This window comes from Vanellus vanellus (genome assembly GCF_965231255.1).
Source record: "Vanellus vanellus genome assembly, chromosome: 3".
NCBI lineage: Eukaryota > Metazoa > Chordata > Aves > Charadriiformes > Charadriidae > Vanellus > Vanellus vanellus.
Window position 1 is genome coordinate 66535857 of NC_138907.1, and position 143656 is coordinate 66679512.

The 143656-nt window shown below is 41.8% G+C and overlaps 7 protein-coding genes across 9 annotated transcripts; all 7 read left to right on the forward strand.

The window, feature by feature from the left end:
- Positions 1-1760: 1760 nt before the first annotated feature.
- SLC18B1 (solute carrier family 18 member B1) lies at positions 1761-19738 on the forward strand (the record flags this gene model as incomplete). The annotated part of the gene is made up of 14 exons (XM_082480463.1): positions 1761-1806; positions 2343-2482; positions 3592-3687; positions 5381-5454; positions 6237-6384; positions 8985-9141; positions 10875-11011; positions 12707-12808; positions 13789-13880; positions 15026-15121; positions 15978-16052; positions 17475-17568; positions 17678-17724; positions 19188-19738. 14 exons carry the CDS (start codon positions 1761-1763, stop codon positions 19258-19260), a joined length of 1377 nt encoding a protein of 458 aa, XP_082336589.1. The 3' UTR covers positions 19261-19738.
- A 2640-nt stretch (positions 19739-22378) lies between these two features.
- On the forward strand, positions 22379-40293 carry LOC309669925 (uncharacterized protein). Its single transcript, XM_082480721.1, is given in 18 exon segments — positions 22379-22536; positions 22632-22757; positions 22761-22762; positions 23643-23835; positions 24337-24345; positions 24347-24629; positions 25705-26102; positions 26106-26111; positions 26994-27164; positions 27546-27659; positions 29059-29170; positions 31688-31929; positions 32031-32161; positions 33998-34190; positions 35657-35948; positions 37208-37581; positions 39455-39625; positions 39885-40293. Coding segments are annotated over 18 exon segments (3021 nt in total). The 5' UTR covers positions 22379-22476; the 3' UTR covers positions 40029-40293.
- Positions 40294-44287: 3994 nt separating this feature from the next.
- Positions 44288-50078, forward strand: LOC309670589 (pantetheine hydrolase VNN2-like; the record flags this gene model as incomplete). The annotated part of the gene is made up of 7 exons (XM_082481589.1): positions 44288-44500; positions 44602-44732; positions 45821-46013; positions 46567-46858; positions 47873-48246; positions 48414-48584; positions 49903-50078. 7 exons carry the CDS (start codon positions 44288-44290, stop codon positions 50020-50022), a joined length of 1494 nt encoding a protein of 497 aa, XP_082337715.1. The 3' UTR covers positions 50023-50078.
- Positions 50079-68081: 18003 nt separating this feature from the next.
- TAAR1 (trace amine associated receptor 1) lies at positions 68082-69083 on the forward strand (the record flags this gene model as incomplete). The annotated part of the gene is made up of 1 exon (XM_082480567.1): positions 68082-69083. The coding sequence occupies one exon, from the start codon at positions 68082-68084 to the stop codon at positions 69081-69083; it is 1002 nt and encodes a 333-aa protein (XP_082336693.1).
- An 8835-nt stretch (positions 69084-77918) lies between these two features.
- On the forward strand, positions 77919-79047 carry TAAR2 (trace amine associated receptor 2; the record flags this gene model as incomplete). The annotated part of the gene is given in 2 exon segments (XM_082480722.1): positions 77919-78935; positions 78937-79047. Coding segments are annotated over 2 exon segments (1128 nt in total).
- A 10275-nt stretch (positions 79048-89322) lies between these two features.
- On the forward strand, positions 89323-90354 carry LOC309669927 (trace amine-associated receptor 5-like; the record flags this gene model as incomplete). Its single annotated transcript, XM_082480723.1, has 1 exon — positions 89323-90354. The coding sequence occupies one exon, from the start codon at positions 89323-89325 to the stop codon at positions 90352-90354; it is 1032 nt and encodes a 343-aa protein (XP_082336849.1).
- A 6173-nt stretch (positions 90355-96527) lies between these two features.
- On the forward strand, positions 96528-132281 carry STX7 (syntaxin 7). 3 transcript variants are annotated; one of them, XM_082481007.1, is made up of 10 exons: positions 96528-96609; positions 103738-103891; positions 119597-119666; positions 121413-121503; positions 123245-123382; positions 124057-124109; positions 124848-124938; positions 127000-127072; positions 128070-128152; positions 130860-132281. In XM_082481007.1, the coding sequence occupies exons 2-10, from the start codon at positions 103810-103812 to the stop codon at positions 130950-130952; spliced, it is 774 nt and encodes a 257-aa protein (XP_082337133.1). In that variant the 5' UTR covers positions 96528-96609; positions 103738-103809; the 3' UTR covers positions 130953-132281. The 3 variants fall into 3 exon arrangements, with proteins under 3 accessions (XP_082337133.1, XP_082337135.1, XP_082337134.1); XM_082481009.1 differs by having other exon boundaries at positions 130865-132281; XM_082481008.1 differs by lacking the exons at positions 96528-96609; positions 103738-103891 and adding an exon at positions 116644-116826.
- Positions 132282-143656: the final 11375 nt, after the last annotated feature.

Here is a 143656-nt window from a genome sequence, read left to right on the forward strand (position 1 = left end):
ACTCATTATTTGCATGTAATTATTACTGAGAGTTTACCTTATTCACTATTTGTGTGTCATGCTTTGTATATATCACCTTTTTCTTATGCTTTTTGCTGAACACAGGATGACTTGCAAGTGCTCTTCCTCTTTTTTTTGGGGGGGGGAGATAAGGCTGTTTTGGGGGGGTAAGGCTGGGTAGTATCTATGGAAAAGATTTACGTTTCTCTCTTTTTCTGGAGGCAGACAGGAAAAGATCAAGGTAGTTCTTGGGGATTTTTCAACTTGACAGCCATAATATATGCCACATACAATATATTGTCAAAATAGGTTTCAGCAAAGGAATGTGTGGCTACTATTCTTTGTGGCTGCTAAATTGTTTTTAAGTTTCCTAATCCTGTGATAAGAAAGTAACTCTGCTTTTTCCTGTCACATGCAGTGTGGGATTCTAAAGTTAGGCAACATTTGCCCTGAAATGTCCTTATTGTGCATCTTATGTAACTGGTGACTAGATGGAATACTGATGGCCTACTTAAAATAGTGCTTTTAAGAAGCAATTACTGTTTTTTTTTTTTTCTACAAGCAATGGATGGTCTGTCTTTTATTACATTTTGGAGAGGTCCTCAGCTCATGCCTCATCTCTTTCCTCACTTTCCTCACCTCCTGATAGGAACTTGTGCCAAATGCATTGATTATATGCCCTCTTCCTCATCTCCAGCCTAAATTTACTCCTGGCCAGTTTATAGCTATTAATTCTCGTGACAACTTTGTCATTCAGCTCTTCTGTTACTGTTTAATGGTTCCTGTAACTTGCTAGAGGCTGTGTAGGTGATTGATCATCCATCTGGCTTGGTCTATCAGGCCTAAGAAGCTATCCCAATTCTCCCTTTGGAATGGAAGACAGCTCTTTTGTGCTCACAAGGCAAATCAGCGCTCCAGGAGTTACTGCCCGCCACCCCTGGGGAGTCTTAGAGAGCTAAGCTGGGCCAAAGTAGTTGTCAGGAAATGTAATGGGCTTTGTCAGCTGTAGCAAGGCAGAATCCCCGGAGCCGATCCCTCCTTTACCATCCAAACTTCGTGGGATGTACCTCTTGGGTCCCTGACCCCAGCTCCCCACGGTCCCTGGCAGTCACAGTAACGCACGGCATATTCATACACTGTTTGAGCTCCTGTTTTTTTTTAAGTCACTTGGGATTTACACTTCCATTGTGGGGCTTCCCTGGAACGCGCGCTGTTCTGCTTGTGGGATACATCTTCCGACTGTCCAGGGGAGGTACGGCTGTACTCCGCAAACACCCACTTGTTGCTGTGACAGCTCTGTCCGCTGTCTCTCCCGTTTCCCTCACCCGTCCACTGTCGGAGCCTACACCGTTGTAGGTACCTGTCGGAGCCTACACCGTTTCGTGCCCTGCCAGGTCCGGGAAGGAAGCGGTTCCCCCCGAGCCACACGTGCAGCCGGCAGGTTACATTGCCGCACCGCCCGGAGCCCCGCCGCCTGCCGCCGCCCTCGCTGCTCTCCCCGCCGGGGCTGGCAGCCCCCGCCGGCCGCCGCAGCCCCCCGCCCGCGCCGCGGCCTTCCCGCCGCCTCCCCGCGGGGCCCCAACGGCCCGGCGGGGCGCGGCAGGCCCCCCCCGCTCCACCCCCGCGGAGGCCGAGCATGCTCAGTGGCGGCGGCCGGGGCGCCGGGGGTGGCGTTGGCCCCGGGTAGCGCTGCCAGACGGGGCGGCGGGGAGGTGCCGCACCGTTCACCGGCCATTGCGGGCGCGGCGCTCCTTTCCCTCATGGGGAGCCGGGCGGCGGACAGCGCCGGCAGCGAGCGGCCCTCAGGTGGGAGGCGGCGGCGGCTGCCCCGCGCTTCTCCGCCGGTGACGGCCGGGTCGGGGGGCTGCTACCGCGCCGCAGGGGCTCTGCCGGCTGCCGCCGGGCCGGCGCTGAAGGGCCGCTGCGCAGCGCCGGAGTCTGCGCTGGGAAGGGGAGCGGGGGTGCAGGGGGGCGGGTGTTGTTTCTCCCCGAGGTTGGGTGCCGGGGCTGTCCCCGTGGGGGGTGTGTGTGTGCTCATGCCCACGCACCCACCCGCAGGCGTGGGGCCGGTCCGGGCCGGCAGCGCGGCGGGGCAGCTCCCGCAGAAGCGCGGGCGGGGTGGGCTGAGGGGCGGCGGGAGGGGGTGGTGGGTCAGTATGAGAGTATGGAGGGGGCACACGAGGGGGAGAAGTAGCGCGGTTTGGTTTATAGTCGCCCGGGAGACGGGAGGGTACGAGCTTTGTGCGGATTTTATGGTTTCAAACCTGGTTTGTAATTCCCTCTGTCAGTTTATAATAACTTTTTTTTTTTTTTTAAATTTTGTATTTATTTTGCATTTTAAGAAGATGGCGCGCCAGAAGCGCTTGGTGGCGAGTCAAGAAGGCTTACCAGAGAACAGCTATTTACATTGGCTGCGACAGCTTCTATAAACTTCAGTTCAATGATATGCTATTCAATCCTGGGACCCTTTTTTCCTTCAGAGGTAAACAGTTTAGCCAGCTACTCTTTGGATTGTTTTTTTTGCATGTTGGAACTTTTAAAAGGATCTTGAACACCGTGGGACCTTTACGGCTGGCTGTAAGCTCCGAGTTAGACTTTCCCTTCCTGGGAATTCATAGCGATAGCCTGATGCTGGCTAAAATAGATTAGAGCGTATATAATGGTGACCTGGATCCTGTCCGTGGACTAGTTGCATCTTCCCCATGGCTGCAGAGAACACGGCAAACTGATGATAGGAGACGGAAGTTGAGATGGATGCTTGGAGAAGTGAAGTAGTATTTGCCTGGTGTTGCGTAGCAGTTCGGTAGTAGAGCTGAGATTAAAACTCTGCCCGTGTCCTGACTTGCATTTCAGTGCCTTAGCCACTCGGTGACTTTTTATTTATAGCTACCTTTCTGTTAACTCATGCTGGGCCATCATTCACTGTGTTAAACTTCCTGACCTAGCACCTAGAGGGGGAAAAAAACAAAACACCAAAACTCTGCTTATGTTCAGTGAATACCATGTTTAAATATAAGTTGAAAAACAGTGGTCATGGTGCCTTTGCAGCAGAAGTCCGTTTCTCTCATGACCAAGTTGTTCCCAAGTATTACCGAAGAAATGTTAAGATTTGTTCTAAATATTCCAATGTACAGCTTGTACCCAAGTAACTGTATTTTCCAGTTGGATAAGTAAAAAATTTGCCTGGTGCTTATTATGGGGAGGCATGATACAGTGAAGATAATGGATACCTCTGCTCACTGCCTTCTCACCATGTGAGGGCTCAAAGCTTTGTAGCTAGCTCCACTGCACACCAGCTGAAGGCACTGGTATAAAACCTGGTCACCTGTACAGTAGTTCAGCAAACAGCACAGTGTTTCTGTTCATTGTGGAATCACTGTTGCTTTTACCTTGTTTACATGTAGCTTAACTAGAAGTGCAACATGTCTTTAAACTGCTGTGTTTTTAGCTTATGAGCCGCAACTGTGTTTGAGAAAGGAAATTGCTTTGTAACTGCGTGAATTAAATGAAAAATAAAAATGTACAGGCATGGATGTTATTCACCTCAAGAATTTGCTTCCATCTTTACGCAGTTGTGATCTTTTTTTGCAGGCAGAAAGAAAAGGTGCCAGTAACACCTTTATTGGTCTGATTTTTGGATGTTTTGCTTTGGTCAATTTCTTGACTTCTTTAATCTTGGGAAATTATGTAAGTATAATTGAAGCTGTAACTTATTTCTCTGGTGACACAAGTTGGTACATGAAGACAATTCTCTAAAGCTGGGAAGAGATGTCCCTTCAGTAGTATTCCTGTAGGCTTCTGTCTGCAGTAACTGGAGCCTGGCCAGTCAGTCTGAATCTGATCTAAGTCTTGTCAATACAATTTAAAAATCACTCTTCTACAGTTCTTGAGGGTAGCATAGGGTGGCAGACTTGTAGCTGTTTTGTTTCTCTGGTTAACTGTTCTCTTTTCTTCAGAATAATCTACTGATTGATTCTCCTTTTTATTACCTCCTTTCCCCTTATCTCCCATTTTATTTATTGAACTTACTTCTATAATCTGTTTGCCTTTGGCACCATTCTTAAGGTGTTTTGTTTTGTTTTGTTTTTTCTTTAGTTAGCTGCACCCTTTCTTCTTTTCTGGTATGTTGTCTTTTTCTTAACATTTCCTCCTGTTATGACTCTCTGCTGCTTAACTTGGTTTCCCCTTCCACTTCATTATACAGCAATATGAGATAAATGTCTCCAATTCTTGCAACTTCAGTGTTCCCACAGATTCAGGATTTTTCTCACGCTGGAGAGATTACAAATAAATTATAAAAGTTTGTTTGTTTGTATGCTGGAGCACCGCTGCCTATGCATTTTTGGCTAGGGCTGCTCAGGATCATACCCTAAGTTGGAGCTGCTGCAGTTTCACAGTCTTCTCTTTCTTTGGCTGTGCAGTCTCTTCACTGACCCCATGGTAAATGATTTTCTCTGGTGCTGAGGTGGCATATCAAGGTGTCACACAAGTGCCATTGCTAAGTCCCGTCTCTGTCCTTGTGATGGCATTCAACTATGGCACAAGCCTCACCAAGTACTTTGCAAGGGAGAGAGAGAGTGAGCGCGTGTGCCATCCTCACTGCAGACAGGTGAAGTGAGCACCAATAGAGGTGGACAGTCCCACAATCAGAAACCCTGAGGGTTTCAATGAAACTTGGCAAAATATGGGCTTTAGTAATAATGGCTGAAACACAGGGACTTTGTCCAGGCCTGAACAAGAAAAGAGTCTGAAATACCTGCTGTCCTTAGGGGAAGTTACAGCATGGAATTAGAACCTCAGAGGTACTTTGTTACGGGATTGAGTTAGCTTTACAGCATGCCTCTTGTTGTCCTCCACCCTGGTGATGGAGTCTGAAGTGAAGGAAGGTGGGGTCCTTTCCCCGGAAATGAATGGGAATGTGCTTCCTATGCCAAAGCTTTGTGCTATTAAAGATTGTGATAAATTTGCTTTAAAATCAGCTTCCATTGACTCTTCTGAGCCATATACATGGCAGGTATTGCTGAATTGACATCACTGAGAGTGCTGGAGGGGGAATGTGTTACTTTCTGTTTGTTTGTAATGATGGGGTGCTGCTGTAACCTGCTACTCTGCAGAAGCTGCAGTGCAGTGCTGTGAAATAGTTAACTGCACCATTGTCTTACCATTCTGAAAACTGGGTTAAGTCACTTAACCGTTTAGAATATTTTTAGGTTCAGTATTGCATGGAGGCACACCAGCAGGAGCACTGTCTCCAGATCTTTTAGTTGCATATGCTATAAAGTGTTGACAGTGTTTTGGTTTCGTAACAGTAACTTACTTTGAAAGATTTTTTGATCTAGGCTTGAAATAATAACATGTAAAAATGGTATTTGATTTACAGCTTACGCATATTGGAGCAAAATTCATGTTTGTGGCCGGGATGTTTGTTTCAGGATGTGTGACCATTCTGTTTGGGTGAGTATTTTTTCCTTAGTTGGTTTTGTTGCATTTGTCTTCTAATCATTTCCATCCATATGAAAAGATGGACACAAAACAAAACTGGAAACTCTTGAGCATCTCTCAGGTGTTGGTTAGGTCATCTTTACTTTTTATCTGTCCCTTGTAAAGTAGAATGAACACTTCTCCCTTTCAATAGGTTTCGAAGCCTGTTTACTACTTTGAAGGCAAAGGAGGAAGGTTCTATGTATTTAAATAACTACTGTAGTTCCTGAACAGCAAGAAGTCTGTCAAAGTGCAGCAATAAGGGAACTATTTATGCATAATTTATTAATTATTCTTTTCTTAAAAATAATGAGTGCAAATGAGGAGCTTTGCTTGGCAGGTGGAGAGGCTAAGCCGCTCATTTTAGCAAAATAAAAGTTTTATTAACAATGAAGGAAGCTCTTATTGTTGTAACTCATTGCTTCAGGCTCCTTGCACAGTTGCTTGGAAAAGCTATGAAATACAACGGAAGATGGCTTTGGAGTTTTTCACAGGTTAGGTTTTTTGTGCTCTTTTTACCACCAAAGAAAGGGGAAAAGGAGAACTCTGCCAGAAAGAGTTTGGTAGATTTTGAATGACTTCACCAATGTGATGTAAAAAGATGTGGCAATTGAAAACATTGACTGTCTTGTAACTGTGTCCTTTAATGAGTAAGAAGTGATGCTCCAGGGCCTTTAGTAGATCACCTGTTGCATCCTGAGAGATCTCCATTTACTGTGGGTTTGTTGTGGGTTGTTTTTTTGTTTTTTTTTCAGAATGCTGGACAAGGTGCCCAGTGGACCAGTATTCATTGGTTTGTGCTTTTTAGTAAGAGCGATGGATGCAGTAGGTTTTGCAGCAGCAATGACAGCATCGTTTTCAATTCTTGCAAAGGCATTTCCCAATAATATAGCCACAGTCCTGGTAAGTGCGAAAACTTGTATTACAGCTGAGTACCTGCAATACGATAAATTGCCAGTAGGCAGCCTGAAGCCAGGAGGAGAAACTGTGCTGTCTCATGTGCAGGCATATTTGGAATTGTCACATAACGTTTGTTTATAGTCTAGAATCACAATCCTAGAACAAGTTTAGACCTTAACATAGCTTCAATTAGATATAAATTAAGCAGTATGTATTGGTTGCTTATGTTTTGAATAAAACTGACCATTGATGGTAGTAGTTATCTCTTCAGTTGAAATCAGACTGTTAAAGTACTAATACAGCTTTTAGTGGCTACTTGTACATGGATGGTAAGAATCCATGTGGACTGAATCAAAAAATTTGATTAATTCACTCAAATAGTGTTGATTTAAAGGACTGAAAGAAGCAAAACTGGAAACAACTTTGGTTTAATTTTTCTCGTCTGTTGGTAAAAGTTATGTATGAAAAGAAGAGAGCTAGAACTTATTGAAATCTGGAGGGCAGTATTTCTGGTCATCAATGATTCGTTTCAACCAGAGATATTACCCTTATTTAGTCAGGTTTTATGGTGTTAGGAAAAAGAAAGTTTTGTATTTAATAAAATGCTGCTTTTTCTTTCTCTTTTTCAATGAATTCTGGTTTCAATTCAAATACAGACTGACAGAAATAACTGGGTTAAATTTTAATGATTGAACAAATGTTAAGAACATCCTTCAAAACATTTCATAAAATTGGAAAAGTTGATGCTTTTATTAATACTGTTGTTAAGCTGCATAGTTACTTCTATAAATAAATGTCTATAAAAATATGACCTCCTAACTAGCAAAAAACTACTAAATTGTATCAGCAGTGAGGAGCTGGCAATTTGTTTGGAAAGCGGGTTATACATTGTAATCATATTTTGGATTTATTCAGTCAATAAGATTAGGGTTTCCGGTTTGCAAGTTTTGAAATGTAATTTAAATAAGTAAAGTAACCTTGACTTAAAGGGATTTAGTTATCTATCTTTTATTGTAAGACTTAAAAAAAAAAAAAAGAAATTCTGTGGTGGCAGCACAATAAACATGATGTATAGCTGTGATGCGGTGATGCGGTATGCGGTGATGAAGGTCACGTCAAGCCCACAATCAGAAATGCTATATAGCTGTGGCTTTCCTTTGCCCTCCTTGTTAGTGCTAGATACTGAAGAGTACTTTTCCCCTCCTTACCCTTTGTGCACCAGTTTTCAACTCACCTTTTACCCATTGGGTACACTAGAGAATGTATGGGGAAGTTGTTAAATGTAGGCATGTCGTCCTTGTTGAAGTGGGAAGTTCAGCATCTGTCGGCATGATCTCTCTGTCGGAGGAGGTATGAACTTCAAAACATAAGCAATATTGCTTTTCTTACTCTATCAGGTTTACCTTGTCCTCGCCTGATCTGTAATAATGCAATGCCTCAGCTCACCCCCCCCCCCCCAATAATTCATTAACTTAGAAAGGCTAAAATGATGTACAGCTTGATTTGAACTGAAGTCTCACCAATCATAAGTATTTTTTTATGGTTGGTGAGTAACACAAGTGAAAGTATTATTTGGATGCAGTTATGTTAACTCATGGGTATTCCATGTGTTCAAGTTTACCAAAATGTCTCAAACCTATCTAGAACTAATCTGGCGGACTTACTGGTCATGTGCTGTTATCTCCTTTCCTAGGAAAGAAAAAGGCTTGGACCCTAGGCTGACCTAGGGTAAAGAGCTTGGCTGTTGCTGACTGTGCCCGCTCTGAGGCCATTTGACCACTCTGACTTGTATCAGTAAAATTAAAGATGAGGATGGATCCCTGTACTGGGTCCCAGAAGTTAGTAAAGCTTTAACTGTAAACATTTATTACCACCAGCTGTTACTTGTTAAAAGGGAGTGATCTAAGCACTGATTAGTCAAGTATTGAGGCAGATGTTGACAGTGGTGACTATGGTGGTGTACAAGATTTAAGTGTAGCTGTATTATTGTCCTTTTGAAAATTAGTATCTTGTAACATGCCAGATTATTAAATTATAGGCAAACTAATCTGAGTTTTCCCCATTGCAATTTCACTGTTATTTCCTACCCCTAGTCAGTGAATCCAAACAGTTGGGTATGGAGAGAAGGCTTTTACTTGGCACATGTACCTCATCCGACAAGATAATGAGCCATCAGAGTGGACTTGTTTGGGTCCTCCTCCTCAGGCTGGAGGGTAACTGCAGGTGGGAGAGGTGACCACTGCAGCCTGAATTGTCCTGCAGGTGCTTTCCATCGGGAGAGCATTTTCTTGCCTCGGGACTGGGATGTGTTAGGAGGCAGCAGAGTGGCTATCGCTGCAGTGCAGGTGGTTTCCCGTAGTGAAGCAAAGCAAAAGAAGTGATTGCTGTCATGCAGACAACTGCAGAATTCCTTTTGCTATCCTACTTCGTGAAGCTCTTTACTAGTCCTTATCCCCCTTAGTGATGCAGTGCCTTTTTTTTTTCACTAGCCTGACTGTTGTGCTGCTCCTCAGAAAAATGGTTAGCTTTTATTGTTACACTAGAGTTTCTCAGCGTTCTGACTTTTTTTTTTTTTTTTTGCTTGCTTTCTTTTCATCCTTTAGGGCAGTCTTGAAATTTTTACAGGACTCGGACTGGTGCTGGGCCCACCTTTAGGTGGCTTTTTGTATCAATCGTTTGGTTATGAGGTCCCTTTCATTACACTGGGATGCATAGTGTTGGTCTTGGTGCCTGTGAATATGTGCATATTACCAAAATATGGTAAGAACCCTTCTTCCCCTCTCCTTCACTCACCTTAATTTCTCATGTCTATAACTGTGTTTTAGAAAAATACCAGTTTCTGGAGTCTGATACAATTCAGAGGGCAAAGCTCCTGCTGAATTAGCTTGTGATGTTGATCGGGCCCATGTTTTAATGTGAATTAAAATTAATGTGTGCAGATGGCCTGGAATGAATCCAACACCTCATGCCCATCTCTGCAAACACTAAGAACTCTGTGTGGAAGTGAACTGAGAGAAATTTTTGTTTTCTTTTGTCTCTCGCTTCAGGGCTTGTAAAGGATCCGTTGTGTCTTCTTTGTATCAGCTTATCATTGCAGCTAGTTGAAGAAAAGCTGGAGATCTCTTGTTTTAGGCAAAAGTTTACTTGACATGTTTGAGGGGTTAACAGAGGGGAAAAAACAGAATTACAGGGAGAACAATAAGGGTTTATTTGTACTGAATGATGGATCTGATTAACATGAAAGAATGTTAATAAAGGAGAGGTTTAACTGAAGTGCTGGAGGTCATATGAATTTTATTAAATTTTAGGTGGTCCGGTTGGACAGAAAATTATCTTAAAGATAAGTCTTCACACAAGATTGTAACTGCAAGGTTACAATTCTGTTAGTCTTTTCTAGAAAAAAATAGTAACTTAAAAATACTGTGGGGTTTATTTTTTTCTTTTTTTTTCCCTATTAAATAGGAAAACCTTGGAGAATAACTTCATATATATTGGCTTTTAGAAGAAACTTACAGTGGTTCACCATGTGGTGCTACTGCTGGCTTCGCCCCCAGCTCCCCAACCTCTGAAATTATATGGAGTCACGATATTACTGCACAGTTTGAGACTACATTAAATAAACGCTAGCCCTAAGCTGGTGGATTCTAATGAATGAGCTTTAGTTCTGTGTATACTTTGAGACCCCATTCAACTATTAGACCACCATCAGCATCAGGAAGGGAGCATGTCTTAGAAATGATGCCTGACTGTGACATCTGGTGAAGCTTCCTGTCTGGAGTACAATTTGAACATGTAGGAGACCCAAATGACTAGTTGCTTAAAAATTCAGACAGATCTTCCAACCTAGACAATTCTATGATTCTATGATCTCAAATGATAAATAGCAATCATCTTATTTTACTTTCAAAATACGTTTCTCTGATAGAATATGAATGTTTCATGCATGTGTGCATGTTATTTTAAGTTGACATAGAATCATAGAATTGTCTAGGTTGGAAGAGACCCTTGGGATCATGGAGTCCAACCATCTACCCTACTCTACAAAGTTCTCCCCTACACCATATCCCCCAACACCACATCGAAACATCTCTTAAACACATCCAGAGATGGTGACTCAACCACGTATACATGAGATTTTCATTTTATAAGGGCTAGTGGTGAAGTAACCATATTTTCACGTAACGGGATGGTACGTGCTTTTGTTTTTTACGAGTTGGGAATTTGCAATGTTGGAATCTAAATTGTGTACTTCTTTCATTCACCTATAAATTTTTTAATGTACTTTTCTTCTTTTATTCCCCTATCAAATTTGTTTTTTTAATGTAAAAATAGTATAGTGCATAATAGTCTACTATTGACTTTCATTTGTTAGATAACAAGAGTAATAGGACTAGAAAAAGGGAAATAGTGATTTCTTTTCTAAAGCAAGAAGATCAATCATGAGCTTATGCTGCTGAGAATAATGCAATTTCCCCCCTTTTCTCTTGAAACAGATTCGATCCCTAGCAAGGACTCCTTTTGGAAGCTTATTCTTCTGCCAAAAGTGTTACTACTCTGTCTTACTATATTTTCTCTAAGTGCATGCTTGGGCTTTTTGGATCCCACAATGTCTCTATTTATCCTAAATAAGGTAAGTCCTGTTAACATGCAGGGAAGTCTTGACTTGCTAAATAGTAAATAACTGGTTATAAATATAGTTTAAATATCCTAAACAAAATTAAGCCTTATCCAACTATACTGCTTTAATTAACTGTTAATAATATGATTTCCAAATAACTTGATTTCCACAGTACTGACAATTCACATTGACACCTTCTGTTGCCACTAAGTCTTGGTAACTTTGAGAATGAGGAAATGTAAGGCCTTTAAAATTGTGCTTTTTCTACTTAATTGGCTTTCAACTGCAGAGTACCTTTTCTGAACAGGTGGTTTTGTAAACGAGGGACTCTTTCCTCATTTCTGGAAGCAAATTCTGTAAAACTGCAACAGTCACTGACAGTGTTGTATCTCTTGATGTGGACATTTGTTTTCGGGGACATGATGTCACAGCTCTGCCTCATCTTACAGCAATGCCAAAATTAAACTCTTTGCAACCACGTAGTCTGCCAGCTGACTTTTTCACTCGCTCACTAAAAAGGCAAATGCTGTTTTATTCATTGAATAATTTTAAATTTATTTTAATATTTTTTGTTTGCTACGTAATTTTATTTATTTATTTTTCCCCATGGTTTTTAAGGTAATGAATTTGAAGTAGGCAGTTTAAGATTCTGTTCCTGTGTGAAATTAAGCCATGCTCTTTGAGTGATTTATTTATTAATTGTTTTTCCAGGGAATAGCATTTCACAGGTTGTTGTGCTCATCTATAGTTCACTACTTAGGAGCACTCACCCAGGGTGGAGGAGACTTGATGCTAACCTCTTCCATCACTGGAGATGTAAATGTGTGTCTTTCACCACCCAGGAGGGATCTGTAATTATTCCACCATAGAATATTGCATGCTGCTGTGGCTCTCCTGCTTTCCCTCTGCTCTGTGGTAGCAGATACTTGCTGTGAAAGGGCTGTAGCCTTCTTGGCAGGTGTTCTAACCACTAAATTAGTGTTATTATCATATGCTTGCATATGGCAAGGAAATAGTGAATATTTATGTAGTCCATGCCACATGAAGCATCTTGCAATTGCTTCTAACTGGTAATTAAAGCACTCATTTGCGAGACTAGTACACTTTAGGTTCATTACACATTTTGTTTCAATGCAAGAAATGTGACTCTGCATTAGGAAAATGTAGACCTCGGGGCGTTTGCAAGAAGCCTTTTACTCATTCTCATAAAAATGCTTCTTTGGTTGAAAAGCCAGAGCTGTGTTTTATAGCACTATTTACTTTTAAGATGCAATGATTAGCAGTGGATGACTCCAGTATTTATGCTTTTCTAAGTGGAAATAGAACTGGATTGGAGCGGTAAAGACTAAATCCACCTAAATTTCAGTGTCTGTAGTGTCTGTCTCAGATATGCCAGATGATGTTAATTTTAGAATCCAGTGTGCTGGCATAGGGATACAGCATCGTGTTTCCTCCTGAGATTATTTAGAATTTATCTGAGCACAGTTGTGTCACTCCATGCATAGAAATATAAGTGAAGGAAACTGGAGCGAGCTCCACTGATGACTTCAAATACTTGAAAAACCTCTGTATGGTATCAGTAAAATGCTTAAAATCACACATTTCAGTCTTTTGATCTAAAATGTAATTCTTGGATTGTCATGTAATAAATGTAGCATATATGGTTAGTTGTTTTGATTTTTTTTCTATTTGTCTTCCTTCCCGTAGTTCAAACTCCCAGCTGGTTATGTGGGCTTGGTATTCCTCGGTTTGGCACTCTCGTACTCCGTGTCTTCTCCCCTCCTTGGACTCCTGAGTGACAAACTGCCAGTGAGTACCACTCTGCTGTTTGTGCAGGGTTAGTAAAGCACTCTGTGCAGTTAGTTAAAACTGGAGGGCTTCTTGTATTGAAGCGATGGACGTAGGCCTGGTCCTGTAAAGGGATCTCTCTTTCAGGACCTTGAATGTGCGCTTAATACTGCCAAGTTGAAGGTCTCTTTTGCAAGGTCCAGGTAATGTCCAAAATAGCAAAGGATGTCAGACAAGTATCCTCTAGTTGAAAAGTGTTGAGCTTTTCCAGTGGACCAAGCACAATCTAGTTGCAGCCAATATGGAATAGGGAGTAGGAAAACGTGTCCCAGTTATTCATGCTTTTTTCCTCATCTAATTTTATCAGCTTTTGAGAAGAGGAGTAAAGATTTTTGCGTTACCTGTATTGACTTTGTTTCTTAAAAAGTGTAATATCCAAATTAGATCAGCACGCTGACTGGCTATGGTTCTCTAGCTCTTAACTGAACCATAGAAAAAGGCTGTGACAGTGATATACCTAAAACTGCCTGGTTGACAGCCACTGCTAATTGATCAGGAAAACATACACTTTGAATGCTTTGAAACGCACTTTGAAACTACACATGAATGGCAGTGCCAGTTTTCAGACACTGTTTTTTTTTCCCCACCACAAACTAATAATGGCCTTTGTACACAAGAATTACATGCAATGCTACGTGATATTTCTTATACTAAGGAAGAGTAAGACCTAAAATACTTTGCTAACAGAGAAGCACCATTACTCAGTATTCTGAAGAAATCTCTGCCAGCAGTGACTGCATTGGTGGTGAGGAAACATGAATTCAGTGTTTCTCGATGGTGTTCAGAACTGGCAGAGAAATTGTGAATTCCCAGTTTGTGTGATGATGGTGTCTACAAGAGCAGGACGTTTCAGGAGATGAAGATTTAGGAGAGAGGTATTAAGAAAGACAAAATAGTTACATTACAAATTCACATCTTTAAATCTTCCTTTTCTTTCACAGTACCTCAGGAAGTGGCTGCTGGTATCTGGAGGCTTAATTACAGCACTGTGCTTTTTCATGTTAGGACCTGCTCCTGTACTGCACATTGAAAGGTACAGAACTGCCTCTTCTTGAACCTGTCCCCTTATGTGATGTTTTTGCGATAGCTATTGTGACCATAGTCGTGTATGTCCATAAGTCTATAATTAGCACCTCTGACCGTGAAACAGGTTTGTTTTTTTTTTAACTTCTAACATGAGACTATGACCGTAAAACAGTGGAAGCATCTGAAAATGGATATTTTACAGCTTTGTAAAATAGATCCTTTTCCTTTGCTTTTTACTGTTACTGTGTTTCCTTATGTTAATGTCTGTGATGGGAAGAATTCTGCTTTTTATTTTCCTTTCCTCCCAATTCAGTGGCATTTCCAGTGCAGCAAAACAAAAGTTCTCTTTCTGTCTTATTTTTTGATTTTCTCGATTTCATCAGTGTTTCTTAACTATGAGTTTTATTTGCATGGCTGTGCAGCAGTATTGATTTTTCTTCTTTCTGTATATAGCTTACTGAGGAAGATGACAGATTATAGCTTTGTTTTCAGCTAGCTAAGTAAAGGCAATGTCTGTTTCGCTTGAACACTGCATTGCCATATCTCTGGAGTCAATTCGCAGCAAAGCAATCTTCTACATTTAAAAACAGCTGTACAGTCCTTTTGTCTTAGGTTATACACGCTGTTAAAGATGATGCTAGGCTTGCTAATGTGCGGAATTAGTTAAGTCCTTCCTCCTAGACTTCTGATTTTTAAAATCATACATTTGAAACTCATCGTACGTTTGATGAGTGAGAGAAAAAAATCAGTACAATCTCCAACATTCTTTTCATTAGCTAAGTCTATTTGGTTATAATGTATCGGCCTACAAAATTTTAGCTGCAAAATCCTTCACTTGTGCAACAAACCAAGTCTAGGGCTTGGAGTTATGTATTGCTGAGTTAAGCTCATCTGTCTACCTCTTCTCTATGTGCTTCTCTTAAAATTAACTTAATTTGATAAGGAAATATTTAATTTGAGCACAGGCTTTTCAAATTATTTCACAAAGTTTTTTAAGCATAAATCTTTTTTTGAAGCCTGAGTGTTCAATTAAAGTAGAGTTCTTGACTTCAAGAAACCTAGTTTTCTGGTCAGTCATGGAAAGATGATATCACAGCCTTCAGTCAAACGATTTCTTCAGCAGCTAACTTCTTTCACATGCCTCTTTTTCAGTCAGCTGTGGATGTTTGTGCTAGTGCTGGTTTTGATTGGCTTTTCCCTTGGCATGAGTGCTATCCCAGTGTTTCCAGAGATACTGCAGTGTGCCTAGTAAGTAACTCCGTCCAACATATCTTTCATGTTACTGGCAGTAGGAAACTGCAATTAATTTTCAAGAGTGAATATGAAGTGGGGTTTTGGTGTGTCTTTTTCCCACCTTTTTGAGACAAAGGCAGCACGTAACACTTAAATGCTTCCACTATTCTTTTTTCTTAGTTTCTTCTGACTGAGCACCCCAGTCATTATCATAGAATCATAGAATGGTTTAGGTTGGAAGGGACCTTGAAGATCATTGAGTTCCAACCCCAAATATAATTTCGTAAATGTGTGCCTCCATACTATGAACACACTGAAGTCCATCAGACTTTGGGTGTCATACCATGTGTGTGGTTTCATATAAATAGGATTTATTTCAGCTTCTGGGGATGATTAATAGCAAGCAGTTTTCATTGGATTTTCAGGCTGCATTGACTTTAACAGCTGCACCTACAGGAGTCATACCCGTGCAAAGTACAAGGTCTGTGATGTGGCTCGGCAGTAATGACCTAAAAGGGTGTTGATTTACTCTTACTAGTATGTTCCTCTTGGAACAAGGTCTTTCATTCTTAAAAGCCACCTGTCACTGTTTTACACTTCCCATATGAAACACGGGGAATGAGCAATGGTGTGATATTAGGAATCTCACTCAGAAGACATCAGAGATGAGGAGTAGCACTGCAATCCTCCAGAGAGGCAGCAAAGAAGAAAGTACTGGGTAAACAGACATAATTCCACTGTGTGATTTCGCTTGTTAGCTATTTATGCTGTGTGTAAACTAAAAGGAGGGAAAAAAAACTCTATAGGGGAAGGCTATAGACTGAGACACAATGATGCATTGTACTACTGTAACTGTTCTGTCTTTCTGCAGTGAGAATGGATTTGAAGAAGGTCTGAGTCTGCTGGGACTGGTGTCTGGGCTCTTCAATGCCATGTGGTCCCTTGGGTAGGTATACAGTCACCTTTTTGTAAGCTCTCTTTTTGGTTGCTCTACATTATTGCCACACAAAAGCCTGCTGCATTACAACCAGAAGCCTTGCATTGCAGTTGTTAGGTTGACCTTGATTCAAAAGGTTCTTGCTTGGTGGACATGTTAAAACAAAGCTTTTTACCCAGCAAAGAGAATGGACTTTGAACTTGTCTTCCTTGAAATGTATTGCCCTGCATATCAAAACGCTGCAGTGTTTGAGTGGATGTTAGCTTGCACTTCTGTGTGGTCATTTTTGTTGTCACTGAAATATTTAATGCTTAATATAGAGACAGATTGACCCTAATTTTTACAAAGCTAAGTTCATCCACAGGGAACGAGCTAGCAGGTGTCTGCTCCTGAATAGTTCTGTTCTCCCTTTTTCATTTTCCATGTTTCGTCCTTTTGTCTGGGATAGCTTAGGGTAGAATATTCTTTTCTCTCTCAGCCACAGCCATTATTTAAGGTCTGTGTTTCTATAGCTTAGCAGAGTGTCTCTGTGTTTATTACCCAGTGGTCGTCACAGAAACGAGTGAAAGGCACCACTGGCTGAGTGACTCTGAAGAGTTGTCACTTGGTGGGAAGTGACAGAGTCCCCCTATTGACAGCCACTTCCAGGATTTTTTTTCATCTGTCCTTGTAGTCCTCTGCAGGCTGCAGGTGGGTTTCAGTGGTACAAATTTGCACCATTCTTTTTCAAGCTAACTGAAGTTCTAGCTGTCCTGTTTATTTGGCATAGGATTCAGTACAGGTATAGGTAGTATAAAGTTAACCAAATCCCAGTTTTATGCTGTTATCAAACATGGTTTTATTACGTGACTTGCTTCCAGGAAGTCTCTCTAGTTTTACAGTTTTGTCTCTTTCTCTAGCAAGAGGTCATATCATGTAAGACCTTTCATAACATGACAGCATCTGCATAACCTTTCATGGCATTCTTAGGCATGAAGGTGCAGGGCAGTTACATACAGCTCAACCTTGCAGTGACTGCGTCTGTCACAATGTGCCTCCCCACCTGCCTATATCCATCAGTCTTTTGTCTTGAAGTTTGGAAGGGATGAGAGTTTAAATTTCTTTTACAATAGAATTGATTGGTGTAGATGCCCTGTTACAACATGGTCCTTAATTGGGCCTCTAAGCCATCCCAGATACAGAAAGAGTGCATTCAGTTTTCCGATATGGATCCTATTTCCAGCTAAGGAGGTAACTACACAGGTTTATTTGGGCCATGGCAAACAAAGAATTAATACTTATTGTGGATTATAGGAAAGTTATGTCTGTGGAAGACAATCTCTATGTTGACAAAGGAGAGAGGCCACAAAACACAATAAAAAAGTTCTCTGAGGATATGATATGTTATCTTTTTTGTTTGGGATGCCAATACATCATTTTAATTTGTTGCAGGGCGTTTGCAGGTCCCACTTTAGGAGGATTTCTAAATGACAAGTTGGGTTTTGAATGGGCCTCAGCTATCCAAGGAGGATGGGCACTGTTAAGTGTAAGTAGTTACACATTTTTTGCTTTTTATATATATTGCAATTATGAGCTACTGCATAACGTTATTATTATTATTATTACTACAATTGTAACTGACTGTTTTCTCAAAGGGTCTTGCAGCTGGAATATTCTATATCACTGAGTCAAGAAGGAGAAGGTATGCAGAGATATTTATTCTTTATTTTACTCGCAGCTATATAAAGCAAACCTCTGGAAGTCATGCTTCCATTGTTTCCTCACTACTAACCTGATAATGACAAGATGAGCAGGAAAAATATTGCTTAAATACTTTGTGTGCTTTTTAAATCCCTACTGACCTAAACAGAGACCTAAACCGGGACTGTGGCATTAATGAGCAAACCCTACTGATGGTTCCTCCAGGAGGGTGTCTGTAAACTGGAATTAGCTGGATGTTTTCATCCAGAGAGGAGTAGTCAACGGCGCAATGTCTGGATGGAGATCAGTGACGAGTAGTGTCCCTCAGGGGTCCATATTGGGACCAGTACTGTTTAATATCTTCATCAGTGACATAGACAGTGGGATCAAGTGCACCCTCGGCAAATTTGAAGGTGACACCAAGCTGAGTGGTGTGGGTGCCACACCTAAGGGATGGGATACCATCCAGAGGGACCTGAACAAGCCTGAGAATTGGGCCTGTGTGAACCTCATGAGGTTCAAGTAGGCCAAGTGCAGGGTCCTGCACCTGGGTCAGGGCAACTCCCGGTATCAATACACACTGGGGGATGAAGGGATTGAGAGCAGCTCTGCCAAGAAGGACTTGGGGGTACTGGTGGGTGAAAAGCTGGACATGAGCTGACAACATGCACTCACAACCCAGAAGGCCAACCACATCCTGGGCTGCATCAGAAGTGTGGCCAGCAGGTTGAGGGAGGTGATTCTGCCCCTCTACTTTGCTCTGATGAGACCCCACCTGGAGTACTGCATCCAGCTCTGGAGTCCCCAACATAAGAAGGACATGGGCCTGCTGGAGTGTGTCCAGAGGAGAGCCACGAGGATGATCGGAGGGCTGGAGCACCTCTCCTATGAGGAGAGGCTGAAAGAGTTGGGGTTGTCCAGCCTGGAGAAGAGGAGGCTCCAGGGAGATCTTATTGCGGCCTTCCAGTCCCTAAAGGGGGCCTACGGGATTGCTGGGGAAGGACTTTTTACTAGGGCCTGTAGCAATAGGATCAGGGATAATGGTTTTAAACTAGAAGAAGGTAGATCCAGAGTAGATATGAGGAACAATATTTGTACAAAGAGGATGGTGAAACACTAGAACAGGTTGCCCAGAGAGGTGGTAGATGCCCCATTCCTGGAAACATTCAAGGTCAGGTTGGATGGGGCTCTGAGCACCCTGATTTAGTTTAAGATGTCCCTGCTTATTGCAGGGGGGTTGGACTAGATGACCTGTCCCTTCCAACCCAAACCATTCTGTGAAATGATAGGTGTGAAAGCAATAGTATATGGTTCTGTGCAATAGTGGGGAACCAAATCCAGTGATCCACGTAGCTCTTTCCACACAATGTGTGGCTTTTTTGCTATACTGCTGGTTTTGCATAGAAGTATCTAGAGGATATTAAACCTGTTCCTTCCCTCCTGTTCCTTTCCTTATGCAAACAGTTCCAGTTCCAGCCTGCAAAATCCTCCTGGTAATAATGAAGAAAGAACTCATCTGATGGGCAGCGAAACATAGCCAGACATACTTTCAATTCTGCTTACTATTGTGGTTTAACCTAGTGTTGAGATGAGTGGACTTAACAGTGTTTCATTATTCTGGAGCTGGGATACATGATCCCTTACTGAACAACCAGTTGTGGTTTAGTTGTAGCTGCATTGCTGTTTTGAAACACTAAACACTGACTGCCTTTCTTTTGGAAGTCCTCATGTGGATCGGCTGAAGTGATGAGTAACCCTCAGATGTCAGCCTGTTTTATTGTGTTCCATATACAGTGCACCACTGTATGCGAAGAGGTGTGTTTTCAAATGTCTGGTTTCTATACTTGAGCCTGCTGTGCATTATTCTTGGGTAAAGCTACTATTTTGCTACCATGATTTTCTGTATTTTTTTAAAAAAAGTTCATTATCTTGTAATACTTTAAATGATAACATAAAATATTGAAACCATTTGAAATGACAAAGCATTAAGCACAATGTTGTTTTCAATAAAGCAACTTTTTTTCCTAAGTTTTGTGAATTTCCTTAGACAATAAGAGTCTAAAAGACTTTGTGTCTAGCAGCGCTTGCATTATCTTGAAAGTGCCTGAAAATGGGAGGCAAAGGTAATGAAGAGAAGGCTTAGCATCTCCACACAGAACTAACAGATCTTCAGTCCTGGAGGAGACGTAGTATTGTGTGTGTATACATACAGGCACAGACATATGTATGTTTATATTGTATGTGAAGACCCTGCTTAGTGTGTGTGAGATCTATTTTACTAATAAATGCCAGCTGGAATGTTTTTACTAATTGGCTCTGCAACAGTAAATCTATCAAGAGTCTTGGGCTACTATTTTCCAGCAATGGGGGGGGCGGGAAATCTCACCACCACTAGATGCTTGGCATAAAGAGGCAAGGGGAACTGAGGCAAGGGCACGCCTGGCAAACTGATGCTGGACTTGACCTTAGTTGAGCTCAAGGACAAATAAAGGACTTTTGCCACAGAACTGGGTCGTAGAGGGGGTCCTCTGTCATACCCATTTTTCCATATATAAGAAAAATAGTTTAGTCCTAGTTTCTCCTGTGAGTAGCTACAGGAATTTGCAAGAGAAATACTTTTCTCTGCCAGAGCCCTTTTTGGGGCACTAGCAAGAACTACTGCTTTGGTAGCTGGCTGAACTGTGAAGCATCAGGGTACCAAAGGGCAGGTTTCCCCTGGGAATATCCTGACGATAGCTCCCTTTCCATTAGTATCAGGTGTCAGACTTTATTGAAACTGGGAATGTACACCTCAACCTGAGGAGAAGGACCTGGGTGTGCTGATTGATGAGAAGCTCAACATGAGCCAGCAATGTGCAATTGCAGCCCAGAAGGCCAACCACATCCTGGGCTGCATCAGAAGTGTGGCCAGCAGGTTGAGGGAGGTGATTCTGCCCCTCTACTTTGCTCTGATGAGACCCCACCTGGAGTACTGCATCCAGCTCTGGAGTCCCCAACATAAGAAGGACATGGACCTGCTGGAGCGTGTCCAGAGGAGAGCCACGAGGATGATCGGAGGGCTGGAGCACCTCTCCTATGAGGAAAGGCTGAAAGAGTTGGGGTTGTTCAGCCTGGAGAAGAGGAGGCTCCGGGGAGATCTTATTGCGGCCTTCCAGTCCCTAAAGGGGGCCTACAGGATTGCTGGGGAAGGACTTTTTACTAGGGCATGTAGTGATAGGACCAGGGATAATGGTTTTAAACTAGAAGAGGGCAGGTTCAGATTGAATATTAGGAAAAAGTTTTTCACTTTGAGGGAGGTAAGGCGCTGGAACATGTTGCCCAGAGAGGTTGTTGAGGCCCCATCCCTGGAGGTGTTCAAGGCCAGGCTGGACGTGGCCTTGGGCAACCTGGTCTAGTGGGAGGTGTCCCTCCCTATGGCAGGGGAGTTGGAACTCAATGATCTTCAAGGTCGTTTCCAACATCAACCATTCTATGATTCTATAATCAAGTGCTGACCCTGCCAGTGCCAATGGTGAGGCAGATGAGAAGGAGCTGAGATACCTAGAGGTAGACACAAGGTGCACAAGATGCAGATCTGTAGACAAGAGACTTAATTAGCTCTCTTTGTGGAATGACTTGTTCACTTGCCTGACTTGTGCTGTTAGGCCAGGACTACCAGAAGGAACACAAATGTCACTGAAATTAATGAGCTGTCCTGCAATGCTTGAACTTCATCAGACCTGTAGTAGAAACTAGACAGGCTCCACTAGCCCCTCTGGTTTTCTGGAAACACACCTTCTGCTCTTCATTCTTTCATGTGCGCAATGGGGACAAAAGAAACCTGAAAAGGAATCCTGGTTTCCAGGTTTGTTGTTCCAATCAACTCACAAGGATGTTCTCCTGCTATGTTTATCTAGGGGTCCTGGAACCACGGTTAAAGCAGAGCAGTGGAGTCACCTATGGGAAAGTCAGCAACCCCCAGGCTAGTCTTGTGCTTACCTCAGGTGGTGGCAGGTCTAAATACTCATCGGCTGTTATTAATAGTTGTACAATCTGTGAAATGGGATATGCAGGGACTGTGCCAGGTATAGCCAAACTACATTGGCCTAGATTGGAACAGCCAATGAGCTGGGGTGGCCCAGGCAGTGCCCGTGGGGCAGCACTGAGCTGGGGACTGGCCACCTGCCGCCTGCAGCCCTGACGGTACCCCGTGCCCTTGAGTCTGGCCAGGAATGTGTCTGTGCTGGTCTTTGCTGAGATTTCCCAAACTCTGGCTTGTTTTCCTGCTGTGACCAGGGCTCGCCTTGAGCTGCGTTACTGCAGCAATGCCATGCCTGAGGCATTCGCAGATCTGGCAGGCGATGCGTTTCCTCGGCTGCAGCACAGTGGTGACTTCTCTGTGACTTCTCTGTGACTGGTGGTGTAAGGCAGAATTGCTCAATGCTGGCGGCTCTCTTGGCTTTGGTGTTGTGAGACTTTCCAGGCAGGGCGATTGCCTCTCCTGGTGTCAGCTTTCTGCCACTCTGGAGAATTCCCAGGTCTCATGCAAAATTTTCCTTTTTAAAGGCCTCCGTCTTTGCTTGCCCCCATCCCACTCTTGGACAACTCCCAGGCTCCAGACACGGGGCTTCCTAAAGCCCGAGCATCTGCCGTGCTTTTGGCGCTGTCAGCTCTGGAGGTCTGTGCCCTGGACAGCTACCTCGCAGCTGTCTACGAGCACAATGTGGTCTTGTCAGAGGACACTGAAGTGCCAGTTTCTCCTGAGGAGGCCTTGATGTTGATGGACAAAAATATGGCAATTTTGGAAGTGGCCATCGAAGAAGCAGCCAGACAGGTATTATCACAGGGTTAGAGGCATTCATTTTGGTAAACACTGACCATTCATTTATTTTCTTAATGGTGTTTTTTGGTTCTGTATGTTGGTATCAGGGTGCCCGTATCATCATTACTCCTGAAGATGGCATTTACGGCTGGGTCTTCACAAGGGAAACAATATACCCTTATCTTGAGGATATCCCAGACCCACAGCTGGACTGGATTCCTTGTGCTGAGCCCTGAAGGTATCGTCCCTGCTGTGCATGCGGGAATGGTCCAACGGGAAAGACAGCTACCTTTAGGAGTGGTTGTTGGTAGTTTTAAATGTCTTGGAACAACCACTGTGAAATGAAGGCGGGTTACACATCATGCAGTTGCCATAAATAGCTTCAGACAACTGCATCATTTTTCTCTGTCTTTTCTTCTCACTGCAATTCTTTTGATTTTAGTTAGTATACTCATAAAGGTTGAGATTTATTTAAAAGAATAACACCAACTCACAGAATCTACATTTCAGTAATATATTCCATGTATGTTGTAGAAAAAAATTTTAAGATACAGATATATTAGGAATATTTGTGAAAAAAATAACAGCTATTACTGAAAGGATATACTGCACAACTTCAAATTTCTGTTTTTGAATCATGACACGGTAGCCTTTTTATTCTGTTATTTTCCTTAACAATTTGCAGTGTTTTTTGAGGCTGGTGAAAGATAGCGAAATGCACCATAGAAGAAACAAACCCTAATATACCTCTCAGCACAGCAGCTGAATGAAGACTTGAAGCAGAAAGCTGAGATTAGCCCATGTGTCTCTGTAACATCAACGCTATGCCACATGCCAGCAGCAGAAGGGAGACTCAAAGATGGAAGGATTTGCTTTCCCTGTGAGGAAACCCCTGTGTTCCTCACTTATCTAACGTGAGGTGAAGCCCGAATTTCAGCACGCTAAGCTTTGAAGCACAAGACCACTGCCTTCTGTTGAATAACAGAAAATGACAGTCTCCTCTTAGAAATGACTAACTTAAACCTATCGTTCTTGTGATCTGTAATATTAGTGTTGGCATTTTTATGGATTGACTGGTTTTGGTGTTTTATTTCCTTTCTTCCTTCCCTGCTCTTTAGGTTTGCTCCCTCACCAGTGCTGGAAAGACTGAGCTGTCTGGCGAGGAATAACTCCATCTACGTGGTTGCTAATGTGGGAGACAAGAAGCTGTGTAATGCCAGTGGTCCAAGGTGCCCAAGCGATGGTCACTATCAGTTCAATACCAACGTTGTCTTTGACTCCGAAGGGAAACTGGTGGCTCGTTATCACAAGGTAAGAAGATTTTACAGTGTTGAGGAAGGGCATGATCCTCGGGTGATTAAAAATGTCAAACAGAAGCTGCTTCCCAGGCTTAAATGTGTTTATACATAGAGTGATTATAGAGCAGGTGTCAGCTGAAAGCCACTGCCTTAAGATATCTTCATTAATAGCAAGTAATTAAATGAAATTAATTAAAACTCAGTAAGCCCTCTATTTTTACTGCTTCTCAAGAGGAAGTGATACATGAGATATTAAAACATTAACGTCCTAAACTAGCCAGCTAAATACAAATCCCCTTCACTGGTATAAGTCAGAACCATGGATATTTGTGCTTGACTCCTGCGGTGGCACAAATTCTCCTTTTCAAAATTAAGATACGGCATGTTCACAAAACATGTTCTCTATTACTTTTATTTAAGTGAACCAGTATTATAGTCAATAATAGACTGATTTAAATGGTTTGATTTCTTTTCTAATCTTTTTTTTTCTCTGTTCCTTCATTTCCATGAACAGTACAACCTTTTTTGTGGCAGAGAAACGGTTTAATTACCCCAAGGATCCAGAATTTGTGACTTTCAATACATCCTTTGGCTACTTTGGCATTTTCACTTGTGCAGACGTACTCTATCATGACCCAGCTGTGGTCTTGGCAAGCAGATTTCAGGTTGACACTATTCTGTTCCCAACTGCTTGGGGTAACGCTTTTCCACTTTTGTCGGCGGTCCAGTTTCACTCAGCATGGGCCATGGGAATGGGTGCCAACTTTCTTTCAGCAAATACTCGCGACTCCACTTTAGATATGACAGGTAATGTGGTATTGATCTAATTGACCTTGTTCACGTGGGCAATATTTATATCTATGGAGTGGGGTTTACCTGGGCAGAAATTCCCATCAGCTTTAGGGCATCCATGCACATGTCAACGGGATTCGGACAAGACAGATAAAAAGGAAATCAAAATGTTACATGTAAGAACTCAGAAATGCTTAAGTTGTCTAGAACACCTTTAGTTATTTGTTAAATGATCCGGTTTTTTGAGATTTTATGCATGTGATTTTTCATCTTCTCACCCTGACCTGACGTTTCTCACCGTTTTGGTCATGTGAAGGCCCAAACTTTTTTTCTCCACTAGGTGGAAACCTAACTCTGAGAAATGTTCCTGTCAGTCTTGCAAACATTGCTTCTGGGCTTGAGACCTCGTGCCAAATCTTCTTTGCAGGCTCTGTTTTCACTGTATATTTTTCCTGAACAGATAATGTAAGTCATGCATAAATTTCATAGGTATGTGCTTGTAGAAGTGAGAGAAATTTACTGGTGTTGCTAAAATGTAGCCCTAAACTTTGCCTTCCAAATAAAAGCAGTTATGGGCCATTCCTTTTAGTTCTCAGTCATTGATGACCCCGTGTCACACAACTCATTCTTTATGGATAGGTTTTACTCTGGGCTGTAAAGCTTTATGTATTTATGTAAAGAGCTTGCATAAAGATGTGATTTATGGTAATATCTTTTCCTTACAGATTTTTTTTTTTTTTTTTACTTTGGCAGTGTCGTCATTCATTTTAATCAACAATACTGATTTTTGATGCAGCTAAACTCAACGAGAACTGTATAGCTTCAGCCACTTAAATCATATATAACAGCATATAATTAGCACACTAATCTTGTCACTTACAATACATGAAACATCAGAGTTTGATCTACTTCCCGTTGATTGCAAAAAGCATTATGTTAGGATAGTAGTCCATAGAGGCTTAATTTAGTTTCAAAACAACCTGACAAACGTTAGAATAAAATTTGGCACATGTTTAATTAGTGAAGACTGCTTACTTGTACCATACACTTGCTTTCAGATTACAAGTTTTCTGGTGTTATATGTTTGCAGGGAGTGGTAGTTATGCCCCAGATGGTCTGAGAGTGTATTATTATAATATAGAAACAGAAAATGGTCACCTTTTGGTGACAGAACTGAGTTCACACCCACATCTGTCTCCTGACTATCCTGCTGCTGTTAACTGGAAATTGTGTGCCAGCAGTATTGAACAGTTTCCATCAAACAATCGCTATTTCCGTGGGGTCGTCTACCATGATCTCTTCTCCTTCACGGAGCTCACTGAACCCGAGGGAAGTTGTGCCATTTGCCAGCAGGACCTCTGTTGCCATCTGAGTTACAAGATGGCAGAGATGCAGAAGGGTGACATTTCTGATCACAGTGTGACCAGAAGGGTGACAGTTCTGGTTCTGGGTGCCTTTGATGGGCTACATGTTGTTGAAGGAGAGTATTAGTTGCAGGTAAAGGTTTTCTGTTTCTGTTTGGGCAGTAGGAAGGCTGGAATATTCTCTTTGCAGCCCATTTGCATTTGTCTCATTTTTAGATGAGGGGGTTCAAGAGGAGGCATTTTTTAGCCCCCTCTGAAAACATTTGTTTTCTTTATGATGCATTTTGACTTCATTAGGGGTGTTGATCCTGCTTCTATGTCTAGGTTACAAATGCTGACAAAGTCAAGAGCCTGAGTTAACCCTGTGCTATAATGCTTCATGGAGGTTTCCACATATGTGTGTAAAAGGAATGAAGATTGTAGAGTTCTCCCTGTCTTCATAGGGATGCTCTTGTCAGAACAGAGAGCTGTTTCCTACTCAGTGGATTGTGCATCATGCTGATGTGATTCTCCAACACGCGGTTATCTAACAAAATGAAGAAACTAAATATGGATATAACCTTTGTGTTCAGATGTCTTGTCAGAGTATCAGTTCTTTTAAGTTTCAGTGTTAGGGTTTTTTTAATGTGCTGTTATCTTTTCTCTGTATCTTGAGAGTATTACCACAAATACATATGGCTTCAGTTTTTTAGGGAACTCAGCCAGGGCTGCAGTAACTCACGGAGGTCACAAACTATTCCACATCTATGACTAAATGCATATGTATTATGAATGATGCACATGTAACTTATAAACACATGTGCGTACACACAGACAGAATGCTTTGCTGTGATGGAGGCAAAGAACTGCCTCTATAAGGTTCAAGTACCACCCACGGATCCTCTTTGCCTAAATAAATGAGGAGATTTGTTGAGTCATTTCTTCATCATGACAGCTTTTCTTACAATCAAACCAAGCTCTTGATTGTTGAAAGCTTAGCGGTACTTTGCCTTTGTGTATCTTCTCCTCCCTGCAGATATGCGCGCTGCTCAAGTGCAAGAGCACGGACCTGAACACGTGGGGGCAGCCGGTGGAGACAGCTCAGACCAAGTTTGAGATGTTCTCCCTCAGCGGCACGTTTGGCACCAACTACGTCTTTCCAGAAGTCTTGTACAGCGGGGTGCAGCTGGCCCCCGGGGAGTTCGAGGTAATGGGGCACCCTTGTGAGTTGTCAGACTCGTAACACAAATGGTCAAAAAGCTGCTACAAGACAAAGGACCGACTCGGTAATTATCAGTGTCCTCTATTTCAGTAATTGCCTTGAGTTCAAAGCAGCTTTATTTCTGACTGATTCTCCTGGTTGCATTCATACAGCAGTTCCATTTTGCTGATTCTCTTCTTCCCTGTCCCCCCAAATCTGCTCAAACAGAAGTGCAATTTTTCTCAGACTTTGTGGTAGCTCCAAGTGAGCTACCACATCTCTCAATAAGATCAACATTAATGCATTAATGAATATATTATTTTGTGTTTGTCATACAATAGTACTGCTTTGCTGGTCTTCCTGTTTATTTTCCTTTTCCATAATTAGGTGCTACCTGATGGACTTCTGCTAAGTCGGATGAGTACATCAAAGCCAGTTTTGAATGTAATGCTCTTTGGGAAGTGGTATGAAAATGACTCTCCACACACACAGCAAGCTTCAGTATGACTTCATGACAGGTCCTTTAAGATCTAATCGGCTTGCTTCTGTAATGCTAATTAATCCTAATTAATCATAAAGTTAATTAATGTTAATTAATGTTAATACCCATAATTTTAGTGGCATTTTATTTCTCAAGTTGCCTTATCTAACAGCATAGTCATTGCACATTGATTTGTTAACTTGATTTTGCAGCAAAAATAAATTACTCTGCTGGGCAGTTCTGTATGTGTTTTTATATGATAGTGTTGGTTGTCATAGGCTTGACCTTGGCACTGGGGACAATATAAAATAAATTCCTCTGACTTTAGTAGTGTAGGAGTCAGGCACATAGTAGTGGGTTGTGGCCCAATAACAACTGATTTTTAATTCTTTGAAATTTTTGGTGGAGTGTTAGAAGTCATTTCCACAACACTGTTCCACCCCATTTCTGAACACGCTTTTCTAAACCAGTGATTAACAGAACCTTTGAAGGCTGATGGTTGAACTGTTATCATTTACTTTCAAAAAGAAAACAAGCCTCGAAACACCGTTGCTTCAAAACCAGTTATTCAATTTGGCACACGGTGTAAAGTGTTATCGTGCCGTGCCCTAACTCACAGTTGGATGAGTCTACTTGAATCTTTCTGGTCAGAGTTTTAGGGGGTGGAAAATTTCCTTTCCATGAAGCTATTGATAACCGTGTCACCTTTTTCAAGCAGTTAGGTGAGTCCATATAAAAAATTTTCAAAATAAGACATTTGGAAGGTACATATCTGTCTTCCCGTGAGATGGTTGCTCGTGCTGGTGTGAGGGAGAGTCAGGACTATGCAGGCAGGTGATGGGCAAGGCCAGTGAGCGGCTTTGACAGCTTGAACACAGTAGCACGTGTGCGGGGGCAGGCCCTGCAGGCTGTGCTTTCTAAGCAAGTGGACTGGATTACTTTGCGGGGCGCAGCTAAGATTTCTATGTGCAGTTAATTTTGTTGTTTGTTCTGCAGGTTTTTTTTTCAAATAAAAACATTGTTCACATTTAATCTGACCAACGTCATAAAAGAACAGGCTTGCAGGATGCAAAATACGTTCGTTTTGAACAAAGTGAACATAGTAAAAACCAAGATTTTAGTCTGTAAATATCTTAAATTGTAACTCTCTACAATTCATGTAATAGAAGTGATGGAAAACACTCTACTTGTTCGTGGAGAAAAAGTACTGTATCTCTACGTTTATATCTGCGCCCTAGGACATGGTGTCTTGGTACAGCTAAGCGACATAACTATGTGCTGTTGCTCAAAATGAGCGGCTTCTGATTTCCTCACCTCTGCCCACACATCCTCATTGCTTTGCAGTGATTGCATGGTTGCAGGTGTGACCCTTCACACAGGCTTCTCCGCACCAAGATTAACCCTTCAAATACGGAGTAGGCATCCACACAGTCTCTCTTAGCACAAGAAAAGGAGCAGGACCACAATCTGAAGATGGACTACCTCTACAGCCAAGCTGATTTAACATCAAATCACATCCTGTTTTACAAAAGTAAGTCCTCAGATAACTTCGGTCTTCATGCAGTAGCAGAGATAGGGGAGAATGCAGTAAGAGAGGTGAGGAGAGTGGACTGGAAGGATGGAGGCATGAAAAGTAGAGGGAGGTCTAGGATAAATTTCCTCTTACATTGCCCACAGCCATGTATAGCCTGGACTGCTGTAGTTTCATTAAGTTTCATTCAGCGGGTTTGTTTGTTTAACTGGAGTTAGTTCCTTCTTCCTGGATGAGCTCCCAGCTCTGCAGGCAGTAGGTGGTGGTGCCTCTGATACAGAGGCAGACAGGGATGCCTCCGTCCCACCGTCCCACAGAAGGCCCCCTGTCCTGGCAGTGTGACTTGAACTTTGTGGGTGTCCTGGTTTGAGGTAAAACAGGACCAATTTTGTTCAGTAACTTTGCCTCTTAGCTAGGCCTCTTCTAACCACTGAAATTATCAGGATATTGTGCAGACAATATTTGCTCTCTCAGAGTGATAAGACCTATGTTTATAGCTGAAGCCAAGGGATGGTATGCAGAGAGGCTCTTGCTTATACTTATAGCCATAACACCCAAGGCCAGATAACTTTGTTATTTGCCCCATTGGAGGGTCGGAAGCAGAAAAGCATAGAGAGGTCCCACCTGCGGGGAGGAGCGGACAGGACAGGTGACCCAAAGCTGACCAACGGGGTATTCCATCCCATCTGCCTCATGCTCAGTATAAAAGCTGAGGGATCAAAGGGTCAGCTCTCTTTCTTCAATGGCCGACGTCTGAGGAGGACTCTGTCTCTTCGTCTGCCTGTGATCCCGATCCTGAATCCAGATCAGGAATCAAATTCCCATCCATCCCTGAGTCCAGTCTGGGATTTCCCCGGTGCCAGCCGGTGACGTGATTGTCATCCTGGGAGCTTGATACGGTTTTGTATATATTTCATTATTTTCTTTTTATTATTTTATTAACATTTCATTAAAGTAGTTTAGTTCCTTCTAAACTCATAAGTCTCTTTTTCCCTCCTCTGCCTCTCTCTTTGAAAAGGGGTAGAGGGGAGCATCTGTCGGTCCCATCTGGGGTCCCCCACGTCCCCAGTAGCCGATTAGCCTAAACCACGATAGTGGGGCAGTGCCCCGGCCCCTGCACTTGTAACTTTTTCTGCTCAGCCCTGCCAGGGTAGTCACCTTTCTGGGCTGACTATTGTCTGAGGTGTTTACTGCCTCCACCTTCAGACTTCTGATTATGGTTAATGTGACACAAGCCATATTTCATTTGACAAGAAAAAGAGAGAGGGAAAAAAAGGCTTCCAAGCTACATTACTTCAGTTGTCACTGAAATCTCTATTGCAGCCTTTTAAAGGCTTGTATTTAAGGCTCCTGAATGAGCATGCTGTATCTAGCAATGTATGCAGAGAAGTACTTACAGGTAATTATTACCAGATGCCAATCAGTGTTCCTAATGGTTGAAACCCTCGATCAGCGCTACTCTTGCAGGGAACTCGCTGGTGCTTGCATTCACCCACATTTCTGTCTTTTCTGAGGCAGCTCTACAATGACAGTCCACTGTAGCCAACGGCAGACAGCCTGTTCTGCTTCCCACTATTCAGAAAACCTTTTCCAAATTGGAATGCTGCAACTGCTGGAAAGTAAAAAAATTGAAAATGTCATAGCAAAAAATGCATTTAAACAGAATTGAAGATTAAAAATGAAAGCCTCTCCATACACAGCATGTTCCTGGGGACAGGAAAGGTAAGCAGAGGAGCAGGCATGCCAGTGCACCTGGTGAACTAGCCCTCTGCTTCAGGCTAGCGGCAGCCAGGCAACGAGACACTCTGTTAATGGTCTGGCTGGTGGCTTACCTGCTTGATTTCAGAGGAAAACATTCCGTCCAGATGCCTATTTTCTGGTGGAAGGCTGTTGAAAAGTGATGGACAGCTAAACAGAAGTGACTGGAAGAGCCACTGGGATAAATGCAAGGGACAGTTCTGTTGCTGACATGCTAAGTGTATTATACCTAAGTGCAGCGAGATGCTAACGTAATGACTTTGGTCTAAAGAAACTCAGGCAAGCAAGTTGCACGTACTGGCAGATAGTACTGGAACTGGGGAATAAGAAGACACTAGAATAAAGCAGTTTTTAAGACCCTCAGTTTTGCCACTCAAACAGAAGACTAGCTCCAAGGGAGAGACAGCCACCTTTCACCTGGGAATCAGAGTGGAGCTAACATAGATAGCAAAAGTCTATTGCAATCAATTGACAGAGAAAAATATAACAACAACAATTGGACTGTTCTTCCTAGCCAGGTGTTTAATGACTTATTTTGGTATTGGCGCAATTAGTCTTGGCGTTGCCCAGTTTTTTAATCCAGTTGAGTCGTGACATCCTTAACTGTTTACTGTTATACTTTCCCATATGTCAACAGCAATGCTTGAATCCAAAATAATGCTTTGACAGACCATCACTTCCTCCCTCCTTCAAAGTTAAACATTGTCCCTCTTTTCTTTTCTATGCACACCCCTTTTGCACCATTTGTCTGTGACTCAGAGCATTCTAGGAGCTGTGAGGCACCAGCCATGGTCCCTTCCCAGCCTCTCCTGCACGCTGCGGTGTTTGCGCTCGCAGTCCTTCAGGTCCTTGCCTCCGACACCTTCATCGCAGCTGTCTACGAGCACGCAGTCATCCTGCCAGATACCACTGAGGAGCCCCTTTCTCCTGACGATGCTTTGGCCCTCATGAACAAAAACATGGATGTCTTGGAAGGCGCCATCAAGGAAGCCGCCCAGCAGGTACTAAGCGTATCAGGAATGTTGTTAACTAATGTTTTCTTCTCCTGCTGACCCTCCTGGTTGTCTGTTGATGAGTGAAATCTTAAAGGATCTTGTGTCAGGGTGCCCACATCATTGTGACTCCTGAAGATGGCATTTATGGCCGGCGTTTCACAAGAGAAACCATCTACCCCTACCTGGAAGATATCCCTGATCCGGCTGTGAACTGGATTCCCTGCACTGACCCCACAAGGTGATTGCTTCTGCAGTGATTTATGTGGTTTCAAACTCATGTTTCATGGAGTCGTGAGCTGCTCCCAATAAATGCCTGAGAAATGCTAATGCTTTTGACACGAGGGTAAGTTTCAATTAAAGTTGCATATGAAGGTAAGTTACATGATAAAATATATATCATGTCTATGATGAGCTGACAAGGGAACCCTGTTAAAAAAAATGGGTTTTAAATTAGACACTTTAGAGAGAAATTCAAACACTATACAGAATTTGTGTTACTGAATGGAGAGGAAATGTCTTTTTTTTTGCACTTGGAAAAGCTTTGATGCCAGAATATGCTGCTTCTCGTTCTGCTTTCATTTTTTTCACCCTATTTTGAATAGAACTGATTGTAAATTCTTAACACTAGTTTTTATTTGTTTTGTTGGTTTGTTTGTTCCTTTACAAATGCCATGTTCAAATAAAAGCACACGTACCATTTTTGTGGACAGCCAAGAACTAGTTTCTGAGTAGCTAATAGCAGAGGTGAGGAGAGGCTAGTAGTCAAAGTCCAAACCTCTGAGTGATGCAAACCCAGAAACTTTTAGTCTTAGTTTTTCACAATTAAGATAAGATAAAGTCCGAATTGCTAGAGTGTCTGCTCTGTAGAACATGATCTGTCATTCAAGCACCACGTGCCAGCAGGGACAAGCTAATTTATAGCTCAGCACTGGACTTCAGATCCATACAGCATGCAATAAGTGCTCAGCCATGGAACTACAGCTGTCGTCTGCCTTTTCCACCGTGGCTTTCTGCAGCTGCTCGATGATGAGGTGCTTAGAGCATATTATCACATCTGTGAGGATGTAATTCCTCAATGGTCCCAAGAGGAAGGTTCACAATGGGGGAGAAGTGCAGGATGTGCAACTTTCTACTAAGACATAAGCAGCTAAAATATATAGAGTCTTTCAGTGAATGTGGGGTGTGGGGTAGCAGCGTGTCTGAGTAGATCTTTATTCCAATTCTTCACACAGGCGGTTTTTGTGAAGGTGATCTGTGTGTGTCTTCACTGTCCTAAATGAGGCTTTTCATTAGCGCCTTGTGGGAATATAATGCCTGCCATCAGAGTTTGGCATGCCCTTTTCCGTGGTGCTACCTGTACACCTATGTATCTTGCATTATGGTCCTCCTGTATGGCCCAGCCCACCTATCACCTTTCATAGAACGACTGCGATGAGCTTACCAAAGCTCACGCGCACTTTGTAAAACCAAATGCCCGCCTTACAGAGGGCGATGTCTGCTCTCTTCTGCCCTGGTACGGGTGCTTCAGTTTATGGCACATGGCCTGTCACATCTTGAAGTGAATATCCCACTGCTGTTCATGCCACGGCTAGAGGACTGTGTAGTCCCATCCATGGGAGGGGATGAGCTGCCTTGACCACATCAGCTGCAGTATTCCACAGTTCAACTCTGCTTGGTGTGTCAAGGGCCCAGAGCTATGGTCCTCAGGTGCTGCTGTGCCATACGCTAACATATTCTCCTGTGTGACACCAAGTTAGTCTCTTCCTCTCCTGCCCTTTCCCAGCCCTAGGATTATCTGCTTGCTGCAGAGCACATTCTGGGTGCTGAGGGGTGCTGGCAGGCAGCCCAGGGGTGGCATGTCCCTCTGGATGCCTATGGGAGGGCTCCAGGACCTGCCCCAAGGTGCAGGAAGCAACCTGAGGGATTGCTGCAGCCACCCTCTGTCTCTGCCTGCCCTGCCATGACTGCGGGATCGGGGGTGCTGCTGGCATGCCCTCAGCACTCCAGCGATGAACACCACTAATAGCACAGTTTTTGTTAGTCTTTTTCTTTCCTTTTCCCTAAAATACATTAGATTTGCTCCTGCTCCGGTGCAGGAACGACTCAGCTGCATGGCCAGGAATAACTCCATCTATGTGGTTGCGAACATTGGGGACAAGAAGCCGTGTAACTCCAGTGATCCCAGTTGCCCCAGCGACGGTCGCTATCAGTACAACACCGATGTCGTCTTTGACCCAGAGGGGAAACTGGTGGCTCGTTACCACAAGGTAAAGTGGCCTTGGAAGTGGTCAGGAGCTTTTTTTCCACTTCTTCCAAAATTTCTTCATTTGGCAAGAGAATTAAATACCAGCCATAGTCCCATGGCAGCTTTTTGTTTCTGTTTATAATTTAAAAGAATCTCTCTCTTGCTGTGAAGCATTGACTTCAAATTTGCATTTGCTGTCATGTTTCTTGAGACAGACTAGAATGAAAAATGATTGCTCAGGTCCAATTTAGTGGCATATTGTTTTCCTTGACTTCTTTAGTTCATTAACTCCCTATTACTGGAAATCCTGCTGCTTGAGCAGCTTTAGTTTTCAGTGCCAGGTTTCCATCAGACTACCCCTTCATGTTCCAGGATTTAAAAATATTCATCTGCAACTCGTTTTACATAAGTAGTCTGGTTTAAGGAAGACAGGCCCTTTCCTATCATTTGTTTTTCTGATGATGTTTCAGCAGTTTTTGCAAAACAGGAATTATCTAGACAAAACTAAGGACCTAAGCTGGGTGTAAAAAAAAAATGAGGGCATTGAAACATTTGCACTCAATGACAGTATCTTCTCTCAGCTTTATGTGCCTACTTGCAAGTTTCATCAAAGTTGTTTGAGGGTCATGTGCCAGATGTCATGCAGATGCGGCTACACTTGCAGTCAGTTGTTTATTTAATGCACTCTGGGCTCAGTAGTTCACCTGGTCCTTCAGAGACAATGCCAAGTTATTTTTTTATGAGCAAACTGGGTGAGGGGGACACTATTGCTGTGGTGGATGGTCCTCTGTGTGCCAGTCTGGCATGGCCCAGGAGCTGAGTTGCAAGTTCAGTAAACTTGAACCTCTTTTCTGTCTCAGTGGCACACGTATACTGTCCAGGCCACCTGGAGATCAAAGGACTCTTTTAGTCAATGTGAATGAGAAAGAAGAAGAAAAACACTGGAAAGCTGATAATGTTGCAAACTTGGATTTTTCTGTTAGCTGAGATCATCTGCCTGTCCCCCGTCACCACTGCCTTTGTTTTCTTCTCCGTTCTGCAGTCTCCGTATACTGTCTCACACTTTGTGCTTGTGCTGGGTGCTGCCAGTCCTTCTGTGCCTCTCCACACCAAGGTCACAAGTCCTGTCTTTTGGCACCAGATCCTCTGTGCTCCTCGTCATTATCATTTCTCTGCTGTGTGTCTTTCGGCTCACCAAATTTATAAACTAGGTGGGGAGGCTGGAGACATTATTCTTATGGGAGTTGCAGGTGGCTGACACCAACAGACCTGCAGATAGTTGGTTGCTTTGGTAGCCAAATGTGTCTCCCCATATCCACCTTTTGGGCACTATGGTGATCATACAGTTTTAGCCTGACTTCCTAGATGTGAAGGCTTCAAACACAAGTTAAAAAACTTCTCTCATCATTCTGAAAAATTTTAGGGAATGACTCCAGGATATTGCAGTAGGTGCCTTTAACTGGTTTCTCTTTTTTCCGTCCCCTACAGTATAATCTCTTTATGTCAGAAACTCAGTTTAATTACCCAAAAGAGCCAGAAGCTGTCACCTTTGAGACACCCTTTGGGAAATTTGGCATTTTCACGTGCTTTGACATCCTTTTCCGAGAGCCTGCCGTGGTCCTGGTGAGCGAGTTGCAGGTGGACTCCGTGCTCTTCCCAACGGCTTGGATGAACGTCCTGCCGTTTCTGACTGCGGTTGAGTTTCACTCTGCCTGGGCTATGGGCATGGGTGTCAATTTGCTTTCAGCAAATACGCACAACATCAGCTTGGCCATGACAGGTAATTGATTCTCACTCTGTCTGAAAAATCTTTATAGCTCTGAATCTTTATCCCCTGTTCTGCAAGGTGATTTTGCAGAAGAGTATAATATATTTATTTGGAAGGTGAATAGTCTAGTCACCAAATTTTAAACCTGACAAGCCCTGTCCCTACTGATGCCATACAAAGCACAGCAAAACTTTTGGTGGTTTTTTTTTTTTTTTCTCCCTGGCTTCTTAGGATTTTCCTTTCTTTCTGTTAATGCCTCTAAATAAGGAGTAAGTTTTTGCCCCTCCTATCTGATTAGAAACTTCTGAAACTTAAGTTCTTTCCTCTCCACCTGTAAGTCTCTGATTGAATGCCAAACGATAAGTATACTTGTAAACACAACGCATGGCTCCAGCTATTCTGGCCAAATGAAAGACTTCTTTTTAGCTGTATGTAACTCGGCTGTGGAAAACTGAGTTAGACCTGTTGCAATAACGCTGCTAAGAAGTCTGTGTTTTCTTTTAAGAGTATAGCACTGGTTTTCCAGAGCTTAGCTTATGGGATAGTACATTTCAGTTAGACCCGTATCTTCACTGGGCTGTGAAATCATAGTATTGGCTTGGGTCTTCTCATTTGAAATGCCTGACAGGGTACTGCTTGTTGTCAGTTTTACGTGGCTCTTCGGCAGTGATGGGTATAGAATCATAGAATCGTCTGGGTTGGAAGCGACCTTTAAGATTACCAAGTCCAACCATCAACCTAACAATGCCAAAACCACTGTCCCTGAGCACAACGTCAGATCTTCTTTGATTTGCCTCTGTTGCTTGGCACTGGTCACGTGTGAATTCCCCACATAGGGAGGAGTCCTCAGCCAGTGTAAACGGGGCTCGACAGCTGCTATTTCCTTCTGTGTTCACCAGGATGGGCCTGCGGTACTTGCCTGTGTTGCGTTTTGGACGGTCTCAATTGGTAGATGGTCCTTTTACATGAATCAGCCGAGAATAAAGGAATTCTCAAGCATATAGGAGAAAAAAGAACTGGAAAGGCCATAGATACAACCATAGCATAACATCCTCTGTCTCTGGCTATGCTGAGCAGACCTCACCCAGAGAAATAAATGCTGTTCTTTGCCAAAGCGTGAGCTCTATGTACTGAGTTGCTAATGGTCACCTTTGATGAGACTAAAATTTCTGTAATCGTTATAAAATAGTGGTTAAGCTACCAGTAGGGGCAATTAAAGTACAATATGAAAATTTTTATTCTTTTTGGACTGACTATTGCACTGTTCTCAGGGAGTGGTATTTATGCACCAGACGGAGCCAGAACATACTACTACAATATGAAAACTGGGGACAGTCACCTCCTTGTTGCTGAACTAGATTCACACCCTCGCCTTTCTCCTGCCTCCCTGCCTGCTGTCAACTGGAGCTCATATGCTTCAAGTGTCAAAAGATTCTCACCAAATGACCATGATTTTGGAGGACTCATCTTCCATGACTGGTTCACTTTCACTGAACTCATTAAGCCTGAGGGGAATCTCACCGTTTGCCAGAAGGACCTCTGCTGTCACTTGAGCTACACGATGGCAGGGAAACGAGAAGATGAAGTTTATGTGCTAGGTGCTTTTGATGGGCTTCATGTCGTTGAAGGACAATACTATCTGCAGGTAATGATTCTCTAAGGGGGGGGCTACTTACTTTAGGAAGCTTCGTTACAGGGAGAAACCCTCAGCTCCTGTGGGGGAAGAGGACAATTACTTTCTTTTATGCTGGAGTCCTGATATCCTGGTTGTTAGCAATGGGGAATAGTTGCTAAAACATCCAAGCCTGCTTACCTTTAAATCCAACAAATGCAGTGGAGAGGTGTCTAAACCTCTTTTAAGTTCCCAGGGTGCTCTCACTATTATTTTAAGCACGCAATATCGGCTAAATTTAGGTTCTCTTTTGTGACTATCTTCAGTAAGTGTTCTGAATCTCCTTGTAATCTTCATCAAAAGGTTGCTGTTAAAAAATCAGTTGATTGTATGTATCTTTATGAGACACTGTGATAACTTAGATTTGCAGAGTTGTTAATTTTTGTCATTACCAAAATCATAGCAATGAAGTTTACTGAAATGGCATATGACTTTTAACTGGAAATGTCCACTCTTCCTATCTTTTAATCAAATGTTTGGGAAGACAGTGAGTTACATTCCGGTTGAATTTTCTTAAAGCCATATTAGAAAACCTTTTTTGCCATTCATAAATGTCCTGGCTTGAGGTAAAACAGAACCAATTTTGTTCAGTAACTTCGCTTCTTAGCTAGGCCTCTTCTAACTACTGAAATTAAACCTAAACCTAAGCCTAAACCACGGCAATAATTAAGTTATTGTGTCAGCAGATTTTTTTTTTTTGTTGGTTAGTTACTTCTGTCTGTCAACATGGCCTTTGCATACCAGATGATACATATTCCAGGATATGGGGGGAGGTCTTGGCCAGCAAACAGCTCATCTAATACATTTAAGAAGGTAGCTTGAATAAAGTCAGTGAGCTTGCTTGGAAAATTTATTTCTGTGATTGTGCCAGATGGCCTCTACCAGTACTGAATTTTCTAGAGAAGATAGGAATTTCTACTCTTCATTTTTCCATCAGTATTTTTTTATTTCCTCAGAATATTCTGAGAGAATTTGGTTCTTTATTTCTCTGCTTATTTGCATTTCAACATGAAATAATATTTGCTGATGAATAATACTTCTGATGTTTGCAAACACACTTCTTCTATGCCACAATATTTGACATAAATAGACAAACTCCTCCATCATCTGTCAGCAAAACCAGCCAACATCCTTTGAATCTTCACAGGAGTGCTAGCCCTATTTCATATTTCTTTATGGTGTCCAGAAATGTTTACCAGCTGTAACCTGCAGAATCAACGCTAAGGACAAAACGTTGCCATTCCTAATTTCCTCTATGTGCTGCAACTACTAACACAAAACTGTAAGAGAGGATGCTGACTTCATCACCTTGACAGACATTCACCAGGAGTTGGATGGAGAACGTCAAGTTCAGATTTCCCATGGACTACCATCCATCTAACGAATTGTCATTAGCAACATGTACAAGTATCAGTAAGAGGACCGGTGTGTGCAGTTGTACAGCATACCCATGAAAAGCACCTTGTTTCATTTACCAAAAAAATCCATTCACAAACTCATCATAATAAGACACGTGGGAAAGGAATATTCAAACAAGAGAACTGGCAATTGGAAGAATTAGAGGAAGTAACAGGGTTGGCCTTCAGGGATGAAATAAGGTGCTCTGGCAGCACTTAGTCAGAAACAGGTTATTTCTAACTACTAAGGCAACGCAGGTCTGCAATACCCCCAATCAGATCAAGGGGTAAAAAAATAAACAACAACTAAAAAGAAGTTGCTTAAAGGTTAAGAAAGAGATCCCGTGATGGTCACCTGCTCTGACACACACTAGCTTGGATGACACAAGCCATTCCTACCAGAGTGTTTCCGTCTTGCTAAATATGTTGTTGTCTTCTCCTCCCTGCAGATATGCACGCTGCTCAAGTGCAAGAGCACAGACCTGAACACGTGTGGGCAGCCGGTGGAGATGGCTCAGACCAAGTTTGAGATGTTCTCCCTCAGCGGCACGTTTGGCACCAACTACGTCTTTCCAGAAGTCTTGTACAGCGGGGTGCAGCTGGCCCCCGGGGAGTTCGAGGTAATGGGGCACCCCGGAGCCGTGTCATGCTAGGTGCTCTGCGGGACAGTAATGGAATAAGTTGTCTCAAAACAGCCAGAGTGAACTTGCTCATAGTGAATAATCAGACCAATTAAATACCTTTTAATGAAGTCACTAGTTTCAGTAAGAGATACGGTCTGGTGTACCTTCTTCCTGTTTTGTCACATCTTTCTGAGCTCTTAGCCTGTTAATATGAGTATTCCACTAATCATGTCCTTCTCTTACCTTTTTCAATCAGGTATTGAATGATGGGCGCTTGACGAGTAAGACAAGACCAACAAAACCAGTTGTCACTGTGACGCTTTTTGGACGGTGGTATGAGAAGGATCATCTGAAACAAGACCCGCAACCAGCAGCCTTCTCACGCTATTACCATAACTGAAACTGTACACTATTAATCTGATGTCTAAATGAGATGCAGTATCCTCCACTGCAACAATTCCAACTGTGTTTCTTATTTCCAGTTGCATAAACTTCTTATCAATGTGCTTTGTTTAGTAATAATGCAGCAATACTATTTTATTGCTACCATTTAGTGAGAACTAGCTATTTCTATATCATGAGATTACTAATCTTTTATTAGTGCAAAGCAGCAGTTGTGTTTCTCTGTTTTCTGAATTTTTATTTTTCTAGCCCTCAGAAAATCTGTATTGTGGGCCAGAGGATACATTCTCATTAAAATAGCATTGCGTATTTTATAATTGCAAATTATTGTGAAACCAGTAAATAAAACAGTGAAAGATGTGATTCGTGGCAGTTCTATACAAAAAAAAAAACCTCAATAGTGCTTTGTCTCTGATATACAACTACTTATGATGACTTATGCAAGTCTGGTCTTTTACCCCACTTATACATTTTTTTCCTGTATTTGTTGCTTTGGTTTTGTTGCCTTTGTGCCATCGATGCACATTGTGTGGCACATGGCAGCACAGAATAGCGCATCATGGAGACAGAACAAGACCACCAATCAAAGAGCCAACCCTGAAACAAAACCTGCCAGCACTTCGTGTTCAGAACTCAGCATGAACCATCATTTCTTTGAAGTCTCTGTTGAACCAGAACTTGGAACTGAAGCCTCAAAATACTCTGCTTGCCAGTTCTGAACAACAGCTTGTCAACACCTGCTGGCTGCACTGGATGCTATTCAGTGCTGGAACTGTTTGCATCCAGTAAAGAGGTCACCGAGTAACCTGGTATATAGCAGCCCCTCCCTCCCATCTTCTCCATTTCTTTTTGGTCGTACAACTCCAACATATATGAAATAAACCATGTCCTTCGCTCCTTCATGATAATGCTGGGTGGTGCTGCTCTGCACATTCATTTACTGTAGAAATTAGGTGGTGTAGATTTCTGCTTAAGAACAGCTACTGCTGGTGAGAAGGCACTGTTCACATTTTCACATCACAAGAAGCTTCCTCTTCTCCCCCAGCGATCTGTGCTTTGTTGCTGCTGCTGGAACCTAGTGACCTTCCTTCAGCGTAGCAGTGTATAAAGGTGTGCATGTTCTGTGGCTGTGTCTTTAAGAGTGGTCAGAGACACCTATTAGCCTAATTTCTCCTTCCTTTTCCCCACACTGGCACTGTTCCTGGTCTCAGCATGGTGCTCTCAAGGTCCTCAGTCCCATATACTTCAGTTACGGAGCTGGTGAGAAGTCGGGAGTGCAAATCCTACCCAAACCCCAGTGCTGATTATCACTGCTGTGCACCATATGACTTTTTCTGTTTTCAAATGTAAATAGAAACTCACATGTGACATAACGTAGTGTCATGCTTAACATAATGACATGTTTATCAAAAGCCCCAGACAATGTATTCTGACTCATGGAAGCTCAACATCATTGCTGCCAGAGCCACACTCTCTTAAAACCTTGTTCGCTGTTGGAGTCAGTTACTCTCCAGCAAGGGATTATCCAGTGTGATCTTCTTTCCACGGGTACAAACTCAGTACAGACACTGTACTTGTCCCCCGGGAAGGTGGTGGGTGATACTGCAACTCTCTCCTAGGGAAAGGATTTGGCTATGGCACTCAAGAAGGTCTCAGCTTGCAATGCAGAAGGTATTCAGTGGGAGTGTACGGCCCGTCTTGGAGCTGAGAGGCGGCTCCTTTAGATCCGTTCACTGCTGATACCAGTCTTCTGGCGAAGGGAATGTGTGTGCAAGTAGTATGTCATCCCAGCCCTGAATCTGGTGAGTATCTTAAATTCAGGATTTGGTTCAAGGCCCTTGTTGTCTGGTTTGGGTATATTTGTACGTTGAATATTTTCCTGTAGAAGCCTGGCATAAGCCATCAGGGCACTAAATTATTTTTCCTACAAAGATTGCATAACGTTTATCATTGTGAAATGTGTTATTGTGTAAAGTGAGTCAAGTGTACAGAAAGTACTCCTATGCAAGTCTACCCAGTATCCACGTACCGACTCTCTCTGTATAAAGACAAGGCTGCCTGTAACCACTGAGTACAATAAACACTTCTTCCAGGGAAGTGCGGCAAAAGAGCGTTTTGTTGCCTGACAGCTGAGTCAGAACCAAAGAAGGTAAGAAACTTGGGCAACCAGATACAAGTGATTTTGGGGAATGTGCAGCTTTAGCTTCAAAATTTCTGGTGGGGTGATCTGTAGACGTAAGAAAGCAGGTTGCAATAGGCAAGATTTAGAAATTGTGGCTCCCGTTCATGATGCTTTCCAACAGAGCCCTCTGGCGACCTGACAACTTCAGAGCTCCGTTACTGACTGGTGTGCTGATGGGGTTGCTCAGACAACTAGCCCGCCTGGCAGCCCCCAAAGGCCCCGCAACTCTGACCCGGTGCCGTGCTGAGCTGGGGTGGCCCAGGCAGTGTCCGTGGGGCAGCACTGAGCTGGGGACTGGCCGCCTGCCTCCTGCAGCCCTGACGGCACCCCGTGCCCTTGAGTCTGGCCAGGAATGTGTCTGTGCTGGTCTTTGCTGAGATTTCCCAAACTCTGGCTTGTTTTCCTGCTGTGACCAGGGCTCGCCTTGAGCTGCGTTACTGCAGCAATGCCATGCCTGAGGCATTCGCAGATCTGGCAGGCGATGCGTTTCCTCGGCTGCAGCACAGTGGTGACTTCTCTGTGACTTCTCTGTGACTGGTGGTGTAAGGCAGAATTGCTCAATGCTGGCGGCTCTCTTGGCTTTGGTGTTGTGAGACTTTCCAGGCAGGGCGATTGCCTCTCCTGGTGTCGGCTTTCTCCTACTCTGGAGAATTCCCAGGTCTCATGCAAAATTTTCCCTTTTAAAGGCCTCCATCTTTGCTTGGCCCTGTCCCCCTCTTGGGCGACTCCCAGGCTCCCAGGCTTCCTAAAGCCTGAGCATCTGCCGTGCTTTTGGCGCTGTCAGCTCTGGAGGTCTGTGCCCTGGACAGCTACATCACAGCCTTCTACGAGAACAATGTGGTCTTTTTCAAGGCATTTAGAATAGAACACAATGGACTATTTCAGTTGGAAGGGACCTACAGCAATCATCCAACTGCCTGACTAATTCAGGGCCGACCAAGTTAAAGTACATTATTAAAGGCATTGCCCAAATACCTCTTAAACACTGACAGGTTGGGGCAGTGACCACCACTCTAGGAAGGTTGTTCCAGTGTTTGACTGGTCCTGTTAGAGGACATTGCAGTGACGGTTGGACCTGAGGAAGCCTTAATGCTGATAGACAAAAATAAGACTTCTGGGTAAAATTATATAGTGAAGATATCAGATGAAGAATATATTCCTTGATCTCCTACGCAGTGGTAAATATGATTAGGCAGGTTATGTTCCTTTATCCTCACAGACATGCCACAGATTCTAACAAAAGTGTTTTTTTATGAAGCACCTGAAACTACAATAGTAATATGCTATTTCCAAAATACCAGGCAAAAAAATACTTTCCAGAAGAAAAAACTTGGTTTATTTATGAGCAATTTAAAATTGCTCATTGTGCAAAAATTGCTTTTCATAACAGAAATAAAAAAAAAAATCCTTGTTTAACTCTTTCTCACAAAACAGGCGAGTATGCTAGCTCTAGGCAGAGAGATCAGCACAGTCCAAGGGTTAGTTTACATTGCAGGATGAACCTGGGAGGGAGGACATTCTCAGGGCACCTGTCACAGCTATAATACACCATTGGCCAAAGGCAAGAGGCATAACAGGACTATGTGTCTCATGAGCATAGATGAATCAGCTATACTCTGAAGAGTGAGGGTTGTACTTCTCACGGGTGGTCTGCCTTCAGCACTGCCTGAATTGTCTACCGGTGGCAGCCAGGCGCAGTAAGGTTATATGGAGTAGCGTGTGCTAACCAGGGGGGTCTGGGCTTGCCTCAGGATGGGTTTGGAAGTCTGGAGCGGGGTGTACAAAAGGAGTGTGCAAATGTTCCTTCCATGGATACCTCGTGGATCAGCATTGCTTCTGACATGCTCTCTTAGCCTTTTGTTCATCTTTTTTTACAGTATTTCAAATTGGAAACAAGATCCAATTCCTAGAATGGTTTCTTTGACTTTTTACTGTAAGTGGCAGAACTATACAGTACCTTCTCAGATTACTCAACAGCAGAATATATCCAAAGCAAATTTATTAGTCTCTACTCCTCCTCTTTCTATCCGGTTTATATTCCCCATGTCCGATCCAGGAGCTGTGAGGCACCAGCCATGGTCCCTTCCCAGCCTCTCCTGCACGCTGCGGTGTTTGCGCTCGCAGTCCTTCAGGTCCTTGCCTCCGACACCTTCATCGCAGCTGTCTACGAGCACGCAGTCATCCTGCCAGATGCCACCGAGGAGCCCGTTTCTCCTGACGATGCTTTGGCCCTCATGAACAAAAACATGGATGTCTTGGAAGGCGCCATCAAGGAAGCCGCCCAGCAGGTACTAAGCGTATCAGGAATGTTGTTAACTAATGTTTTCTTCTCCTGCTGACCCTCCTGGTTGTCTGTTGATGAGTGAAAACTTAAAGGATCTTGTGTCAGGGTGCCCACATCATTGTGACTCCTGAAGATGGCATTTATGGCTGGCGTTTCACAAGAGAAACCATCTACCCCTACCTGGAAGATATCCCTGATCCGGCTGTGAACTGGATTCCCTGCACCGACCCCACAAGGTGATTGCTTCTGCAGTGATTTATGTGGTTTCAAACTCATGTTTCATGGAGTCGTGAGCTGCTCCCAATAAATACCCAAGAACTGCCATTTTTTTAAGCTATTAAAAATCCTAAATACTGTAGAAACAAAATGCATCAAAAAGAACTCTTAATTAAATGGTAATGGGAATATGTAAGGCAAAAAGCATTGACACAGTCTCACTTTTAAAAATTGCAAAAGGAGGAAAATGAGGAAATTTGGGCAAAATAATTATTTTTAAAACATGTAAAACTTCATCACTTCGGAACAATTGTTAAAATCTCCTGTAAGTATAAGCTAGTTTGTTATCATATCTGATGCATAGATTAGACAAGGTGATTCAGTCCTCAGCTCAGTGGCTGCATGACTCCAAAATCAAATTGCACAAAGTACTTCCCTAGATCTGAAAGTAGTGCCTTTTAGAAATTCAGCTGCTTGCACAGTCTGCTGTGTTACACAGGGCTGCTCCGAATGTGTGTCAACAGGGGACAGCAAGAGGACCAGGTTTGTTTCTAAGCTAAGTTTTTGTATTCTCCTGTCCTGAGGCTTTATGAAGCTAGATTTCAGGGGCCCCCAGCTCTGTAAATGCTGTGGCCACTTTTTACTAAAAGCTTATGGACAGCTGCCTTAAACAGAGTGAAGACTCTTAAGAAAGGCTAAAATGATCTTTTGAAATTGAGATTTAGATCTGTCTGAAAATGTATCAAGTTATTTTAAGTTTATATCTGTATACTGATTAATTCTCTCCCTTGTTTTCTGAAGTCGTTCATATCTTTCTTTGTGCGTTAGCTGCAAATCATATCCACACAGAAAATAATAACTTAGTCTTGTTAAGACTACAGGAAAGAACATTTTTTAAAGTTAAAGGAGACCAACAATTTAAAATTATTCTATGAACAGCGAGTGAAGAAAATGAACAGAAACCATTATTTGATCTATACCTTTTTCTGCACCCAGGGATATGGAGTTAGTGGAATAGTAATTTTGAATGCATTTCTTCCACACCTGAATTTAAACTTGTAAAATTGTGTTGTTTTTTTTTTTTTTTCTCTCACCAAAAATGCATTAGATTTTCTCCAGCTCCAGTGCAGGAACGACTCAGCTGCATGGCCAGGAATAACTCCATCTACGTGGTTGCAAACATCGGGGATAAGAAGCCGTGTAACTCCAGTGATCCCAGCTGCCCCAGCGACGGTCGCTATCAGTACAACACCGATGTCGTCTTTGACCCAGAGGGGAAACTGGTGGCTCGTTACCACAAGGTAAAGAGACACATCAGCATCACCCTGTAATTGATTATCAGTATACTTTTCATATCTCTGGCACCAATTTCAGATGGTTTATACAATAATTTTACATAATTGTAGAGCGACAACTAATTCAGGATGATCTGATGCAGGGATCTTATGGCCAGAAGGAAAAGCAGGCAAGTGCATGATCGATCAGGCATTATCCCCAGGAGCCTGGCAGCTGCAGAGTGCATGCCGGATACCAGGCATCTAAGGGCTACATTTATGACAGTAAATGGGAAAGAAGCAGTGACGGAGTTTTCCGTACTCAGTAAATGTTAGCTGGTCCTCAGCACAGTTTTAGCCAAGCCAGATAGCCAGGCACCGCTTCCAGGAGGCGGCTGGGGCACAACCACCCCAATTTGTAGGGGAAGAGGGTGAGCTGGATGGATGCAAGTCCGCTGTACCAGCCAGCTCATGTATCTCAACCCCCAGCATTGCCACAAAGCCCCTCTCAGACACAAAAGTAGCTGTTCATAATCTTGCCTTATTTTGGGTCCTAATATGCCATTTTCTTCACCTGCAGTACAACCTGTTTAGAAGAGAAACTCAGTTTAATTACCCGAAAGAGCCAGAAGCTGTCACCTTTGAGACACCCTTTGGGAAATTTGGCATTTTCACGTGCTTCGACATCCTTTTCCGAGAGCCTGCCGTGGTCCTGGTGAGCGAGTTGCAGGTGGACTCCGTGCTCTTCCCAACGGCTTGGATGAACGTCCTGCCGTTTCTGACTGCGGTTGAGATTCACTCTGCCTGGGCCATGGGCATGGGTGTCAATTTGCTTTCAGCAAATACACACAACATCAACTTGGCCATGACAGGTGAGCTGCATTTGGGAAAAGGGAAGCTGTCTTCAGAGTAGTGGATTCAGAAGCAGGCAAAAGTGTTTTACAAACAGTGGGGTCTCTGGAAAATAGCATTTCAATCAGACTAAAAATATTCTTGATGTTGTATTGAATGTAGTAAAGAGCTTCAGGCAAGGAAATGTTAAACGTTCTTGGAGAGGTAAAATTAGAAAGTGTACGACATTAAATTCTGTTATTTCACAAGTGAAATTTTCTTTAAAAAATAACACAGTTTCACTTAAATTTTCAGCCTCTTGTTTAGAAGCAGTGTTTTTTGTTTAAAATTCAATCAGAAGTTAAATGGAGAGAAAAATGTTATAACCAGAACTTAACAACACAAAACCAAAAGGAGGATTCCTGTTGAGTATTGAATAAAGTATTATCAGGTTTTTGTTGCTGCTGAAGAATTAGAGATACTTATATTTTGATTTGATCTGAACAGATATTTACTGCCTTTATTTTTTTCTTTAAACTGAGAAAACATTGCTGTAGCTGCATCTGTAAGGTTTCCCCAAAGCTGAAATGAAAGCCACAAAGGGACACTTTTGCCTGTCCTAAATAGACTGAGCTGAGTTTAGGCCACAGTCCTGGGTTTCCTTCCGTAAAAAGTAATTACCCTCATGATTTCTTTCTTTGGCAAATATGCCACTCTTAGAGTTCTGATTTATATTTCAATTAACTTAAGTTCCTAAAAAACAAAAAGAGAGATGACTTGAGTGTCAAATTGTTGTTTAAGGCTCAGAGTCAAGATCCAGCAAAGCACAAAATCTGTGAAGTTTAGGTCATGTTTAATCTGTGAATTTTAGGTCATGCTTTTATGCTATGACGAGTTCTGTGCTTTAAAATTCTTCCAAAAGTCTCTGTAACGTGTTGATCGAAAATAGCATTGCCAAAGAAGCCCGCCGGTGTGGCACGGGGGGTGGCTGGCCCCCCTGCCGAGCCGTGCTCCGGGGTGCGGGCTGACGGAGGGCTGGTGGGTGTCCTTGCCAGGCAGCGGGCTGTTCACACCCGAGGGACCTGCCGCCTACCATTACGACAGCAGTACAGAGGAGGGACGTCTCCTGCTGGCAGAGCTGAGCGCACGCCCACGTCTTTCCCCCACCTACCCGCCTGCCGTCAACTGGAGCTCGTATGCTACAAGCATCAAGAAATTTCCAGGAGAAAAAGACACTTTTTTGGCTGCTGTCCGGAGGGATATATTCACTTTCAGTGAACTCAGGTGCAACGCTGGAAATTACACGGTTTGCCAAGGAGACCTCTGCTGTCATTTGGTCTATCAGATGTCAAACAAGAGCAAAGACGAAGTTTATGTCCTGGGTGCGTTTGATGGGCTGCACGGTTCTCTCATAAAATACCATTGGCAGGTAATTGGTTTTGTAGGGTTGAGTGTGGGTTGTATATGCCTACACCCAAACCAACCCAAAACACTTGTCCATTACTGCATCGTGAGAACTTTACTTGCTATCAAATCCAGCTCTTGGTTGTTGAAATTTTAGCAGTATTTTGCCTTTCTGTATCCTCCTCCCCACAGATATGCACGCTGCTCAAGTGCAAGAGCACAGACCTGAACACATGTGGGCAGCCGGTGGAGACGGCTCAGACCAAGTTTGAGATGTTCTCCCTCAGCGGCACGTTTGGCACCAACTATGTCTTTCCAGAAGTCTTGTACAGCGGGGTGCAGCTGGCCCCCGGGGAGTTCGAGGTAATGGGGCACCCTGGAGCTGCTTGACGTAAGATTTTCCAGACTGTGGTGCTGGAAACTGATATGACAGCAAAGTCCCATCCGAGAACCACTTTATTTGGCTCTGCAGACTGGAATTTGAGGGGACATTTAAATGGATAGATTGAATTAGTCCTTACTGATGAGAACATATAAATGCTAAGTCCAAGAGTCTCCTCAGTGCTTTCTTTAGCAAATATGCCTTCCCACTTCAGATCCCAAACCTATAAACAGCAGCTTTTAAGGAGGTATTTTCTATGGATTTCTGCTAATGGGCATTTTAGGAAACAAAGAAATCAAATACTCTGAGATATTGTCCAAGAAAAAAAAAAAACCACCAAAAACTAATGAGTATCATGCATAAGAGCAGAGATCCTATGCAGTTAAAAATGTTAAAAGGGGTTTTCAAGGGTTTTGTGGAGTTGGGTTTTTTTTATATTTTTATTTGAAACTTCAGCGTGTAATTTTGCCAAAAGGTATTTTTATTCATAAATCTTAGATTATGTTTATGTAAGAGGCTGGATGAAATATTAATGGATTTGGAACAGGTATCTAATAGCTTGCAAGAGAAAACGAAGACAGTGAACAAGACTTTAAAAGTTTTAGGGGAAGCAAGGGTGATTTTTTTTACAAGGCAGAGAATTGAAGAACTTTGCTCACCCTGCGTATTTGTTTTGAATGGGACTTCTGTAAAAACATACACACGAAAGGATTTATTAGCATACTAAAATATGTTCATGGCCTATTTTTTTTAAAAAAAAATGTTTTCTTAACACATTCGTGCTTACTGTTTGTCACAGAGAGGCTCTTCAAAAGTTGCAGGTGTTCCAGTCTATCAACAACAGTGATTTCAAATCAATCTGTAAAAAGTAACTAAGAAAAGCAACATATGGTCAGTAGCCTGAAATTCTGTACTTCCATCTGGAAATTGTTTTAGAGTCTACAAATCAAAAGATATTTCAAATTACTGTCCTAGATATGTATATAAACTTCATCACCATGTATGAGTAACTAAGGAGAACCGAACACATCAGTTATTGTCACTCTCACCTTCTTATAAGGCATTGAAAATGATCTTTTTTTTTCCCAAAAGAAGAAAATTTTAAAGACTTTCACGTCCAAGGAAATGTGGGAAGGCTATGGCAGAGCCAGAGAGAATTCCCTTTTCTTTCATTCTCACGATCCTTTTTTAAAGTGCTCCACCCAAATATTCAACCTTTAAGGCCTATCCTTTCTGTAGCAGGCAACGTTGCTGCTCTGTTAGTGGAATGTTAGGATCATTCTTTCTCTTTTCCACTAGGTGCTATGTGATGGGCGTTTGGAAAGTAAGCATGGCACATCGAAACCACTCGTAACAGCGACGCTTTTTGGAAGGCTTTATGAAAAGGACCTGCCGCATCCTCTGCGAACCTCCCCATAATGTAACTCCTTAGGGTCACACAGTCACCATAGACAGGAGGGGAATTCCCTGCAGTGATCCACCTCCTCACGAGCTGCGGCGGTTATCCTCTATCACTGCTGTTCTGCAATCTTGCGCTTCTGCTCAGCAGTTGTGGCAGTTGAGTTTATTTAAGAGAAAGCAATGCAATCGCTCTGTTGTGTACCTATATCAACGGTATACTTTTTTAATAGTGCTCGAGCCAGTGTAATAACTTTTTAGTAGGAATGCTCTGTCATGTGAAATCTTTAATTAGAAAGTATTTTTTTTCCCAAAGATATCATGTAGATTGCCAGGATAAAACTAGAAAGAAGACTGATACTGAAATGTGTGAAATGCGAAATTTGCCAATTTGCTGCAGAACAAATATTCACCAAGGAAGCCTTCCTGTTTTTCAGACTGTATAAGCACTGAGTGTTCGTGTTTCTCATCCTTTCACACAAATCGATAGGGCTTCTCTAGTGCTCAATGGGCCTTGGCCCCATCCTGAGCAAGAGACTGTGCAATGAAGAGAAAAATAGATTTGAAATGGTTTTAGGTGCATCCTTAAAGAGAGAAAGTGGTCCTCCACAACCTGCACAGGCGCTGAGTCTGCCTGAGCTCTGTAAAGCATCTTCAGTTCTGCAGTCCCTCTGAGCTTGCACTGCTTTGTACGTGCTGTACCTGTGCTAGGTCCAACGCACTTCAGATCAGACTTACCGTATAAACACATATACCAACACATTCTCCTGGGTGTTCAGAAAATTTCTTTAAAACTGTGAAAACATAGGAAATAGGCAACGATTTAGTACTTGAAGCACATTTGAGCATATGGTGTGAGAAATGGGCATTATTTGAGACTTCTAGCAATGGCATGTATAACCTGGCAGTCCTGGACATGGTGTGTATCTATCATGTTCTGCAGCAAACGGGCCTCATTTGCACTACATTTGACTTGCAGTGATCCCTGCCTCAGTGTTTATCCCGTAATCTTTTGCGTCTACTGCCCTTCACATCACTGTCATATAACCTGCACCATACTTAGCACTGAGCTGCCATAAATGAGGCACATAAGAAACACTCTGTGGCTTCCTACTGCATGCACACCGATGTATGTTATCCAGAAGTTGTTGAAATCACGTGATTTCTGTTTTCCCATGTGCTGCTGCTTCTCAGCACACAACTTTGGAGACTCCTTCCAGGACTTGTTTCCTCCTGGAAATAAAACAGCTGAGCTCATATTCAGCAAAAGCACTGTACCCCTCAGGAGCAGCTATTCCAGACAGGCAGGACCTCGAGGTCATGCTTGCTGATGGCTTGTCCAGTACTTCACCCGTTTCTCAACTGACTTGTGGTTGTAACCCAGACTAGTCTTTCATCAAACAGAGGTGGCTTTGGTCAAGAGACATTATGACCGACCTGTGGCAGTACTAATCCCACATGACTGTTGGGTGTGCAGTGCATAGAAGGTCCAGAATTCCAAGACGCAGAGGGCCACACCGAAAGGTGGCAGCTGACCCTGCTCCCCAAGCCAGTCTGGGACACTCCAGGAGCTCCTTGTCTCGCATGTGAGGAGCAACAGTTTGGGAAGGGCAAAGGAGACTTGAGCATGCTGGTTAATGATGGTTTGCAGCTTCGCCCCGTTGTTCCCGCAGGTCTGTTGGTTTGCACTGTGGTCAGCAGAATCAGACACATATGGTTGAAAGTGCCTCTGCAGCAGAGCAGCTGGGAGCTTTGCCTGGGGCTGGTCCTGCGGTGGTGCTTCCCCATCCATCCTCAGTGCTGCTCTCTCAGCTCTCTGCCCTGGGAGAGATCAAAGAAACACTCTGAGAAGGGCAAGCGCTTACCTTGACATGCAATCTTCAGTACTGAAAAAGATCCTAAACCATTTTTTAACTTCAAAACGTGATTGTCTCTACTGCCCCTGAACCCTGCTTTTTCCCTCTCTGCCCCAGAGGAGGTACCTCTGATACTTTTCTGCTCTAGTCTTGGTCGTTCCTTGAGACAGCTCAGATCTTGGCTCCAGCGTGGTAGGGCTGGAAGAAAGAGGGAGCCCCCCTGGGGAGGACAGCCACTTCCTCCTGCAGCCCTCTGACCACACAGGCGCTGCAGGAGCTGCAAACTTGGGTGAGGAGACAGCACCGCACCTCCTTCTCCTGCTCCCTGCTGCTCATCTCCATCTCCCCTTTGGCCACCCTTCAGGTGAAATACGCTTTTATTACCTGGCCTAGAATTGCTTACATAGAAAACTAAAAAAAAAAAAAAAAAAAAAGAGTAACTGCTAGATTAAATTGGACTTTTGATTTTGTTGTTGCAGTCAAATCACTTGATTAAATTTTTTTCACTGGTTGACATCAATAGCTTTACATGCTAATCCACCAAAAAAAAGAATCTGGGGACATTTTGGAAATAAGTGCCTCCCAGATGCATCAGGGGCACTAGAAACAAACAAATCCTTTGCAGGTTGCTGATATCCTGAGTACTTCATGTACTCCAAATGGATGTGGAATTTATAAAAATTTTTCCAAAGATGAAGAGGAATATAGTCGGGAGACATAGACTGAACAGAATTGTAGACATTCAGTATATTATGACTAGCATTATCTTTACGTATCAGGCTAAACTTTCCTAAACTATCTGTACCAAAAGAGTCAGTGAGAGTTTATTCAAGCTCCTGAGTTAGTGTTAGGGAGATAGGGCTGCTGGGAAGATAACTAGATTTTAAAATAAATGTTTTGTCTTTATTCAAGGGTAGAGTTTATACCCTGTTCTGCTCCTTTGTCACTACTCAGGCTGTGATAATTGAACATAAAAATGTCTCACATACTGCTTGCTGGCATTTCTCAAGTATGGAGTACTTCCCAGATACACGCAGAGCCGACTGTCTTAGGCTGTCAGAGTTGGAACTGGGTAGGATACAATTGATATTGCTAGTTAAGTAGCTTATAGGAGATCAGGAAAGGACCCTCAAACCCCATCCATTAGGGATGCAGAAGTCCAAGATTCTTTGAAAAGGATATTAAAACTAAATTTGAAGAATGGTTGACCTGTAGTTTTCAAGATTTGCTGCACCTCTTTTCTCTCCCTGAGAGGGTAACAAGGGTGCCATACAATGGACTGCTGAAGAGTTTATTAATCCCTTTCTCATTTCTGATGACAAAGCAACAATTAAACAGAGCAGAGGATGACATTACATGAACCGTTGCAGCAGTCTCAGAGTAGCTCCATCATTATAATGCGCAAGAACCGTGAACCCTGTTTTTGGGTAAGGGTTCCCTGGAAGGCGTGCAAAAGCCAACCAGATCTTCAGCTGAGGAACTTGGTGGTCACAGTGACTAGACGAAGTTCAGTTTTAGGAAATGTGAGGTTTTGTAATAAAGGCCAATTTCAAATGGTGCAAATTACAGAAACATTCAAAATACAGAAGCAGATAATGAATGACTGCTGCAACAAATCCTATTCATCTAGAACAGTTTCTGTTGAATTCATGGAAAGTTAACCAGCTATCATACTTGCTAGGTGGGAGTTAGAAAAGAGAGAACATTAGTTCATCTTTAGGGGGAAAAAAAAGGCCTCTCCTGCATTTTCCTTATAGGACAGAACTTGAGTTTCTGAAAAAAACAAGAGTTTTTAGTAACTCTGGGACAGGTATGCCAGAGAAGAATCAAATTAATTTATATGTAATTCACGTCAATGACTCCACCTCAAAAGCTACTCCAGATGGTATCCTAATGAGCCCCATCCTTTCCTGAGCTGGAAAAGCCTGCTCTTTACACGTCAATATTTCTTCCTTATACTTCGATGCTGGCCAAAGAAAACAAGACCCACCTGTCCACAGCGTTTCTGATCACACAGAGAGAAAAACAAGTCCTTAACAGATTTTATTGATGTAAGGCTTCAGGTAAAGGTAGAAAACCACGGTGTTAAAAAAAGTGTGGTCCAAACCTTACAGCTGACTTTAGTAAGACTGGTAACAACTTTAGGGAAACTAACTTTAAGTGAAATCTGTTGTACTTTATTGTACATACTGAATCAAAGCAAGAAAACCTTGAGCAAAAATAGAGTGACAGAATCTTAATAATCTGTTTTTCTTTAAAAATGACAGCAAGATGCAGTCAGAGATTGTGCAACTATTAGACCCAATAACACAATATTAAATGTTTATGAACAACTCAAGTTATCATAGGTGAATTATTGGCACTGTGGAACACCATCCCTAGGTACACAGAATCAGTGCAGATATAGCGAGTGATAGACAAAATGACCATGACCTGAGTTCGAATTGAAGGATTTATACATTTCTAATTAATCAAGAACTAAACTATAACCCCACCTCGTCCAGATAGTGTTTGCAATGTCACCATACACCATCAGGGCAAGAAAGCTGAAAAAGAGAAATAACTTGCACAGGTCAATAAAGACAGCAGCATTTATTATAAGGCTTAGCACAGCTAATACAAGAATGCTTCTCAGTGGCTTGTGATGGACTACGAGATGTCATGGAGCCCAACAGAGAAATGATATTATTCTCTCAACACCATAGACAAACAGCACCTCCTACTGAAGCCATAGATGAGCATAACAGCATTATCCAGTGTTGTCAGACGCAGCTGTGGATCAGACACGGCCAGAAATGATCAGTCTTGACGAAACAGAAACTTAGCACACTGACAATATGTTAATTTCTCTTTCAGTTTAGAAAACAATTAAGAATTAACAGAAGCACTTGGAGACTCCATCTGTGAAAATATGTGGTGGGTTGACCCTGACTGGACACCAAGTGCCCACCAAAACTGCCCTGTCACTCCCCTCCTCAGCTGCACAGGGGAGAGAAAATATAAATGCTCGTGGGTTGAGGTAAGGACAGGGAGATCACTCACCGATTACTGTCATGAGCAAAACAGAGTTAACATGGGGAAATTAGTTTAATTTATTGCTAATCAAATCAGAGTAGGATAATGAGAAATAAAAACAAATCTTAAAAACACCTTCTCCCCACCCATCACTTTTTCTTTGCTTTAATTTTACTCGCAATTTTCTCTCTCTTTCACCCTGAGTGGAACAGGGGGATGGGGAATGGGGGTTGTGGTCAGTGCATCACACTTCTTTGCCACTTCTTCCTCTTCAGTGGGAGGACTCCTCGCACTCTTCCCCTGCTCCAGCATTGGGTCCCTCCCACAGGAGACAGTTCACCATGAACTTCTCCAACGTGAGACCTTCCCATGGGCTGCAGTTCTTCACCAACTGCTCCAGCATGGGTTCCTTCCATGGGGTGCAGTCCTTCAGGAACAGACTGCTCCAGCATGGGTCCCCCCCGGGGTCACAAATCCTGCCAGCAAACCTGCTCCAGCCTGGGCTCCTCTCTCCACAGTTTCATAAGTCCTGCCAGGAGCCTGCTCCAGCACAGGCTTCCCACGATGTCACAGCCTCCTTTGGGAATCCACCTGCTCCAGTGTGAGGTCCTCCATGGGCTGCAGGTGGATATCTGCTCCACTGTTAACCTCCATGGGCTGCAGGGCGACAGCCTGCCTCACCATGGTCTTCACCATGGGCTGCAGGGGAATCTCTGCTCTGGCACCTGGAGCACCTCCTCCCTGTCCTTCTTCACTGCTCTTGGTGTCTGCAGAGTGGTTGCTCTCTCATATTCTCACTCCTCTCTTTGGTTGCAGTTGTCGTTGTGCAGTTGGGTTTTTTCCGCCCCTTCTAAATTATGTTATCCTAAAGGGGCTACCATTGTCACTGATGGGCCCGGCCTTGGCCCGTGGCGGGTCTGGCATTGGCTCTACTGGACGTGGGGAAGCTTCTAGCAGCTTCTGACAGAAGCCACCCCTGTAGCCCTCCCCACCACCAAAACCTTGCCACTTAAACCCAACACAAAGTATTAAAATGTTTCTTGAAGCTATTCATTACTATAAAGTTGTAAGTGAAATACTCCATTGTCTGTTCAAATATTCTCATGGCAGCAGCGAATTTCCACTACAAACACGGACAACATAAGAAATGCATTCTAACTAACTACCCATCTTCATCTGCTGCTTCTAATATTAAAGTTAATTTTGATGAACTCATAGTCTGGTGGCTGTGATGGTGTCAGGATGCAAGAGCAGCAAGGAGCGTAGCAAGAAGTAATATCTTCTAATGTCAGAAAAAATAGTCAGTCTTTAGGAAAGCCCTTTGTAGAAAAAAAAGGAGAATAAGTATTTGCACACTGTTGGTTGCCCGGCTCATGTACTGCAAAACATAATAACATAAAACATTAAAAATAAATAATAGAGCACCTTAGAGAGAGTCCTCAAGATCAAGTGATGACTTTTGTAACAGAAATTTTCGAACATTTACGTCTACCTGAGTGTTAGGAGTATGAGACATACTTGAATTTATCAAAGTCAAGTAGATGGAAACATTAAGGTCAGTTTTTACAGGATGGTTACTTTTCTATTATGCAACTCACTTTGCTGTGTTTTCCAGCCATTTGAGATTGCTGTTTTGTACACTGGAAAAGGACTATTAGGTTACAGTTTTGGGGTTATTTAAGGAAAAGACATTGTTTCTTTCAGGCAAAACGTTCTTAGTCGTTCATGTCAAATTTATGAATGGTTTTGCAAAAAACTAAACATCATTCTGCAACTTTTACAAAAATCTTAAGCAAAATAGAATAATGAGAAGCAGTTTTAATGCCTTAGCATCAACTCCACTAAGTTGATCAAAGAGACTACCGTGAACTTCAGGCTTATGCTATTGCTAAGTTACTTAAAGACTTTTTAGGATACTCTTCTTCATACTTGTTAGAGACCTTTCTAAGTTTTCCATATAACATTTATTACTGCACTGGCTAAGTTCTGCTATCTAATAGCTAGAGCTCTCTCTTTTCTTTTTGCATTGCGTCTCCACTAAGAGCCAGAAATCTTGACTTCATGTTCTTTTCATTGAGGTCCAATAAAGACAAATGGAGCAGTGAGTTTGCTATACGACTGCTAAAATCAGTAGTGGTATGTCACTTTACATCTGCTGATCATGCATCTGCAGACACAGAGATGTTCTGCATTTAGTTGTGAATTCAAACAGTCAGATTCCGTGGTTTTTTCCATGCACCTTGCATGGAGGCTCTCACTCCACTTGACTGGCTTTGGCTGGAAGTCATTGACTCTGCCTAGGAGATTTCGTAGAGATGGTGATCCATATAGCTCCCACCCTGGCAGAAGTTAGGTGCACTGGCCCTGTAAAATCCCCAGTATCTTGGTTTGTCATCCAGCTGACTAACTGTGATGAAATCAATCAAAAATGTAAAAAACTTTGTTTTCTTTCCATCCCCTACTCGGTTAGTAGTTGTCTTCTCCAGTTTTCTCAGAGATGTTCTTAAACTGAGTTGGCCATAATAGCTAACATAACCAAATTTTGAAAGCACATTATAATTCATTCATGGAAACTTATTGTTCGAAAGAAGAATTACGCTTGCCTAAGTAGAAATCAAATCAGTCTGACACTGAGCTATAAAAGGGAAGACCAACCTGTTAAAACATGGCCATTAATGGACAATGATGTACTTCCTGGTTGTTAAACTGAAAGACAGAAAGCTTTGTCAGGTGTGGGTAAAAATACTTGTGTGGTGCCTTTCATAACAGATGTCATTTATCTATAACTCAAGAGTATCAGATGGCTGTATGTATAAGGACCAGAGCTATAAAAAAAAGCTCGAGTTTGATCAATCATCATTACCTAGCAACAGGCTTATACATTCGTTTTGTTGAATTTTTTCTGAGCCTATCTTTAACATTACACTTGGCATTTTAGATTGTTTATTCATGTTAACATTAGCCTTTCTTTGCAGGGATTCTTCCAAGTTCAGCCTTAGACTAAACAAAAAGCAGGCACGAAACCTCTCGCATTTGAAGGTCGTGCAACACAATGTAACCACTCTTGTGTTTTGCCAGGGGACTCTTACACTGCCAGTTATTTTCTGCTGGGTCTTTTCTTACAGATCATTGCTCTTCTGTCACTAAGGATGCGATCCATATCCCCCCTCGATTTGCCAAGGCTCACCATTAGATAATATCCTGATGTCTTACGAACATTCGCAATCACAGCACTTCCACAAAGCTAGGCATCATTTTTGTCCTGTAATGTAGATGAGGGGATGAAGTGCAAAGAAACTGATGTTTACAGTACACACTAATTTAGGCAGATAACTTGAGATGTCAGAATAATTCATATTACAAAAATACTGTATAAAGGCAAAACATGATTGTCACTGGCTTCAGCTGCAAGTGCTGACTACCTGTAAAAATCAAGTCCTGGCATCCACCCAGAAAATGGGGAACACACATTCAGTGAAAGCTTCAAAAGCTGTGGTATGAAGTGACCCACCAAATAACGTGTGGTAACAGATGCATATGCAGCATGTTAGAAAAGAGGGAAAGGAGAAAAGGGACCTGTACAAAGGGGTCCATTTAGGGCATTAGTCCACATGGGCAGCTGGGGCAACAGGGCTTGCAAGGCACAGAAAGAAGAAGCAGCAACCACTGCAGATAACAAGAAAACGGACTACAGAGGGAGGAAAAGCAGAGGGGAAGAAGAGAGAGAGATTTACTTTCTTTTCACTAACCCTCACCTTCATGAGCAAAAAGTTCTGCAGGCTGGTAGAGTGGTAGAGGCACATTTAAATAGCTAAACCTCCTGTTGCTGCCATCTGTTCCCTTTCGGTCTCACAGGTATTGTGCAGGAGATGGCTAGCATGCAGGGACTGGATAACATATAATAGTATTCAAACTGACCCCAGTGCACCCTTACCTCCCCTTTGGTGATCCAAAAAACATATTCAAATGACATACAGCAGCTACTGAGAAGCTAAATGAAGCTCTTCTGCTGAGAAATCAGGCTGCCCATGCATGTCTTCCTGAGACTGGGCAGCGGAGGGTGGGCACGAAAAGGCACAGCCTCTGACGCTGGTTGTTTCTGCACTAGTTGAGTTGCTGTTCCTGCACTGCCACCGTGCCAGCAACGCTCACGCACAGCACTGCTGTTTCTTGCAGCAGTAAACAACTGTGGAAGCCAAGGATGTCACTGGCAGGTCATCCCCCTTAAAAATGGCCCATAGTGCAGCAACACTGGCATCTGCCGTCTGTTGTACTTGCAAAGGGTAATTAGAAACAATCAAGCTTGTTCAATGAAAACAGCGTGTGCCTGTTGTAATCAAATCCAGCATTTGTGAAAGGCAACAGAGTGGTGCGTGACTGGAGGCTCCAGCAGATTATTTACTGATATATAAGCCTTTATTGGTAATTCTAGGTTTCAGTGGCTTCCAGTAGAGTAGCCACACTTCCAGATCAGAATGTGATATTTTAAGACCATAATGTCACCGAGAGTTGTCACTCGTGTTCATCCCTGTGTCCCCTGTGCCACCATTCCTATCTCCTGAGCCCATCCCAATCCCAAATGCCCAGGGGGAAGCTGCAGCCCGAGGCACACAGGTCCCACTCAGGGTTCAGAGGAACCTCAGGGGAGCAGGAGCTGGAAGGCACAGCCCTCCACCAGCGCAGCCCACCAGCCGACGTACACAAACTGACGCAAAGTGGGTCAGGTCTCCTTCCTGGGATTACTTCTTTCTGGAAGGACTCTCCTCCTTGGGTTCCACAGTAATAATAGAACTCTTACGGTTTGAAGATGCAGATGCCGGACAATGAGCTGTGCTTTAAAAAGCAGTAAGTTGCAGTTTGGCTGCTTCTGATTTGTAATTTGGCCATATTTATGTGTAGTTCCTCTGGTACGGTAAAAGACACACAAATAGACAATCAACGTCTCTTAAGTCCCAGCTACAAAGCATATAAGCACCAGAGCAACATAAATAAAAGAGAAGCAGATTTTTTTAATTAGGAGGAAACACTATCTTTTCATTTGGTCTTGTTCTCAGATACTGCTGAAGCATTGTGGTTGGATTTTTTTTATATGTATCCAGTCTGGGATAGACAAAATTTTTAAAGACAACTGAAATCACTAACGCAGAATTACACAGAATTGAAAGGAGGGCGAGAAATAGTTCAGTGCCGTTAGCTTCATCTGTACTTTGACCATAATAAACATTTGTCTTTATTTTGTATGTTTCTTTCCGCAAGCCTGGCTTTAACTTAATTTAGATGGGTTCATCTTTGCATATGCTAGTGCCTCGTGTCAGAATAGATTTATTATCTGCTTATCTTTTCTGAATATTTAATATTTACGTCATCTGGTTGAAGAGGTTTTTCCAGCAGGCTGTAAACCAGAGCCTGACCAAGCGTGCAGCCGCTCAGCTGTGGGATTCACGTGGGATAAGTCACTATCGCGCTGTATCCACAGGCTGCACCGGTTCGAGATGAGGAAATAACTCCTGAGCAGGTACCGTCTCTGTGTCACGCACTCTGAAATACGGTGAGCTGCGAATATGCTAGTCTGGGAAATTATTTTGTTTCAAAGATGAATCTTCTATAGCTGGCACTGAAGATAATAGTCGTGATTCTGCATGGATCACTGCATTCTTTCTGTAGTGGACAGCAATAGCACCAAAAGCAATGAGGTTTTGGGGGTGGCTGGGAGGATGATTAAAAAAGTCATTCATTCCCAATAACTGAAAGAGAAGCATAGCTAGGGGATAATTCATAGGCGCAGCTATGAATTCACAGTAAGGCTCTACTTTCTGTGAAGTTGTTCCAGAGCCGTGTGGATGCAGAATGATGAAGTTGGGATCGCACCTGCTTAGTGCTCACTGCCTCCCTCCTCCACATTCGCCTTCACATTGGAGGTGATGTGGGAGGACACCAAACACCTACAAACCAACCACAGCTCTAAATTCACTCCTGTGGGATTGGTGGGTGCATGGGAGCACAGGGGAGGCAGAGAGGACCTGCCCCACTGCCTGGGTGCCTCTGCTCCGCACCAGCACCGTGGCGGGGGGGGGATTCTCTTGCCCTGCCAGGGAGAGAGGCAAGGGGATGCTCCTGCCCTCCTGCTCCTGCAGGAGCAGCTTTTGCTACCAAACAGAGGCAACAGTGCGTTATGGCATTACTTATCAGGGCTATCAAACATGTAGAACCCCCCCAACCCACCCCATGCAGAGAGTTTCTTAGCTTTGGATGGACGTGTTTTGCTTTACTGTAAAAACATTGTTTTCTTGGTATCTCTTATTCCTCTGTGCATTTCGGGGATTTGCATTTATCTTGGGGTTTGGATTTATAGTCCTGATCCTAAGCACTACACTTTAGGAAAGAGCACAAACATTGCGTTACTCTGTATAAACAGCTATTTTTACTTGGCAAGGAAAAGTGATGGTTTCCACCGAAAAGTAAGAATATAAACCATGGGAAAAGATCTAGAGGTCAATCATCTCATCTGTTCTTTAAATTCCTCTGGTATAAATCTAGGCTAATTTCAGATTGTCTTCAACGGAATTGCACCAGGTTTGCAGCCATAGCATTTAGATTAGTAGCTGGCACATCTTCTCATTTAACCCATCTAATGCAATATTTATTTTGAACTAATAACTCATGGGGAATTTGTGTATATTTCCCCCTCAGATTTCAAACATATGGATGGAAATTTAAGAAGAATTTTTTTTGTAATGCTGTGCTTTTTTTCCTGAGCATTCTGTAAACGGTGAGTGAAGTTAAATACTTTCAAAATTCCTCTCCAACCATGGGGCCACCTTAGAGCCTCCAGCAGTTTTAAATCCATAGTTTCCCTCACAGACAGTCAGCTTTTAAAATGAACCATATGAAAATGAGAAACCTTCCTCTGTCTCATGGATACTGTAAAATTGTATTTTCTACCAAGTGACCAAACCATATCCTTGAAATACAAGCTAAAAGAATCACAGCAGAAATCAATGCTGTCCTGCCTTTTATTTTTTTTCATGGTAACAGTTCCCATTCCCGAGCCCCATTCTGTTCCTTTGCATTTCCAGTGTCCCTTTCACAGCCCTGCCTAAGAAGGACAGAATCATTTTTTAACCCGTTTTTTAAATGGGTTTGGTGTCTGGCAGAAGTGCTATTTACATTCCCTTCTATACTGTTTTCCATTTTAATTATTTCATGTTTTAAAAATAAACAAACAAGTGTAGATGTCTCAAGGTATGCTAGACAACATGGCAACATCTCTTTTTCTGGGTTTTCCAAAAATCTGAAAACTAAGTTCTGCAGAAAAAAAAAAAAAATCAGAAAAGAAAGCCACAGCAACAATTTTGTAGAGCAGTTTTTACTTTGAATTTTGATGTATAACTGCTTTACTATATTACAGACTCAAAAGACTGTTGAACACTATTTACAAGTGCTCCCAAAAATAGAGCTTGACACATTTCTCTTTGATATTATAAATAGCAAGTTTGAGAATATTTTCATGATCCACATCAGCATTAAGCCACAAGAAAATGCCTGTTTGAAGCACCTGCACCAACAGCACAAAAGCTTGTTACCAAAGTGTTCCTTGTTGCTCTAAATCAGTTGACAATTTGGCCTGCTTAATTACTTAATTATCTTGGTATCTCATAAACTGCCACTTTACATTCATTTCAGTAAACATACCATTAAATACCACTCTTCCTATGCTCTCAGCTTCCTCTAGGTCTGTGGTTCATTCCTTTCCGATGTGTATGGGTCCTGCGGTACAAGCTGGCGTATTCAGAGACAATGAATGCAAAGTGCTATGCCCATGGGCTGGTGAACAGCATCTCCAACAGCAGCCTATGCAGAGACGTTGCTTCTCTGCCTTTTGGCTAAGATCATGTGTAGTATCAATTCTTACCAGTTTAACAGCTGATACCTTTTTCTGGGGGGTTGGACCAGATGAGCTTTAAAGGTCCCTTTCAACCTAAACTATTCTATGATCCTGCTGTGACCTCAGTAGCCCCCTGTTACCCCCCAGCGGCTCTGGCCCTGGGCAGCATCCTGCTGCTGTGGGGCTGCTGGAGGCACCAGCTGGACCCAGCACTGGTGCTGTCCCCACCGCGGGGAGTCACACTCGCCAACCAGTCCCAGCCCACTCTCTTCCCTCTGCTTTGCAAAAGTACACGGGAGGTGTTTTGCAGCCCTTGGTCCCAAGAGGAGCAGGAAGGCTGGCCAGCCCCACAGATGAGTCTTTTCTGTTCTAGAGGTGATGTTGAGGTGAGATCCCAGCCATACTGGTGTCAAAGACAAAATTCACCTTTACTGTCACCGGGTGCCTTCCTCTGCATCTTTTTTTTCTTAAATACATTTAATTATTTTAAAGTATATAGGCCTTGCCAGTAGTCAGTTTGAACATCCTCTCCACCAGCATATTCCAGTGATAAGGACACAGCGCAGGCACAGGACAGGCAGACAAGATATGACTGTCATACAGCCATCTGATAAATATAATAACCCTACCTCATATCGTTTTGCATCATCGGGTTTGACTCTTCATTTTATTTCATCTCCCTGAGGACTTCTAACCCTTCCAAAGTCCTCAGGAGGTCTAAAAAGAAGGAGGTTGCCTCCTGGAGAAACGTCACACATGAGAGGAAGAATGGCAAGTTCTTCTTGCATTTAATTGCAAGTCAGAAACTGAAGGGAAACCCTCTCTGACTGGACTCAAAACCTGGTCATGAAGGGAGGCAGAGCAAACAACCCGGAATTCATAGCTGGCTGCTGCCTGCCTGCAGCAGGGCAGAGCTGCATGGGGCAGGGGAGGGCTCCCCAGCCCCAGAGGGTCCCCCAAGGGTTTGGCTGGCTGCTGCCAGGTAGATGCTTCTGAAACAAACACTTCAAGGCAGAGCTGCCATTCCAGATCGTCCCCTTGAGTTTTGGCCACTGCACCACTCAAGGGAGAGGTGTGGCAGGAGAGCAGTGTTTGTGTACGCATGGATGTCCTTTGACTAAGTCCCCATAATGAGCTGGCCACCAGACTTCTTTATAACTATGAGTTTTGTACAGAGTAAGGCAACATGGAAGTGTTCCCCTACATTTTACCTTCCTATAAAATGCATATGTCAAGATGGTAATTACCAAGGCCTAAATCTTCTCTCCTCAAAGAGAAGTGTCTGGCTCCAAGGAAGGCCCACAGCTGGTAGAAGGCCCACACTGGTCTCTCAGAGACCAGTATTTGGGTGTCTAATATGTCTTTAACATTTCCCCAACTCTGGGCAATTGGCCCTTTCTCCTCTCTTTGACATATCCCCTTTAATATCTCCAAGTGGTTTCTCACTCAGCCTGATGGTTGTTTCGGCACTACTGCACTATTTTTAGTTGGAAAACTCTCTTCCCATAGCAAGGAGAACCTTGCATTGCAACACCTCAGTTCCTCTATGAGTGCAGCCTCAAGAAAGATAAAAGAGAGTTGTTTGCATTCATTTTGATTTTTGTGCGTATAATATAACGAAGCAGCTAACCCAGGTCATGCAGCACAGTTTGCAAGAAGTAGTAGTATCTTAATCTACCTTATTGCCTATATCCCTGAGGTACCCAGCATAACTGGGCTTTAGCTGATGGTCATCATATTAACAGTCTTTTATGTTCAGCATTATCACTGTTTTGAAAGGCTGCACGGTCCCTTGTGGAGCAAAAAAAATTGATTCTCCTCATCTGTGACTCCAGTACAGCCAATAATAGGTGTTTACTTTAAACACCTTTTTAGTAGTAGTATCTTGCAAATAGCTGTTAACTGATTAGGCTGTTAGATTCAACCTGTTTATTCAGCAGAGTAATCAGAACTGGACTGGTAAATACACATCATGTCACTCTGTACACAATAAACCTTTTCAAGGAAATCTTACATGCTGATGTAACCTACCTATACTTACGTATTTTGCTAGATTTTAGAAGCTTATGGAAGGGAGACCACATGGCAGTTTTTGTTCTGCACCTAGATAATCTTGGGCTGCTAACAATGTGACCACAACATTGAATCAAACAAGTAAACGTACTTCAAATGTGTTCAGTTTACCTATAAATAAGGCCCGTTAAACAAATATGACCGTTACAGCCATGATTTTGTTCTTAAGTGGGTAACAAAATAAACAGTTTGAGCTATTATTCACATTAACAGCTGCTCCTGAGCAAGGGACCAAGAAAGCTATTAATTGCACCCAGCATCCTCCAGCAATGTGCCAGGGGCTTCCGGAGGCTTCTCTGGTAGTGGATTAAGTGCCTGTCATCTCAGAATTTGTGTTACCCAGAACTGTTATGATGGTGAAGAGGCTCAGCTGTCTTTTGAGATGGTCTTTAAAAGGAAGCAGTGCCACTCGATGAGTAGAAAACAAACGAGCACCGAGAGCAGACTTCTACCCAGCGTGAGGGGAAAAAGGTAGGAGGATAGGCTTTTAAAAGGATGCTTCTCCATATTTTCATTGTATTGAATTTTAAACTTTGTAATTAAATATGGAAGAGAAGAGCTCTGCTTTCTTGTTGAAAACTTTTTCAGTGTCTAACTTATTTGGGCAGTTTGCCATGTGAGTTTTGATTTATTTTGTTTCCATTTCACACAAAGCCACACACATGATCTCAGTTTGCTCAATATTTTGGTTGGAGTTTCTTCTTTCCATTTATAAGAAAAAACCAAAATCTCTGAAAATAAGATTATTTTTTTTTAAAGAAAAACAGTTTCCAGAGGAAATCATATTTCTTTAAGATAAACAGTTTCTCTGTCAGAGAACAAAAGGGAAGATGTTAATCTTTTAAATAGAAAAGAAAACTAGACATAACACCTTAGTTCTTTTTTATTGGCTTCATAGCCTGTTTTACCATATTTGTTTCATTTATTTACAGATAAAACAAATGAAGGTTGAAATCTATGTGACACATTTATAACAAGAATGAGCTTAAAACTTTTATAATTATGTCCAATATATACAGTTAAATCAGTGTGTTTAATTATTTCTGCAGTACAAATTGAAGATTTGAGTTAATAAAGATCCATCTGGCTGTGCTTCCTCTGCCTGGGTATAAATACACCAAAAGAAGGAATGGCAGGCACGAAAAAAAAATGTGAAGAGACTGAAAAAAAGTTAAATGTATGAAGTGATAGTTGAAGTGAGGTGGTAAGGAGCAAAGATGGTGTTAAACATCAGTAGGTAGAAAAAGGGGGAAGTGATAGGCACCCCTAACAGTGAATAAATATACTCAGACTGTGTTCTGTACTCCAGAGAGTGCCTCTGGATGCAACTTCTCCCTGGCACTTGGGTGTCACTGCCTGGCACTACTTGAAATTCCCTCTGTAAACACAAGCTGTTAGTTACAATCCTGTAGCTGTCAGGGGTTTGGAAGCTATCGTTTATCATCTAGATTCAGCTTCCATTTAGCTCCTAATGGCATGGTGTGCTTGTAATAAGATTTGCTTTGATATGGGAAAAAATTAATTATTCTGTTGTGTTCTATCCAGAATAACCAGAGGCTGCAAAATCCTGAAGCAAATGGGTTAGATTAGTACTGGCTGAATTGCCATGTCAGTATTTTTCTGACTTAAACAACCGTTTTATACCATAACCATACTGCTACTCAGTAGCATACGTTAATGTTCTTTATTTTTCACAATACTTCTTTTCTGTTAATTAAAGGAAAACCAGATCTTTCAACAATGAATATTGCTTGCAAAGTGCTTAAGTACTTTCATGAAATGCTTTTGTAAAGAGATTTGCAAAAGGGACGCGCTACTGCGTACACGAGAGAACAGCCAATATTTGCGTCCTCAGTTGCAGACTAAACCAATGTTCAGAAAATGTTTCCCTCCATGTTTGTGCCTTGGCTAAAAACAGTATTAACATAATAAATATACAAAACAATGTTAGACTACTAGCACTGAAATAAACTAGAGCCTGACAGAAAAGATATTTGCTTACACAGCAGCTGGTGCTTCAGATTAGTCACACTCTTCCATTATATTTTGGCGGCAGAAGGTCAGAAAAGTTTGTTTCTCCTCTTAGATCTTTTCCTTACATCTCTATTTACAGCTAGAGCCTACAAGAATTTTTCAGTAAGACAAGATATTTTCTGTCTAGATTTTTTCTATCTATCTATATCTGAGCCTTTCTGCCTTTCTGTAAGGCTCTGAGGAGACCTTATTGTGGCCTTCCAGTACCTAAAGGGGGCCTGCAGGAGAGCTGGGGAAAGACTTTTTACAAGGACATGTAGTGACAGAATGAGGGGGAATGGCTTCAAACTGGAAGAGAGTAGAGTTAGATTAGATATTAGGAAGAAATTTTTCTCTTTGAGGGTGGTGAGGCACTGGAACAGGTTGCCCAGAGAAGTTATGGCTTCATCAGAGGAGCTCCATCCCTGGAGGTGTTTAAGGCCAGACTGGATGGGGCTTTGAGCAACCTGAACTAGTGGGAGGTGTCAGGGGTTTGGAACTCAATGATCTTCAAGGTGCCTTCCAACCTAAACCATTCTATGACTCTGTGATTCTATGATTCTAGTCAGATAGTGCCATGTGCCATCTGCCTAAAAACCGAGGGCTTGTGGAAACTCTTTGGTTTTGCCAGGCTGCACAGAAGGTTCAGTTATTGCTGTCAGGACAGGGCTGGAGGAGAGGCCGAGCGTGGGATCCTCAGCTTTAGCCTTCTGTTTAAACTTGTAAATCTTATACTTATGTATCAAAAAATAAGTTGAGGGAACTTCAGAATCTAAAATTAGAGATTTTCAAGAGCAAAGTGAGAGATACAGGACCCCAACCAATTTGATGAACACTAGGACTGTTTAAACAGAAAATAATGAAAAGGACTTCTCACCTGCCCATTATACAAGACATTGCCCTGCAAGCCTCTCTGGGAGCCACTGCTATTCTGGTGTGAGGACACCCCATTGTACAATTTATTTCATCAAATGAGATTCCCATTTCAAGATAAGTCTAACGATAAAAGTGTCATTCTGTTAAAAGCATAATTACAAAATAATTTCATCCTTCGTAACTAATGAAATGTGAATTTCTTACATCTCAAATAAATGAAGGTGTTCACAATTGATCTTTTTTTTTTCCTCCCTGCAGCTGTCCCCAAATAGAAAAGACAAAACCAGTTGTAAATGTGTCTCAGCATTAGGAAAAACAGTACTTGTGCTGCATACCCACATGGATCTGAGACCTCAGTAAGGATGCAACTGTGCTGTGAATCCGTAAATGGCTCTTGCATAAGGAGCAGCTGGTCAAACAGTATCCGTGTTTCCATGTATATCTTCATGGCTTCCATTATTCTGGCCACAGTGATTGGAAACTTGACAGTTATCATCTCAATATCACATTTCAAGCAGCTCCGTACACCTACCAATTTCCTGATACTTTCTATGGCTACAGTGGACTTTTTGCTGGGATTCTTCATCATGCCTTGCAGCATGGTGCGCTCTGTAGAGCACTGCTGGTATTTTGGGGAGCTCTTCTGCAAGATCCACACGAGCACGGACATCATGCTGAGCACGGCTTCCATCTTCCATCTTTCCTTCATATCCATCGACCGTTACTATGCAGTGTGTGACCCCCTAAGATACAAATCAAAGATAAATACTTTTGTTATCCTGGTCATGATAGCTGTAAGTTGGATAGTCCCTGCTGCTTTTGCTTTTGGGATGATCTTTCTAGACCTAAACCTGCAAGGGGCAGAAGAGATTTATAATCACCTCCATTGTGCAGGAGGATGCTTTGTCATTTTCAGTGAAACTTCAGGTGTTGTGGCCTCCATAGTGTCTTTTTACATCCCTGGATTTGTTATGCTGTACATCTATAAGAAAATATACTCTATAGCCAAGAAGCAGGCAAGATCCATTGATGCAATTAGCCAAAAAAAGACGCAATTTGAAATGAAGCACCACATTTCATTCTGCAGAGAAAGAAAAGCTGCCAAGACATTAGGGATAATAATAGGAGTGTTTCTCATTTGCTGGAGTCCATTCTTCTTTTTTACAGCTACCAATCCATTTATGAATTATGTGATACCTCCTATTCTCATTGATGCTTTGGTTTGGTTTGGCTATTTAAATTCTACATTTAACCCAATTGTTTATGCATTTTTTTACATGTGGTTTCGCAGGGCATTGAAGATGATTCTGTTTGGAAGAGTTTTTCAACAGGACTCTTCCAGGACTCATTTGTTTTTAGAGTAACGTGCTTTACATGGTTGGATTAATGGCTTTGAATTTTTGTCTGGAGGCTGGATTCCCAGATGTAAGAGCCACAAATGAAGGAAACACCTATTTGCTTACCCATTTACCAAAGCTGGTTCAAGCATATAAATAAGTATTGCACTTTATGTCTTCTTTCATTCCAGATTGGGAATTGTATATGGTGGTTTCATTATAGATATTTATATGCAAGATAGATAGATATTTATAGCTCAAGACTTAAGTTTAAAAAAACTTACAGCAGTTTATATCTCTGCTCTTAAGCATTAAGAAATTATTCTGATACAACAGATTAATTCCTTGAACAAGACGTGTTTATAATACAAAATTTGTGTTCATTTATCGTCCTCTAGAAAGAGCAGAGAAGACTTTCCTTTTGGATTTCTAGACATCTTTGAGTAATAACTCATCTTTGAGTAATAACTCAAAGCTTTTAAGTTTTGTCCCTCCCCTTCAGTATGTGTGCAGAGGTCAAACAGGCCCATAACCAGCCATACCAACACACTCCACAGAGGGAAGATGCGATGGAAAAAAGTCCTGCTGCTCCTTCTGTTCCCATTTCAGCTAGTGCTTGTCACTTATGAGTTTGTCACTTAAATGCTCTTCTGCTCCGTGAGATCAAAAGCATGTTTAACAAGATCAAAGACACGGAAAATACAATGTACAGAATGAAAAGCAATAGTGAAAAGCAACATTGAGCCTGACAATGCCAGAAAATGATGTTTGTCTAATGAATGTTTCAATGAAAAATATTTGCCAATTTGCATCTTACAGAACTTTTTTTTTTTAGCTTGGACATATTGTTATTTTGGACATATTTGTCGCAGCACTGTGACAGCTGGTGAGGAAACTATACAGAGAATTGTGAAGAAATGCAATGGTTGGCCTGAACAGAGAGTGAATGGGAACAGAGAGTGAATGGGACAGGGTGGATGTGGAAGCACCAGGAGTGGCAGAAGGGCTGTCGGAATAGCTTGGGGTGATGGTGCCTGGGTGGGCAGGCTGTCAAGGTTACATGTGTGGGCAGCTTCTCAGGACACCCCGATGGGAGAACAAAGGACCGGCAAGTAAGTCAAAAACTAGCACATGGTCACCAGCTGAAGAAGACCCACAGACTGTTGGTTTTTTACATCTATGACCTGGATTTTCTAGAGTTAACATATCACCAAGCAGAACGAAATAATACCTTTGGCCTGATCCCGTGTCATCTGGTTGGACTATGAAGGACTGGACCTGGGAACGGACAGGAAATTATTAGTACCTGAGAAGAGACTATGGAGAGAAATTGATGAGTCTGTATTAAAGTAAGAGCTATGCTTAGCAGTAAATGATGTCCTCCATTTATGCTGTGTGTATAAGTCCATATCATCTGGACATCCGCCTGGATGCAGTCCTGAGTAATGTGCTCTAGTCAATCCTGCTTTGGCAGGGGAGTTGGACTAGATGATCTCTAGAGGTCCCTTCCAACTCTGAAAATTCTGTGATTCTGTGATACATGTATCTTGTCTTTATTTTCTGTGCTTTGTAGAGCACTGAAGCACTCTATGCTGTAGAGCATAAAAGCTGAATGATGCTACATTTCAGCAGAGCAAAATATCTGAGATTGTCTCTTTCACTGTTTCATTGCCATCTTGTAAGTTTGCACTCTCCAAAATGACATAAAAATGAACAATGAAATACACACCACGTCAGCATTTGTGCTATGGAAGATAACTCTTGTTAGTGACAATATGACTACTTTAATAATTTATCTCACAGAAATAAAGTAAGTTAAGACAAAAATCTATATTTTTCTGATAAATTAATGAGTCATTTTCTTCTTCTTTCATCCCCAGTAAGACTGGCCTGATGCAATTAATTTTCTCATGCTCAGCGCTACCTTCTGAAGTGAACTGCATGATCACTTGGACATCTTGATGTCTGTTGAAATAGAAGTTTCAGAAGTGCTGCCAGGTGACACCTTCTTTCTTCTGGTGGTGTTATAGGCTGAAGGAAAGTGATCTTTCCCTATGAGGAATGTTGCCCGTCTGAAGCTTTTTAAGTATGTTTAGTATGTTCAGCACATATTAACATAGTCCCTTCAGGAAGTCAATGGAGAAGTTGTTTCTTTCCCCTTATCCACTATCTCCCTGAAAATCTGGAAACGTTACTGTGTTTCCAGAGAATTTCAGCTCTACCAGAGTTCACAGCTGGCCAGTCCCTCTTCATAACTTGGTCTGGCATCTTTCTGTCATTATTTTCTGGCTGCAGGAGGCATTTGTGAATGAATACGATGCCAGATTGCTTGCAGGATAGCCTCTAGTACAAATAGAGCACACGCCTCTGCAATCTGTGCCTAGACCCTAGTGCAAAGCTAATCCCCTTAAGACCATGAAAACCGGACCCACACTCCTGAAGGCTTATAGCCATCTAACCTAAATTTAGACATCTAAAAGTTAGGCACTACATCTGCTCTAGTCATTAGTAGCTCTATACTCACTGTAGAAAAATAGTCACCTTCACAGGGTGTCTCACTAGCTTATCCATTTTTAGGTAAGATTAATTGTTCCTGCAGATGTTCTTTCTCTTACTACCAAGATGGATCTTCCAGTCACTAGAATAGATGTTTTGATGATTTCAGATATAATTTTTAGGTGAATCCCACATTATGGAAAAGTTGAGATGATCCCAGGACTCCAAAAATGCTTCCATCAAAGGTTAGTTTTCTGGAACTACGAGTTAGATGTCGTCTCAGGACCAACTCTTGAACAGCAAGAACCCTGAAATGAGATTTTGGATCTAGGCAGTGATCCATGGAGCAACTACTGAAGACTTGTCTGAATAGCTGCAGCTGGGAGACAGTGGTGGGACAGAGGATTGTGAAGTCCTGGAGGCACACACATGGTTCCCCATGTCCTGCCTCCTGCCCTGGAGGACATCAGGAGGGAAGCAGATCAAAAATTGTCAGCAGCCAGTAGGTCATCCTGAGGAGATGACCTGTCACTGAGGGTAGATAGGGGAGACCTTGGGTTAGGGGAGTCTCAACCATCCCATGCATGCTGTGCAGAAGTTTGGAGGATGTCATGGTTTAACCGCAGTAAGCAGCTCAGCCCCACAAAGCCCCTCACTCACAGCCCTGGTGCGATGGGGGAGAGAATCAGAAGGGTAAAACAGAAAACTTGTGGGTTGAGTTAAAGGCAGTTTAATAGGTAAAGCAAAGCTGCATGCACAAGGAAAGCAAATTAAGGAATTCATCGCTACTTGGCATCTGCAAGCAGATCTTCAGCCATTTTTAGGAAAGCAGGGATCCACCATCCATAATGCTTACTTGGGAAGATGAACACCATAACTCTGAATACTCCCTTTCTTCCTTCTTCCCCCAAGGTTTTTTTACCGAGCGTGGTGTTATATGGCGTGGGGTATCGCTTTGGTCAGCTGAGGTCAGCTGTCCCAGCTGTGCCCCCTTCCAACCTCTTGCGCACCCCCAGCCTACTCACACAGAAGGCCTTGAAGGTGTGTAAGCGCTGGTCATCACAAATCCAAAACATAGCACCATACAAGCTACTATGAAGAAAATTAACCCTATCTCAGCCAAAACCAATAGAGAGGGCATCCCAACATCATGGCTGCACAAGTTCACCACAATCTATTTAGTGTAAATGGAAATAGTAGAAGAAATTTTCAGTGTATAAACCAACTCTTCTGCAGGCTAGTCTAGCCAAGATGTCACCAATGTTTATTCTCTGCAGCAGTAACAAGGGGCTTCCACACATAGACTGCTGGTGACCTTCATCCACACCCAGAAGGCAGTTTTTCTTAATAACCTACACGTATAAGTCAGCTTTGTGTACAGCCCAGCTCAGAAAGTTTAGAAATAACTTTTTCCTCTGGTGTCCTATTACCTAAAGGTGGCACTTCCCCAAAGAGCCTCCTTGCCTTCTGTTTACAGAGTGCCCTCTCTGGCAGAGTAACTTTAATCAAGTCCCAGGTTACTTTCGCTCATCAGCTCTAATCATGGGCAGCGCAAAGTTATTTCTCACTGTGAAGATGTACAAATGAGACGTGTTAATGAGGCCAGAGGGCCTCTATTTGAACCCAAGGTTTTGATAAATTATGAGACCACAAGAAAAATGCCTCATGCTGTTGTCTGATCAGATTATGAAATAGGTCTGGTGAAGCAAAATGTACCTCATGGCAATCTCAAAGTGTCACCACGTAAATGAAGCGCAAAGGGTATTGTTAAGTTCCTTATCAACACATTTAATTAGTGATCTTATTAAACACTTCTCAGATGGCTACCTTTTTCAACACAAATGAGTCTCCAGTGGGTGATTTCATATGTTTTAACTTCTCTGAAAACTTGAGCCAAACAATTACCCCAGCGTGATGAAAGGATCTGTTTCACTGGTAAACCTACGTCTGTTCACTTTGCCACCAGCGAGCACATTTTGCAATGTCACCTTCCTCTCATGCTTTGTACAAAACTGACTGTAAATTTCAGAGGCACGAACCTGCTCCTGTCCCTGCTGCCTTCGTGCCTGTGGCTCATGTTTTGGTGGTCGTAACATGGTGCTGCAGCCCGTGGGCTGCCACCTGTTATGGCCTCGTGCACGGTGGTCCCAACTGCAGCCAAGCCTCGCGGTCTGCCCCGCAGTCACCAGATGCAGCAGGACGGGGGAAGAGGAGGAGCACTGAGAGGAGGAAGAGGAGGACCCTTCTAGAAGGCTCACAAGGAACGCCACGCTCCAAAATGGAGTATTTTAAACAGCTAGATAAAAAATACATTAGTGCAGCGTTCAAACAGAAAAATTGAGCTCACAAACTGTGTAAATATTGCAAATTGTATGGTTTTCCTTAAATCGTTAACTCCTGTAGGTTGTGCACACTGTGCACTGTCCTCTACATTAATACATATTCAATAAGGAAGAAAATACTAGACACATTCAAATGTAAGATACTTAGTATGCTACAAAAGCCTTTTATTTTGGTAGTTTTTCTGATCATCTTAGTTATCTACAACACTACTTACATATTACTACATCTAAAGACATCATTTGGAAGAGGACTATGCCTATCTGTAAGCAATTTTTGACCACTCTGTTTCCATTAGACATAGCCTAGATTTTATAAACTTTTATGATGAAATGACTGGCCTGGTAGACGAGGGGAGAGTAGTGGTTACTGTCAACCTAGACTTCAGTAGGGCTTTCAACACTGTCTCCCATAAGATCTTCATAGAGAAGGTCATGAAGTATGGGCTGGATGAGCAGACAGTGAAGTGGATTGAAAACTGGCTGAACGGCCAGGCCCAGAGGCTGGTGACCATTGGCACAAAGTCTAGTTGGAGGCCAGCAACTAGCTGTGCACCCCAGGGGTTAGTACTGGGTCCAGTCCTGTCCAACATCTTCATTAATGGTCTGGGTGATGGAGCACAGTGTACCCTTCCAACCTCAACCATTCTGTGATTCTGTGAAATTTAATTCCCATAACATTTACTGAGTCTTGCATAATGTTGCGTAGTCTTGCATAACTAGATTTTTTCAACTCAATTTAATTTTCTACTTTGTAGGTTTTTTAATAAGGTCTTTTCACCGTCATGCTGCCACTTTAAATCCAACCAACTGCATGGGTAATTGAAAATGTTTCTGTGTGATGACTATGCAATAGCCTTTATAAAACAAATCCATTTCCTAAGAGACTGGATCCACAGGTAACTGACGCCGTGGGAACTCCACAACCCACTCCTAGATGTCTGGACTTCTTATTTCCCATAGGTATAGGAGAAGTCAGTCTCCTTAAACACTGAGCACTCACAGCATACTGACTAAAAGATATCTGTCAGTCAGACATCACTGAAAACAGAGTGCATCCTATATCCTTTGCACTTTATCAGTTACTAACAGGAGAAAACAATTCTTTGAGAAAATTTGAGCTTGTCCTTTGCTCTGTATTGCTGTGATTTCTGCTTTACTGAAGCCAGCCCAGGGGAATAAGAGTGGTTAGTAATAAGTAACCAAATAGTTCTCTCCAATCAATAGTTAAGAACAACATGGAAATGATGAGGTACAACACAAACAAAACTCATAGGCTGTCATAAAACTAAGCTGGTTTAGCAGTGAAAATAATGACTACAACAATTTTTTCTCCACACTGTCTTTGCAGTACAGCAGTGCCTCATAACGACTAATTCTCAAAGACAATTTCTAAGGTCCTTTCTGTAGTCTTGCTTTAACCCAGTTAAACAGTTTCTTTTATAAAGGTTTCGATTCCTGTACATTTGTCATCCACTTTTAGACATTTCATTTATGAGAGGTGAGGTGTCAAACTGTTACCCCATCACTGTCTTCTGTCCCATGCTGAAGGAGGACCAATAGTGAGGTGCGGGGGACACTGCCTTCTGCAGGTAATGCTTTTTGGAAGCATAGCCTCTATCCACAGATTTATTTATGTTTTAAATGTAATATAATTGTGTCTGCACAGATTTCTGCAGGGATTTATGTTTAATAACTTCTTTTAATATAGGATCACCTGTGTGAAGCTTGCATCTCTCTCACTTCATTGTTTAAAAATAAAGTTACTAGATATGCCTGTCTCAAAAATACTGACAGATCTCAAAGACAACAAATTTCTGCTGCACACAATAACAAAACTTTACTATTTTTGGAGTCTCTAAATGATTCTGTTGCAGATAATCCCAGAGATTTGCATTTTATTTCCAACAGAAAATTTACTTGTCTTTAAAGCAACTGCCATAAAGGTAGAATCCTTTAAATGTTCTTACTTTTCCCTTAATTCATTGTAAACCCCATGTTTATTTTCTGCCCTGTTACTATGACACACTGTATATCACATTCAATAAAAATACAGTCTGTGCTGAATAGCAATATCATTTACCCTTGGATTTGTAATGCATCTTCAACACACATGCATAAGGGTCAGCATTGAGTCTGAACATCCACCTCTGACCTGAGAGGACTCAATTTATTCACATTCCTAGTGAATTCATTTTGTCTTTTCTTGTAAGAAAAGACCATTTTTAAAAATAAATGTTATTTTTAATAAATAATAGATTGTCCGATAACAATGATAGATTGACCTGAATTAACACTTCTATTTATCTGGTTTTGTAATGTATGGGGAAAATTTTCTGTACGTTATCCAAAAGCTGCATATACGGCCAGCATGACAGGAAGTGCTGTTTCGGCCTATTATATTACAAGATGGTAATCTTCTTGAAGGTTATTAAATATTTCATTTCTAAGTTTCATTAGAAATTGTAATTACAAAAAAAAAAAAAGCAAAGATAGAATGTATTGGCCACTAAAATAGATAATAAACAAAACATCTTTTCTTCACCTTTACCTTTAGCCCCTCCTGTCACAAACTCGTTTTTTATACGACTTGTGTCTACCCTGAGTCACCAAAATAGCTTTACTTGTACGTGAGGGTAAATGAATCGATAGAGCAAACAAAAATAATAGTCTTGGGAATAAGGACACTTGGCGTTGTTTATCTCCTGTTGATGTAACCCCCCAAATTATATATATATTTTTAACTCAAAATCACCTGGGACTTAAATGTAATGCCATAAAAGAAAAATAAATTCCCACCTTTCATTAATCTGAGCCGTTACAAAGGGGGTCTGCCTTTTACAGACATTATGGTTTTGCAGGACATAACAAAACAGGAAAATGTCTACTTAAAGAATCTATTGGTGGCATTACTAAAACAGATGCAGGTAGGGTTGGCCTATAAAACTGATCTTTTGATGCTCTGTTTCTGTATTTTTTTCATTTCAGGATGATACCTATTGGAAAAAATCAGTGGACCAAGCTGCTTCCTACGTTTCTTTTAAACGGGTTAAATCGCTGTGAAGAGTATCTCTTTCTGTTTCTACTTCTAAATATGCTCTAAGCCCCAAACAAGTGATCAGGAAACGAAGCGGCAGAAATGGGTCTGGTTCTCCCCAGATATATGAAGGGAATTTTCTGACCCTTGAAAATATTCACAAGTGTATTCATTTATAAGCGCTGCAGCTGGACCACAGTCTATTACAGGAGACAAGATTCTCCCCTCCCCTTCAGTTAGTAGAATTATAATGACAGAAAACAGGCGTATAAGTAGGGAAAGAAAAGGATATTTCTTATAATACCAATTTGGCAACTGATTTCCATCAGATGCGTTCATTGTCAGTACTTGATAATCTAGAGCAGGTGAGTTCAGCATCAGAGATAATTTGGAAAGGGGGATTTTGGCAGGTAATTTGTGACTCTTAAGATGAGCGTTTAGGTGAATAGTTCATTAACTGAAATCTCTAACATTTTAAGAAACATTCTAAGATTGAAGAGATGAATATATACAGTATTTACAGACTGAAGTGAACTTGAGGGATTTCTTTGTCTATGCATCTTTTTCTTCTACCACTTTAAAATTACTAATATTATGATGTATATAAAATATAAGAACCATATTATACAAAATGTTGCAGGTACAATACAATGCACAAAATAAAATTGGTGGTATCATGTAATTCAGTTCGTTTAAGAGGTAATTAAATTGACTTTCATCTGCTTTGTTTTAAGTATTATTTGCAATGAATTTTGTAATAGCTTCCGGTTATCAGATTTCATGTACCATTCAGAAAAAGAATGGGTTGCAGCTGGTCTCTCTTTAAGCCAAGAGGAAGTTTGCTTCTGAATTATGACATTTCACTCACTAATTTAATTCATGCTCTTGACTCACTTTATCTTATATTCTCACATTAGGATTTGGAATCTTTTGGAAACTCATGAAAATTAAATCTGCTTGTGGAACTGCATGTCTAATAAAGGACTGATTATGCTCTCTCCAAATATCTCGAGGGATTTGACTGATTGCTCTGAGTTTGGAAATAGATCCTGTCCTGAGAGCTTTAGGTCACCAGGAGTACGAGGCGTAATGTATCTATTCATAACGGCAGCCTTCATTCTCACCATCTTAGGGAATCTGGCCATAATAATTTCCATCTCGTATTTCAAGCAGCTTCATTCTCCGACCAATTTCCTCATCCTATCCATGGCCGGCACGGACTTCCTGCTGGGCTTTGCCATCATGCCCTACAGCATGGTGAGGTCTGTGGAGAACTGCTGGTACTTTGGGATGACGTTCTGCAAAGTTCATTACAGTTTCGACCTGATGCTCTGCTTAGCTTCCATTTTCCACCTTTGTTCCATTGCCGTGGATCGGTTTTACGCAATCTGCCACCCTCTGCATTACGTCAGCACCATGACCGTCGCAGCCACAAAACAAATCGTAGCCGTCTGCTGGTCAGTGCCTGCCGCTTTTGCTTTTGGTGTGGTCTTCTCAGAAGCTCATGCTTCTGGAATCGAGGGCTATGAAATGTTGGTTAAATGCTCGAGCTCATGCCCTATTGTGTTCAACAAACTGTGGGGGGCTGTTTTATTTACTGTTGGTTTATTCGCTCCTGCTTGTATTATGATAGGGATTTATGTTAAAATTTTTACGGTCTCCCAGAGGCACACCTGTGAGTTGAGCCAGGCACCCAGGCACACAAAAAGTGATAAGAAAAATGAGCATTCTAAGAATAGGGATAGGAAAGCTGCCAAGACTTTGAGCATAGTTATGCTGGGTTTCTTAATATGCTGGTTTCCTTGTTTTTTCACTATCTTAATTGATCCATTTTTAAATTTCTCTACACCTTTACCTTTGTTTGATGCTCTAAACTGGCTTGGGTATCTAAATTCTTTCTGCAATCCATTAATATATGGCTTTTTCTATCCATGGTTTCGGAAAACATTTAAATATATCTTAAAAGGCAAAATATTTAACCCACAATTTCGTACAATAAAAATTTTATCTGAAGATCAGTCACAATAACAGATTCAACTATTCATGGTTCAGTAAAAACCTGAAATATGTAATATGGATTTTATGTCCTGTAGAATTGTCTCATCAAATATTTCTTTAATAAAATCAGATTCATTTTATATGATATTTGTTTACTACTTCTGTTCACTCTTAATGACTTGATAGTGTTTTGGAAGTTTAAGCCTTTCTAGAATCTCTTAATGCATTAGGGTTTTTTTAATTTCAGAAAGTATTTACGTACAGTCCATAAACTCAATATTTCACCTAATCTTGTGTGCATGCAGCTAATCTTTTTTGAGGTTCACCATCAAAAATCTCCTAAACTGAATACATCCCAGGCTAATACGTTGACAGTCTTTGTCATCCTTTTTGACCGGAGCAGATGTAGAGAGCCTGCTGTTATTCCCAAGCAAGTAGAATTTGAGTGTATTTTTGGCTTGAATTTGATATTTTCCCCTGAAAACAAGTGAGTCAGGTTTTCAGCCCTTATCCTCTGTGTGCCTCATACTTGAGGAGGAGTACTCAGGAACCAGAGTACTGCTTGCACTCAGGTATATGCTTGTTGGTTGGACGTCAGGCTCCAGATATTATGTCTTGCTGACAGCCCACCCCATATTCACCCCACCAAACTTTAACACTGAACTGGAGCCTCTAATTGAGGTTCTTGCCATGCCGAGCTCCCTCTGAAGTCAGTGAGAGCCACATCGGTTACATGCTTAAAATAAGATTGGCTGAGTTGTGGCTATTGAGTGCAGCTACTGCAGTCTTTTTATTGTGAATTGTACCTCTGACTTACCTTTTGCTGTATGCACACAGTGTATGCTTTATCCTTAATTAAGTCCGACTACCGAAAAGCCACCCATGTGTTTTTTCACTTCTTGGTCTGTTACATCTATTATAGCATGGCATACCAGTGATAGCTGCTCATTTCCTTGGCTAAAACCATTTTGCTGGATCTGTGATAACATGAACATGTTATGTTTTGGACCTGAGGAATCCCGATTTCACCCCAACCCTGAAACACTTGAGACAGCAAAGAGATGGAAGGCCACAGACTTGTCCAGGGTGGTGTGTAAGGTTTTAACCTTTCGTAACAAAACCCACAAAAGCCAAGGCCTTTAAGTTGATGCAAATACTCTCCCTGTGCACAACTGCCAATGGCTGAACAGCCAGAGCGGGGAACAGGGCAGGGCTGGATGCAACAAAGACTTGGGGCACCTGGAAGCTGGATAATACATTGTCCCATATCATTGCCCAATACATGTTCAGGGAGACCCCCGGGTTGAACATGAGGGCAGCCGGAGCGGTGCTCAGGCTGAGCAGAAGGGTTAGGACTTCTTGTACCTTTTTTACTGTGAATGATTCCAGCAAGGGCTAACGTTGCCCTCAGAGGATATATTTACAATCCTGGATTCAGGAGGGAGTTCAAGCTCCCACATCCAGGTGGGCACCTCAGTCTGAGAGGTCCTCTTCCTCTCTGGTACATCCCAGTTAGAATATGCAGGACAGCAAGACACTCTTAAGAGCATCCTGGCCGGGTAATGCACACTCAGCCTCCCTCTCACAGTGCCGCTAACAGCAACGTTCAGAACTGTCCTCCAAGCCAGTGATCTTTATTCAAACAATTGCTACATTTTTATTCTGAAATGGTTTGCAACGCAGCAACTCGCACGTATGATTTGCAGTACCTGCTTGTGGTCAGAATAGTTAAGTTCACTATTATTTTTTTTTTCTTTTGATCTTTTCTGTCACAGACTAAACCGTGAGAAAGGATTTCCTACCCCCTTGTGGAGCCCATAAGCAGAAGCAGCTTTAAAGAAAAAGATCGACAACATCCTATATTGAGAGAGGGTTAAAAAAAGTCAAATCCTTGGATTGCAAAAACACCATCTGAAAACTTTTGAGAATTAAATTTAGTTTTGCAAGTTCTGTGATGATTTTTATTTTATACCTTAATACTTAACAAATATTTAGCATGAAGTCACTGACATAACAACAGATCTGAAGGCAGGCATGTTCTGAAGGTGAAGAGAGTGAGCAATAACATAAAACATCCAAATGGCAATTCTCTGGAGACACTGCTGTAGCATTTCAAAAATAAATTCCTCAAGATTTAAATTAAAGATTTTGGTTTACAGGCATTAGTTTTTCTATTCAAAATGAAAATATGCCAAAGAAGTCAGATAAGTTCAGGTAAATTAATGATCAATAGTCAGCATTCAATTTTGAGTTATAATGTCTTTTGGACAAAAAAAAAACCACAACATTTTAATCAGCTTTAGTGAAAATTAAGTAAATGAAAGTAACTGTTCCAAGAAACTCCATACAAAAGGGCATACAGAGCTGTAACTGTAATATATTAAAATAACTTATTTATTCTTCCATTTACATAACCTAATCAAATCATCTTCCCACTGGATTAGTTGCATGTCAGTCTTCATGGCTGCAGCAGCAACAAAGCACTGATGAAGCGTTACAGAGAAAACTGACATAGGAAAGGATGTGCAGTTTCTCGAGAGACAGCCATGAGCCTCTTTTAGCGATATATCAACTAAGAACCTTCCAGTTTTTCTTGTAAGAAAGGAGGAGTCTTTTCAGTTGTATTTTTAATTAGACATTTCCACCAAAATGCAGGATGAAGAAAATCCGAAGCAGCTCTGGATTTTAATACAAGAAAGGACATTTAAACACAAAATAAAAATGTGGGAGTGCTGCGGGGTGTAGACGGGAGGGAGATGGAGCATCAGGGGAAGAGACCTCTCTGAGGCAGGAGGGGAAAACAGGCAAATATTTGTTTGACTCTGGTGAGGAGCAGCCTCCTCTGGCTCCGTGCCTACACACAGAGGCTGTAGCTGGGAGGGGGGCAGCTGCCCTGTGCCACCAGCCACCATCAGCGTTTTCATACCGGGCAGCTAAAGGACTTCTGAGCTCCATCCTGCGCTTGGGGCCCTGCCCTCAGATACTTCCATTTCAGAGCCCACGTGTGACTGAAGTACGCTGGTGCTGCTGGTACCTGACATCCCCTTGTCCTTCAATTCAGATACTGAGTGACAGAAGTGACAGTCACAACACTTGCGACTGTCACATTTGTCTCTAGACCTGATCTAACACTGTAATCAAGCTGGTTTAAAGATACCTCTGAAGGTATCAAGATAAGTTTTAGATAAATTGAGAGGTAAGATTTGATCCAAAGAAGGGATTGTGTGCTCAAGAACAGGGGTTTTTTTCCCCCACAAAAACTTTCCCTTACAGATCTCGTTCTTTAGTGTTTAAACAATTTTGTTTTATCTGGTTTTCTTCGCCAGGAGCGGCTGTATTGCAGTACTGTGACGAATAATTCATGCTGCCAAATCATGACTTCATCCAGCCTCTGGAGCCCAGAGCTGGTCTAGTACTGCTTTGATTTTGTTAAGATTTTAGGATCTAGAGATGCAAGGCGTGGGCTTTGCCCCTGTGCTATCTACACATGTGTGGGTGGAACCATCCTGTGCAAAATGGGGGGAAATACGTCTGTGACCGCTTCCGTCCGTGATATCCAGCAATCCACTCTCCCCCCAAGTTTCTGGTCTACTCCATGGTCAATACTGGCTTTTCCTGAGTGTCATGTTATGCCCCACAGCACAGCCATCTCCATCAAATCATGCTGGTACACTGGAGCTCTCTCCTGAAAACTCCACACATCTTGTGATGCAGTTGTGTAACACCTCTCCTTTTTGTCCAATTTATCTCTCTTGACTGTAATTATACTGTCCTTAACCCACTACGTTACATCACCCAAATGACCATCACTATGACAGAAGTCATTTTCTTAGACAGCAAGTCAATTTTATTCTTCTTTGCCTTTAGCATAGTTTTCTCAGGGTTAAATACTGACATTATTGAAGAATATACAGCACCCATTGCCTGCAGCAGTTTCTGTGTTTCCCTTGTGCTTAGCAAATGCTGAGGAGTGCTGGCTTCTCCCTTTGCTTCCTCTTTTCCGGGCACAGTGGCGGCAGAGATACAAGTCCACATATTTTCTCTAGCAAGAAAACATTCCAGAAAAATTACTAAAATTCTCCATGTGTCACTTGTGTTCAAAACCAGAACAAAGTAATGGAAACATGTGTAATAATGGAAATTTGGGGATTTTTTGCTTGGTTGGTTGGTTTTGTTGTTGTTGTTGGCTACCTTGCTTTCAATAGTTGGTATTTTTATTAACTTCTCAGCACCTACGGATTTGTGCAATGCCGCCTTCTGGCTGGGTTATTTCAGTTCTGCCTGCAGCCCTATCATTTATAGTTGGTTTTACCCTTTGTTTCAAAAAACCTTTGAAAATGGTTATTGCAGGTGCAATATTCAGACTCTTCTATTTTCAGTGTACTCTACTGCCTTTCTGTAAAAAACTTGGTTAACCAGTCACATTCTTTATAAATGATTTAGCAGCTTCTGGAATTACTTTGCAAATATTTATGTGTTCTTTTATCTTTACAGTATTTGCATATACTGCCAAACACAGTAAGAGGTAATCTGTGGGTGGACTTACATTCAGCAAGATAATACAATATCCTAAGAAACGTTGTGTCCGGATGCTAGGAAATGACCCGGCACGCTGACAACCTGTACAGGATACATTATCCAGATTCTCTGCCACGCGCAGGGACACAAGCTACGTGGCCACGACACTGAAGAACCATTGTGTCCAAGAGACAGCGTGAACTCTCATGTTTAAGCCACATGAGGTAATTATTTAGATATCATGGTCTGAAATTTAGCACCCTAGTCATCCTAATCTATTAGCCAAACTTTCCAAATGAACCAGAGAAACAGAATAGAGCCAAAACATTTTTTCCAGCTGGAAACACTCCGTTGTCTATATCTACTCACAGGACTCCAGACATGGTCTTATGAGCGCTGGTAAACCAACCTCAGCCTGCTTTTGTAAACATAATTTTTCAATTTGTAACTGAAAAATATTTTAAATGTGGGTTGATTTAGGGTATGATGGTCTAGATTCTGAACAGCCGTCTCTCCATGTGCTGTCCTGCACTGCTTACGAAAATAAGTTATCATCAGAATAGTCATCTATGAAGGTAGGTACATTCCCTCAGAGGAATTAAAAGTTAGGGTTTTTAAAAGGGAGTAAATCAAATATAAATCAAAAAAAAAAAAAACAACCTATCATAGGTTTCATGGGCAAAGGTTCAGTTCTGGTTTCCCAGTGGTTACTGCACTGTGCCCCTTCCTGGCAGTCAGGACACCAAGGTGACGGTCAGGTGGTGCCATGCAGCTGGGTCTGTTGTGTGAGTAGGAAAGGAGTGTGCTCCTGTTTGGGGAGGCAGGACATTCCAGTACGTCTGGCTTTTCTTATATTACTATGGGCAGAAAAGTGATTTTTATTCCTCATTGTGACGATTTAACAGAAGTCAATATCTCATTCAAGTAACCCTACCAGGATTGCAACATTGCCAGGTTAGACAGCAAGGCAATGTGTTTCTACAGGGTTTGATCATGATGTTTGGTGCCCATGGAGCAGCTCTGGAGCAGAACATCCCCTCTAGGCCCGCAGGCCCCACACAGGCCGAGCAAGGAAGAAATTGTGGGTAATTATATTGACCATTTCTGCGTCCTTTGGTGGAAATTGGAGGGACTGAGTGGTATCTGCCCAGTCTGGGATCAGGGGTCTGGCTGCAGGTCAGTGTTGTGCAGGTGCCTCAAACCAGCAGAAGACAGGAGATGGGGAGGTCTGCTTTAACCCACCATGTGCTCTCCTGCTCCTCACGCTGCCCCAGGCAGCAGGAGCTGCCCATGCCCAGGGGATTTCGGCCACCTCTGCCCAATTTGTGCCACTAAGAACTTGCCCAGTATAAAAAGGCAGCTTTGCATGGGTCACATCCAGATGGCTGAAGGCCATTTGATGTTTTTCACAGGCTGGACTAATTGGTGGTTTGTATTTCAGTATTAACTCTTCATTCATTTTGTTCTGCCAGCGTTGTGCAGTGCAACACCTTACTTCTCCTTCTCCCTTCCCTTTTTAACAGTTTAAAATATCTAAAGTTTCTCATTTTTCTTCTGAAATGTGAATTAACAGACCCTATTAACATATTGCTTGTTTTGGTTAGGTTACTCCCAGTTGCCATGTGTTTTCCTCGTTGCAAACCACAGCAGAGGGAATTGGGAGCTCTGGGGAAGGGCTATATCAGTTGTACCTGTAGTCCTCTTTTGTAGTCTTGGGATTACCTTTAACACCTGTTATTAATGAATTCTTCTGCAGAGAACTCTTGAGCCACAGTAGGTCACATTTAACTTTTTTCTGTGTGTATTTCGACTTTTTCTGTCATATCTTTTGCAATTCCTCTGCTGCGTAACTAAACACTAGATTCAATAAAACCTGCACTTTGGGATCACATTCAGAAAAAAGTTTGGACAGAAAAAAATGATGAGAGGGAATGTTTCAAAGATGATGAACTATTTGGATTTGTCACTTTATTATGATATTAATAATTTCAAATTTGACACTAATGGAAAAAAATGAGACAAAAGGATAACAAGATCAATAAACTGGAAAAAAAAAAAAAAACAAAAACATTTTATTTGGGGCTAAGACAATCCTAGATTGAAACAAATATATGAGTTGTTGATTTCAAAAATAACAGATAAAATATGTGAATTTATTAATTCTTTTTATTAACTTCCTGAACTAAATTACCCTTTTTTTACCCCTTCTCTAATTCACAATCTCCTTGGTTTTAATCTTTCAACTGACTAATTTGGACAAAGGTGCTACAGATGGGGACAGACCCAGTAAGTTCTACTCTCTCCATCTTCACTTCCACTTTTAGCACAGTTTAAGCTGCCATAGTTAACCTACAGAGGTACTGTTTCTAAAACTGCTTATATAGGTGTGTCCTATATGAGCACTTGAATGGACAGAACACAAACCAGTGTCACCAAGAGCAGGAAAACATAAAAGCAAAAATTACATAAAAATGGGATACAGCAGGTGGAACAATTTCTTGTGAGTGCCGTGGGCAAGAATTTTCCATAGTTACAAAAATGAAGGCCAAATGCTGCTATTTTTGTAAGAAAAAAGAAGAAAAAACACATGCTGCACCCTATGGAGACCCCCTGTCTGCATGAAGGTGGGGTGTGCTACACCTAGCAGAGTTTTAAGCTGGACTGGGTGAGTATTTACGAACAGTTCCGCCACTCTGAGGTAATGATAAAACACTCGTGTATGATATGCTGACTTCTTCAGAGATGATCCCTGCCCGCTGCAAGGGAGACCACAAGGCCGCACTGTAGGCTCTATGGCTGTAATACACATGCCGGAAGAATTGAGGTTTAGGTTCGCTAGCTCAATGTAGGTCATCTTAGTAAGCCCATAGCCTTCTCATGCTATTATATTCTACTCAGGAATCCCAGACTGACTCTTTTGGAAGCTGTGAGGAAAAAATTCACAGCAAAGGGGCACTGATGATGGCCCTCTTAGAAAGTCCATAATCCTTTGAAACTGTCGTGTTCTATTTTAAGGAACTCAGACTCAGGGGTTACTTAGAGGAATTTAGATCTTAGAGTCACGTGCAGCAGTTTCAATACAAAAAAGATATTGGCTATGCATGTCTTCACTACAGATCGAACCATATCAGATAGCACACATCCTTCTATTTTTGTGTGTGTTTTCCTGTGGATTGCTAGGCTGCATAGTACATTCAACAAAAGTTCAGTTTGAGACTATATCCAGCAATTTTGTTTGAAGAAAGAAGGCTAAAGAGAAGGAACACCCCGAGTGTGATGGGCATTTTTTATTTTATGATAGCATTCTTACTTTGAGAGTTGATACATGGTAAAAAGCTCTTCTTGTTTCAAACCACAAAGGCCTACATTGTCACTATCTGAGCCTTCTCTTAATTGTAAACTCGTCTCTTTTCCCATGACCAGATGAGAAGGGAGAGGAAAAATGCAAAGCAATTTTAACAAGTAACGTGTAGAAAGCGCGAGCTGTCTTTGTTTTGTTGCATGTTGTTCCCTTTAGGGGTGGTGATAATCACTTCAGAAGCATCATGATAGCTAGCTGGCTAGCTAGATGGGGTAAGGATTTTGACAAGGATATGGTTTTACTTGGAATTTGAAAGACAAAGTATTTGGATGAGGATGATACTTTATTGCATATAAAATACACAAATAATGAAAACTAATGAAAATGTCAGAGCACCAAGGACAAAAACCCTATTGTTGTATTAAGAGCTATCCAAAAACATCTGACAATCTTAATATAAATAATAATTTAATAAAATGTGGAAATAGGAAAAGGAGAAATTGATCTCTGTGAAGTTTTATGGCAATTCTCCAACTAAGCACAGTGCTTCATAGACCTATGCCCAATTTATACCTTTTTTGCACTGCAATTTTCAATAGTGTGGAAATGCTGCCTTAAATTGTTGTTGAAGCAAAACTGGAAAAAAAATATTCTTGCTCTTATATGAGTTTTTACACCCATATAGTCATTGCTGCCACTCATGATCTGACATAAACCTGAAAATGGTATGGAAACTGACTTTAGCTCTTTCTTATATTAAAAATTCAGTCTAAAAACTTGCCTCAGCCTTATCCTAACAGTGTCTCTGCTGGGCGTCAGCAGCTTTTGGCACAGAGTGTTTCAAAAACGTCAAGAGGCAAGGGAGCTGGGCAGCAGGCAACTTCTTAACTGAAGAAATTCAAAGTAGGGAAGACGAAGGATAGCAGTCATACTGGAGAGCTTGTAAAAAACTAATTGCAGAGCAGGGAAGAAGAAGCCAAGCTCTGAGAGACATACCATCGGAGTCCCTTTAGGCACTGGTATGTGGTTGCCCTGACTGAGCAGGAGACAGGAGTGGAGGCTATGAGCACCGGGAAAACTTTCACTGAGAAGTGAGAAGCTTGTTTTAAAACCCCGTATCCCGCCTAGGATGAAAAATCCAGGACTTTCCTGAATGATATTTGTCTGTGTAATATCCACATTAAAACAGACCATTCCACTGCATCAAAGAAATATCACAAAATCGTCCAGGAGGCCTCCATGGGGAGACGGTCACTGGTGCTGCAGGACGAGCAGGCATTAGCTGCATCTTCTTGCAGGAACACCTGAAGAAAGAAAATTCACAGACAAACTCTGATATAATTCTTCAGCAGGTGAGCACACATGCATTTAAACTTCTTAGAAAATGGCAATTTTTGCCAAATATGCAACAGTCCCTCTATGCCCCTAAGGTATATCAGTCATCCACAGGGACTCTCTCTCCATCTGGTTTATATAACCTCTCATGCTTTCCACTCAGGCAATAGACATGTACTTAGAAAAGGATTTCAGTGCACTGCAGTACAGCTCCCATTCTATGAAAAGAGGTATTTCACAGTAAGTATTCTTGATTTCAAAGTTTATGGAAACACAATTAAGAGATTTGCTATTATGTTTTGTTGCTGCTGGGAAGGATGGGAAAGGTGGGAAAAATTTCCAACTATTATACCAGTCATTTCAAGAAAAAAAATACATACAGAAAAATGTAATCTATTTAACTGTAGCTGTCTTACTGTAAAATATCATACCATTCAGTCATTTGATATATCAAAGACTACTGGAATAACCCATTATAATCCGTTACTATATTTCTTGCAGTTCCAATTAAAAAATAAATAACTTAAAACTTAAATAGCAATTTCATAAGAAAAAGCAGTAACAATCTTTAGGGCATATAAAAATGTATCTGTTAGTTTTGCTGAATATTTATGTCATCAACGGAATGGATATCCATGTATATCCCCATACCCAGAACACTATGAAATGAGCAGCTTGCCCTGAGGGGTTTTCCTTTGCCATCAGATATTATTTGTTTCATAATAATCACTTCACAGCTTCTACTTAATAAAAAGAATCATAACTAAATTGGAACCTCATTTCCAGGGAATTTCAAGAAAATCAGTGTATCATTATACTAGACTTGGCTTTCAAATCCCTTAAGGAGCTTTGGCTTGCAATGCCTGTTACTCAGCACTGGTTTTTCTTCTAAGGCAGACCTTCTCTTTATTTACCACTTGCCCACACACATATGGATTTGCTGCATTTCCTGCACTACCTGTGGTATTGGCTGAAAGAAACCCAAAATATGATACAAATATGATGCCACAATAATTGAACATACTGATCTGAACAGATAAAACAGGCTCCTTTTTTTGCTTGAAAAAGAGAAACTCTCCGATGGCTTTAATAAAAGTATTTGATTAAAAGATCTCTCTCTCTCTAACCCGCCTTTTTATTACCTTTTTTCAGGTTAGTCATTTGGCACCTCTGCTGGAAGGCGAATCCTTTTCCAGGCTTGTGGCAGAGCCGGGGGAGGCAGTGGGACCTGGGCAGGCTGGCATGAGCTCAGCCCAGAGCACCGGTGCTGAGGAGGGGGTGCTCATCGCCTTGTGCTACGAGGCAAATGACTCCTGCTACAGGACCTTACACCCCTTCGGAGTCCAGCTGGCCATTTATCTGGCCTGTGCCTTGGGCACGCTGATCACGGTGCTGGGGAACCTGCTTGTCGTCATTGTCATTTCCCATTTCAAAGCCCTGCACACCCCCACCAACCTCCTGCTCCTCTCCCTCGCCCTTGCCGACCTCCTCCTGGGGCTGACCGTGCTGCCTTTTAGCACCATCCGGTCCGTAGAGAGCTGCTGGTATTTTGGAGATGACTTCTGTAGGCTGCACACCTTTCTGGACACGCTCTTTTGCTTGACCTCCATATTCCATCTGTGTTTCATTTCCATTGATCGGCATTATGCCATCTGCGACCCTTTGCTCTACCCCACCAAGTTCACCGTCAGAGTGGCCTGTATTTATATTGGGGTGGGGTGGTCAGTCCCTATGGCTTATACCTCTGTCTTCCTCTACACTAAAGCAATTGCAGAAGGGCTGGGTCATTTTTTGCAAGGTGTGCCCTGTGTTGGTAGCTGTCAGCTGCTGTTCAACAAGCTCTGGGGGTGGTTGAACTTCCCAGTATTCTTCTTCCCTTGCCTCCTAACGATAGTTTTGTATGTAAAAATATTTACTGTGGCTAACAAGCAAGCCAGGCTGATAAACAACACGAATAGGAGTATTGGGTCTCAGCTACATGTAGGAGCATCCAAGAGTGAAAGGAAAGCAGCAAAGACTCTTGGGGTAGCTGTAGGAGTCTACCTCCTGTGCTGGCTGCCCTTTACTGTTGACACTATGGTAGACAGTCTTCTGGATTTCATTACCCCCCCAGTTTTGTTTGACATCCTTATTTGGTTCGCGTACTTCAATTCTGCCTGCAATCCCTTGATCTATGTATTTTCCTACCGTTGGTTCAGGAAAGCTGTGAAACTAGTCTTAACTCGTGGGATCTTTTGTTCCAGGACATCTACAGTAGACTTGTACCAGGAATGACCAGAGCCTTCATGTGCACTGTAGAAAATACTGTAGGCTATATCACAACATTTCTCATGAATCTTCTTCAACATACACTTAGTTAGTATTTCTCTTCTTATTTTGTATTTTTCTTAAAACAAATGGCTTGGGCAGATCCCAGATTTAGACATGCCATTTTGTGACTCACCTTCCACAACATTTGTCCCAGAACACATGCCTTATTAAAGTCTCGTGTTCGTTATGTGATGCCGACAAGCATTTGAAAATTGGCTGTAATCAGCTATAAAGAGGACCCTGTCCATATTATTCCTTGGGCATCCTGAAACAGTTGCTGCCTGTTTCTGAAGAGATTTTCTTCCCAGGCAATTGTCTTATTTTTACACAAAGTAAGTGGTGCTGATTTACAAAGTTACATAGGGTGTACATTAGTTTTTAAACACAAAAGGCATAAGGAAATGAGAAAGAAATGAGTAGGTCTGCTTACAGACATAACATATGCTTACATCCTTGGGCTGAGCAAAAAATGTCAGCCGTAGGTTCTCAGTTTTCTCTGGCTCTGTTTATGCACTTTCACAAGGCCAATTTTAAAAATGTAGGTGCTGATAAATTGAGATCTCTGTTCAGCAGCAAACTGCATGGTAAAATTTTGTACTGTTCATAAGGAAGTTATTTTCTGACTCACTTAACATTTTATCAGAAAAAAAAATTGTAGTAAGCAGTAGTAACCCTTCTATAAAAAATTAACAAGCAGCTAAATAACAACTCTAATAATTTTGTCTTCTTCGGTTAATTGTATGTAAAACTATTATTAGATTTGAAGGTTCTTCAAATTTTTAGTGCCTTCTAAAAGAAGTCATTCCGTCCTATAGTCAGCTGCATGTTTTCTGAGTGACAAAGACTAAAAGAAGAAACAGTTACGGAAAGCCTGTAACTAAAGTGAGAAATGAGCAGATGTCCTATAGCCTACTCAAAGGAGTGGTCAATTTTTCACTAAATGCAATAAGCAAGTGCATCAGGCCCTCCACGTGTAAGAACAAAATAAAGGAATTGCACAGCAGATATTCTGTAAGAAAACAGTGCAATACAATGATTGTTGTAGCAGCTGCATTTTTTAATGTATGCAATGAACTAAATGGTAAAACTTTTTTCCCTCTTTTTTTATTTTATCATTATGTTTTTTTTTTTTTTATATGGCAAGAACAGTTTTATTCCCTCGATGGGTTACCACTGTCTATGCTGCAGTATAAGGACTGTGTTATTGCATCGGGCGATTGTTGCTAGATCTCCTTTTTGGTTAAACAGCAGGCTAGAATGATGGAAAAAGAAGGGAAAAGCAGAACTCAGACTACCAATATGTACAGTGACAGTGGCAGAGCATACAAGTGAGAAGGAAAAGCTGCTAAAACTCTGGGAGTAGCCACAATTGCTTTCCCGATTTTCTGACACTGCATTTCACAACTATTATTAAGTGATGTGCTCCTCATCTTTGTAACTCCCCCCTCTATCCCCTTGCCTTTGACGTCTGTTTGGTTTACATAAACAAATTCTGTCAGCATCCCTTTGTGTGTTTTTTCTTCTCCATGGTTTCAAAAAGCAATGAAGGTAATTATGAATTGTAAAATGATGATGATGATGATGATGATGATGGTGAAGAACTGTAAAATGATGAAGACTGATTGCTCAATAATGACCTCATTTTTAAAATGACAGTCTATTGGGTTTTATCAGAGCTAGCTGCTGACCTCAAAGGCCATAAATTTTCTTCTTTTTAATATATTTCCTTCTGTAGATTTGTATTTCTTTATCTGAACAAAATATTGCCATTTAACTTTATGCCCCTCATAAATCTTAATGATTTTAAAATGGTCTGGCTGAAGTTAGAAAAATTATATATTTGCAGGTACTTCTTAATTAAAAACTGGGCTTTGAAAGAATGATGTCAGCTTATATCACTACTGCAGATGAAATTGTGTTATGGTTTTTGAAAATTAAACAGAAAGGCAAAGAAAGGTTTGAAAATAACTTCCTAGTAAGCTTCATTTTCTTTTTTTTTTTAGGAAACATCAATGTTGGGAACAGAATTTTTCTCTGTTTATTTAAAATCTATGCTATATCATTAATTACTGCTGCTGGCGGGCAAGTACCAGCCTAAATAATATGCAAATGGTCAATACAGGTTTTCTTTAAAAAATAGGGTTTATGTGCCATTCTGCAATATAATTAACCCATAAGCTTGTTCAGACTGGAAACCATCATCCATCATAATTTTGTATAGCATCGGATGTAATAGGAACCTAATCTCATTTCAGGTTCTGGAGCAGATATCTTAATTAAATTAGCAAATGGAGATGACGACGACAATAACAGGAATTTTTCCAGCTGGTGGAATGCGTCGGTAACAACTGCCTGGGAAGCTGTGCCGGGCCGTTTGCCATTGGTACCAAATACTGGCAGAATTGCCCTTCCTATCTAAAGTTAGAGGTGTGCAAGTGAAATGCGATAGCAGAGGATGAAATTTGCCTGTAAGATAAATTATGCAGCACTCAGGCACCACTCACACCTGGGAAAGAGGACACTCATCAGGAATATGAGGCCAGGGTTGGGCTGCTTCCCCGCCATTTCATCATGCATCTTGCAGCCACGGGGAGCTGCAGGGGAATGAGTGTCTTGTTCCTGTGTCACCAGCGGCCCTGAGCTCGTGCCACCCACCCTGCTGGGCTGGCATGCCTGCAGGTGCGGTGCCAGGGCAGGAGCAGGAGGTGGGAGGCAGAAATAGTCAGGAAGGTGGGGCAGATTCGGATACTGGGCTAGGAGGAAGGCATGCCCTTTCAAAATCACACTATGATGGTTTTGGTTTAATCTCCGATTTTTTCAAACATCAGATGCTATACTGAGTACAGATCCTCAAACAGCATGTGTTTGAAGTGACATCCCTTTTAGCTCTGTTTTAGATACAACAACAGGAATATAGATGGTATATACTCTGTTCTTCAGTTAGTGAATATCCAGTGCATCCTCCATGGTATGTTGTACCTCTGTATAGCAGGGTCTCAACATTTTCCCCTTTCTTTCCTCTGACCTTTTCCCATTTCATTTAATCAACTGAAATCTGATCACGCTCCAAAAGCAACAGGAAAGGTCCATAAGTAGGTGAATATATGATTCTGAACTCATACCCTGGGTAACACTGGTGTTGGAGCTTTAGAAGTAAGCCAATTAAATGAGCTTAGAGACAAAACTGTGTAGCAGCACTCCTCTTCAGCATCTCTGATGACAACATTTAGACAAGGCTTCTTTACAACTCCTGACCATGGATTATGCACTATTGAAAACATTTTTATTTGCTAGCAAAGGAAAACAGAAACTGAAGGAATCCTCCTGTTTCATCTAACAGGGTGAAAAAGAGCACTTTTTCCCAGCCAACGCCTTTTCTATAGGAGTTAACAAAAATCTTCTGGGGACATACAATGCTCTTAGCAGTATCTGATCAATAAATAGGACTTTCTGGCTGGTCTCTTAAATGTATCTTCATAATTATTTTATATGATCATATTAAAGAGGTCATTTAAATATTTTCACAGTATGGACAACATTGTAATGAAAAGTTTGCTTTATGATCCAGCTTTTCCTCCAAGGATGCAGTATCTTTGCTATAACTAGTTACTTTAAAGCATCATATCACAAAGATTGTTAGTTATCGAACAATGAAAGGTGGATGCTCATGATAAGTGAGCTAACAGCAGGTAACAGCAGCATTTTGTTACTAAAACATCCAGCATCACTAGGAAAGTGTTTGGATACCTCTTTTCCATAGCATGAGAATGAACATTGATCACTGATGACTGTGTACTACCTCCAAGCTTCAAAAAAAAAGTAATGAAACAGTGATCTCTTGATTAAGTATTCTCACTGACAAAGGGCTGCTTCTCAATATTTTAATTGGAAGTACATATTTGAAATCAGATAACAAAAGTTGTACTGTTTTCTGGAGAAAAACTGACAGTCAATTCAGCTGAAGCTTTATAAAGCAAGAGTGACCAGGCTCAATCAACAGTTTATACAACAAACACTTGGAGATAAAAATCAAGGCGAGGCCTTAATTCAGAAGGGATGTATATTATACTCTAATTTGTGCACCATCTAGTAGGATCACCTTGGATCAGCTTCAGTATGTCAACAGCATGGGGACAAACACCTGCACGTGTAGCAGCAACAAAATCATTGCTAATCAAAATAGCCTATTAGAACTAGAATGAAGATGTATAAAGTGTTCCTGCAGCAAGTAGGCATATCAGAATGTTTTCTCCTTAATAACTAATTTAGGAAAGTGAGAAAAGGACATTTCCAAGCATCAATTAACATAAGAACTATATGTAGGCATACAAGTCTCAGAGGCTATGTTGTCTCTCCTTTCAGCATGCTTTGAGATACATCAAGAACCACCTACTTAAAGGATAGTCTGTCTATTTCAGGGCTTTAACTTCACTCTATTGTGTTGGCAGTTTATAGGACTTGTCAATTAGTGTTATTTGGCTAGGTTGTTGTTACGGTTTCCACTGCTCTAGTTATTTCTAAATCTTAGCAGTGATCGAGATCTATGACATAGCAGAAATAAACTTGTACTTTCCAACTTCTGCAGCTCTGCCCTAGCCAAGGATGGCCTTTGCAGAGGAGACAGCCTTCCCAGCAACCAGGTGCTGCATGCCCTGTGGTATTTAATGCACATGGGGGCATCACACAGCTGAAGCAGCCCAAGCCCGGGGCTCTGGAGCACATCTGCTCCTATAATTTTCCCTTTGAAGAACTGGGGAGGATGCAGAAGTGCCCCAGCAGCTATGCAGGCAGCCTCAAAGCTCACCTGGTGCTTCTCCTCCAGTAGCTGGGCCAGGAGGAGACCAGATGTCCCCACGTCTCTGCTCCTGTCGCTTCCTGGTGCCGCAGCTGATATTTATGCCTTGGCAGCCAGGCATGGCCTGCTCCCCCAGCACACTGGGTCCAGCACCGGCTGCCACGTGAGTGCACCCTTCATTTTCCATTGTTCCTGGCATTGCTTTCCTGCTGTCTCAGCTAAATATTGTAAACCATGGAATTATAGAATGGTTCAGGTCGGAAGAGACCTTAAAGGTCATCTAGTTCCGACCACCCTGCCATGGGCAGGGACACCTCCCACTAGATGAGGTTGCTCAAAGACCCATCCAACCTGGTCTTAAACACCTCCAGGTATGGAGCTTCCACAACTTCTCTGAGCAGCCTGTTCCAGTGCCTCACCACCCTCAAAGTGAAACATTTCTTCCCAATGTCTAATCTAAATCTACACTCTTCCAGTTTGAAGCCATTCCTCCTTATCCTATCACTACATGCCCTTGTAAACAGTCCCTCCCCATCTTTCCTGTAGGTCCCCTTTAGGTACTGGAAGGCTGCTATAAGGTCTCCCCGAGCCTTCTCTTCTCCAGGCTGAACCACCCCAACTCTCTCAGCCTGTCCTCATAGGAGAGGTGCTCCAGCCCTCTGATCGTCTTTGTGGCCCTCCTCTGGACCCGCTCCTCCACATCCTTCTTGTGCTGAGAGCTCCAGAGCTGGATGCAGCACTCCAGGTGGGGTCTCACCAGAGTGAAGGAGAGGGGCAGAATCACGTCCCTCGACCTTCTGGCCATGCTTCTTTTGATGCAGCCCGGGATGCAGTTGGCCTTCTGGGTTGTGGGTGCACGTTGCCACGCATCTCTTCATCTAAAGGCACCTTTAACTATATCTATAATTTCCCACTGACTTTCTTCCAAGTGTCTATTCCCACCTAAGAGACGAAGTGACCGAAGCGGGAGGCAGTGGTTCAAAGCAGGATATGAATGTAGCAACATCGTGTTTCTCACTGTAATATTGTTTCCTTACTCACGTTTCCCCCCGTAATTCCGGACGCAACAGCGCCTGTCCCTTAAATTACACCCTCATCCACCCGCGGAGGGCTGCTTGCGCTCCGAGGGCGGCCCGTGGCGGGCCGGGGCTTCCCCGTTCCCCTTGGGATCGCCCGGGCCCCGTTCAGCCGGCAGCTGCCGGCCTCCCGCAGGCCCAACAGCCGCCGCTCCTCAGGGGCGGCCCGGCCGCCACACGGCCCCGCCTGCCCGGGCCCGGGCCCGGCCCTGCCGGCTCGGCCCGGCCCCGCCTCCCCACACCCCCGCCGTCACGGCGGGCCGGGGCGGGGACGGGCCGGGGCCTGCCTGCCCCTCCCCGCCCTGCCGCCGCCGCCGCACCCGGTGGGAGCAGGTTCGCCGGGGCCGGGTAAGAGCGGGAGCTCGGATGGGGAGCCGGGGGTGGTTGCTACCCGCCCGGAGGAAGGGGCGGGCTGGGCAGTGTCCTGCTGGGCCGGGGGGGAGCCTGACAGGGGGGCGGCGGGCCGGGGCCGCCAGGTCTGGGGCGAGTGGGGCGGGGAGGGGGTGACGGGGCTGTGGGGCCGAGCCGGGCCGGGCCGGGCCGGGGCGGGGCGGCGGTGGTTTTGGAGTGCCTCCCCGTGACATCCCCCCGATATCACGGCCTTGGGCTTGGCGCTGACCGTGGTGGTCCATGGAGCGACTCGGGGCCTACAGCTGGCGTTTTACAGCCGCCTATGGCGGATTGTAGGGTAGGGTGGGGTGGGGTGGTCACCTTCGCCGTACCCAAACACTCCCCGCGCTGTTCCAGGCCCGAGGTGAGCAAAGCCTGTCAGCAGGAGGAAGGGAGGTTGTAAAAAACACCCATGTAAATAGCCAGCCCGGGCCTCTGGCGCTTCAGGCCCCTGTCGCGACACTGTCGCTACTTCCCCGGCGAGCCACTGGCCGCCGCATCGGCAATGGGCACTTGCTGAAACTGTAGAAGGAAGTGGAAGGTTTCACCCTGCTTTGCATGAAGTGCAGGGCGCTGCATCTTAATTGAAGCTCGGTGGTAAAAATCCCAGGTTACTCATGGCCAGAAGCGGTCCGCTCCTGTGCTGTCACCCCCTCCACTGATGAACGAGCCGTGCGAAGGCAGAGAGCCGTGCCGTCAGGGCGAGCGGAGCCTTCCTCACTGAGCATCCTCCAGGCGTGTGCTTTGCTGGCAGTGCAGCCCTTCTGCTTGCAGCCTGGGGTTTTGTGCAAGTGCTGTTAATACGAAAGAAGGAAAAAGACAGGGGGGTGCAACAGTTAAAATTAGGAGAAAGTGATGCTAAATGGTGGCATGGTTATAATCTGTATTTGTGTTCACTTCACAAAGACACCTCTTGTAGTCTTATATCAAAATATTAAGTAGCGTTCTTCTTGGTGGCTTACATTGAAGTGAAACTCTTGGGGGGGGGGGCGAGGAAAAAAAAAAAAGGCCATGCTCTGTATGTAGTCATTAGGCCTCAGAGAGACTCAGCAGCCAGTGCATTCAGATTTTTTGCAAAGATAACTGCTCCCTTGGTTTACTTAATCTAAGCATTTGGTTCAAAGTGAACATACACTGCTGTTAGGGGCATTTGGGTGTGAACATGTAGCACGTTAGGTTTCCTGCAGTTCTGGTCCATCTTTGTTTTCCCATGAGATGTTGTTCGTCTGCCAGCAGCACTTCAAACTGGTCATCTCGGGTCTGTTTTCAACCCTCCTGTTCCCTCTTCTCCCCAATTTCTCCCCTACCCAATGTTCATTTGCCTATTCCTCCTTCATCATCAGGCCTCTAAACGCTTTGTGCGCTCCTAGGAAACATAATTCCCTTACTTAAGGCGCTTCCCTGAAAACTAATATGTTTTGTTAGGCCTGTGAAATCTATGTGCTTCCTTCACTTAGTTCATTATAAGTATCGGTGTGGATGAATCGGATAATGATAAGCATATTCTTTTTTTAGCCATATATGCTGAGTGTTGGTGATGCATTAGGCCTAATAGTATTTCAGGCTTCTGTAATTTAGTTTTCCACACTGGGCACTGCTTTAAATCGCATCTTTGTTGAACAGAGTAGTTTCTAGGGAGAATGACTAAAACGCTGACCAGTGGCACAATCTAATTTTTTTTTTCCTTTATTAAAAAAAAAAAATACTTCTAGCCATTTACATGATCTAAGCTTGGTTTTGATCTGTTTCAGCATGACTAATGTGGTAAGGCTGAGGCAATTGGACATAATGGAATAGAAAATTTCCTGTTGACTTTTCTTTTCCCTACTCTATATGGATTTAAGTTTGACTTCTACCTGAAACTAGACGGTAAAAGAAAATTTAGAAACATTTTTTTTTTCTTTTAAGAAGGCAGGAAGAAATTAATTCTACTGATATTTTGTTTGCATGTTTACTATGCTCCATAGTTGGTTTTGTATTATGGAAGCCCTCAGCCTGCCCTTGTGGATCAGGATTCCAGCACATGAACAGGTGTAAAAGCACAGAGCAGAAAATACGATCTTTGTCTCTAAATATTTTAGCCTAAGTATAAGGGGAAAAAAATCAGACAAATCCAGAAATAACTGAACCTCCCTCATCTGCACTAGAGAAAATAGTGACAGATTTAGTGCTCACCTGTATATTACTAAGTCAGTTGCTATGAGTCAGTTATGAGAATCCCTCAGGTGCTGTAGCAGGGAGTACTTTTCTTACAGCATACAGTCTGACCTTTATTCCACAAGCTTTTTTTTTTTAATAATTTTTATTTAAGATTAATTTTACTTGCTGCAAAGTTACTGCTAAAGTCAGCAGCAGATGCTGTCAGAGGATGGTAATGTGTTTTTGGTTGCCTTAGGGAGGTGCCAGAGTCAGTCTGTATATGCACCTTGTCTCATGTCAGTATTTGGGTGGTAAAACCTACTGAGGCGAAATAGATCGAACAATGTTACATTGTAGAAATCTTACTGATCATGGCTGTTACTATGTTACAAATTTTCTGTAGCAAACATTGTGACTGGCTGCAATTTTTTTTTATTTTTTTTTTTTGCCGAAGTCTTTCAGCAGTTTGTCATTTTAGCCTATGTTTTCACCGTCTTTGAAGGATTTTGCACTTCTTTTGGCAGTAGTTTACAAAGGAAGTCACATTTAGGAGTTGTTTGGGAGAAGCTTTGTTTCTGTGACCTTTATTTAGAAGAAAAAAAAAAATCACGTACAAGGAAGCCCCATGACTTGTCTCTGCATATTTAAAGGCATAAAATCCTAATTCAGATCAGATTTAAATTTTCAAGTATTTCTATGGAATGCAACATGTACTTTTTGCTTTCTGAAAGTTAAGGATCCATGTAAACATTTCTAGGTCCTGATGTTAAAACATTGCTTAAACGGTAAAATTATTGCTTATGGCTTCTTATCCTAATGTTTATGGGCTAGATTTATAGAAGAAAACTCTTAGAATATCTAGATGAGAAAATACAAAATAGACTAGGTGCTTATTAACTGTAGTTTACTGGAACCTGCAAGATATTTAGGTGACTGCTGCTGAGATTTAACATGTGCTGCACTTGTCATGTCTCATTGTTTTGTCCTGATAGAGCTTTCTAGAATGGCACTGGGGAGCTGCTTGGCTGTGGAGTTCCCGCTTTCTTGTCTCTATGTTCAGCAGTGATCTGACTGGAAATAGCCAAGGGAAAAGTGAATATTTTTCCATGCCTGACAAATACCTTTCTAGAAAACAAGCCGATACTGAGGTTCATTTTTTGCTAGAGTGTGGAGTGACAGTGTGATGCAGGAACCGGTTAAAGCAGAAATTAGGAAGAATATATAGCTATCTTTTGAAATATTTAAACTTCATGTATGTGCAGAGAGGTCTTGCTTCAGTGAGTGTTGATGAAGTGTTCTGATTCTTTACTTCATTTGTGCCAGTAGACTCAGTTCTTCGGGCTTTCTTTGGTATCTTGACAAGCCGAGTTGCCACTAGGTATACTCCCATTCAAAGACAGAGATGTTGAGTGGAAGGTAGAAGGTACAATCAAAAGCTCACACCCAACTGAAACTTTTAGAGGAACTGAAGACTACCACAGATGCAGCTCTGTTCCAGTTTGAATGCAAAGTGTACTTCCCTCAACTGCAGCTGATTATTAACTTTCACATTTTAAAAGTTATGCAGGCAGTAATACCAAAATAGGTCACAACAAAGCAGTTAAATGCTGTGGAAGTGAAAAGGGGTAATTTCTATGGAAATTTGGAGTCTTGATGAATGCTCCTATCACCTTGGTATGGAAGGAAATGCTTGGTGCACATGTCTGTTTTGTTTCCTGGTAGTTGAAACCCTGACCTTGTAAAAGCCATTAGCAAAACTCCTGTTGACTTTCCAAGGGCTCAGCTATCCAGATTTTCAGAGGAGTTTGAGTAACTCAGCGCTAATAAGTGAAGGGTGTGTGACTGGAAGTAGGGTGTTCATTCGGTTCAGACACTGTTGCTGTGAGAACTAGAATGAGGAAGAAGTTCACACTTCCTATTTAAAAAATAATAAGAAACAAATACAAAATTCTTCATCTCTTGGGCTGTTCAGTTTGTTTTTTTCTTGACTTGGGGAGTGTGTGGTGAAGATTGGGAAATGATGAAAGCTGATGGCTGACCCCTTACCTCTCTTTCTGTCTGTTCCGCAGACCAGTAGCTTACCCTGTCACCAACCTGTATAATTAACATGCTCAGGAATAGTATTGCTGGTAGAAGAATTTGTATGGAGTAAAACAGCTGTGAATTTACACTGCTGTCCTACAAATTTACTATAAATCTCAATTGAAATATGTGTGTTGATAAAAAGAATTGTATCAACAATTAGAGACCTACGTGCGCAGACAAAAAGCTAAACTATATCCTGTGGACTTTACAATCTATCATCAATGTCCTCTCATTATGTGTTGCATTTGTTGCCCAACTTCGTAGCTGGAAAGTTGAAAAGCTGAAAGTCTGATGTATTCTACAATCTGTACGATTGTCACTATAGTGCAGTGTAACTTGCTTAAAGATATTTACAGTTAGCTGCAGAAATTTTCAAGAGAAAAAAAAGACAGTCAATCACTGCTTTTGTCAAGACTCGGATGAAATATTCTGTGTATATCTCTTGATTGTAATGCTGTTGCTGAGAACAGTGTTACAGGCAGCTGTCTGGTGAATACAAATATGAAAGGAGAACAAACAATGGTGAAGGACTATTTCAGTTAGTTCTGTAGCCTTTCTACACAAGGTAATTCGGTCTGTTGCTGTCTCTTCTCCTGAAGAGCTGCATTTTAATGTTTCACTTTTAACATTAAATATAATATTTGACTAAAAAGTATTTTCAGCCAGTGCTAGCATTGTATTTAGCATGCTACTAACATGCCTAGAAATAGTCATAACTTTTAAAAGAAACAAACAATGTCAACAGTTCTGTGAAATATTCCTTTTCAAACTAACTTCCTTTAGGTCGTTTCTTTGGATTTTATGCCTATAATTGTATTTTCTGCTAAATTAATAAAATTTCCTTATTTAGTCGAGACACCAAGGCATAGAACCATTAATTTGCTATAAGTTCGCCTGGGTTTGGTCTTACAGTACAAATTCATTGCAACATTGCCTAGAGTTTCCAAAAAGATCAAGGGTTGTTATGCCAGCCTCAGACCAGATAAGTGGGATTTAGGCTGGCTGGCTGGCTGGCTGACTTCAGACTTCAGTCTGTGACCCAGAATAACTTGAATCTGCATGTGGTACAGACAAAGACAGGAAACAATACTGCAGAGAGCTAGCATGACTCGCAGGAGATTGTGCACCAAGTACACAGAAAAGTGCAAATACACTCCCTGTCACCTCATCTGCAATCAGATTGTTCTTTACTAGGGGATACTTTAGGACCTGAAGACTCCGAGCAGGGTTTGGGACCCTGGTACAGGAGCCATTTCAAAATTGTGCAAGGTTTGTCTTCGTGGTAGCAGCAGCTTCTTCATCGGCATAGGTAATGTAACCTGCAGGGCAGCAGGGATGAGCCTGATCTCTGTGGTTATATGCCTAGTGAAGTTCTGGTGGGATGCGTCTTTCCAGTGGAATATCTTGGCAGCTCTACTAGAGATCATTTCACATCGGAGAGATATGAAATCAGTCATGTTTTGAAACAACCAGGGTGTTGATGTGCCGTATTAATACAGGCATTTCTGAAGATGAAAGAAAATAATATTTGGCAACAAGGACTATTAATTGTTTGGGTTTTTTTTAAAAGACAGTTCATAAGGACTTGAGTTTGCCAACTGTAGCACAGCTAGTACCACACTTGACAAATCAGTTGGCCTTTTCATTTCCTTCTTTTCTGTTTAAACATTTAAATGTGCTTTGTCTCTCTCTTCTGTTAACCAGAAGCTGACATGCCAGGAGAAGAGGACATTGCTTGGAAGGTGCATGGTTTGGGTTGAACAGTGGAAGTGCAGGGAACTGGTGAGGTTAAAATGTTGAACCTAAGAAGATGATGTACAGGAGAGTGGAAAGGATAAAGTTAAGACTAAGCACAGCCTGGATGAAATTGTTAAATTGTGTTGGATGCAAGTATGCTTGATTAGTCTGCATTCTTACTGCAGAACAGATAAATTACCAGTTTTGATTTGCACATGTATCCTCAGCTATGTCTTGTTAATTTAGATTTAGAACATCTCTGAGCTTGTGCTAAAATGTCTGTATGGCTGGAAAGCAGGCTAAGACATCTCTAGTGGTTACATGCTGCATGATTGTGTATGTGTGCTTTTAGGGCAAGCGTATTTCTGAGTAATATATGATAGTTCTGGTTGCAAAAAATGCCCCTAAAATGCATTTGTATACACAAGTTGTTGAAAAATGAGTTAATACTGAGAAACACAGCAGCTGAAACAGGATAAAGTGGCAATTCATTGAATTCAGATGAAACCGCATTACAGCTAAAACTGAAGTCAATACAAATGATTGGTGTTTAGAGGGAACTACGTGCCTTCTTCATTCTGATATCTTGTGTGATATCTGCTGGTCTTTTTTTTTCCAGCCTTTTATATATGCTAGGTTGTACTGTTGGAGTGGGTGATACATGGTATGGAAATAACCATATAATTGGTTTGGGACACAAGTCATCGGAGGATTTGGCATTGATGGATTAAACATACAGCTATTTTCTGGAATGGCAACAAAGGAAAATGCATACTTTTTCTTTGCTTACAGTGGGGAAAATATGTAAGAAGTTTGACAAAGGTTGTAGTTAATGTGATGTAGCTGCTGCAGAGTAATTGCAGATCTCGAGCTGTGTATATTACTAAGAATCTAAATAGTAAGAGTTATTGTAGGAAATTCAAAAAGGACATCATAATCTTATTTAATATTTTTTTGAGAAAGAATTCCCTTAAATTCTGTCTTTGAGGGACTGTGTATTTGGAGAGAGTAAACGTTAATATATGGAGTTTTCTTTAATCTTTTCCTATGTATTCTTCTTTATGATGATGAAGACCTTTGGAAACCAATGACCGACATAACTCTGTTTTCTGGGGTGGGGTTTAGGTGTCTTAAATAGGTGGAAACTGTCTGACTTGTTCCCATCGTGGATGATCTTCACAGCGAATCTACTCAGCCATGTCGTACGGTGCAGGTTTTGGGGATCCTAATCAACTAGCCCAACGCATAACTTCTAACATCCAGAAGATCACACAATGCTGTAAGTTGCATTTACGCGTGTTTTTATATAAAACTTTAATAAAGTTGGTACCCCCCATTCAAGGTTAATTTGTCAGATTCATTCATGGGATTCACTCTTTGGCTTCACCGGCTTGTTTGACAGGCTTGTGGCACCCCTCAAAGCAGATCCAGTCCTTATATGTATGGCTGACTGTGATATATCCTGGGGAAGCATAGTATCACCCTGTATTCACCAAAGGAATAAATAATAAGATGACTGCTGGTAATAAGCTGGTTTTGTCCTGGCCACTTATGTGGAACCTTAAGACGGTAGGTTGTTTGCTGAGCAAGGATTGCATCAAATATTTGCTGGAGTGTGAATTGTTTAGCAGGGACAGAAGCTGTGGCCTTGCAGCTTGCCCTTGGAAGTACGTATTAGATATGTAAATAAGATTGTGCAAGTTTTAGTATGCGTATGCTTAGATTCATGCCACCTAATATTTTTAGCCGCCTAACTGGGGTGTTCAAGTTAGAGGTAAGTTAGGCTGCTGGGGTTTTCAGTCTTTTTCACTTTCCCTCCGTTTTCCATTATGTTTTTAATATGTGTGTGTGTATAAAGCAAATACAACTTATCTTGGAAATTACGTGAAGTATACTGTTCATCAGAAGGGAGGAGGCATGAATAACATATGGTTAGGTTTTGGCATGCATGCTTTTAATGTTGTGCAGGACATAGTGTGCATGCAGAAATGCGTATTTTTATTATTAAAACTTCAAATGAATTCTGATCAGTTAAGTATGTCAGTTTTATTAAAAAATTGATTTTTGTTTTGGAAGACAAGTTTTAAGAGTTGTTATTTGTAGCACAGATTAATGGCACAGATTGGGCTTTTGCCTACTTTTTTTCAGGTACAGTTTGTATTTTCTTCCAGAAAGAATTTCATTAAATCTCAACAGACAGGAAGAAAATTTGTGATTTTGCTTTATTGAAAAGTTTCTGTACATCAAGGTTATATTTCCTCAACCTAAAATTAACAAACTTGTTCTGTAAAAGCCCTTGTGCTTTATTTCCTAAAATCTGTTCAGAGAATTCACTCAGTCTCATGGCTTCTAACTTGGTCTTCCAGAGACACCTGCCAACCTGTGACAGACACCGAGGCTCCAAGATGTAAAAAAAAAAAAAGTCTCAGTTGTCAGGTGGAAACGTAAAGTGAAATCAATGATTGAAACTGAAGCGTTGTGAAGACAGTCACTGAACATAACTAACCATCTTGTGCTGGATTCAGCGAGTCCTTAGTTTCATCCTGCCTCTCCCATCTCCTCCCTCGCTTCTGCTGTGACTCCCCTCCCCTTGTGACAACCAAGGCGTAGTAAAAGCAAACTGCCCAGGCTTAGATAGAAAGAGACATGCCACAGGGTTTTCCTGCAATCCTGCCCTCCTTTCCTTTTCAAAATTTAGATGGCTAAATTCTGAGCAATAGACAGGTGCTTCTGCCATTCCAAGACCCAAATCCAAATCTCTCTTAGCCCTACTGCTCCATGGCTTCAGAAACAGGAGCTTTGTCTTCAAAAGCTCCATCCAAGCACTGTTCTGGGACTGGTAGGTACACAGCTGGATTCCATCCCTCGCTCTTCCATAGATCTGACTGAACTGTAACCACTTGGTTACTCTTGTAGTCCATTCTCCTTTGGTAGATATTATGAGCACCTCGATCCTGTGGTAATGCTGCATGTTTCCTGGACTGAGCTCTGTAAGGGCTTATGTACAATTTTCTAGCTATTTTATTCCCATGTGTAGTACCTGTCCAGCTTTCTGTTGGAAGGTGTGAGCTGCAGGAACTTCCAGATCAAATGGTAAGAAACCTGCAAGCTTAGGGACCTATAGAGCTAGTCAGCTGCTGAGCAGGTGTCTCTTAGACTGCAATTTATGATCTTGGTTAGAGAAGGAGAGGGGGAGAAACAGGAATCTTGACCCTAAATCCATGTTTTTCCTTCTAAGCAGTTGACTTGATGTTGCACTTCTGTCTAGAAATGCTTAGCATTTGTGAGATGTGCCAATACATTTGAAATCTTCTTGGTTAACCTGGAGTTGCGTAAATACTCTGGTTTTCTGAGTGACATTAATAGGATAAGAGAGTTTCATTCCAGATTACTGAACCTTTTCAGGAGGTCCCTCAAAATTAATTCACACTTCTGCTGACATGGAAGCAAATTGTGAGTACTACTACAGAGATATAGATGAGATACAGATTAGTTGAAAGGAAGCTGGCTCTTCCAGCTAGAAGCTGGCCCCTTTAACCTGTGGGAGAAATACAGAAGAACTTCCTGAATTAGACAACACGGTGCTGCCGACTTTTCATAATACACAAAAATTTTATAGGAAGTAGCATCGGTCAGAACAACAGTTTTTACTATAACATTTATTCAAGGTTGAATTATTACACACACCCCTTCCAAGTAATAAATTTGATCTAGTTCTTGGTTAACTGTTTTTAATATACTGTACATATACAAGATAAAATACATATGTTGAATACCTCACATTTCATAATGCATCCAAATGATGCTACTGTTGTATTAATACTTGTGATCCTTACCTCCCTTCTCCCTAGTTCATGTAGCCCACTGTTACTGATTGACAAGCAAAGCTCATTTCTATGCTGGTTTAGCACACCAATAATTAACTCAGTTGCAAGATAGTATTCATTTTGCTTTGGGTTGTTCTGTGGTAATGGAGAGGACCTATATTTGTATCAGGTAACAGCTGGGTTAGCCTAGCACCCTTTTAACTTTAAAGAACAGATTTTATTGGCCTGTTGATCCAATCATGCAGTTGATTGTTATGTTGAAGATGTGTTGAGGTGTAAGTTGCTTCTGCATTTCCTAAACTGCTGGTGAACTACTACAGTAAATGATATCTGTAGTGGGCTGTTTGAGTGTCTTTGGAGGAGAACCAAACCCAACCCAATGCCAGTGGGTGGGTGATTTTTAGGAGCTTGAACATATAATTGAGCTAGCTAATGGGAAGCAGCATATGCTGCTGTCTGCACTCTGCGCTCTCTTGAAAACTTAAGCCGGGAGGGCACCTATATGTGTTTGGGATCCCAAACCCCGGAGCGTTCTGTGAAAAGAAGGTTCTTTCAGCTGTTCTTTAAGTGAGGATCTGTATTCTGTTTTGCGTTTCCAGCATTTCTGCAGAAATAAGTGACCATAACGTCATTTAGCAACATCGAGGGATTGGGGCCTACTTTCCTCAGGCTGAAACACATTTTACCAGCAACATCTCTAAGCTGAGATTTAGGGAACTTGTCTGTGTAGCATTTCTCCATGCCTTTTGTTAAAACTGTTCCACTGCACAGCTGGAATTGCAAAACTTACAGCTCTTCTTGACATCCAATATAGAGCAGCAGACCTCAGGCAAGAGAAGGAGAGTTAGGCTCTCAGATCCACTCCTACCATTTTTAGAGAATCCATGTGACTCTCTGAGCAGTGCTGTAAAACCTGCGTAGCCTGAATCACATGTGCTTGAATGAGCTGCAGTGTTGTGTGCTGAACCTCCGTGAGGTCAGTGATGCCTGTGAGCTGTGTCTCGCTGGTTTAGTTTTGGGTCTGTGTTAACAGTGATGAGAAGCAGATCTGCGAACAGCTAGGGAAAGTTCAGATTTAAATAATAAAACCAAAGAAGTGTATAATGAGCTTTGGCACTCTTAGGCCTAGGCAGCTGCTAAATTTCTATGTTACTAGAGTACAACTTATGATTAAGGTTTGAAAGCCTGTCTGGAATCTGTTCCAAAGTAACAGTAATTCCCATTCCAGGCCTATCTTATATCTGGTAATAAAATCTAGACAACATACATTGCACTGGGCTTTTGAAAAATGAATTTAAAGGTGGTTGAGGTTTGTCCCTAATTTTCTGAATATGAAGAACAGGAAGAAGGAGAACAGAATATAAGGAACGATGCAGGGTGTAGAGCTTCAACCCGTCTGGGCTTTGCAGATGGAGAACCTGTTATCAAGGTGTTTTAATCAGTGTTTACTGAAGGAGCAGTAATTCCACTCTGGGTTTCATAGGTTGTGCTCTCACTTATGTGGCAGCTTGGTGGAATCTGCTATATAATTTGAGAGAAATCTCAATTCCTTCCTTCAATATTTCTTTGAAATTTTTTCTCTTAGTAACTTGTTTACTGCAACTGGACAGACTAGGAATGAGTGTGATGCACAGAAACAAGATGAGCTAGCAAAAAATATTTTTGTGATAAACCAAGTCTTCCCTGCTTACAAATCTGTATATCTGCCAGGCATGTTCATTTACCATACCAGAGATATGCCTAGTAGGATGAGAACATCGAGTCCATGTTGTAATTTTTTTCCCCCTATTGTTTTTTTCCTTCTCTTCTTGAAGAGCAGGTAGCAAAATGTACAAGATGAAATCTGATCTTTCAACAAATAGAAAGGTGAAAGTAGAATAAGTAAAACAAACAAAAAGCCTAATTTAAAAGCTTTAAGATATGTTAATTTCAGATATCTTACAACTGTGAAGATGAGGGTGAGCAGTTCTTTGAAATTTGACAGATTTCTGCATTTTAAAGAATTGATTGTGTGTAGCAAAAAGAGGGAAAACATTTTGTTTAAAAAGGTGTTCCCAAGTGGGAGCAAAATGGGAATCGCTTTCATCTACAGGGGGACACCTCCATAGTTATAAGAGTAGGAAGGTTATGGTTAGAGGAGTTGGGGCCTCTCTTACTCAATTGGAAAGATTTGACTCGTGTTTCTGACAGGAACTGTGCAAGAAGTAACCAGCTGTGGTTTTTCCTCCCCCACATACTTCTTCTCAAGTCTCTCTCCCATGTGTCGGTCATTAAGGAAGCAGACTTGTATGCCTTTGCTCCTAATATTTTCTTTGTAGCTACCGAATATGTCACTCAGTGCAATCCCCGAAGAAAAGCAAGAACGATACAGACTAGATAGATAACTATCATGTCTCCACTGGCATCCTAAGTCAGGCTTTGGGAGCTGTTGATTTAGAAGCAGTTCAGAATGCTGCCTTTTGCTTGGGAACACAGGAAAAAGCCTGGTATTGACAAAGTACACCCAGTCTTTGAGTTTTAGAGAATTTCTGGTTTGCAAAATGTAATCAAGCAGTTACAGAACCTATGCTAGCTCAAGTGAGGCATTTGTATTTCCTACCTACTTCTCCCTTCCCAACTCCTCCAGTTTATAAAGGTTGTGGCAGGATTTTGTGCAGTGGTAGTTGCAACGTCGGTATGAATGGCATAATCTACCCTTTCTCAGTATTGGCAAGGTCAGTGAGAGAGTATTTGACTTGTTCATGCACACTGAAAATCAGTCCAGCTGGAGAAACATATGCTCTGCATACTGCAAGATAATAAAAGTAAATGAAAATTCAGTAGCCACAATCCACATATAGCTAGAGGGAGTCTGCCTGGCTTTGAGAGATCCTTTCCCATAAGGACTCTTGCTTTCTGCTGGCTTTCTTTTCTGTTGGTTGAGGTAACACAAATATCAATTTATATAGAGCACATTCCCAGAAGGTCAACTTCAGCCGGCAGAGATCCCTCTGTCATGCGATACCTCTCCTGTGACAGCAACTTTGTCCAATTTCTGTTGCATCCCAAGTTTTCTATAAGCCAGTCTTTTCACTGAATGCTGTTAAAGTGGGAGGTGGGTTACATCAGTCATATGACTTTCACTTTATGTAGCTGTAGAAGATCATAAACATAGATTAAACCCTGAAGAATATTAGAGTTCTGACATGTGCCTTTTTGTTGTCATTTAAGCCTGGAGGGTAGCTAAAACATTCAGCTAAAACAGGCTGAAACATTCACGAAAAACTGTCTGCCACAACGTTTGTAACACCAACAGATTCACATGATTATTCTTTAGCTAAAGAAGGGTACAGATGGGCAAGTGAAAAGTAAATGAAATCACTGCGGTGTTGAAATCGGAGCCTGTATGAAAACAAAATTCTGTTTTGTCTATATTTAAAGTGTGGTTTTGTACAGGTGTAGTTTTAAAGCAGATAAGCTTAAAGTAGAGCTTGTTGAGACTTTTAATTAAGATATTGTCAGAAATTTCCAATTAGCTGCAGTTAACCAGAATTTAGCTTTGTGGGAACATACTAGTTGGAACAAATCTTTCTTTTTTTTTTTTTTTATTATTGTTGCTGTTTTCAGGAAGGTTTCCTGGATTTAGGATGAAGTTTCAGTAAAACCTGGAAAAATTTAGGGGTTTTATGTACCCATTATGGTCTTCCACGTTCTGTTTTGTGGGCTTTTCCAAGGCTGAGGAATTGACTTGTATCTGCTACATCCAAGTCATAACCTGAATATAGAGGAGTAATTCAGATATTTTGGGTCTTTCTAAATGCTTGTCTTTCTGCAACGAGGTGAAGTCATAAAGCCCACAGTTCTTTTAGAAATCAACTATTTCTGAAAACTTCAAACACGAATTATTTGCATGCTGTTCCTAAAGGCTTTGTTGTATGTAAAGTAGCATATATATTTAAGGTAGTATGCCTCACAGATTTGTTTATGATTTTGGAGAGTTTTGTTAATATTTTTATGTTTTGTCTTGTTTGTTTACAATATTTTGATTCTGTGGAAAATAACATATGAAACAGTATCTTATGTGCATAATATTGCACACAAGGGATGTGGATTTATTTATGCTAGCAGCAGAATAGTGAAAAATGGGTCTTCCATGTACATCCCAGTGTGTTATTTGTGTTAGTATGTGCAGAAAAGGCAGAATTTTTCCTTGTCCTACACTGTTGTTGCATTAACTTAGTTAACTGGTCTGGGCGAGGTGAGGCTGAAAGAGCTCTGTAAATTAAGCCATCTTAGTTTGGAAGCAGTTTAAATCACAGAATCACAGAGTTTTCAGAGTTGGAAGGGACCTCTAGAGATCATCTAGTCCAACTCTCCTGCTAAAGCAGGATTGCCTAGAGCACATTACTCAGGACTGCATCCAGGCGGGTCTTGAAGACCTCCAGAGAAGGGGACTCCACAACCTCCCTGGGCAGCCTGTGCCAGTGCTCTGTCACCTGAACCGTAAAGAAGTTTTTCCGTGTATTTGAACGGAACTTCCTGTGTACTAACTTGTGCCCATTGCCCCTCGTCCTGTTACTTGGAACCATTGAAAAGAGCCTGGCTCCATCCTCCTTCAACCCACCCTTTAGATACTTGTAAGCATTAATAAGGTCTCCCCTCAGCCTTCTCTTCTCCAGGCTAAAGAGTCCCAGGTCTCTCAGCCTTTCCTCATAAGGCAGATGCTCCAAGCCCTTAATCATCTTAGTTGCCCTGAAAATAACAATTTTAAAACCACTGTGCAATTTACAAACAGCAAGATGACCAGTGAAGACATCCACAATTTTGTCTCCAATTGTTGCTTTTGCTGATGGAGCAAGTATAAATGGACTCACCTAGACAATACAACTTTAGATTTTAAATTTAGATTTTTTAAATACAGGCATAACAGACTGCCTTTGCAGCGGAGATGGGAAGGGATGTGGCTAGGGTCCTCACACTCCTTCCCATCTCTAGAGAGTTACATTTCAGAGCCTCTCTAAGGTACTTAAAATACCTGTTCCAGTTCAATTCTGTTGGATTTTCCTCCTTGTGGACAGGAGGAAATTGCATGGCAGTTTGATTATCCAGAGAGCCCTCTATAAAACTGCTGTGCAGGAGGCTGCACTCCACTTAGGGCCCAGAATAAATCCAGGTCAGTGATTAATTGCAAGTGACCCTCAGAGTAACAGCTACTTGCTTCTGTTGACCAGTCTGTGATGTGTTATGTGTCTGCTTCCATGTTAGCTCCTGAATTAGCTTCCTGTATTAATGACCTGACCTCTTAAAAAAACCAAGCTTTCTTCATACAGGTGTGTTGGATTTGTGGTGTTTGTGCAGCTACTGTTTACTGCAGAATCATGCATCATTTTCATAACTTGATAAGTTACTGGTATTCTTTAGAGAAATGTTCAAACTTTGGGGTTTCAGGGAATTACCAGGGACGTTTTAGGATATGAATATAAAGTGATGGTAACTTGATTTAATGACTTCCCCTTGGCTGAGCTGTAATAATTGATCACATGATCAATTATTGTGCACTTAAACAATGTGTATTTAGTGTGCTCTATGCCCACATTGGAAGAACAGGCACTACTTCAGCCTAAACTCACAGTGTCCTTGAAAGACCATTACAGATGGTAATACGCGAGCATGAAATAATTACAACAGCACTGGAAATACTGAAGGCATATCCTGAACTCCCAACATTATTGCTGTTGTTCCTGGTCACTTAAAGGTATGTTTCTATTTAAAAATGTTAGAAGCTCTAATAAAATCCAACAGGAAAGGGTACAAGACCTGATGTTTTCCCACTAATCCATGCTTAACGTGTCATTGTCCTCAGAGCTCTAAGGACTAAACTTCATCCCCATTCTCACTTTATTTTTTCCTTCCCATGCATACTTCAGTTACTGTTTCTCTGTGCTAATGTATTATCCTGTTTTAGAATAATTAGTGTTATACACTGGGTTAAGACAGAATAAATCAAATTACTTAAAAACAAATTACTAAAGTTTTTAGATACTTGATTCCAACTAGGTGAGCTCTTGGGCATGGGGGTACCTTTTACTAAGCTGGGGTCTTTTGGCTGGTGTCCTGGATTTGATTGCTCCAGTGGACTGTCACTCTTGGTTAAAGTAGGGTTAGCAAGGTGTACAGCACTGTGGCATTGTGATTTATTTAAAAAATTAGTGAGAGTGAACTACACTAGCAGCTTTAAAGAGGCACTTACACTCATTCAGAAAACTCCAATCTGCTAAAATTATTGCAACTACACTAGGTTGCTATGTGTAACAGCTTTCATAAAAGATTGATCCAGGAATGTTTTCTGCAGTGTCTGTCCATCTTTAGTCACGTACCCTCAGTTGGGTAAGTGAGGAGAAAAATATATTGAATTGGATTTTAATAAATTGAGGAAGTCTGTTGTCCCCAGGCAAAAGCAGTTTGAACTGGAGTAATTTTTACAAATAAATCTTCTATTCCAGTAATGTGCTCTGAAGTGACTCTGGAGTTTATTAGATTCCACACAACTTAATCTGTAACTGGATGTGCTGTTTGTTGACTCACTTGTTCAGCTGGGAACAAGAGATTTCTTCGTAGTTACCCAACCGGTGGCAGCGCGTGTAAGGTCTTTGACAAAGCATTTCCGAATGGTGACTGTGTTGGTGTTGTATTCACTGCTGATTTCCCATATGAAGCCATAGCTGAGCCTGAGCCTCATGTAGAGCAGACTTTGCATTTGGTGTGCACAAAGGAACGCGTTGCTGATTCTGTTTATCTTGTGTGGGCTCAGGAGCTTGGAAAATGACTAAAAATCAATGGCTTTAAATCCCCATTGTTAGTTTTAGTCCTCTGAACCTTAGGCAGTGACTGAAATCCTGTCTGCCCCTTTTTAAGTAAAAGACTTGAAAAGGCATGTGGGGGATCCTCACCATTACAGTTAATATTCAGGAGCAGCTGTAGCTGGCGGTTGGAACAGTGCTCTGCTCCTTCTTCCTGTGACAGGTCCCAAGCCTTGCTGTTCTGTAAAGGAGGTTTCATTGTACTCGCCCTGCCTGCTTGTCTGGTTCTTGTCCTCTGCAGCACAATGCCTCCGTGTTTGTTGCTCCTGGTGTTGCCGGTGTTTTTACCATGCACACCCAATGGGCGTCACATTTCCTGTGGAAGCATTAGAGCATAGCTTTATGAAATTGGGTGATGTACTTGGACTGTATCACTGAAGGAAACTGCTGCTGCGTGGTTGTAATGCAATCTTGTGTGATCCAAGTAAGAAGTGAGGTTCCAGGCTGCAAGGGGATAATAAGCAGCACTCATTAAACATATTCTTCCCCCCCCCCCCGCCCCCCCCCCCAGTTTCATGCTTCTACGTTGTGGCCTTTTTAGGACTCTGGGTTATGTGTTGATTCACCTCACTCTCCAGCTGTAAAGCTGCAACAAGCTTGGTCATGGCCACTTGAGGGTTTAAAGTTTGGTTTTCAAATGCTAAATAGAGAGGGGAAGACAGCTGATTGTAGGTAACTTGGAAAAGCTTCTCTCCTGTAGCTGGAGTTACTGGTAAGTATTCCAAAGACCATCCTCAGTTTCCCTTGTCTCACGCTAGAGATGAACGTGGTGCTTGGACACTTCTCAGTCCTTCCAGAGAAGGTGGGTGACCTACAGTCTGCTCTTCATTTCCTTCCTCTTAGTTCTTTGTTTTTCAAACATTAGGATTTTACTCAAGGGTTTGTTTTGTTTTGTTTTGTTTTTTAATCTTTTGTTCTGCAACAATACTGTGGTGTTACAACCTGTACAGTGATTACTAATTCTCAGTTGGGTATAACTTTTTCTCCTATGTTCTTCTTCTTTACGTTTTGTACTTCGTTGTATTCATTTATTTATTTGTATCTTTATTTTAAATTTGAAACTTCCTGTGTGATCTTAAACATTTTCATATTCAAGGAGCAGAAACAGCAGTTATGTCAACATGGATTTACTTGTGGTAATGGAACAGCTTTGCAGAACTGGCTGAAAAACAAAGGAAGATGAAGAGAAAGGAGATGAAACTTTCTTGTTTCCTAGCCAGCTAAAAGCCAGTTTTTAAGCAAAGGTGGTGTGTGATCCAATACATGAAGTATGTTTTTATCTATGGAAAAAATAGTATGTATTGCAGATCTGGCAGAAACGTGTCTCTCAAAGGTACCTACCAATTAAGAAATGTAAATATTTCCACTGTAAATCTCACTGCTCCTGTAACTTACATAGAGGAAATGAGGTCTTTTATATGAGACACTGTTGCTACTTTTGTCTGTCCTTTTTTTTGTTCTCTTTAACTGGAGGGAGAGCTTCCACTGACTAGAAATGGAACCACCGTTGAGCTTAGTAAAAGTAAACATGAGCTGACTCTTAAATAATTGTCTCTGTAGGAATTCAGGTTTGGTCTTAATCGTTTCTCTGGCTCATCATTAACCGTGTCTGACCTGTTCCTGAGCATGTGACCGGGCTGAGAATAGCCGAGTAGCTTTTATCATCTAATAGTTATGTATTATGAAATCTAGATCAGGAATGTCGCAAAGACAAGTGAAAACTCTTCTTACTAATATGGTCTTTCTTCTTTCTAATACAAGGCTCATTTTCAGGTGGAAATAGTGAGATTCTTTTCTTTTGCATGCGAGACAGCAGCTGCTTGGAGAAAATGCATTTTGTGTTCCCTGCTTCCCAAACTGTCTGGGCTGGAGCACCTCTCCTAGGAGGATAGGCAGAGAGAATTGGGGCTGTTCAGTCTGGAGAAGAGATGGCTCCGGGGAGACCTTACAGCAGCCTTCCAGTGTCTGAAGGGAGCCTACGAGAAAGCTGGAGAGGGACTTTTTACAAGGGCGTGTAGTGATAGGATGAGGGGTAATGGCTTCAAACTGGAAGAGTTTAGGTTTAGATTAGATATTGGGAAGTAATTTTTTCACTGTGAGGGTGGTGAGGCACTGGAACAGGTTGCCCAGAGAAGTTGTGGATGTCCCATCCCTGGAGGTGTTCAAGACCAGGCTGGATGGGCCTTTTAGCAACCTGTTCTAGTGGGAGGTGTCCTTGCCCATGGCAGGGGGGTTGGAACTCAATGATCTTCAAGGTCCCTTCCAACCTGAACCATTCTATGATTCTGTGGTGGCTGATTGCCAGCCAACCACAGGCAGGGTGCTGCTCCTTCAGGGTAGCAGTATGATCTTCAGTGTAGAAGTGGCTGCAGGAGTTTGTGTGCCTCTGACAAAGGCTGTTGCCATATCCCGGTGACTTTGGTGAAGAACGCATGCGTGCACATGGTGTGCAGCTCCTGAGCAAAGTCCAGCAGCTAGCTGTACGTACCCAAGGAACCTGAGCTAAAGTGTCAGACTTTGCACTGAAATGGATTAAAACCATGCACGAGATCCTGTCAAGCTCTGTTACAGGATTGGTAACGCCCAGAAGAACAGGAGGGACCTCTGGTAGTCATATTACTCCTGTTTTTCAGAGCTCCTTGGGAAGCTGAAAGATTTGGGAAGTGAGGAAGGGAAAACTATAAAGGGTGAGGTAACCTAGGAACCCGTCAAAACTGTGCTCTGATCTTTGGTCCCTGACTCTTACCAGTATGTTTACAGTGCAGAGCTAGGTCTTTGTGAGTTGAGCCTCCAGGACACTTGAGCATTACTGATGGATTGAGAGGCACCAAAGCAGCTGCCAGGTGCCTTGATGTGCCAGCCTGACCTCCCTGCACAGGGGTGAAAAGCTGGTTAAGCGAGGGAGGCCATACCTTCATAAATACCACCATCAGCAGTGAAGCCAGGAACTTAGAGGCCTCTGTTTTATGAAAAATAATCCAAAGTTTCCAGCAGTTTTGTTCTCCCCCTCTAGTGCCAAGACGCTCTCCCTGCTTGTTTCACAAATGGGGCAGTGGAAGGAGCCAGCAGAGGTGTTTCTACAGTCTGACCTTCAGGAAGAGAGGCTAAGGCTGCCCTGTTTTTCCCTTGAGGAAAGGAAGGGATATTGACTTTTATGTAAGAAGTTTTGAAGCTAGCTCTTGCTTTGACTCAAATTCTGTAAGATCTCTGTGTATACACGTGAGGGAACAAGACATTTTACCTTTGTGATCCAGGTAGTAATGTCTTAAAGCCTATTTTAAATTTTGTTTCTATTGACAAAGCTGCATGATTTCATGAGTCTGGACAAGTGTTTGTGGTTTAGGTGGCTTTGTGATTACACATATAATATTATATCAAATGCCTCAATGAGTAGTAGCTATAGTAAGAAGTCTGTTAAAAAACAATCCAAATCAAAAGAATTAGAATACCATAAAGAAATATATTTTTTAGCCTCCATACACTCCAGCGTGTTTATATTAATATGAAGGAGTACAAAGGATGGATTTCTTCAACTCATCAACCTGCAGGTATGTACTGTAAATCAAGATTTCAGGAAGGTCAGCTTCTCAACTTCCTGTGTTATACTGGTCCTACCACCTTGCTTTTGGCTTTTTTATGAAGACAGCTTCAGGAGTGCTACTGAAGACTGTTGGCCAAAATTTCTTTTTACTGCTCTGCCTTTTTTCTGTTTGTTTAGTTGAATAAGCAGTGTACTTTATATGCAGTATAACTTATATGAACAAAAGATTGAAAAGAGAAATACTATTTTATTTTTTTTTTTGGAATAATATCCTAATTTTGAAAGGTTAAGCTAGAAAATGTTAAATCACAGGAAGCCCAGAAAAATTGGTCTCTGTTCAGTCTTTGGGTTTTTTCCTTTAATTTATTTTATTTTTTCCTCTAGAGATTTGAAAGCCTGTCAGCAGTTTGCTATTTTGATGCATATTTACAGTCTTACTGGTAAAATGTGTTTTAATTTTGTGCTGAATTCCTGAATCACAAGACCTGAATGGGGATGAACTTCCCTCTGCCTGGAATTGTATAGCTGACCAGCTACGCGGTGCTAGCTTTTAATTTCCCCTCAATTATCTATTTGTGTTCAGTTTTAGAAATCGAATAAATATCTAATTAGCTTGGAATGCAAATACTTTAAGTGTAGGCTTTGTTTCAGAAAATTTTTTCGAGTGACAGCCTTTAAGACACAAACCTGTATTGTCTTTATTTGCAGTTAAATAACGGATCTCTAGGTGGCGGTAGGACACACCGGCATTTTTTTCTCTGCAAAGCGGCTGTTCGCACAGTACTTGCAGATTTAGTTTGGGTTTTTTTCGGTGTTTTTTGTTTGCTTGTTTGGTTGGTTTGTTGTGTTTTTTTTTGTTTTTTTTTTTTGGTTTTTTTTTTTTTTTCCTCTCCCTGTAAAATTACGTAGGGAATCACTGAACTCCTCGGCTGTGGAATCAGAAGGGAGAGTGCCTTGGAACAAATAAAGGGCAATTTGTGTTCGGTTTTACAGGTATTAAACCTTCACACTGTTGAAGATAACACCGGCCAATTACCTCTTTGATTTGGTTGTTTGTTTTAAAACAATGGCGTTACACCGAACCCGAAAAGAAGGCTTGATGACCCAGAGGCGGTGCGTACCAGCCCGTGTGACCGGCCCCGGCCCGCAGCAGCAGCAGCGCTGGGGACCTGCCGGCACCTCCCGCACCGCTCCCCCCACGACCTCCCCGACCCCCCCGGGCAGGGACGGGCCGGCGCTCGGCGGCAGGTGGCGACTGGCGGCAAAATTCCCCAAATTTTCACTGCTGTTTTGCTGCTTTTCAGCTCAATTAAAATACAAGCTGTGTGAAACCCATCTTACAGGGCTGTTCCCCCCAGTTAATTCTTTTAGTAGCTTATGTCCACTCATTGCCCTCAAAAAACTTCTACCTTGAAGTATTTGATTTTTACCTCGTGCAAAACTTAGGTACTAACTTTCCCCTTTTTATGATATCTTCGTTACCTGGTTGAGCCCAGGAGAAATTGACTATAGCAGTTGTCAACAGCGGGATGTTGTGTAAAGCGGTGTAGAAAATCCAATATAATCTAAGTCACTGGAGACTTGTTATGAAACAAAGATTAGAATTAATATCATTACTAAAAATGTTTGAAGGAATTCCATTTTTATCTAACTGCTTAACATAAGTCACAGGTAACTTTCTTCTTGTACCTGAAGTTCTGTCTGTTACAGATCTCTTCCATGGTATATGAAAAATGTTTTGGGTTTGTTTTTTTTTTTTTTTTTTTTTTGAATGGTTTTCTTCATTACTTACAGATGCCTTTTACTGCAATTTTAGCTATATTTAGGGGGAAAAAAAGATAGTGCACTAGTGGAGTGAGGATCCCTATACTGTCATATTTTGTAGTGACTGTGTGGTACACCAGTCTGCCTGGGGAGGGCCACAGAAATACAGGGAGGACAAGTCTCCTAGCTGAAGTCAAGCAAAAATGAGTTACTTTGCATATGTGTTCTTCCATTTTAGAAGATGAGGGTGTTAAGCTGAGATAAAGCATGTTGAGGATATTAGTTTTGTAGTGTGATATTCTTGAAGTGTCTGTCCATTTTTCTCCTTGCTTTCTCATGTGACAGTAAAATATATTAAGCTGAAAATAAGGCTGAGATTATGTGTCACTTCTTGCTGTTCAAAACTAATATTTTTTTATGAAATACACTTAAATCACTGGTGGTTTGTATCTCACATTTAAAACTTTAAGGATATCAAAATTACAATTTAAACCTGGACACCTGATTTTTTTTTTTTTTTTAATGTACTGTAAGCCCATGAAGGCTTTATTGCTGTCGCTTCATTAATGCAATGGTTCTGAAATATTTGTGTATGCTAATGTCATGGCAGTCATGGCTTTCCATGTCATGGCTTTCCAAAATTACACGTGTAAAATATGATTAAGCCAGAATAAGAATTGTGCTGCTTATTTTAAAAATTAATATTTAAACGCCTGATTTATACTTATTATAGTGAAACTATTAACTAATCTTTAAATTGTCTGTTTCTACCTAGACACTTCAATACTTTCCCATCCTTTATGAGAAACCCTGGGCTTTGTCTTTGACTTGGCAAAAACCATTCTCTAGTTGCTCTGGGACTTCTTAAGTGGAGCATTTGTCGTAGGTTGAAAAAGTCTTGAGTATTAGTTTCTGTCAACTTTTATGGCTTTAGAATTGTCAAGCAAAAATGCATAAAATTAAGTGGGAGTTGTCTGTGCCCCATTAAAATTTCTCTTCCTCTTCACAAACAGCTGCTGAAATACAAAGAATACTGCATCAGCTTGGAACACCACAAGACACGCCTGAGTTGAGGCAACAGCTGTGAGTACTTCACATGAAAACGTTTAATTTCATTGCATTGTAAACAATCTCCTGGTAGGTGATGAGGTGTTTTTTTTGTTAGGCAGAGTGCTTGATCTCACTGAGAAAGACAAGTGTAGAGAAATACTTGAAATCTAAATGTTGAGAAGCACTTTTTGAAACTAATTTTGGATAGTCTGTAAAATAGAGTCGGCTGGTTTGCCCATGTACATTGTGTGCAGTATCAATACATCTATAAAACCTATGCTGTATATCAGCAAGGGGAAAGTGGCAGGACCAGAAAGCAATATCACTGTTTAAAAAATAAACACCCCACCCCACCACCCCAATCAACTCTTCAAATCTACTTGTATAAGTTTCACCAGGTAATGAATATATTGGGGTATTTGTGAGATGTGATACTGGGGGAGAGAGGGGAATGTCTTTTTAGTGATGAAAGATACGGTGAGGGATGACATTATAGAAGAGACATGTACCAGAAATACTACAACAGCAGAAGTGAAATAAGGCTCCAGGGCAGATGCTGTGCTGTTACACACTGTGCAGTCACCTGAAGCTGGACTTTCGTTAATATGCCACTATCAGAGACAGTCAGTGGCTTTCCACTTCTCTGCACAGTCTAATGAACCGGTATGATTTTTTCCATTAAACTCCTTTACCACATTAATCTCATCATAATAAATGCACGTAAGCAAAGTGTTGTGCTAACCCTGTGGGTGAGAAAGTTGCCAGTCTTCAGTGTGGTTAATGCTGTATTGTGACCATTGAATAGTAGGAGGAGGTGTGTATTGGACCAAAGGCATCACATTCATTTTGTGCGAACAACCAAATTGCTTTATAATAGCCCGAGTTTAGTGCCCATAACATCAGCCAGGTACAATCCACGGTAGATATCCTACCAGAGACTGTGAATAGGTGAAGACCAACATACACAGTTTATGCAATAACCAGGCAGGATCTAGGCACAAATTCACAACTAAACAGGATAGAAACAGTTGTGAAGGACATGTTCCAGTCCCTTTATGGAGGCAATATATATGGTAAGATTCCCTGAATTTTCATCTGTCCCTTTTTCACTTGTCTGAATATTTGGCCTTTCCTTTCATGTTGGTATGTATCTGAAGATTTATTTGATTATTTTAAATATTGATGTTGATTGCTTACTAATAGCTTTCCAGATAGAACATTTTATATATACTGCAGAGGAGAATGCAAACGCAAGTAAAGAATTTGAGTTGCTCCAGGAAAAAAGTATGAAGATTGGTAAAGGAGTATGTGATAGTATCAGAAGCAATGAGACAAAATACCAAAAATTGAAATGCTGTTGAAGACAAGGCTTTTTTTTTTAAGCACTGTTAAAGCTGTTAGTAAATAATGAAGTTTTCAGTTAAGTTCACAGCTCTTGTATCATGGGAAAGTGTAGATCTCTTTGCATAAGCTTCCCAGTAACTGTCAGGAATTGACCTTTAATGGGCTATGGTGTCAGAATTATATTCAAGCCACCGTATGTTCTTCTACACAGAAAAAATTTGGTCTTTTCTACAGTTATTCTGAACGCAGAAATGACCTATTGATAGCCTCAAAAGGACTATGAAAAGCATGTTTAAATATTCATAATAAGAAACCTATTGCTGTACACTGCAAAAATAGAAAAAAAAATCAAAAAAAAACCTGCTGCTTTTCTGAGAATCAGTGACATTCAAAGTAACGCGATGGTCTCTAATAAAATTCTGCATTTGGTTTTAGGCAACAGAAGCAGCAATGCACCAACCAGCTTGCCAAAGAAACTGACAAATACATTAAAGAGTTTGGATCTCTGCCTGCAATGAGTGAACAGGTATAAAACCGAAGAGCATGGCTTGTTTGACTATCATGTTGGCTCATGTAGAGTATTTGAGTGACTTCAGTTCTGCATGCCTATTTTTGTGCTCCTCACCAGGCTTTCAAAGCACTGTTTAGTTAGCGATCACATTTGTACAACAGGGACACAACATAAGAATAATCTGTTGCAGTCCAGACTTGTTCCAAAGTTGATTTTATGTATCAGGAAGGAGGTAGTTTGACTGAAATGGTAGGAATCAAGGCAGTGCACTGTGCCTGTGATTGCAGGTAGCTGGGCAGTGATGCCAAGTCTGACTCCACAGGCACTCTGACTGCTTCCAGGGTCAAGGAAAGGTATGCCAAAACTGCTTGCAGGGCAGGTGGCCAGACCTGTTCACCCACTGTCTGAATAATTTGATTATGCACAGTAGTCTGTTCTACATCACTCAGATCAGCATCCGTGCTGTGTCTTGTCCACAGGTTTTTCCTTTTTTAAGAGGAGTGTGCAGGAGCTGTTACTAAAACACCTTGTATGGTCTTTAAACTGCTTCTTTTCCAGGTCTATGTAAAATCTCCTCAGGAGGTAACAAGTGAAATGGCTGTTGTCATTAGCACACTCCTGTCTGCCATCCTGTGGTTTGTTATCCTAGCAAAATCTGTCACTCGCATAAGTGAAGAGCAACAGAATCCCAGAAAACATGGATTCATGTTATTGTCACTTAAACAACTAACCTAGTCTGTGGCTGGTTACCAAGGAGCCTTTAGGAAAATTAATTGTCCTAAAACACTGAATTAAATGGCAAGCCATGATGCACGTGTTTTCATCCTGTCAAGTTGTAAACTTCTAATAGGGATGTTAAAACTTGGCCTTGGTATATAACCTCTAGTTCAGGCAATGCATGTTTGGTTTTGGTTTTTTTTTTACGGTTTTGGTGTTTCTTTATCTTGGAGCTTAAAAGTTGGCAGTGAGACATTTTACTGTTGAATTTTACTCCTTTTATCATGAGCATCTTCATCAAAGCTACCTCCCAATGAAATGCATAAATAACAAACTGAAGAATGTCAATTATAGCCTCTCAGAAATTTGGAAGGAAGGGTTGATATAATGTATATATTTAAGGAAATATATTGGAGCCTCTCCTGAGTGCCCAGTATTCCTCTTCCCACACCTACATCTTAAAAAAGAACAAACCAAACAAGCAAAAAGCAAAAACCTGAAAGGTTAGAACAGATATTTTTGTACCTGTTCTTAAGTACTTAAGTGGGGACATGAACCCACTTCTGGATGCAGCTTAGTATATAATTCCAGCATTTCTGTGAAATGCCCTGTTCTTTCTTTTCTGTACCCTTCCCCCACCCCATTCAGTCAGCTTTGCATAACTCTAACCATTCTATGATTCTATGATTTTTATCATCCACGGTACCAAAATTTTTCACACTTAAAAAGTAGGTTTTATAATCAACAGATAATAAGGAAGGTAGAAGCTTTCTTGTCCCTGCCCATTTCTCGTTTCCAGCTGTCAGATGAAAATAAATACATTGGTTTCCTCTTTAAATGCCATAAATTGTGCAGAGTTTTATGATTCCAGAAGGAAGGTTTGTCCATGCAGCTGCAAAGGGTTTTGTAGACAGCCTTCCCTTACACCTATTTAGGAAAAAAAAAAAGGGGTATATGCCTTAGCATTGAGCAGCCTGAAAATGGCAGAGCCTTGAAAAGCCTGAGCTCATTTGACTTAGTAAAACTTTTTCTCCTGCAGCGTCAAAGAAAAATACAGAAAGACCGTCTTGTGGGGGAGTTCACCACAGCACTAACAAATTTCCAAAGACTCCAAAGGCAAGCTGCTGAGAAAGAAAAAGACTTTGTAGCCAGAGTAAGAGCCAGCTCAAGGGTATCGGTAAGTATCGGAAAATGTGCCATTATACTCTGTTTACAATGGCGATGGTGGTGTTGGGTGTCAAACTTGCCTCCACAACGCCACTTACAACAGCTCATCTCTGACTCCAAATACTGCAGAGCATGTGCTAAATGATTTTCTAGTAAAGGCTGAATTAAGTTGTAACACCCCCCTCCCAGACAACTGTTACTTTTTTCCTTGCCTTTGTCACGCAAAGGCATGAACTGCCCCTGGGTTCATGCCGTAATCTTGCAAAAGCAATTTTTAGTAGATTTGAAATGCTTTTGCTGGACCTTTAGATTTCAACAGATTTTTCCTGCGGGGAAGAATCACTTGCCAGATTTCTGTGCAGTATTACAGTGGAGAAGTCCTGAGAAGTTGAGATGTTGAGCTTTTCCTTGTTAGCATATCGGTTTTGCCTTTTCACTCTGTGCCAAATACACATTGCTGTACTTGTAAATTTTAACAGGCAGTTACTGAGTTGAATGCTTTTGTTCATATTTCAGCTTTATGCATGCATAAAGCAAAATCAGTATGAGAACATGTTAAATCACGTTTCAGTTGGAAGTGGACTTACTATAAACCTTGTAATATTGACTCATTATAGAAATGCTGACAGTGCTCCTCTCAGGGCCATAATGTTTTATTTATATTTTTAAACACTGATCATGTAGGGTGGTGCTCCTGAAGATAGCTACAAAGAAGGAACACTTGTCTCTTGGGACAGGTAGGCTGAATTTCATAATACTTCTTAACCTTGCTCAGAGTAATAAATGGCCTACAGGGAAGCCAGTTGCCAATTTTTATTTTGTTTTATTTTTTCTGATCAATTGCCTTTTTCTGGAGGGGGTTGGGGTAAGTTGTTCAGTTTAGGCTTTCTTCCATAGGGCAGGTGTAGAGAAGAGGCTTTGGCAGGATAAGTGGGGAGAAGAAGGAGCAGTTCACATCATCTCCCCATTTTTTCCCCATGCTTCAGCTTTAGTCATCTTGTTAAGCTGCCCTAAATCTGTATTTGGGCTTTCTGAGACTCAAACTTATGTAAGCAGAGTCCAACCTGTGAATAGATTAAAACCGTTAAGTTGTGATAAGGGTTCAATATTTACTGGGATCTCCCATTGCCTTCACACTCTCCAAGAACTGCTTCTCAGTCTCAGATTCTGTTTTGTTGGCTAGCTTCCTTTTGCCTCGGATATAAACTCAGCAGTTTATCATGCAGAAGAAACTTTGCCATTGTATTTATACTTGGAATTTCCAATCAGCTAGCTCAATGCTATGTGCGATGCTGCTACAGCAGCTTCTTCCTATACCAAAGGTGTGTTAGACCTTCTCTGTTAGCTAGATAGGCAAGGGTAAAAATGTGCATTTTGTTAAATGGTAGTCTAAAATATGTGCTGTCATTTTATTCTTCTGAGTTATTTCTCATTGTGCCTGTTCAATTCTGGGTGGGCTTTTTTTTGTTTGATAGTCAACCACAAGCACAAGTGCAAGATGAAGAAATTACAGAAGATGACCTACGTCTTATTGAGGAGAGGGAATCTTCCATTAGGCAGCTTGAGGTAAGTACGAGTGGATTTACAGCAGAATATGCTTTTAATCTTTTCAAAGAAAAAACATTTTATAGTGGCATGAGCATTAGTTGCAGACATTAATCTCGAGGACTTGGGGTTTGTTTGTGGATGTGGGGTTTTTTCCTTCAAAACTACAAATATTGCCTTTAGATGTGAAATGTGCATTAAAAAACTACTGTGTGAAAGCCATGTTTTGATACTGCGTTTAACTTCAGTGGTTCAGTTATGGAATACAAGAGTGTTCATGTGATTGCAAGAAAAAATACATATAATTTTTTTTTCCAACATAGTGGTCATACTATATAACCTTTTTTAACAGTGACTATAAATTAAGCAAGATTATACGTTTCCTGCCAGGTGTTTCCAATGTATTGTTCAACATTTTCATTTTGTAATTTGCTTCTTTGAACATTTCTGGAACTACAGAGATGCTCTGTTTCATTCAAACTTTTGTAATTAAGGGCTTGTCAAATAGTTTAAAAACTTTAAAAACAAGATGTAAACTACAGAAAAAATTTTCACATGTGATGAAATACTGGCATCAAGAGACTTTTGTAAAGACAAAATTAATTATTCCAGCCAGTCTGGAATCTGCATCTTTACCATCAATAGGAAAGATGCTGGGACTGGAGTTTGTCAGGACGTCTTGCTGATGCATGTGGCAAAATCCATTCTATGTACAAAGTTTTCAATAATCATAGAATCATAGAATGGTTTAGGTTGGAAGGAACCTTGAAGATCATCGAGTTCCAACCCCCCTGCCATAGGCAAGGACACCTCCCACTAGACCAGGTTGCCAAAGGCCACGTCCAGCCTGGCCTTAAACACCTCCAGGGATGGGGCCTCAACAACCTCTCTGGACAACCTGTTCCAGTGCCTCACCACCCTCAAAGTGAAAAATTTCTTCCTAACGTTTGATCTAAACCTGCCCTCTTCCAGTTTAAAAACATTCCCCCTTGTCCTATCGCTACATGTCTGAGTAAAAAGTCCTTCCCCAGCTCTCCTGTAGGCCTCCTTTAGGGACTGCAAGGCCACTATAAGGTCTCCCCAGAGCCTTCTCTTCTCCAGCCTGAACAGCCCCAACTCTTTCAGCCTCTCCTCATAGAAGAGGTGCTCCAGCCCTCGGATCATCCTCGTGGCCTTCCTCTGGATGTGCTCCAACAGGTCCATGTCCTTCTTGTGTTGGGGACTCCCAACAGCAGCTTGAACCCCCTCGTATGCTGCCAATATCTCCTTTTTGGTTGGAGTATAACGGGCCTCGGATCCTCTGTATCCTCAACTCCAAAACCCCAGGTGTTGACCTCGAGTCTCCCTTTGTTCCTCAGTGGCCTGATTCTTGGGCACATGGGTATCTACGTGATGTACTTTCACAACCAGATTCTCTATCCGGGCAGCAATATCATGGATCATATCTTCCTTGCCACCCATACTTTAACTTACAGTGAATTAAAGTAAACACGTGTCAGTCATTAATTAAGAAGAGATCATATGCACAGTGGTAACATGATATCTATCACTTCATCATAACCAGATGGTAACAGGATTATGTAACATAGGTGAAATAGCCTGACCATATTATGCAGGTAATTTCTGTAAACTGTGGTGCTTATGAAATTTGTGTGTGTTTAATTTAATAGGTGTACTAAAATTAATGCAAAATACTTTCTGCACATGCTTTTATTAATTTGGCTTAAACAGATAGCTTTTAAGCAAAGTTGGCACGAGCCTTTCCCTTCACTCAAACTAATACAAATATACGTGTAGACAAGCCCTCAGCAATGAGATCGTGTTTGTGATGTGATGTGATGTGAAGTGTACTTTGTGCACATATTGACCTTCAGTTGGTTTGATTATGATTGATAAACTTGTTCTCACAGTACCAAAAAACCTTCCAAATAAACATATGAAGAGGGTTTGTTTTTTTTTTATCCTGTGGTGTAAAGAGTCATGAAAGTGTACTCAGGAGGAGAAGGAGCAGTATTGGTATCTAAATGTACAGAGATGCTAGAATATGTTATGTCAACTAATGCAATGATTGTTTCCTTGCAGGCAGATATTATGGACATCAATGAAATTTTTAAAGATCTAGGAATGATGATTCATGAACAAGGTGATATGATAGGTAAGTCCAATTCAAATATTCTCTGAAATTTTTTTGATTCTGTTTCTCTGGAGAGCAGCAAGGTAGAACTTCCTTTCGCTGGAAAAATTTCTCTAATGAGAATATGAATGCTAAAGCAAATCAGCTGCAACCTCATAACAGGTAGACTGGCTGAGGTGACTGGGAATGCATTAAGAAAATGTGTTTAAAATGTAGTTTAAAACATTATGACATTCGTATAAAATGTCTTTAAAAGTAGATTTTTTTGAACTGTTTGTACATAAAATTGGAGTTCATGTAGGGATTTTTACAGTATTCTCTAATGACATAAGTGTGCAGATTCAGCAAAGGTTCCTGCTTTGTCCTCCATAGAGACAGGTTTATTCTTTTAATGAAACATGGTTGGAAAATACATTCTCTGAGTCTACTGCTAAGCCATGCTGTTTTCTATGTCCAGCATACATTTTCAGGGCTTTTTCTGTTACCTTAGCCCATAATCTGTTCATATTTTTCCAGGAAAAAAAAAAAATCTCTGTCAGTATGATGGAATACCTAAATAGATGTGCCTCTTGGACTGTTTTGTGTGTCTGTTTCCTCTGATTTCATAGTCCTTAGCGCTTTTTTAATCTGAGCAGAGGGTAGTCAGTAGCAAGTTAGAGGACAAGTAAAATGGTTTCGGTTTTGGTTTGGTTTTTTTTTTTTTTGTTTGTTTAAATAGAATTACTGAAAGTTTCTACCCCAGTTGGTATCCAAGATTCAGCCCTTGTTCTAGAACAGGGGAGCAGTTACGGACAGGAATTCAGCCACTCATTGCCTGGGTGGTTCAGAAATTAACTTAGGCATAAGTATATGATGGGTCAAACTTCCATAATGCAAGGTATAAAACTTTGAGTATTGATGAAGACACCAGCAGTTGGGAGGCAGCTATTATGTACGCTCTCAATTGTATTTCATTATTCCAAACCTTTGGGAGGGTTATGACTAATCAAAATTTGAAATCTTTCCTTTTAAAATAAAGACAGCATAGAAGCCAATGTGGAAAATGCAGAGGTACATGTGCAGCAAGCAAACCAGCAGCTGTCAAGAGCAGCAAACTACCAGGTAATGTCAATGTCAACTGCCAGTTGTCTGTAACTGTCCTTTCTCAGTAGTCCTGACTTCTTACTTTCTTACACAGTTCAGATTTTCCTTATCAATTTCCTCAAGGCTTGAAGACTTACTTAAAGGTATATGTTAGATTGTGATGGTATTTCTAGGTCACTATAAAACTAAAGTCAGTGACTTCTGAAAGCTTTGGGTTTCCTGTAAAATTAGCCAGGCTGTTTCAGAGGGCCTGGACTTATACCTTTATTTAAAAAAAAAAAAAAACAAAGAAACAAACAGAAAACTCAAATAAACCAACCCCTCCTTTGACAGCTTAAGAAGTAAAAGGTTCTTGCTATGGAGAGCAAGCCTCTAAAGATTACTGGAGGAGTAAGGAAGACAGGGAGGGAAGTATCTGAAGATGCTGCCCCTTAGCATGAATTTTTGCTGTATAAAATATTCTCAAAGCTGAATATATCCAGCTTCTGTTAATTGCTACCCTGATGCTAAAAACATATTTCAAACTCTCAAACTTTTTTGAAAAGCCTTTTAAATACCTTTAAATGCCACTCTTTATAACATTTTTTGAACTTATTAGAAATAATCTTATTAATAATAAGTCTTTCCTCTTAAGTCAGAGTTAGTCCTTAGACTTTGGGTTTTTTTAATCCTCTTATGTGTGTTAGTACTAGCCAGGACAGTAAATCAATGACAAAATGGCTGACGGATTGCCTGCTGATTTCAGAAATGGGAGAGGGAAAGGGGTGGATGCATCCTTGAACTGTATTTTGGGTGGCACTAACTGGCATGTTAAGTATGGTTGATGGCTTCTATTTTGATACTGACAAAGTTCAGGGGAAAAAAAATAGTAACAGACAAAATTTTCTGTGAAAAGCGTTAGTTTTCTGGTTGAAATTTAAAATGAAAAATTTTTGCTTTATCTTGAGGAGGAAAGGATGAATATCTTCTGATCTGAAAAGAAGGTTATCGAGACTTTTGACAGGCTTCTGTTCAGTGGGTCTTGCAGCAGAGACCAGACACTCGGCAGAGTTGGCCTGTCTGAAAGGATTGTGTAGCTCTGGATTTGAACTTTCCTTTGCTTGAAAACTCATCCTTTTTCCAAGATGCTGAAAAATCATTTCCACTTTCAGCAGACTTATTTTAATTTTGGCAACTATTATATATGTTCACCCTGACCCTCTCAAGGAAGTGTTAGAGGCCCAGACGTGCTGGTGGGGATGAGGCTGCACGTGGCTGGTACCCTCACAACTCTTATTTGTGGTTGGATGAGGTATGCACCACTCATCTGCCATGCGGGGTACCTTCACGCAGCAGAGCTGTTTGGGCAAAGCCAGGCTCCTCTCCTTTCTTTTTCCCTCTACCAGTGCTGCTTCAGCACTTGTAGAAACTACGATCAAGTGTATGAGGAAATAGGATCTCCATGTCTTTAGTCCACTACCTTGCTTAAGTACTGTTACAGGGAAAATGCAGTGTTGGGAAGAGATGGTCTCCAGGATGAAAAAGGAAGAGACTGGGAATGTAAAGAGAGAACTGGCCACAGATTTTAAAAAAGGAAGGTACTCTAGCAACCGTATTGAGTTCTAGCAAGTGAAATGGTGAAATGAAGAAATCTTAGCCTGACGATGGGAGAAGTGGCAGCAAGACAGTAAAACTAGAAGAAGAGAAGAATTAAGAAACTTGGTAGTCCGGGTAGTACTGGTCAGAGAGCTGGCAGCTCCAATGAAGAGCTGACACAGAGGTAGTTCTTGGGGGGTGGGGGAACAAAAACCAAAAACACCCAGGCAGAAGAACCTCTGCCAAATAGAGCAAAGCCTGGCTTTGCTTCTGGAACTGTGGCCTAGATTCCTGAGATTTGAGTATTATTCCTTGGCTATCAGCAAAAGCCAGTGAAACAGACTGGTAGTTTCCTTTCCTGCTGTGAAGGAAACCTTCATTTTCCATGTCCTTCAGATAAAGGATGACAGGCTGCTGCTAGTCTTGTGTGCTCTGGTATCTCAAGTTACAGACCTGTATGGGAGATGTGAAAGTTTTGGACATGCTCATAACTTCCACTTTATTGTAGTGACATCTGTATAACTGGGTCCGTAGCCAGGTCCCCTTTTTTTTTTTGTCTTTTACCCCCACTCATGTGCCCTCCCTCTCGCGTGCCCTCCCTCTCTTGTTCTCCCTCTCTCTTTTTTTCTTGCAAGTTGTACCGAAGAAACTTCACAGAAACAACTTTAAAATACCTCTGTGAATACATGCAAAGTCAATCTTCCAGAAGTCTGAAATTGCAGTCCTTTGTCGCCTTCTGTATATACATTAGTAGCCTTTAAATATTTTTTTTTCTAGCAGACCATTTTCATCTCCTCTACTGTGCAGATTGATTGTCCATTTTCCGCTGTGTGTGGTCACCTGCTCTCTCACATTTTCGTTCCCCCAGTGTTCTAATCACATCCATTCATTACAATACTGCATTCTCTTTAATTATTTTATTATATAGGCCAGAAAATGCCACTGAAATAATTCTGTTAAATAATACAGCCATAAAAGTAAATTGTGGATAAATTTGCTCTTTTTATCTTGAACAATTTTATATGACCTGTTGTTAGTAAGGACACAATTTAGTTAGATTGTACAAGCAGTAGGACCATAAAGGCATTTCAGTAGTCTTCTGATCTGGTGGTGCAGTTTTCAATCAACTTGTTTTTTCATCTATTGGCAGCAAAAGTCCCGAAAGAAGATGTGCATCCTCATTATTATACTTGTTGTCGGTGTATTTCTTCTTGGAATCATCATATGGTCATCTACAAGATAAGTCTCTGGCGAAAGCGCTGTATATGGTATTTAAATTATGAAATGATGAAATTCCTAGTCATAGTTTGCTCATTGTGAAGCTAAGCAAAATATTGGTTCTGTACTTCACCACACGTATTTTTTTAAAAGATTTTTTGTTTTAACCTGAGAAGTAATATTCTCAGTACTCCTGTCAGTATAACTGCCCGCCCTCTTGGATGTGAGTGCTGTCTTACCAGAAAAAAAACAGTTGACATCATAAACTGTTCCGTTAACTTAAACATAAAAACCTCTTAAGGTTTGGGGGGGGGCTAATCAAAATCTTGATTATTTGTTTTGAAGGGGCAGGTAATTATCTTTTGGGATATTGCTAAATGTTGCTGCCAAAACAAACTCCTGAATTGTTGCTTGAGGCAACAATTTCACATCTCAGAATTTATTTTTAAGTTAGAACTGTCTTTCTGTCTCTTTTCCTTCCATTCCACCCCCCTGCCCATTTGATATGGGTGGTTCAAAAAGAAAATGTGGGTTGCTGAAGTTGGTGTAATCTCTCTTTTATAACTGAAGCCTTTGAATTAAGCCTTCAGTTTGCCTGAAATCTTTTAATGCTTCATATATCTTTGTATCTGGCATTGAGTAGGGTTATGCCTGGAAGCCTCCTGCAAAGGTATGTAGGGTGGATGATGTAATTACGTGGATTTTTTTGATTCAGTTCTTGCATTAAGAAATACTGTATTTTATGTGCACGTCTGGTATCTTTGCATCTGAACTGGGCATCAATGAGCTTGGCTAGATGAAAATAAGCTCTAGTCTGTGAATTCTTAGATTTACTGGGAAGACTACAAATTCCCAACCTCCTAACTGCACTTGAATGTCACTGTTCTGAAACTGCTGTGATTCGGTTTCCATGAACAGATCCAAAGTTGTATGTGAGGTCTTTCATACAGCTGAATAAAAGAAGATTAAAAGTTAAATTCCAAGTTCAACAGTGGTATCTGAAATCAAGTTGAAATCAGTTGAACTGATTCAAACTGTTTAAGACATTTGATGCTTATAGCCTTTAAAATGACCTTTTTTCCTTTTGTGCCATTTTGTACTAATATATTAAAAATGTAACAACACTTTTTTTGCCAATTAATCTATTTGCCTTTTTAATTGATCTTGGTGAACTAATCTGAAAAGTGTACAGATGGAAAAGTCACTTAATCTGTATTTTATAAAGTTCTTGTACACTAGGCTGATAGAGAATGCACTGTTTACATGGTGAGCTATGAAGTATTATTTGGGAACAATCTAACTGTAAGCATAAATGGACTTCAGAATTGTAACCGTGCAACCAAAATAAAGGTCTTTTAAAGAGTACGTTTTTCTAGTAGTTCCTTTTTTTCAGCATCTGTCTTTACAAGCACAGCTGTCATCTTTGCTTTTATGTAAATGATTGAAAGCTCTCTGAATGACTCCAGAGAACTTCAGCTCCGCTGGCTCATCAGCCCAGAGGGACCTCTGTTCCTGTGCTGCTCTTCACATGGTTAATGAAGACACTGCTGGATTTTGCATTCCCACCTGTGTGAGCCCAGTCTCAGGAGGAAAGGCTGCTTTAAAGCTCTGTGTGGCTGCTGACAGTAGGTGCTGAGGGTAGACTAGCTCTCCTTTGGCATATCATGAAACTTTTGAGGGATGGGAATCCATGGTGCGGGAAGGAGGCTTGTGCTTCAGTATTTGGATTCCCAAAAGCAATGAAGGAAAAATAAGTCCTGTGAAACTGTATGATTATGTTTTACGTAATGCGGAAAACATTTCTGAGGTTGAAAGGGGAATTTAATTTTCATGTAAGTTGCCGTATAGACTCTTGTGTGTTGAGATCCCAGCTACAGTGTTCCTGTGGCTGCCTTTGTGCTGTGAGTGAGGCTGGTACTCCATTACCCTTACCCAACAACCACCAGATATGCTTTGGGCCACTACCAGCCATGGTATGGCTGGCACTAGTAATGCTCATACCTTTTTTTGTTTCCAGACTACCTGCTTCTGTCAGTGACTGACTGATTCCACTGACATGCTGGGGAAGGAAAAACAGCACAGAATCATAGAATCATTTCACTGCCAAGTCCACCACTAAATCATGTCCCTAAGTGACACTTCTACATGTCTTTTAAGTATCTCCAGGGATGGTGACTCAATCACTTCCCTGGGCAGCCTGTTCCAATGCTCAACAGCCCTTCCTGTGAATAAATTTTTCCTAATATCCAATCTAAACCTTAAGGCCCTTTCCTCTTGTCTTATCACTTGTTACTAGTCCCCACCTCACTATAACCGCCTTCCAGGTAGTTGTAGAGAGCGATAAGGTCTGCCCTCAGCTTCCTTTTCTCCAGACTAAACAACCCCAGTTCCCTCACTTGTTTTTCATAAAACTTGTTCTCCAGACCCCTCACCAGCTTCTTTGCCCTTCTCTGGACATGCTCCAGCACCTCAATGTCTGTCTTGTAGTGAGGGGTGCAAAACTGAACACAATACCCGAGGTGTGGCCTCACCAGACCCTTCAGCAGCAAATCCTGAGCTCTGGCTTCCGGCAGATCAGAAATTCTGTCTATGCTTGATACTTGCACATTTCATATGCATTGCAATTTGTTTGTTTTTCTGTTAGGAGGGTTCTCTACTAAAAGGCTTATCAAGGTGAAGAATATTGCTCATCTTGGGATGAAATGGTATGTTTACCGATTGCCTATTTACCTTATAAAGGAATGAACACCCTCCTCACTGAGTTTATCCAGCAGCGGCTGCAAAGCAGAACAACCAGTACATAGAGCTTCTTCCATCAGGAGCTGGTGAGAAGCAGATGAGCAAGTGTCGAATGACTTAGAAATTCTGCAAGTTGCACAGCATTGCAGTTCCCAAACCCCTGCTGCAACCTGCTGCCTCTGTTCTTGTTCTTCTGTGTCTGATTTGTCTGCATGTCTTTATTTCCCACGTGGAGTTGGCGCTCTGTTTTCAGAGCCATGAGCCTTATCTGTTCAACTGCTCTCCAGTGGTAGTGGTTCGGGTGCTGCCAGGGAGAAGAGCGCTGCTGAGAACCGTGGTGCGTGCGTTGCTTGCTTTCATTCACGATCTACTAATAAAAACTACTTATGGTGTGGGGGTGCCTCCCCTACGTGCTCTCAGATGAAAGATTTCTTTTTTTCTGGAACTCCAGTGGAGGAGGGGGGACACTGGAGCCCTTTACCTCCGGAAGAGATGAAGGGTCAGCTGTCAGAAGTCATGGGGACGTCTCCGCCTGGGCAACCAGATGGGGGCTGGCTGGTTCCAGCAGGCTGGGCTGCTGCTGCTGACCCAGCCACAAGGCAGGGGCTGGTGGGGAAGTCAGCCCTGGAGCGTTTACACACAAGCTCCTGTACCTGTTGGAGAGACTGGCCTGCAAGGCCCTAATTGCTCATTAAGGATCTGGGTGCTATTAATTTTCTAACTTGATTAGGCAGAAACAAAGTGTTGGGGAGTTTTGTTTTTAGAGTCTCTGTGTTGGGGGGCATAAACACTCCTTTTTAAGCTGCTCTTAATGGAGCTCCTCTCTATCTTTTCCCTTCTGTACATGCATACACTCTTAACTGTATAAAATGCAATTTCCAAGTATTTGAAGAAAGCTTTGATATCCATTAAGAACCCAGCAAAACATCTGGATGTAACATGTATGAGTCAATGTTTTTAGAACAAAGATTTTGGCTGTTCCAAATTATCCATCAATATCTGTCAGATTAGCAAGGCCAAAAAATGCAATCAAAGCACCCTTCTTTTTACTGAAGGAACCTGGTAAGAATAGCTCCTTTGTAGTTATCTTAACCACACACCAGGGGTGCTTTTCTGTTCTTTCTTGCTTTTTCAAAGAGCTGAAAATCACAGGGGCAGACAGCTTTTTAAAGGCTTCCCCTTCTCCCTCCACCCCCTGCCCCGCAGCTCCCCCCTTGGAAATTGTTCTTCATAATCAGCAGGGTGTGCAATATCCCCAAATTAACTTCATACTTAAGAGTCTTCTTAACTCACCCACATGCGCACTGTGTATATATAGTCGGCAAATATGTTTGATGCTAGATTTTAAGCATCAAAAGTGGCTTGAAACCATGAAAAAAATTTTAATCTTGGGAAGTAAGGGGTCAAAAGGTGAGGAGAGGGAGATAATGACATAATCTGTTAGTAAAGTTTGAAAGATGAAAACCTCTTGTGGTTGATCACTGGTTTGGGCTGTTTCAAGGACTGTTTGTGTTGCTGGGTATCATGTTTAGAAGAGACGACTTGCTCTGCTTTTGTTTAGTTTTGGTTGAACCTATTTGATGCTTTCAGGGGCAGAAGGGTAGTGAGAGAGCCAAGAGCAGAGATCTCCTTGCTGCTGGATATCAACATTTGATGACTTTCTGTTTCTTATGATACCTACGGTGCAAAGTGGTGCTTAAGTGCGTAGCATGCAGCTTTCCTTTTCAGTTTGCAATTAAGTCCAACTCTCTCAGACAAAGCTGTTGTGGAGTGAGGAGTAATTATTCTCTGATGAGGTGCCCACCTGCAGAGCCATTCTAGATGCCACTGCAACATAGAGTTGCAAGAATAAATATCTGAAAGTGATCAGCTTTCAGACATCTTTGTCCTTGTAGTCTCTGACGGTGAAGCTGCAGAAGTTTCTGTAGCTGAAGAATGCAGATAACAAGGCATTTATTTAGTTCTTTCTGTGTCCTGAACATATCCAATGATAAAGGAAGCCAAGTCTTTGCATAACAGTAAGGAACTCTACAAACCCAGAAATAACCAGAAAAAGTAACAAAACGTTAATTTTCGAAAGGCATGTTGTATTCCCTCAACTAGAACATCATGAAAGCACCAAAGAATGTTGTAATTTGCTATTTATAGAACTGATTCTCTGCTTTTCCCATTGGCTGTTTTGAATGTCTAGACTTGAACACAGCTGCAGTGATGCTTTTTTCTTCCGTTCCAAATATCTTAAAGGTACTCGGGGTAAAGAATTCATCACACTATAAATGTCTGCTCGTTAATAGTCGTGCCTCAGTCCACAACGCAGCACTTTACTGCTACTGGTGATAAAATACATTTTTCTGATTTAAGAAATAATAATCTAGATTACGAGGATTGTTAGCACAAGAAAATTAACCAGATCGCAGCTTTGTCTTTATTAATGTCACATATTTTAAAATACATCTTGCAAAAAGTGGAAGAAAAAAGTAAACATAAAGAAACTGGAGGTTGCTAGCAAGATTGTTCACTCCCACTCCCCAGCCAAGTTCTTCAAGATTTATCCTGGACTGAGTTATGATCATGTTTTTCCTTCATTTCATGTTTAAACAGAAAATGTTTGGTCTTCGGCAGTGCGGATGAATGTCTGAAGAGGTAATAAGGGTGGGCAGGAGCAGGCAAATTGCATAATCCAGGCAGTATAAATGATAAAATACCTTCCTGCCTTTACTCAAAAAAGGAAAAGCTGCTGGAGCTGTCACTGTAACTGCTGAGCTGGCAGCTTAGGAGGGAGGACTTGACTGCGCTCAAGCCCCACAGTGAGTTCCTCAGGGACGGCTTCAGCGGCTCCCCAGCCCTGCCCACCGGATGGACCTTTATCTAAAGGAGGTAAGTGGGGAAAATGGGAGGATCTTTTCTACTCTAAAGGAGAACGTTAGCCAGCAGCTTGTGGAGAGGGTAGATAAATATATTCTCTGCCATCTGTGCTGTGTTTTCTCCCTCCCACCCACCTTCACATATGCCTGGACCTTCTCTCTGTATTGGGAACTGCAAACCCAAAACTGGGCTCCCAGAGCCCAGCACAAGGGCAGAATTAGACCTTTGTATCTCGTGCTCTTCAAGAACTTTTCTGCCACAAAGTGTCACTGAAATAGCAAGAAGCCTCATTGTCTGACATGTTGTTCCCTAACCGCTCTTCTTCAACCAGCTAAAGAATAAATATAATCTTAGAGACTAGGCACTGTGTTGGCAGGGGGAATTAGGCTGAAGAAGCTTGGAGGATTAGAAATGCCTCTTAAAAAGTAGATTTAAACTGTCTTTGTAAGATGACAGAAACAAGCCGAGACTTCCTTATCCTGTGTCAGCCTTGGTTTTGATGTCTGCAGCAAATCATTATTTAAAATAATAAAAAGAGAACTTTAAATGGGGAAGGAAACTAGAGCATTTGTCCCTGATCTGCATTGTTTCTATCAGTTTATAAGCTAGTTTATAAATTTGCAAGCGATCATAGACCTGGAAGCTCTGGGGGGAGAGGGGCTGTCTCCGCAGCAATGAGCCACTGTCCTTCTTCCACTGCAGACCCACAGAGGGGTCCCTGGAAAAGGGCAGTGTGGCACCTGAGCGGCCAGACAAACCCATCATCAAATTTCAACTCTTAAGGCAAATGCAGGTTTTTCATTTAATGGATGAAATACACTTAAACACCAACCACTGCAAGAGGAACAGATGCGTGCCTTTCTTCCATGCCGGAGTTTTAGAGTCAGAGAGACAGCTCTTCTGCAGCTTGGTCAGTCATCACGTGCTGGGGTGGGATGTGGCAGCTGTTTAAGCTTGTCTGGCTGCAAACAGGAATACTGTCGGGTGTTTGAACACCTGGAGAAAATGAATGTACCATGAGGAAATGTAGCCGGATTTCTGGCGAGAGGCACCTGAGTATTTCTTAATGGTTTCTTTGCCGATGAGTGTTGGACTTGCTCTTGTTGAAGTCTGTGGTGCCATGAAATGAGCGAAGAATTTCTTTGTTATTCCTTTTGTGGAAGTTTCTTTCACATTTTTGGTATCTGGATGTTTCAATGAAGGGTGGAAATCACCTTCTCCTAATCTGTTTTGAGGAGTATAGGTTTTGTTAAAAATATTTGGAATATAGAATACATTTTGAAACATACCGATTTGCTTTCAGTGCTGTGTAAACTGAGGGTAGTGGATTCTATAATCTTTGCGGTTTGTTTAGGAAAAATATAAACATGATTTTGTAAGATGCTTAAAAGATTTTCTTGGTTGCTCGTTATGCTAAACTAAATAGGCAGCTAACTGGAAAGATGGGCCGTTTCAATAGGATTTCCGTAACCCTTGGTTTGGGGCAGACCGTGACCGTCCGCAAGGACTGAGACCCTGCCAGCTGCTGCTGGTTCCTAGTGTCCCCGTCCCTTTGACACTGTCTCTGTGAAGCACAGCTTACAGTTTGTCCTTGCAGAAGGATAAGAGGAGAAGCAAACACTGGTTTTTGCAAGGGGCTTTTTATCTTATTCACAGAATGCGGGAGGTGCACAAACCAGCACAGAGAAGGCAACCAGCGCTACCATCCACCTCCTGGGCTTTGCCACCCTTGGAGTGGTGCCCTCTGAAACCGAGGTCCCTCTCCAGGACTCGGTCTCACCTCCTTCAGCGTATTCCTTATGCTTCCCCATGCACACTCACCCAGACAGGAGGCAACTCTATTTTAAAAGCAGCTCTTTGCACAATTTATCCTGGTTTTGCCTTTCCTACTGGCAGCTTTTCCCCTGCTCCAGTCCTCGCCTGGCAGCCCGTACGGGCAGAACCAGTTCTGTTTTAAGGTTCTGCTCACCCCATTGTGCCGACTTTCTTTCTGCAAATAAGGTCACTTAGGCTGGCTACATGATTGCTACGCAAGTCAGTAGTTCTAGACTGGGAACAAACATTTTATTCACTCAGTGTCAAAGGCATTCAGTGATGGAGTAATTTGACATCATCGATTCAGTAACTTCCATGAACCTCTCAACCAGTCGTACCCTTGATCTTGGCGTAGCTCTTCCCAATGAAGAGGAAAATTCAGTTTGTTTCTTCTGGCAGACGCTAGAGTGAGGTTATTTTTTTTTTAATCCCTACAATTCTAATTTTATGATGGAACTGCACCTGAAAACAGGCAAGTTCCCAGTAAGCCAAGCATTTCCTTGCAAGTCAACTATCCTGTCATCTCCTCTGCTCCCCCCAACCCCAGATTTACTTCTGAACGTTGCCAGGACAGTGGAAGTTTGACCTCAAGTTTCTCTTTTCCACCAGACATAAGATATCCATAAACTCTCTAGCTAAACTGCAACTCCTCTGGATTTTCAGTAGAAATTATTTCTCAAAAAAAAAAAAAAAAAGTATGAGGTTTATGATTCATCCATTTGCAAACATGGCTCTGCATAAAAAGGCTAAAGGGATATTTTGTAAACCATGCACATAGACTAGAAGAGCTCTGAAAACCCAGAAATATTACATAAAGACCACAAGACTAAATGAAAGTAAGAAAAATATTTGAGGGGAGAGGATGAGGTAGGGGAGACAGAAAAGGATCTTTCTATAGCTTGTGCTATAGAGAAGGGCAGAAACAAATATAACAACTGTAGGTCTGAGAAACTGGACGTGACTGCAGGGCGTTGTACTGAATAACACTATGCAACATTGTTCTGGGCAATAAATGGTGGCTGAGTGTCACCCAGTACAGATGACTCAAATTTTGGAAATTGCTCTTCTATGAATAGCCTTCTAAAGCTGGCCTTCTCTCCAGCCAGAAAAACCATCTTTGCTATTGCTGTTTTGCAGCTTGGGGAGGGAAAAAACCAGGAGCTTTTCTGCATGTTGTGTTTCATTTGTATTCTGAGGATTCAGTAGCCTGGTAGAGTCATTTTTATTACGAGTCTAGGGAAGTGCTCGTGTCCCTGAACTTTTCTTGACTTCCAGTTATGTTCTTGTTTTCTGGGAGGGGTGCGTGCAGAGCAGAAAAAGTGTAAGGATGACTGGGGCAGAGGCAGGATGGTTTAGAAAGACTTGTAAAAGGATCAAGACCAAAGTAATGGCATTATAGTAATGTCAAGAAATTGAGATATACGAGCATAATTCAGCTTGGCTATGCATGAGTAGTTTTAAGACAAAATATATACCAGTGTCAAAAACTTAGACACTTAGCAGGCCAAATATTTTTTTAAATCATATGCAAAATTTCAAGAAGGCATAAATATATTTGCCTTGACTGCATCCTTAAGGTTTCAAAGGGTCCAAGAGTGTTGGTATTGTAATTACTTTCTGTTCTTAATTCCTTTTGTGCCTCCTCATCTCTGCTGTTCTATGGGGAAGGTGCTGGTGAAGGAAATGGGCTATTCGCAAGGCACGTTTGTTCATTTGTGCTTTTGACCACGATTCCCCTGCACCAAAATCCTATCTGCAGTACTCCCGTACTATTCTTTTGTGATGTCTTCAGGAAGAGCCCTGTCCCAAGCCTTGTTCTCCACTTGGATGCAGCAGCTCCGATCCCCAAAGGAATGTGAGGGCAAGACAGATCGAGACTGATTTTTTTGAAAGGTGTGTTCAAAATACCACGGCAGGTACTGAAGACGTAGTGAAATCTTACGCTTATGTGACATGCTTCTCTTTGATGCCAAGGACACCTTGAATATTTTCATCTGGCAGCTAAACCTTCTTTTTTTTTTTTTGAGCCCCAAATTTGGGCTGGCCTTCAGTAGTCGTTCCTAACGGGGGAAGGGAGGAATTTCCTCAGCTTGGTCCTCAGTCTTTCCTGGTTAGGCTTTGCCATGTAGAGACACAGAGGATCTTTTGATGAGGTTCTTAACAAAATCAGCCCGGAAGTGTTTAAGGAAGGCAAAAAGTATATTATCAAATGCTTTATCAGGACACCATTTGTCTGATCAAAAATTCCTGAGCATTAAAGAAAAAAACATATGGGGTTTGTAAATCAAAATGAGAAAGGAAAGTGCAAATTTAACATGGTTTGGCCTGGCCTCTAACACGAGCTCTTTTTAGGAGCTGTTTGTTGTTTTGTTTTTTCCTCTTAACCAGGGTTGTAAAATTTTCCATGGATATGCATTACATAATACTTCCCACTGTGATGAGTAGCGCTTAATGACTATTAGTCATTTCAGTGCTAATAGTACTGATTTGCTTTTAATGGGTGCCAAAGTACCTTGAGTGTTTACTTTGTCAAAGATGCTGTGGGCAAGAGGATGAAGTAGACTTAAGAGGGTGGCACAAGACTGGGGCTAGTCTGGGCTGGTGCATGAGTGTCATCTCAGATGAGACCAAGTCAGTCACAACTGCATCTCAGAACCATGCAGCTTCCGAGGTAGTGATGGGGAAAACATTTATTAAAAAAAAAAAAACAAAAAACAAACAAAACCAACAACAAAACAACCAAAAAAACCCAAAGCCAAACCAATAAACCCTAACTGTCTGCTTGAAACTCAGCCAACAGCCTATTGCTAGAGTCTGAAGCCTGAGATGCTGTGGCATTCCTACCTAGACTGACTTTTCCCTCAAAGAAAGTCAGAGCAACCTGAACAACCCGCACACCGCTCACCTTATTGATGATGTTTTCCCACCAGCTGTAAGAGCACAGTTCGGTGATACACAGGGGAAAAAAAAGGCCTGAGATCTGCAGCCCGAGATCTGCAGATGCTGCCTGGAAAACCCTCAAGGGTGTTTTTTAGCTCATTACTCCAGATGAAGATTTGCTTGAAGAATAAACAGGTGACTGTGGATGTCTCTTGAACCAGAGGTGAGATACGTCACAGAGAAATCTCTGACAAGAGGCTGCAAGCATGCAAACTAGCAATTTGCAGGGAAGTCTGGGTTTGGACTGTAACGTCTCATCCTACCAGGGATAACAAGAGTATGGTGTTAAAATAATACAGAAGCTCCTGAAAAATGCTGAGGAGTCAGACTCTGATCTATACTTAGCACTGTGAAATTACAGTACAGTGCCAACAAACCCAAGTTCGTTACTCGTAGACCATCTATTTAATGGAAAATTGAGAGTTTGGCTGTTGAGATGTCAGGCTTATAGGAATAGAGATGAATGAAGTTAAACAACAAAAAAAAGACATTATGATTTAAAGTCCATGAAATGCCACGGCTTACTGAAAATGACATATTGTGCAACGAGGTTGGAAAGAAGCGGTTGACAACAGCATTGGTATCACATGAGTCTTCTGAGGTTGTGACCACAGATGGATGTGTACTGTGACCGCCTTCTCCAGCTTCCACGGAAGGCTTGGGGGAAAGCACTGAATTCACTGCTCCCTCGAGTAGCTCTCCTTCAAAAGCAGAACTATTATGGGCCCACATATGTGAGCTCCAGAGCATTATACTGCCAGAACAAATCATTGTCTGCTGGTGGTATTGGTATTCTGAAGGAGATCTTTAAAACACTAACAGGGCAAGAGGCCACCAGAAAGCAAATGCTGTTGGTAAGTTTTGCTGGTAAGTGCTAGTAGAGTGTGGGCTGGGAAAGGAAAGTGCGGTGTTGGGAACTGGTGTCTTTGAAGGGCTTAGCTTCAGAGATGGGAAGTGTGCAAAGAGGTGGTGGAAGTGTGAGTTGCTCGGGCAGAGCCACAGAGACCGGTACCTGAAGAAGGAGAGCTTCTCTGTGCACAGAGTGATTCCCCAACCCTGACGTCTTGGTGGCCTGTCTTATATTACCGTATATCCCTTCCCAAAGGAGAAATGTAGATCCTCTCTAATGGAATTGCCCCTCCCAACAGGGATTGTAATTCCCTGTAGTTTTCCCTGCTGGGCAATTTTTGTATTTGGTTGATCTCAGTAGGGCTACTTTTCCCTTATAAAAGGAAGGAAAAGAAAAGGGGAAAAAAAAAAGCTTCTTTTCCTGCTCTGAGCAAGAGTGATGTATGAAAACATCACTGTCTTCAAAATGCTGTATCACAAAGAAATCATGTGCTGTGGAAGAGTTTTCTGCTTCCAATGTGCTTCACAGGCCATATCAGGCTTGAAATCTCTGCACCAGAGTGGTGGCATTTAAGGCAAAAAAACACCCTTTGAAAAAATGCGGTTTGGGGATGCCTTTGACCTTCCCTCCATTGGGAGGGAGGTTTGAAGAGATTGTTTTTTCCAAACGTGTTCCCAAGCCACTGCTCTTATATTTGCACTGTTAAGAGTTTGCTTGTGCAATTGCCGCAGAAGTCTTGCTTGCCCAGCCCCCAGCGCCCCCCCCCTCCCCCCCCCCCCCCGGAGCCGCTGGCTTTGCGAAAGGAGCACTCCTGTTGAGTTCCAGCATGTAGACTGGCCAGCTCCAACCCTCGAGGCTGCAGGAACGGGGATCAGAGCTGTTTTCCTATCTTTATGACTTTTTCTCATAGAAAACTTTTGCCTTTGGGAGCGGGGAAAGGACAGCCCCTGCTTTGGTGCTTCTGTAGGAGAGTAAGAGCGGAGTGGGGGGGTCCCCCTGTCTGCTTGTGCAATCTCTTCCCTGCTTTCCTCCACCCCAACCATGAGGTGACCATGAAAGTAAATTTAGGAATCAATCTTGATCCTCATATTTAAAAACAAATGTTTTCCTAAAATAAAATAATTGTTTAAGGTATTATTTGTAACATCTCAGCTTTTCGTATTAAAGAACTGCAGCTCCTGGAAGTTCAAAGCAAGCTCGGTTACAGGAAGGGGTAGCCTCTTTTTCCCGCAGCCCAGCGATGTTTTGTCAAAGTGGGATTATCTATGTATTTTGTTAATATCACGACTTGTGACTAATACAAAAGGAATTAAACCCTCAGTTAAAACCAGCAAATAGGCAGTCGCTTCTGCGTGACCTTTGTTCTCCCCTCACGCCCACGCAGCTTGGCACACCTGGAGTCATCTGACGGATTATAAAGAAAAAAAGGACCCAAATTCCTATCGCCAGCAGAAGGTGTCAAGTACAGGTCCACCCAGGAGTCCCTGCAAATTGTCCATGGATATTGAGCTCAGCTGGGA

What these genes read in the sequence shown, in the direction of transcription:
- STX7 (XM_082481009.1), top strand. Translation starts at nt 103,810, where the DNA reads ATGTCGTACGGTGCAGGTTTTGGGGATCCTAATCAACTAGCCCAACGC. An exon ending in GAGCCAGCTCAAGGGTATCG is followed by an intron (nt 123,383 to 124,056) that starts GTAAGTATCGGA and finishes CTGATCATGTAG; the next exon opens with GGTGGTGCTCCTGAAGATAG. An exon ending in TGAACAAGGTGATATGATAG is followed by an intron (nt 127,073 to 128,069) that starts GTAAGTCCAATT and finishes TTTAAAATAAAG; the next exon opens with ACAGCATAGAAGCCAATGTG.